The sequence below is a fragment of the Vigna angularis genome, chromosome 2 (genome assembly GCF_016808095.1).
Source record: "Vigna angularis cultivar LongXiaoDou No.4 chromosome 2, ASM1680809v1, whole genome shotgun sequence".
NCBI classification, from domain to species: domain Eukaryota; kingdom Viridiplantae; phylum Streptophyta; class Magnoliopsida; order Fabales; family Fabaceae; genus Vigna; species Vigna angularis.
In genome coordinates this window covers 31257696-31401874 of record NC_068971.1, presented here as the reverse complement: position 1 = coordinate 31401874, position 144179 = coordinate 31257696, and the positions used below count along the sequence as shown (strand labels likewise).

Sequence of the window (144179 nt, the reverse complement as noted above, 5' to 3'; positions counted from 1 at the left end):
TTTTTCTTTCATTATAAAAAGAATTGTCTGAACAAGTTGTTTAAACTCTTTATTTTTCTATATTTACTATATGTTGATTATATGAATTAAAACATGTGAGTCAACCCACATTTATTATAATGTGAGGTACTTAAAGTATTTTCTTTTTAACTCACACTTCCTTCTGTCGCTATAGTTTAAAGTTATACATGATGTTTCTTGTGAAATCTTTCTAAACTTCTCCTATGAAATCTAGCATCTAAACAATGTTTGTAACTTCTCATTCACATTTATTTGCGAAAAGAATTTCAAAACTCTATTCAAACTCATTTCTAGTGTTTTCCTATGACTTCATATTTGACGTATTTGAAGAATGGTTGAATTGTTAAGTGAGGAGTGACACAACTAGATATGCATTCATCAGATTATATCTTCATTGGACGAATGTATGGACCTATTTACTGGGAATGAGATATTTGTTTCTTTTAGGTAAAAGTTATAATGATAGGACAAAATAAATGAGGAATAGAGGAATGAGTTGAGTCAAGAGTGATGCCAAAAGTTAATATTATGGTTGAGTGTTAAGGATTAATATATTAGAATTTGTGTAAAGACATGTTGGCGTTTGCTTTGCGTGAGTGGAATGTTTGTGTAATTATGTGTAATTTGTGTGTTTATGTTGGCTTTGTGTGAGTGATGTGTTAAATAAAAACCTCTACTATTATTAACTTTTAGACAACTCATGAATATCTTAAATTATGTTAATTTTTGGAAAGTTTTAATCTTTCCCAAAATATCTCCATTAAATATATTTTTTATTATTATAAAAATTCTTATAATATTAGTGGTATTTTTTATTAGGATCGGTACAATTATTGTTCACTTTATTAAAAATTAATTTCTATTTAAAAGATTTGATTGATTACCTCTAATAAAATCTCTACCTTTTATTGCCAAATTTTGAACCCAAAATTTTACTAACAAAATCAAATTCAACTCAAAACCAGTGTATGGTCCTCCCATTTAGGCTACGTCGAGTGCAATAAATTTTAGTGCATTTCAAGAATTCATTCAATTAGTGAATGCTAACAACACATTATGGAGAAATTGACAAATTCCTTTTTTTTTTCTCGTTAAACCTGTTGGCATAATAACATGTACAAAGAGTTTTACAAATTACAGTAGCCACATTTTTTTGTATTCCTTTTTGTTTGGACAAGTTATATTAAATGCCAAACCTTAACGTGCAAGTTTTGAAGCCTATCAAGCATTTAATTTTTTAGTTATACAAGAATTTGTTCACAAGGATTGGTTAGTCCAATAATTGGTCAAAAGTTACTTTAATCATCAAATTTCAAAGGCGAAAACAGACGGATATGATGTATGACCTTTTCACTATTAATCAAGGAGAAGAAATGAGCTGATTGGAAAACCTCTTTATCCAAAAAAATAAATAAATGTGTTGAAATAATACGATTTTAATTTCTATAAGAGTTTTATCTTTCAAAAATATTTTGAAACATTAAAAAATTAAAATGGATTTAAATTATTAGTAATTTTAACTTTTAAATAATGAGACTATTAAATGTATTAGAATATAATAATTTCTAAGCTCTTTCAAAAGGTCATAAGATTCTTGAAGAAGAAAATAATCAATGTAGGAAAATGATAATTCAATGTGATTGAAAAATTAATCACACATATATGCTATGCTATATCATAGTGGTGGTGCTAACGTTGCTTATACATTTCCATTTCCTTTCCTTATACATCTCTTGCTATTATTCCATAAACTAGATGACCTAGCTTTGATTTACTTTTAAAATTCAATGATACAAATCTAGAGAAGTTTCTTTTTCCAGTACTTTTTCAGCGTGTTTCAAAAGATATAATGACACATACTCCTTTTTCTCTTTAAAATTTTACTAAACCTAAAACTTGGTTTAAAATTTAATAAATAGAAGTATTATATATGCTGTATTTAATAATCTTATATTGTTTTGGAATCGAAATCAAATATAAGTTAAATATATTTTTCTCTTTCCACTGTCTAATATATATTTTTTTTAAGAACAAAATGGTAAAACGTTCACATTTCAAAAACAGACAATACATTGTTTAACTCTAATAAAGTTATTTCAAAGTAAAAATTGGTACTTTATGTGATAACGAAAACGATATTCTAAAACCAAACATTTGTTTTCTAATACAATGTTAAAACGGTTCAAAATATGTACTTTGGTCAGCTTGGTCCTTATCGGAAAGAATGAAAAAGTAGTTTCTAAAAACAAATAAATTTATTTAGAAATAAGATAAAAAACAATTTAAATATATTTTTCTGTGTCAACTCTTTAAAAACATATTTTAAAAACAAAATTGTGATTAACATGTTTTGTAGACAAATTTGAGATTGGAACACAAGTCTTTTTTATTAAAAATTAATATAAAATATACATTAATGATAATAGAGGTCGCACTATTTGTTTTTGACTTCTTATCTAAATTCTTAGTGTCAATAGTATTCTTCCTGTTGAATCTTAAAATTTAGCAATGTGTAGTTTGTTGCAGATATAAATATATGATGAATTATACAGTGTTTTGTGTGATGATAATGGAGGTAGGTGTAGGTACATGTGTGATGGTGATTGCATTGCAGGTCCCATTTGTTTCCCACCCTGCAGACAAGGGAGGTCCCTCTTTCAAAGCTAGCTGTTGAAATTTCATGCAAAATATCAAACTGGTTTAAAGCTTGATTGGGAAAAGATCATCCATTTTCATATGGGTCATCTTTCTTTTGTTTTCTAATGAACATAGCTCACACATAATTTCAAAAGATAATAAAATAAGATTAATGTGTGTGTTCCCGAACCCTAATTTCTGTCAGGCAAGCATTTTTTAATATGAATCAATTTGGTGAGTAAATCTTATTTTCAGAACAGACTGAATCAAAGAGAGTCGTTAAAATTAACTATTATTTCTTTCTGTTTCTTTGATATCTCACTTTTTAATTTTTTATTTTAGTTTTATTAGAGGCTCACTTGCATATGGGATAACCTTGTACAAGTTTGTCTTAATCACTTCAGTCCTGTGATTGATGCTTATCATCTTTTAAGAACTACACTTGTTTTGGAATTATATATATGACAAACTAATTCATGAAGGTTGTGCAATTTTATTAAATTCATGACTTCAAGCATTGAAACAAAAAATCTTAATTTGTAATCATAAGGAAACCAAACTGGAAAAAGATGTGGAGTTCATATGTAGTCGTTGGAAAATTCAACAAGGGAAAAACAAGATAATTCTATAGTTTTTCTTTTGAAAGATTTATTCTTTTAGTGTTATCCTATTTTGTAAATTATTCTTAAACTAAAAATAATTATACTAGTAATATCCTTAGTATAAAAAAATCACAGTAAATAGTCTCTAAGAGCTAGTTATCATTTATGCACATTTTCTTTTGATTTTTTTTCTTTTATTATTTTTTTAAAACTGAATTTTCAAAATGTTCCACCCAAATCAGAAATTTACAGCTTTCAGGATATTATAATAAAATAAAATTTGAAACTGATATACTATAAAATTGAAATCCAACATATGAGTTTTAAAAGCTTAAATAATACAAAGAAAATTTTAACTCGATGAACCTGAAATTGATATTTTATTAAGTAAGTCAAAATGAAAACATAAAAATGATACTCAAAATGAAAATGGTATACATTACAAATTAAAATCTGTCATCGAGTTCATTTCAAGTTAATTCATAGCTCCAATGATTGACAAAATTTACACAATGTAAAAACTCATTTTGAATCGATTGAAAATAAAATTATTCGGTTAAAACTTGAAATTAATGACAATTTAATCAAATAACATGACCAGAAAACATGGTTATGATTTTCAAATTCAAAAGACTCAAATGCAGAAGAAATAACTGAATAAAAATGATCAAAAATTCAAAACAGAAGCAAGCACGGATACAAGTATAGATTCCTAAACAATGAACCCAAGAGGTTTATGGAGAACAATAATTTGAACCTCCATTTTTCTTTGAAACTAACACAACAGATTTAATCGAAAAACAATTTCAAGACAATTAAAAAGAGTGTAGAGACAATATGAAGAGTGAAGGAACAAAGAATTAGCTCATAATGATCGTGATTTGAGTTAGTTCTGAAATTATTTTATAACAACCTGCTCGCCATTATATAGCCCGAGTGAGGCAGATTTCTAAAAGGGTTAGACTTATTTTAGGGAAGAGGACTAGAGAAAGCTACCAAGAACCTCTAGCTAATGAACCTCAAAGAATGAAAAGTTATCGTTAAGCAATTCAGAGTGCTTTTTATATTTGTGGAGGTCTCTTATTTATAGGAAAGGAGATCTCCACTTCTCGCTCACTTAAATTTATCATATGTCCTATTATCATGTTGTTGGGTCTATCGAGGAGGAGGTTCCTTATAGGTTACACAAACACCAATAACATCTGAGCCAACTATATAAGGGATCGACACCACTCTTTACCCAAAACCTTAAAACAATGAGTTAATGGGTCTTTCATCTTTATATACTGCTCTACTTTCTCATTTCTATCCAATGCGGGACTTGGACTCACACTTGGATTCCCAACAAGCGTAACCTTCAATAAGGAGCTTGGTACCAACCTTCAGTATGGCAACTCGGCCATCAGGATGGAGCTTGGATGGAGGTAAAAGAGGTTGGTTGGAATTAGAGGAATCCGATAGGTCGGCCTAGGAGCCCAATTAGAAACAGGAGAACCCAACAGGTTGACCTAGGAGTTCGACTGAAAGCAGGAGAACTCAACATGTGGGCTTAGGAGCTTGGTTGGAAGCAAGAAAGCCCAACAAGTTGGCTTGTGAGCTCGACTGACAACAAGAAAGCCCAATTGGAAACAAGGGAACTCAACCAGAAACAGAAGAGCTTGGTTTGGACGTATATTTTACATAGTCAAGAGAAACCAAAACTATTGGACTTAATACAATCCATCAAATCTTAACATCTTCCTTGACCCATGTCATTAGTAGTTGTATCCGATTAAGCTCACTTATCTCAATTTCTTCCCAACTTTCTTGTATCTTCTTGGTCATGCTCCTAGTAATAGGTCCTCTAGTTGGACCTATGTCATTGTTTCAATTGTTAAATTTCTTAGTTATTTAAAGGCTTTAGTTTATTTAGAGACTTGTATAATGAATTGAGTTGTCTAATGTTTAAGGTTGTTTAGCATCTAAGGTGATCTAATAAATTAGGTCATCTAGTGACTTGAGTCGTATGATGCACTTACTTGTTGATCTCTTCTAGTTGTACTCGTCTAATATGCATTGAATCGTCTACTGCTTAGATGGGAAGACTTTGTCTATTGCATGTGATAGACTTCCAACTAATATAAACACTTATAAAACATAAATATTAAAGATTAAACATATAAAAACACTTTTTCATAATATATACTTTAAGAAAATAAATAAGTCAAGTTTTTAATAAAATAAAACTTCATTAATACATGCTAAAATTTTTTTAAAGGCTTTCATCAAATTTTTAAAATTAAAATTCATTTTAAATTTGTTTACCTATTTTGCCTCTTTATTTGTTTAGTTTTTCCCAGGTTTCCACTCTACTATGGATTCACCTTCTAAACGTCTACCTGATGGCTCCAAAAGATTTCGGATTCCACATTTACGTAGTAAGGAGGCAATGTTACTCGTTTTACCCTATCTCTTTTCTTGGCTTATGGGAAAAGTTAAAAGCTTATTACTAGGAATCTTGGCTTGTGTGGAAAAGTCAAAAGTGTATTATTAGGAATCTTGTGATCGATAATTTAAAAGGATCACATGTGTTCTCAAGTGAATTGGTGTTTGTTTCAATCCTCCTTATAAAAGAACTTTTTTTTTCAATATTTAGAACTAGCATAGTCTTCTTAACCCATGTCATATATATTTTTTGCATTTTTACTTGCAATAATGTTATTTTCAACTATTTTATTTTGTTGCAGTCCCATAAACTTGAGAAAAATGAAATAGGATGGAGAGAAAATATTGCCATGTGTTTCTAGATGATAATTGTATTCCTTAAACTCATTATCTAATGCATACATGTGCAATGTGTTCTTATGTAAATTTCATACGCATTATGCATCCTTTAGTTACTGAACAAATTATAACTTTTCATGTGAACCTCTAAAGTTGTCACCTTAAAACTGTTTGGTCAAAGAGATATATGTTTCATGTTTAACACATTGGTGTATGATGTTTGAAAGACTTTCTCACTCATTCGGTGTGGTGGGACAGTAACCTACAAATGTTAATATTTAGGGTTTTCAGTTTTTTTTTTTCATACAAGAATTATTTATATTTGAAAACGATTATATTTTATTTTCTATATAAAGTTTTGGTTCATTTTGATTACTTTATATTAATGGATGAAGTTTTTTCATCTTTTGTACTTTAATTTATATATATTTTCATTATTGGTTTTATTAAAATATAATAATATTTTTGATTGTTATCAATAAAAAACAGGAAATATATTCCCGTTGACTGTATGGACATGAATAAGCTATTTTAAATTTCAAGTTTTCTATGTATAGATAAATTGGCGAGTAACTTAAATACCTCTAAATTTTAAATTTGTAAATTGTTTTACTACGGCTTTCCAAATTTGTAGATAATTATTACATATGTTACTTACATATTTGCTTTTGTAGATAAGCATAAATAATTAAGTTTTATCCTCAAATATCCATATCTAATTTTATTTCAAGCAACACTCAAAAAGCGCAAAAAGGTTCCATTATAGTATATATTCCAACAAATACTGTTTTACTTTTAATTCTATTTATATAAATACACAATGCCATCCCAGCAAATCCTCTTTATTTGTTTTTCTTATATTAAAATATGTATTTTTTAATCACAAAGTTATTGATGATTTTTTTCAAGTAACTTCTAATAATTTACAAATAGGAGTTTAAAAAAGAATTTGTCAACTCAATAAGAAAACAAAAATCACTTCTTAAAAAACTTAGTTAGGAAGGATTATTACCAAAAAAGGTTCTCTCTTAAACTAGAAGATTTAGGTAGACCATATAGTATTCAATATTTTATCTCAAGATTTTATGCACATTCCTTTTTGCGTGTAAAGTCCATATTTTCTTATTGGATCAATAGTCTTTGCATTGCATGAGATGGAATGTGTCATTTTATAAATATGTAGTAAACTCTTTTACAAAGTTAGTTTTTGGACTTTTATGATATTTGTTGTTTAACATAAATTGTTATTATATCTCAAATAGGAATAACAATCGGTCAGATACTTTATTACTCTATTTGCAAAAGAAAATATATACCCACTATCTATTTATTATCCGCACAAATACCTATATAAAAATATTCACATGTATTTTAAAACCTTGTGGTACTCATTGTGAATATTTACAAAATAATATTTTATAAATTTTAAAAATAAAATTACAAAAAAAATAAAATATAATATAAATTTAATTTTAATTAAATTTAGCTTGAAAAATATAAATTAATTTTAATTAAATTTAACTTAATAAAATATAAATTAAATTTTTATTTTTTGTGGGTAGCAAATACTTACATATATAGATAATATAATATCTGTATCCGATCCGTTTATAAATGAATATTAAAATATTTGTTACTCTCGCGAATAATAAATATCTATAAATAACAATTATCCATCATGATTTTATTAGTGGATACTTGCGGAAAGGTATTATGTCCTTTCTAATCCCAAATTTTCAATTTAAGGATTAGATGGTGTACATAATCATCTTCAAGAAAACATGGAGGAGATTATTCAATCAAAAGCATATATAAAATATCACAAAATATATTAAAGATCTTACAAGTAGCTTATATTTATATTTTTAAGCAATTTTATTTAAATTTTTAAAAAATAAGATATTTGTAAACATCAAAGATAAAACATATGTGAGTACCTTTCTTATAAACATTCAGTATAAGAATTGAAACATATGTTTTAGATGAATAGATAACGAATAAGTTCCACCTAGTCCCAATTCATTATGATCCCTTTCTATACACTTGGATTGTCAAACATTTATAAATGTGTTTTATTTATTCATAGTAACCTAGTTTCAGTAACAGATACAGAGTGAATGATTGTATTACAATGTATGAGCCATTCTTGAAATATCTTTTACCTTGTTATATTTGAGATTTTAAATTGATAAATTTGAATTGCTAACTATAATTCTTCAAATTTAGTTATATTTATTAACATCGAAATATATTCATAAAAGTTTTGGTATTAAACTTAGATTTTGAGTATTGGATCAAACGAGTCTAACATCTATTTGATATCATTTTTATTCTTATAATTGAAACAAGCTTGAGTCTTCAAAATACCTTATTTCCTTGGCTACCTCATTCTAACATAGGATTGAATAATTTAAAAGATAACATTAACACCCTATTCTAACTTTATGGTTTATATTAACACAATATTCAAGCAATATTTTTGGTTATTTGGTTTGAAGGCTGAAACATTTGATACAGTTTTGCTCTTAAAAGAGATTTTAAAATATCAAAGAAGAAATGCATATTTAAGTTATCTTTAATCCCGACTTGTAAATCATGTGGGATTATTGGTGTAAGGAGAAGTGGATTTCCAATATGTTTCTTCTTGAAACTCAAAGCTTTTGTACTTGGAGATTCACTTCAAAATGACTCTGTCCAAATCTGATAAGGATATATAATTATGTATATATCCATAAGATTAGATAATAAATAATACTTATCAAACTCTATTATATTTTAAAGATATTATAGTATAATATCTTATGATATAATAATTTATTATCTAATATCTCCAAAGATATACTTAATTATCTTTAAGTAAAATAATCTTTTTAATACATTTGTTTACTAATGTCCTAGAAAGTCTATAAATGCAACATCACACCACATAAATTACAAAATCAACTATCATACTTAACTCTCTTACTCTATTATTTATACACATCCCTTAAATTGTTCAAATATGTGAGATAATATAAGATATTCATGTTAAATCAATTATTTCCACAAAAATAGTCCATTTTTTCAATAAAATTTTAGAATTTTTGCATATGAATTTTGATATCATAATCCCACCAAATTTGCAACAATTTATTATAGTAATTACTTTGTGAGGAGTAGAGCTCTATAAATTTCACAAGTGTTTTGTGTTTTCTATCATCAAAATACTTTATTCTACAATATGTTATATCATCAGAGTTTAGGAGACTGGGGTTTGAAACTGAAAAACACATTAAAGGATTTTCAAAACAATGACAATGACTAAAGGTTAGTCCTTATTTCCTTTTTTCTTTATATTTTATCTTGGTATCAAAGCTAGGTTAAATACCTTTGTCTTATTTTGAATCTATCACGAATATCATTTTTGGATTTTTGTTTGTGTGTTTTCTTTTGAGTTTGATGTCGAGCCTCACACTGTCAACATTGGGAGATGTTTCGTCATTGCTGAGGTGGCATTAACCCACTGTTGTATGTTGCTCGTATAGGTATAAAGGTCTCACAACATCGACACTACGACCCTTTGAGGCTTCGCCAAAATTGCTTTAAAGAGTCCGAGATATGTTTTGTGTACTTGTGTACTTCTGAACGTTGTCTTTTCTTATTGGCAATGAAATAATTTTTTAGATAATGGGTATGATGTTGTTTTAAGCTTGAAAATGAATCAAATTACACCTTTTATTTTTGTTAAAAATAATAAGAAATGTATAATTTTGTTTTATATTTGTGCAATATAAATATTTTAATGTGAAATATTTTTTGTTGTGGTGATAAGTAGTATAGTTGTTTGAAATACAATATGGGTTTAATAAGGATTGACATATGATGTTTCTATTTTGGATTTATTTCATAAAAGAACTCCTTCCAATATAATTGAAGAAAATATAACTATTTGATTTTGTACCAAACCAACAATTCAGTACAAAAGCATATGGTTGGACACATTTTTTTTGGTAAAAAAATTAAAGTTTTGAACTTGTTACTTGATTACATCACATTTTCTTACTATGCCTTATAAATATGCTCCTTTTAAAATTTCTTAGAGTACACATGAGGGTAAGTGGTCTATTAATGCATTGTTGACTATGTATGTTCAAGAAGAAGAAAGATTGATAACTGAGGAAGGTGAAATGGAGAACTTGACTACTTCTCTTAAGGATAATAAGAATTAGCTTAATCAAAAAGGAAAAATGTTTGCTAAGCTAGTTATAAGGAATGAGCCCAAGTGTTTCTTCTATAAGAGAAGGGACATGTGAAGAAGGATTGTCCAAAGTTTAAGAATTGACTAAAGAATAAAGGTAATTATTTTTTCCTTGTTTGTTATGAATCTAATATGACTAGTATTAATCATAACACATGGTGGATTGATTTTGAATATGCAATCCATGTTTATAATACCATACAAGGTGTGCAAAACCTAATGAGACCAATGGAAAGTGAACATTGCATCAACTCAAGAAGCAAAATAAGTTTACATGTGGAGGTTATTGGGACATGTAGTCTAGTTTTAAGTTGTGGTTTTATTTTTGTGTTTGGAAAAGGTCTTTTATGTTCTAGTTTTATTAAGAACTTAATTTCCATTTGGCAACTTGCACCTTTGGGTTTTTCCTTTAATTTTATGGATTATGGTTTTTTGGTGAATTTTATGATGGTCTTTACTCCAATAAATTACAAAATCACATTGCTTATAGTTCAATGCATGTTTCTACTGGGCTAAAACAATGTGTTGTGAATGAGAATTCCTCTACGTTATAACATTGAAGATTAAGACATATATCCATTAAGAAAATCAAGCAATTAATAAATGATGGAGTACTTAATACTTTAGATTTGCTAATTTTGAGACTTGTAAGGATTGCATTAAGCGTAAGAAAAGTAACAAGTTGAAAAAGAATGTTAAAAGAAGTTCAAAACTACTAGAAATAATTCATACAGATATTTGTGAATGTAAGTAATCTGAGATGCTTCATCACCTTTATAGATGATTACTCACAATATACGAATCATTACTTACTTTGTTCTAAGTATGAAGCTTCAAATGCCTTTAAAATTTTTTAAGGTTGAAGTAGAGTTATAGTGAGGAAAACAACTTAAGATTGTGAGACGAGATAGAGGTAGAGAGTATTATGGTAGATACACTATGAATGGACAAACACTTGGTACATTTACAAAATTTCTTGATGAACATGGGATTGTTACCCAATACACTATGCCTGGTTCTCTGGATCATAATTATGTGGTAGAAGAAATCAAACTTTAATGGATATAGTAAGAAGCATAAGGAATAATGCAAAGCTTCTTAAGTTCTTGCTAGAGAGTATTATGGTAGATACATTATGAGTGGACAAACACTTGGTCTGCTTACAAAATTTCTTCAAGAACGTGGGATACATTATGCCTAGTTTTCTAGATAATAATTGTATGACAAAAAAGAAGAAATCAGACTTTAATGAAAATGGTAAGAAGCATGGGGAGTAATGCAAAGCTTCCTAAATTCTTGTGAATTGAAGCACTTAACAAGATTTTGTATATAGTGAACCGAATTCCAACCAAGGTTGTTTTAAGAACACCTTTTGAGTTATTGAAAGGTTGGAAACCCAGTTTATGAAACATAACATTTGGGGATGCCCATTTAAAGTGACATTTTATAATAGATAAGAGAAGAAACTAGACCCTAAGACTATTAGTTTATATATCTTTGGATATGCTAAAAAAATACAAATGTTGTAATTTTTACTATCCATCTCATAACACTAGAATTGCAGAATCAAGGAGTGTAAAATTTCTTGTAAATGACTTGATTAGTGGGAGTTATTTAATTCAAAATAATCACAATGAAACAACATGAAAGATTCCTCTCTAATGATGGTGAACACTTATTTTTTAAGCTTAACAAATCCATCTATGGTTTGAAACAAACTTCACATAAATGATATTTAAAATTTCATGAAGTTATTTATTCATTTGATTTTGAATGAAACATGATGCATCAATGTATATATTAGAAGGCTAGTGAGAGTAAGATTTGTTTTCTTGTTTTATACGTGGATGACATTTTGCTTGAAACTAATAACAAAGGAATGTTATATGAGGTGAAATAGATTCTCTCAAAGAACTTTGATATGAAAGATATGGGTGAGACATCTTTACGTCGTAGACATTAAGATCCATAGAGAAAGATCTTGAAGTATTTTTGGTTTATCACCAGAGCCATATATCAACAAAGTTTTAGAGTGGTTTAATATGAAAAATTGTTCACCAAATGTAGCTCCTAGTATGAAGGATGATAAGCTTGAGTTGAATTAAAGTTTCAAAATGATATTGAATGGGAATAGATGTAGAGTGATTCATATACTTTAACTATTGGAAGTCTAGTGTATGCTTATGTTTGCACTAGACCTGACATTGCATTTATAGTTTGAGTTTTAGGAAGATATAAGAGTAATCCAAGTGTTGACCACTAGAAAGCTAATGAGATATCTTCAAGGAATAAATGATTTCATGCTCATATCCAAAAAAATTGATACTTTGAAAGTAATGGACTACTTCGATTCAAACTTTGTTGATTGCATTGATATTAAAAAATCAATATCTGGTTATATCTTAGTGGAACTATATTTGGAGAAGTAGACTTTGACCACTACTTCCACTATGGAGGTTGAGTTTGTCTCTTATTTTGATATTACCTTTCATGTTGTGGGTTAAAAGGTTTTATAATTAAATAATTAATTGTAACAATTACAGTCCTATAAATTATAAATGTATTTTATTTTTATATAATTAAATCTTTTTTCTTCTATTGTACACTATTATATTATAAAAGTGAGAGTTTAAAACTAAAAAACACTTTAAAAAATTTAAAAGAAAAAAATTAAAAAATATTAAAATATTTTTGTGACAGGACAATGACTAAAAGTTAATATATTTTCTTTTTATAATTTTTCAATTTCTTTATGTAAATCTTCTTGAAACTGAGAACTTTTTCATCAAAATCAATGACCTAACATTTTAGAGTCTCATAATTCACCTCAGAGATATCTAAATCAAATATGATAAAAACATTAACTCAACTTTGAGAATCTCATAGTTTACCTTGAAGACATATGGACCAAATCGGAGAAGAACAACTACAAATGAAGCTATATTAATCAAATAAAGTTTTTTCTTATCTCAAAGAAGTTCATGCAAGGTAACCCTGACCTCTTTATAGGATCAAACGAAACATGTTACTCTAAAAACTAAAACTGGCTGAGCCTCAAGGCCATGGCGACAAACACATAAATTAGACAGATCAATTATTTAACTATAAATGTACAAATCATGCACGACACGAACCTGTCACACGTACGTACGTACACCTTCCTTGTTAAGTTTCTCAAGTTTCATTTGTCATCATCATTATTAATCAATTATACTTATCACTACTATATAATAACACCTTATGATATGGGAATGAGGACCCGGATATCGTTTTCCACGCTCAATAAAAAAAACAGTACAACTTTTATGGAGGAGAAATTTGAGCTGTTCCTGTCACTATTTGAAGCTGTTGTTGCCATGCCCTCTCCACTCAAAATGGTGATGTAATTTCGTGAAACAACAGACAAATGTGCATCCCTCGTAGCTTCCTTGCATTACCTTCTCTATCAATCTATCACTTTATCCAACATATCCTATTTTATTTTTTTCTGTCATAGTTTCCCTCTTCTGTCCTGTTTCTTTTTCAAAAATGACACAACGTTCCAGAAGCATAACTTTTCCACTATGTGACTATATATCTATGTAGTTTATTCTTTTTTCTACGCATCATGGTGTTTTTTTTTTCTAATAGAAATCTTTGATGATGGTTTTGATCCTTGGTTAATGTTGATACAGTGTCAGAAACGTTTTTTGTAGAATTTGGGTAAGAACCCATTTATTTGTGCTTTACCAAAGGAATATTTTCATTTTATAAACTTGTTTAAAAGAATTTATAATGTAGAACTCTTTCGAGACTTGAATATATTTTCATTCTAACAAAATTTCCAAATTTTGTATTTGACTTTAATACATATTTTCTCACATTTAGTTTATCTATATTTTCTTTCTAATTTCGTATTGTATAGACATATGTCACTGTAAGATAAAAAAAACATATTGGTATTATGAAAGAAAATATTTAAATATAACAGAAATATTTTAGAGTTATTTGAAAAAATCAATAAAATAAAGGTATAATGATACAATTGGTCATTATTTTTTTCAACTTTTTTTTTCAGATAGATCATTCACCTTTCTTTTGTCTGAATTTTTATTTTTGAGAAATTGAAATAATTATATATATATATATATATATATATATATATATTGATTTTTTTCAAAAATTTTAAATATTTTTAATTATATTTTTTATTTTTTTTATTTTTTAAAAACATAAAAAAGGTGTTACGTGTCAAACTAATATTGTGCCACGTGACCATGACAATGACAATGTAATGTGACACTGACAGTGTCATATGTAATTGTCACACCATGTGTCATTGCATTAGTTTCAATTTGGTCTTTCTAATTTTATTTTGTCTCAATTTAGTTCTAATTTTTTTTAATTAAACAAATTTTTCTATCTTTATATTCAAATAAAATTTATTTTGTATATAAATGTTGTATAAATATTTTTATTAAAATTGATATTTTTATTAAATATTTTTAATAAGATTAAATTTAATTATATTTATATTTAGTTAATTATATAAATGTTGATTATGTTTGTTAAATATATTTATAAGAGTTAAAAAAATAAGTAAGATGTGAAGTTCCATTTTTTAAAATAAAAAATTGAAAATAAACTTCGTGAAAATTCTAACTAATGTGTAAGATCATGAAAAAACAAACTACCTGAAATTACGGTTTTTACAAATTTTCTTAAATTTTTTTGTTTAAAAATAGTGAAATTTCATGTCAATAACTTTTTACAAACTACGTAATTTGAAAAATCCACATTAATATGTCATATCACTGTTAAACTGTTATAAGTATTTTTAAAAAATATAATTAACATTTATATAATTAATTATTATCAATGAAAATATGGAATAACACTTAAATCAAGATACTTTTGGTTGGGACTGTTTGATATGTAGGTAATTTTATCACAGTTAACTATTTTACCACTGCAACCTTTTCTACTATTTTTTATTGCCTTAAACACTAGTAAACAGCTTATGCGATAAATCCCCCTTTAATATTAAAGGAGTTTGTTTATTTTCAGTGTAATTTCTTAAATTCAAGTTTTCCAAAAATGTCTAAAAGCCCTATGGGTCAACCTATAGGTTTTTTCTATAAACATGAAAAACAAAATATTATTTTTTAAAATATATTATTGATTTTTAGTTTAGGTTGATTTGTCTTAATTTTCGGTTTGAATAGACTTGTTCCAATCTTTAGTTAAATTGGTTGAGGTTGATCATCAACTTAAGATGACCACCTCAATCTCTAATCTAAGTCGAGACTAAGTCAGTGGAATTTGATCATATTTTGGTCGGTCTGACTTAGTTGAATTTGGTCAAATTTCAATCAAGGTTGACTTGATCAAATTTTAGTTGAGTCTACTCAACTAAATTTTGAAACATTTCAGTTGGGATCGACTTGCCAGAATTTCAGTTGTGGTCCTCAGTCAAATTCGATCGAATTTTGGTTAGGGTGACTCATCCAAATTCGACAAAATTTTGGTCGTGGCCGACTCGATCAAAATTCGCCAAATTTTGGTCAAGGCCAACTTGACCAAATTTCATTCGAGGTCAATTCAGCTAAATTTGACCAAATTTTTGTCGTGGCCGACTCAGTTAAATTTGGCCAAATTTCAGCCAGGGTTGACTTAGTAATATTCAATTGAATTTTGATTTTGGACAATTTGGACGAGTTTGGAAGAATTTTGGCTAGGGTAGCTTTGCAAAATTGTAGTCAAGGACGGTTGTGTCAAATTTGGATAAGGCTAACTTAGTTAGTATTCAGCCAAATTTTGGACAAAGTCGACTCGGTTGAATTCAAACAAATTTTTGTTGGGGTCGACTCAGTTGAATTCGACCAAATTTCAGTCGTGGCTTATTCGGTCAAATTCAGCCAAATTTCAACTGGGGTCGTCTCAATTGAATTCCAATTAGGGCCAACTTGATCAAATTCGAACAAATTTTAGATATTGCCTACTCGATCAAATTTGTCCAAATTTCGACTATGGCTGACTTGTCCAAATTTTGGACGGGTTGACTCGGCTAACGTTAGCCAAATCTCTCCCAAAACCGACTCAAATGAATTTGGGTTGGGGCCGACCTCGTGAAATTCGACCAAATTTTTGTTGTGGCTTAATTTCTCGAATTTGACCAAATTTCGGTCATGGTGTAATTTAGCAAAACTTTGACTATGGCGTGATCTGACTCATAACTAATAAGGATGAGACTTTTAATACTTTTTGCGAACCCTGTAAGAGGATAAAGACAGAAAAGAATTTAAAAATCATGTTTATCTGAAGTGATCATGGAGGAGAATTTGAAAATGAGCTTTTAAAAACTTTTGTGAAAACTCTTGCATTAAACACAATTTTTCAACTCTATGAACTCCACAACATAATGGAGTGGTTGAGAGGAAAAACATATCTTTACAAGAAATGGCAATAACTATGTTGAATGCTTTCAACTCTCCTAAACACTTTTGGGAAAAAGCAGTCAACATTGTCTGTTATGTTCAAAATAGAGTTTATATCAGATTAATCCTCAACAAAACACTTTATGAATTATGGAAGGACAAAAGGCTAAATGTTTCGTATTTTCATCCTTTTGGTTGTTAATGTTCTATTCTAAACACCAAGGATAACCCAAGAAAGTTTGATTTTAATAGTGATGAAGGGATCATGCTGGACTACTCAGAAACATCAAGGGCATTTAGAGTCTACAACTTTAGAACCTTGAGAGTTGAATAAGCCATTCATGTGAAATTTAACCATGACCCTAACCAAAATAGCTTAGAGCTAGACAACTCCTGAACTAAAATGAAGGTAAACGATAATTTGTCCAACGAGGCAAATGTATCAGAAAACCCCAACGAAGAAATCGAGAGTCAACATGAAGAGCCACTCAACGATACTAGTGAAGAAAGAAGAGAACCAAGCAGCCTACATCGTTTGATCACCAAGGACCATCCTTTAGAGAAAATCATTGGAAATCTGAATGACCATGTGAGAAGAAGATCGTATCACAAACCCCTTACCAATGCTCTCATCTTATAAATTGAGTCACTAAATGTCAATCAGACTCTTCAAGACAACTCTTGGGTTGAAGCTATGAAAAAAGAACTTGATCAATTCAAGAAAAATGAAGTATAGGAACTTGTTGAGTTACCCCATGAAAAGCATGTAGTCGGAGCTAAATGGGTTTGTCACAACAAGCTATTAGAAAGGAAATGTGATCAGAAACAAAGCAAGACTTGTTGTGAAGAGCTATTCTCAAGAAGAAGGAATCGACTACATAGAAACCTATGCTCCTGTAGCAAGGTTAGAAGCCATTCGCATTCTCCTATCATTTGTGTCATTCAAAAAAATCAAGTTATATCAAATGGACGTTAAGAGTGCATTCCTAAATGGCGACATTAAGGAAGAAGTATATTTGGAACAACTTCCAAGATTTGAATGCCAAACGAATCCCACATATATCTTCAGAATTAACAAAGCATTATATGGTTTAAAGCAAGCTTCTAGAGCTTGGTATGATTGGTTAAGTCTCTTCCTTATAAAGAATGATTTCACGAGAGGTCCAGTAGACATCACACTCTTCAAAAAAATGTCAATCAAAACTTTATCATCATTAAGATATATGTTGATGACATTATCTTTGGTGCTACTAATGGAAAATTATGTCAAGACTTCTCGATCATGAAACAAGAAGAATTCGATATAAGTAAGGGTTTACCCACTCGTACCCTTCCTTCTTAAGTAATTGGAACTCGACATACTCCTTAGTGGGTTCCTCCTTATTCTCTATAATTACATCCATCTCCACCCCCATGTAAAGGGATGTTGAAGCATCTGATGACATTCAAACTCGACTACCAACATTATTGTTGCTATCTGATCTCTCTCTAAAACTCATGTTTAGTTCAAGATATGACATAGCTTTGAACTTTGAAGTAATTGGCTTTTCAAGTAATTAGCTTTTGAAAGGATGATTTTTTCTAACAGGTGTCAGTAGTAGAGTGATCTCTCCAAAACTTTGGTGCTCAATATAGGTCAAAGAAATCCGCTGTTTATAAGAAATTTCTTAATGGTTTACCTCCCCACCTCTCCCCCTTAATTGTTGGATCCCTTCAAATCTAAGGGCTAAGGGTCGTGACTTTGTCCCTTCTAAGTAATGCATTATTTTGTGTGCAACATATCAATTATACCTCTGCACCTCCCTCACCACATCATATTTGGCATCTAATCATTACAACCTCTTTATCGCTACATTTCTCGAGGTTATGTGCCACCACACCTGTAAATTATGACTAAAGATACACATTTTCTTTGCAACACTCTGCATGACAACTACCGAGTATCGATATCATGGTTGACAAGTCAGAAGTTGAGGACCGAGTACCGACTACTCAAATTAACCTAAAATTTTACCTTGTAATAAAAAATAAATACGATAGCATAAAAAGGGGATTGAACTTTTGAACTCATTGGAAAATAAATTTGTAAATTCGAAAACGTTAATTACTAAAAGAGTAAATATTTTAACTAAATATTAAAATAAATCTATTTAAAGTAAATAGATAAAATAATAAAATCTTATACTAATTATATAAATTAGATATATAATAAAAAATAAAACACATTAATTCTTTCTAAAAAATTAAAATAAGTGTACTATTTAATTTTATACAATTTAAACGAAGAGAACTTACGTAAAATTACAGAAGACAACTCTAGTTTGTACAAAATATTTAATTCGTTTTACCTTTCTATGTCTTCTCCTGTTAATACATAAATAGATTATTACAAACGTAATATTGATCTTATACTTTCTAAAGTAAGTCCTTAATCAAAACCATATAATATTAATACCATTTTATATATATTGAAGAAATTATATATGAAATGGAATATTCACTATATGTGCGATCAAAGTAGCTATTAAAAATACTTCATACCAATCATATGCTTAAGAAATTAATTTGTGAAACCAAACCTGAGCAATCCATCTTTGTCCTTACTTGCTAGTAACGCAATCCTCTATTTCGTGAGTAATTATTGTGCTCTCCAAGAATTGCATATGACCAAAATATCCATTTTTAAAACTTCACTATGCATGGCCAGAAGGGTCATTCTTGATCAGTCTCACCATTTCCTCCAATCAATTAAAGCATTTTCCTTATCAATCTCGCAATTCCATTTAGCAATGCTTCAATCTAATCTCATTATTGTGATATGCTATGAAGAAGCAGAAAGTTTGACTTGTCCCATCCAACCTAATTCACTAGAAACATATGGATGATTTAAAACAAAACCATACCTTAATTCAATCTTGAAATGTACTTAGAAATCATATCGGATGTAATATCAAACTAGTCTTATAAGGATAGTATAATTAAACTCACAAAATCCACTCCATTTTGATTAGGTCTTATTTCTCTTATAATTCAATAGTACATTCAACTTACCTATCCGTTATTGGAATAAGCATTTTTTATCAAGATTCAATATATTATATCACCAATTTTAACAATTAATTATTATTTATTTTACTAAATTATTAATAACATTATATACTTGTATATATTTTTATGTATTTCTTGCTTGCACAGAAGTGATTTGAATTGAATTAAAATAGAGACTAGCATAATAAGAAATATTTAAAGTTAGGAGTGGATGAAAATGACTAGTCTAACTTTAAGGAGAAGTGAGAGCACCCTACCTCAAAAGAAAGGTTCTTATGAAAGAGTTTAAAGAAGAATACTCTCTTAAGATGAACATGAGAGTGTGAAAACATATAACATCAATCTCATATAGGATTTAAAAGTACAAAAATATGAACATTACATGATTATTTACATGAAGAGATTAACCTAATGAAGGTATCAAAATTCAAACTTGAAATTCAAATTCAAGAACCAATTCTTCTCTCGCATGTACTAAACGTGCATCAACTTCTCTAGCTAATGTTCTAGCTAATGTGCTATTGGATCTAGCATATTTAGCATTTGCAAAATGTGTTTTAAATGGCTAATTAGAGAGAAGCTTTTTCTATGTGTGCAACACATGGATAAAAGAGTATACTAATTAGGAATTTTAAGACACATTCAAGTTACATGTGGATTTAGGCTTAATTTACACACATTATCAAACACAAGTCCACCTATATTACTTAACTCAACTACAAGCACAACTTATTCCTATTATAAATAATGGAGTGACCTAATGTTTAATTTCACTAAGTGGTGACCTATCTTAAGCCTTTTATCTTTAGTATAGGCATAATTATCATGAATTATTCTAGTTATGGCTTAGTGATGGGTATGTGGTTCAGACTTCTTCATCCCTTCTCTTTTGAGAAAGATTTTCCCTCAAATTTTTAGGTTTTGCCTCATTGTCTCTTCTTTATGCAAAAGGTGTAATATCACAAACATCAAGCATATGTAATATATATGCATTATCATTATCAAGCTTGTGACAGTTAATTGTTGCAACTGCAACTATGGTCTCAATGGTGATGATTACTTCTTTTCCAATCACATTTGATGTCAAGTTTCATTCTTTATTTGCACATACTTGCAAAACTGCCTTATTAGTTCAGGCAGGTATTGGCTCATCCCATAAGAAAAAAATTGTGATTATTTTCAACGTTAGACAAAATATCGTGACCATGTGTTTGGAGTTCATCTAGATTTACCTAGTCCCCAAGGTCGATTCTTCTGGGTTCTTCTTCAGAGGTGCACACAATATGTCCAACAAACAACAAATATCGTTGAGATAGCTCTGATACCATGTTAAGAAGTGAACTTTAAGTTTAACTCAACCCCACAAAATTTGGCTTGTAAAGTAAGATTTGCACCCATTTATATACTCTAAATTGGCCTTATATCTAGTCAATGTGAAACTTCAAACAATAATAAAAAAAATATGAAAATTGAAGTCTTTCTTCAAGAAAAATAATCATAATAGACTTATACAAATATTTTGTTTCCAGAAAATAGATTTTGACACTGTGCACCATTTCACAATTCATCCTTTATTAAGAAAAGTAAATAGAAATGAAGGATATTTTGGTCATTATATTATTTAAAGTTAATCGTATAAACAATTATAAACTTGTTCTAATATGTAAGTATAGTTACTTTAATCTTCAAAAATTACAAAAAAGGTGAAAAAAATATTTATTTATAATAAAAAGGTTAAATCAGTCTTATTTAATATATTTGTTTTTTCTTCTTCTCACAAATATAGATATAATTTTACACATAAAAATTAATTTTATCTTTTTCCTAATAAATTTAAAAGCTCTTACTTTCTATTTTATTTTTTCCTTCCAAAATTAAAAAAAAAAAAACACACACACAAGAAAACACAAATTTTATGAAAGTAAGAAAACAAATGCGAATTTAAATTGAAGAGAGACTTATCAAGAGAGCCGAGCTCAACTGGTTGACCAAGGATTCCTAGGTTGTTTCGGACTCTTGCATTAAGATGAGAATTATAAAATTTTTCTAACATAAAACAGTTGAAAGTATGGACTAAATATGATATTTCAATATATTTATTTTTCGTTTGGGAGTCAGAACTCTTGGATTTGGCCACATAACCGTATTCTCAACTAAGTAATACACCTTTGGCCAAAAGTGCAAATTCCAGGTTACAAATACCACCTCACTTGCCTTCAAAACAGTAAAAACAGTGCCACAAAGCTATTGAACCTAAAAATATGCTGCTTTATTACTTCCAAACACACCATTAGACCTAGTCTACCTGGCGTACACCCATTCAGGAAAAGACCTACAGCTATAAAAGATATACTGCTTAAGAAATAAGGAATGATCACACCTTTATGGTTATATTTACCATAATTAACAAATTAATCTTTACATATTTATTATTAATTCACTGTATTTGAAAAATTGAGAAAAATTATTCATTTAAGTTTCAGAGTGTTTTTATATGAACCCATCCTATAACTCGTCTAAGGAAGAAGGAGTGGTATTTAAAGAAGGGAGGACCCACCGTTGGATCGGATCTATGTCACTGCACACAATAGAAGTTATGCCACTCTCACCTTTGTGTATATCTTTTCCTAACAACATCACATTCCTCTCTTTAATGAGTCCATTACTCACTGTTTCTCATGTGTTCTTCCTTCTTTTCCCTTTTCTTACATATCATACATTAAAATAATTTTTTAATTACAGACTTATTTAGTTAGATAAAGAATGTTTGAATTGAAGCTTTCAAATTGAATAAAAGTAAAACTAAAAAAATATAAATAAAAGACTTTTAATGTGTTTGATAAAAATGAGAAAATAAAAAATTAATTAATAAAAGACTTTCAACTACCAAATCTTATAATATTAATTTGAGAGTGGTATTATATTTTTATGTTTTGTTTATAATTAATTACTATTAAATATTGTTAGTATTTAATATTATTATATAGAAACATCATGTATCTTAATCCAATTTGGTTCTTACTTAATTACTAACTAATCTTTATTAATTTTTCTATGAAATTGTTACACAGTTTTTTAAATTATTCTAAAATGGAAAAATAAATAAAACTGTTTATATGAAAGAGTTATTACGAAAATAGTTTAAATAAGCTAAAATGAAGATATACTGTTTTTTTACTTGTTATCTATTCCCTTATCTCTCTCTATATAATAGAGCATGAGTCAACAATATACGTGTAAATATAAATTACTTTATTTAATTTAATTCTAATAACATAAATTTAGATAAAAGTAAATCTGTCTCTAAAGTAAAGCATGGCTATAAAAATAAGCAGAAATTAAATTTCATCATAAGTCTAAAACAAATAAGTTTATATGTTTTATGAAAAAAATTGTAATTATCTTAATATAAATAGTATTTAAGTAATTTTATGACATAATATATATATATATATCATTATTTTTAAATTAAAATCATAAAATAATGAATTTATGAATATTTTTATATAATACTTAACTTTTATATTCACATTTCACAGCAGATTTAAATTCTTATTTGATTATAACAATATATTAATTTTTTATAACTTAATTATATATAAATATATATATATATATATATATATATATTATCTAATAACTTTATAATATCAAATTATATATTAAAATTATAAAATAAATTTTGAAATTGAATGGAGTTTTATATCAATGAGTTATTCGAGAAGTTTATTGACACGTGTCAGAGTGCTTTTAAGTTCCGAATCCTACGAATTCTACTTTGATGTTTGACCCTTTTGGAAGGATCAACCAAACTCTCACCTAATTGAATAAATTTTAATTATTTATTAACTCGTCCTTGAATATTTCACAGAAATACTGGATGAGAGTGTCAGATAAGTATAAATTTAAGGACTCGTTAGGATGAAAGTATTGACACAACAGTGCACGAGAATGGATGTTACTATTTTTCATTAAATATTGAATACACTGAATGAACCAAAATTATACACCCATAATAGCATGAACAGAGTTCAGATTAGGAATTGAAAAAAGGAATTTTGAAATTAAGTATGTTTTTTTTTTATGGAAGCTGAATAGGTATGTAACAATGTTGCAATTATGGAATGCAGGAAAGATATAATATGAAGGGGATGAAAGGGAATGTAGGAAGGGTTTGTGTTTACAGAGAGAGATAGGGTTATAGTTATAGTCCCCAAGGTGGTGAAACTGGCAGTTAAAGTTGCTTTCAAAATTCATATCTGGCTGGTCAAAACCCACTTCTACTATACACCGAGAAAGAGGTGGGAAAGGACAAGAGAGGAAGGAGAGAGAGAGAGAACAAAACCAAACCATGGAGTGAAAAAAATTGACATGGGCACATAGGGATTATAATATTTTATGGTTTTGTCCCTCAATTCTTGCCAGAAACAGTGAAAACTCACGAAAGTTTAGGACTTTTCAGGCCACCTTCTTCAATCAAAGAGGACCCATCATTTCTTTTCCTTTATTATTATTATTATTATTTTTTTTATCCTTTCTCTTTTGTGTGCTGTTGATGGATCCCAAGAGCTCAAAGCAGCCACTGGCACAGGAGGTGGTACCAAACTTTCTTAGCCTTCCCCAACAACAATCGCCACCACCACAACAGCAACAACAACAAGGTAGTAATAGCAACATGGGAGAGAACAAGCCAGGGGAGATGAAGGATTTTCAGATAGTGGTCAGTGAGAAGGATGAGAGCAAGAAGCAGTTGGCTCCGAAGAGGAGTTCGAACAAGGACAGACACACGAAGGTTGAAGGAAGGGGACGGAGGATAAGGATGCCTGCTCTATGTGCAGCTAGAATCTTTCAGTTGACCAGAGAATTGGGTCACAAATCTGATGGGGAAACGATCCAGTGGCTTCTTCAGCAGGCTGAGCCATCGATAATAGCTGCTACTGGGACAGGTACAATCCCAGCATCTGCTTTGGCTGCTGCTGGGAACTCAGTTTCACCACAAGGGGCATCTCTTTCATCAGGGTTGCACCATAAGATTGATGAATTGGGAGGGTCCAATATGGGGTCAGGTAGCAGTAGGACCAGTTGGCAAATGGTTGGGGGGAATTTGGGGAGACCCCATGTGGCCACGGGACTATGGCCCCCCCATGTCAGTGGATTTGGATTTCAGACATCCTCTGGTCCATCTAATGCCGCCCTAGGCACTGAGAGTTCAAATTACCTGCAAAAGATTGCCTTCCCTGGCTTTGACTTGCCTGCTGCTGCCACCAACATGGGTCACATGAGTTTCACCTCAATATTGGGTGCTGCGGGTACCCCGCAGATGCCTGGTTTGGAGCTGGGCTTGTCCCAGGATGGCCATATTGGAGTCTTGAATCCACAGGCCTTGAGCCAGATTTATCAGCAGATGGGTCAGGCTAGAGTGCAGCAGCAGCAGCATCAACAACAACATCAGCAAACTCCTGCAAAGGATGATTCTCAAGGCTCAGGACAGTAGAGTTTTATGGATTTTGATGAAAGAAACAAAAAGAAAATAGCATCGTCCACAAGCTGGGGTTTCTACAATGGCTTTGTATTGTATAGTTGGGAGACTGTGAGGAAAAATTAGGTGTCTCAGAGAATTCAATAGAAACTGGATTTGGTTTACCCCCCTTATTGTTCCTTCTCCCCAGTACTCGAGTCTCCAGATACAGGTGCTTCGATAAGTAATTTTTTTACTGTTTTTGTTACTTTTGATATGCAGTTTCCTTTTCTTTTTCTTGGGTTATAGTTGTGTGTTGTTGATGGTGTTAACTTGCAGGTGGAATGGAATTGCATGACCAGATGGATTGGCTTCTTTGATCTGGTCTTAAACTATTGTTTAATTCAGAGGTGTGTTGATTATTTTGTTCTTCTCTATGTCAGGATGGAGTGCTGATCGGTTTGTTTGTGAATTTGATTATATAGTTTCATAATCATATTTGTCAAATTTTATATTGGATCTGGTATAAGTACTTTGTCATCTGGGAAATTTTAATCTTTGTGAGGAACAGCACTTGCAAATTACATCTGTGAATCCGTCAACTAGCAACGCCTTTTCTGTTTCTTAAGTTTGCTTTCATGTTACCATTCGAGTGATTTTCTTTCTCTTAGCGTGCAACTGTGTTGTCTTCCTTCAAAATTCACCACTTGTGAGGAGGATCTTTCCAATTAAAAAATATTCTTTTTCACCTCTGAAAATGGTACGCAATTGTAAAGAAAGCTAAATTTGTTCGTTTTAAGTATTAACATCTGCAGCTCTGCTTCATTCTGAAAAGCACTAAAATTTCCTTTATTTAGCTGTATTTAAACTTGGAGAACTCACTTAGCTGGAAAAAGTCGCATTAATTGTCTTTAATATAACCAAATTCAACTTTAAGCCTCCTTTCAGCATCAGCTAAATTCTTTTGCCATTATTTTCTTTCTGTGGAGGTTTAGAGTCTATAATTTTTTATCCACATATTAGGAGGTGAAGCAATTAGCATGATTAAATGTCTCAAATCAAATCAACATCAAACTTAAATCTAAAGACAGACGAATGCCAATTAAGCTATGAAGTTTGCGGTTAAGAGTCTAAGATAATTGATCATAGAATAGTATCTCTTCTCATTTCTCGCCTTGAAGCATGGAGAAAGAAAGACCCTTATACTATGTTTGCCAAACTCTGCACCTTTTGACTTCCATCAACTTTAGCGTCTCAGTCTATTCTCTTGTGTAAGTTTTGACCTCTCCACTAACTGATTGAAGCCCAAAAGAATGTAGTGTTCCCCAAGGTAAAACTGTAATAAGAAGGTATATTTTTCAACCATGTGTAACCCTGTTGAAGTTGAAACATTGTATCTTAGCAATTATGACTGTGTAGTTAATGATATGATATGATTGTTGATCTGATTCATACATAATGGATTAATTATCTTGGGGAAGGTGATAGCTTTGCTCCAAAAGCAATTTGGTTTTTAAGAATAGTGAAGCTCATGAAACTACTGGCAAAGTGCCAAAATCTGAATATAGCTTTTGTAACCATGTAGCCTGGTAGTTTCAGTGAGCTCATCTTTTTGGCATTGAATGCAAGTGGATGTTGAGTTCCCAATATAAAAATCACTAAAAGACACCAGAAGGTGCACAACTCATGCCAACTTGTGTTTGTGACCTCACTATATGTACACACGAGTATGAGCAGCTCTGAACTCACCCTGCTAAATGCAGTTGGATTTTTCTGCACCACTCTTCAAGCGGTGTTGCCATTATATGACATGACACCAGTGTGAGCTTGGTGCAAGCAGATAACAAGTGTCCATTTTGTTCAATAAGAAATCTCAGTTTTGGACATAACCACTTTCACATGCCATAAAAAGGTTTAGCTATGATAAACATTCCTTGTAATAGATAGTTTAGGTTCTTTTACATTTTTTATACCTCTGAAAAGTTAGTGTGGCCAAATTTTAAGGCCTCCCTGGAGGTTGACAAAATACGTGTGAATCTCTTGTGGTTTTTGTAGTGCAAGACAGTAAGCACTTTAGGGGGTGCAATCCATGAATTTTCTAATAGTTTTTTTCTCTGTGAAGTGGCTAAGTATATGATATTTATTCAACCAACCAGCACTTGAATGTTGATTTTGTCAACTTGAACATGGCCATTGGTCGTTGCCATGACTTTGCCATCTCACTCCAATCTTTGGTGCTTCTATTTTACATTTCATTTATCGCATCCACCGACTCATGCCATTATTTTTCCCTTGGACAGCCTGTTTTGTTGAATAATAACACATCATGGACATTTTTCTTTTTGAAAACAAGAAAAAGGTACCCATCAATCAATTCAGTTTAGGTCTCCCAAGATTTCTCAATTCAGTGCCTTTATGCTGGATTGACTCTGTTCAAAAGTGGCTAATTGACAAAATTAAAATGTAATGCAAGAGCCAGCTAGAAGCTACTGATTACTGTTTTAGAATTTCACTTAACACTGACTAATTTATCATTTTGTATCCTAAGATCACTCCTTCTACGCTACTCCATCCACTCTGGTGCTACCAACCAATGTCTCATAGATCACTAAGGCTACTCAATCTTAACCTCTTTTGGGATAATGCTTTTTTCAAGTTGCATTTTGTTAATCGTATAGATCTTATTTGTATCAATAAAACGAAGAAAGAAATTTCTTAAAACGTGCTTTTCATATAATGGGTGTGATTTGCTTATTCTAGAAGTGTGTTAAACAACTTTGTGGCATCTTTTGTAAGTAAAACCTATCGGTTTTCAACCATTTTATTTGTTTTAATCGAATTTGGACGGAGTGTTTTAATCCGAGATAGAGTATAAAGCTTTCAAAATCTGAGTTGTTGCCTTATTGACAAAAAAATTACATCTAAATTTAGTAAAATCATTTGGCTTTCGATAATATTACATAGTTTAAGAGTAGAATTAAAAGTAATTTAAAAACTTTTCTTTTGTCACCATCTGAAGCAAATTTTTTTAGAATAAAATTATAGTAAGAGTTTCAGGTTCTGAATAATATCTCAGATGCTTGACTTTAATAATATTATGATTAATTCATATTTTATTTATAAAGATTATCTATTTAATAGAATTTTAATATTTAATTAAAAAATGTATCCTATCAACATTTTTACCTTTAATTTTGGGGAAACACAAATCCGTTCTTCATTTGGAAGATTCAATCTAAGAAAAGCGGAAATTAGAAAAAAAAAAACATCATGAGACATGATCATTGCATGCCAGCACAGAAAGTGTTTGCGGAACTTGATGTTTAAGCTTTGACGGTGTTTCTTTACTTTGGGCGTGCCGTCATTTTAGATGTGTCGCCTTTGTTATTGTCTTTATACCCTTATAACCAGAAATTATTTAGGATAATCTCTTCACTTCTTCGTCTTAATCGTGTATTTCTTTCATCTTTGTCAACAACGATAATTTCATGCAGACAACTTTTACTCTCTTTTTTTTTTTTTTTTGCCAATTTGATTTTATTCTACAAATTTCCATATTGGACATTTGGGCTAAATCTCCCTCTATCTAATTTCATCTGTTGATACATGAAGTATGTGTATGACAATGACCAAGAATCTTACAAGATATTCAAAATCAAATTTGATCTCATTTTTATGGTCTTCCATCATTTCATATTGCAAGTGAAACAAAGTATTCCCTTGCGAAAATAAAATAAAATCTTGCAATATTCTCATATCCCATAAATTGGAGCATCCTATGCTCATAACTTTTAACTCTTCATAATCATGAACCTTTTTTTGCATGGGGTGGGTTGAATTGTATCTTGCCATAGTCATCTAACACAAACATATTAATATAATTCCTTAAACCCTTTAACATTTTGGGGTAAAAAAGCATGGAACAACTTTAAGAAAAGGAAAATCGAGCAACTAATTGGATATGAATGATCATTTGCAATATTTTATTTTTCGTAGTATACACAACTAGGCATAATTTAAAAAACCCAATTGTTTTATAAAGTGGTGGATATGATCAAAACTCAGTGGACTACATTCATATGTTTATGCTCTAATGATTAAAAATACTATGATGTCCAATAGTTCCATTAATATCTGTCATTTCTGAAAAATGATTGGTTTACCAAATAAGTGGGGGAATAAAAGAAAAGAACCACATGACAGAAGATCATAGTGAATTATTAAGTTTGAAAATCTATGGACAAAACAAAATCAAATGTTGTAACAAGATAACTTCTATCAGTCTCTTGACACATGTTTAAATTCAGTCGAGAACATAACTTAGCATTGAAGAAGCAGTGAAAATTGAAAAGCCTACAACATAGCTTGAGTGGAGTTGGACTCTGAAAGCATGTGAAACCCACTGATCCAAAAGGAAACTGATATAGCACTATTATTATAGTTGCCATGAAAATGAAGGAGTTGTTTCAACAGATGAAGATGATTTTTACACGCTGAAAAAGCAACAAGAAGTTACACATTGAGTGAAAAAGTTGCAGAGGTAGTGCTCCCTACTGTTTTTGCTGCTTACTTGAGTTAGAACACAAGCATGCTGCTTGGAATGAAACCTGTGTCCTTTTTTCTTTCTCTCTCATTTGTGTCTATATCATAAGCACTAACATACACAGGACCAGACACAGAAAAAAGAGGTGATTCCAATGAGATTATTGGTTTCAATTTTATTATTGATGTTGTTACATATGAGATTGATAAAACATATATTTCAATTTTCAATACTCCATTAAAAAAAATATGTGACTTATTTACAAATATTTATATACGGATTTGAATAAGTAGGTATTACATACAGATTTTACTTAGAATGTAAAATTGAGTTACATATAGATTTTTTTTGTAGATAACATAATAAATATTTTTTACTGATTTTTCATATGTAAATTTTGTATGTATATTTCGCGTGTTAGAACAAGAATATTTGTAAAGGATAATATCCGTAGGTAATGGTACAAGAACTATATGTAAGTAAAAAGGATTTACCTACTAATTTTACATATGAATTTAAAAATAATTAATTATTAAAAACAAAAACCAAGGTTTATTCTCATGCTCACTAACTCGAAATTTGTGTTGTTCACACTCTCTCACTCCAAAAGAAGAAATCCTCACAACTCACTCACACATGGAGAACAAACCTTTTATTCTTCATTCTTCACTCTTCTGATAGAGAAAAAACCCTCACACTCCTCAACGCTCATTCTTCATTCTCCTCGCATTTGTATCCTTCAACCACACAACGTCAAAATCGTGTATCATGTATCGCCTCCACCGCTCATGCCTCCTCTGCATTGATATGCCCCTTGTCGAGCTCGTTACAGATAGCTCAACTTCTAATGTTCGCACCCTTGTTGCACCATAGAGCTTTCGTCCCACAACCACCACCGCGTCTTCAAACCTCCAGCGAGGCTTACCAAGGTTATGTTAGCAATAGCTTGATGTAAAGCTTAAAGGACTTTGATGATGAAGTACTTAAATACTAGAAGCAACTAATACTCTTTAGATTTATGTAATACTCAATTTGTAATAGTTAAGTTATTAGAATAACTAGATACACATAAAGATCTAGAAATATATTATTTCAGAAAACTCATTGGAATAATTTATTTTCACTTAGAATAATCGATTATCCCAAGAAAAATTAGAAACATTTTGATTCACAAATAATCAATTATCTCTAGAAATAATCGATTATACTCGAAAAACATGATTTTCCAAGGTTCATAGATAATCGATTATTACTAGGGATAATCGATTATCTTAGGAAAAATACTTTTCAAAATGGTTCGCAAATAATCGATTATCACTTGGGATAATCAATTATCTGTGGTAGTTAGGAGAAGACCTTTGACCTTCTAACCTAAAACCTTGCCTATAAATACTTCGTTTCTAAGCTCTTCAAAGTTTCCTAATATAGTTTTGATAACAAAGAGCTTTGTTTGAAATCTTTGTATGTTTAAGTGAGCTTGTGAACTTGGTGCTTGATAATGCTAATTCTTACCATTATCTAAGCATCATTTTAGTAGCAAAATCAACTCCTTTCTAACTTGTAACTCGTTTAATCCTCTTCTTTTGTCTTGTTTTCTAAATAAATGTGTTTTAGGCTACATTGATGTATTATCATCACTAATCCCCTTATTTTGTAGCTAATATTATGCTTAGAAGAACCTTCACCAATGTATAGAGCTTAACCAGCCACAAAAGCAAGTAAAACAAAAAGAGGGAATTTTGGAATCCTGTGGCTGGGGTGCAGCTGGCGTGCAGCTGAGCGCCACCTGATCGCGACTTGCTGCCGCTGGGGTGCAGTTGGAGTGCAGCTGAGCGCCACCTGATCAAACTTTTTGTAGCTGAGCGGCACAGTTTTTGTGCAGTTGAGCGCCAGCTCTATGGAATGCTGCCGCTAGGGTGCAACTGAGCGGTGACGCTGCTGATGTGTCAAAATTGCCTATTTATTCAAATTGTCTCGAAGCATTTGGGGTCTTTGGTTCTTTGAAGGTGCATCTCACTTAGAGGAGAGCTTGGAGGGCTGCTAGGGCTCGTGGGAACACTCCCTTCTTCCTCTTGGGTTCTTCATCTTCTTCCATGGCCATTTTGTAAGCTTAAAGGCTCTCCATGGAAATGGAGAGCCAAACCCATCTTGTTGGGGTTAGTTGTAGCCTTTGAATCTTGTGTAATTGTTGAATAGAGTGTTTTAGTGGATTGACTTTAGTAAATTGATAGAGAGGAGATGAAATTGGTTATATACAAGAGTGCATTGGTGAAAACTAACCTTAACAATGTTAATTCATACAATTTCTAGTCTTTTCCATTTCCAAGTGCCTTCAATACCAAATTCCAACCTTGTAATTACTTGTGAATTTATCTTTTTGCATATATTCTTAAATGATGAGTTGTTCTTGAGTCTAGATGAGTTGTTAATCGCACAATTTTCTAGTATTACGAGTCTCTTGGGAAAACGATACATGGTCTTACCACGGTTTATTACTTGAACGATTCAGTACGCTTACCGAAATCGACTAACAAGTTTTTGGCGCCGCTGCCGGGGACTCGTGTCAATACTAGACTTTTGTGAGGTTTCTAACTTATGTAGACTTGATTTTGTATATAGAACTAACTCTTTTGTTGTAAATAGATTTTCACTTTTATTTGGACTAATTTGTTGCTTTAGCCTAGTTGTGTCTTAGTGTATGCAAGGGATGTTCATACAAGGAGGACTGCAGCCTCAAAAGCATCATGAAGACCCTGAGATTGAAGGAATTATAGGACACAAGGAGACAACTATGTTGAGCATCAAAAGCTGCCCCAAATTATTCCTCCCTTAAAGATGCTCCAAGTGCTAAGTGAAAGATGAAGAAGAAAGGGAGAAGGAAAAGAGAACGACTAGTCACCACCACCCTTTGATGAGAGACAACGAGCTCAAGCCTAGCAAGCCAAAGTTGATCAAGAGGATTGAGTATTTAAAGATGTCAAGGTAGTGGAAGGGCTAAGATGAAGAGAATTATGCTAAGAGAGTTGATTTGGTGGCTAGAAAGTGGTTCAAGAAGAGTTGGTGAAAGGAGCACACCAACAACAACATTTGCACTTCATTGAGTAATCCATCAAGCTAATGACGTTAAACAAGCGCTTTTGGGAGGCAACCCAGCTTTCTAACCTTTTCTTATGTGTGATTTTGTTGTTTGAGTGTGATGTGATTGCTTGAATTTGCTTTAGAGTGTTTTAGCTTTCTTTAGTTATTTTGGAGCATGTTAGTTTGCAATTTAACTTATGTGATGTTAATAGTTACATTGGTGTAATGTTGAGTGTTTTGGTGAGTTAATGTGGTTTAAGAGTGCTTCAATTTGTTTTCATTTGTTTTGGTGTGATTAAGTATGCTTTGTTATGTTATGATATGTTTAGGTGTGTTTCTGTGTAAAAATTTGGTTTTAAGGTGTAAGGTTTAGGTTATTGAATATGGCATTCATGTTTTAGATTCATGCATTTAATTTGTTTCACTGTGATTTCCATGTGTTTTAATGAAGTAGGAACATGAACATCTAGTTTTGAATGAGTGTGAATGCATGAAAAATGTCAAAAATTCAAGATTGAATGTCCAAACTACTAAAAAATTGCATATGCCAGACCACCGCTCAGCTGCACCTACGCAGCACCTACGTGCCACACCAGTAGAGAGATTTTTTCTACATTTTACTGATATGGCGCTCAGCTGCACAAAACTTGTGCCGCTCAGCTATGGCGCACCAAGACAACACTTATACTTTCTATGCAATTATGTTCTGTTATAAGTGGGGCTTGCTGCTAGCCTTTTGTTTTACATGTTTTATCAAGCTACATGATTCTATACCACTGGTTAAGTGCTAATTTTTGGTTCCAAACTTGTTTACAAACACTAACCATGATGTTTGCTTGATGAGTTTTTCACATGGCTTGGGGCCAGGCCCCTACTGATGGGGGGAGCTGGAGTAGTTACAGAGCATAAGCTATTGGGAGGAGGAAGATGTTTCACATGGAAGTAAAACTAGTGTTCAATAGTTGTGAAGCTGCAAAGACTCCACCTAAATCGGTTTTTCAGTTTTAATTTCAAGTGTTATTTGCTTTCAGTTTTTAAATTTGGATTTTTTTTTACTTGCCTAGTGGATAGTTCTTGCGTAATTGGTCTGGTGATTTGAGTGAATCATATGTTAAGCTTGAATTGAATGCAAATCTCTTGTGCTTGCTCTTTATCCATGAGAATTGTTTTGAAAATCTTATTGAGATTATGTGGTTGAGCTTGTTGAACAGAGATTGTGGTTGCTTGTATCTGTTTAGATAGATGCTTGGTTTTAATTGTGATCAATATTCTTGGCATGATGTTTATCAAATTTTGGAACCCTAAGTAAACCTGTGAGATGTTGTGCCTCAGAGTTTATTGTTGAATGCTATTACTTTGGAATCACAATTGATTTTGCCTAAGTTTCTCTATTTGAACTAGTTACTTGCATTTTACAAATGATCAAGGCCATCTTGTTCTTCCACCTCTTCTACATTTTGAACCTAAAAGCCAATGCTAAACCGTTGAACCTTAAAAAGAAAACTTTCTCATTCCCGAAACCTTAAGCCTATTGAAAAATCATTAACCTCATTACCTTGAGTTGAGATGAACATATATGTTAGCATGAGGAGAATGGTTTAAGTTTGGGGGAGTTCTTGTCATAAGGGAGCATTGAGAAAACAATAAGTTTAGTAAAAGGAAAGAAAAAGAAGAAAGAAGAAGAAAAACAAAAACATGAATTCAATGAAAAAGAGTTGGGAAATAGGTTGAGAAGTGGTTTATTCAATTTTGGAGCAAAAGAGAGACTAGGCTACATCATGAATTAAATTGTTTGGTCTCTTATCTCAAGGTGCTTTGTTGTCCAGAAAAACCAATTTTTCTTCTTAGCCCAACCACAATACAAGCTTCAAAAAGTCCTTGTGATGTAACTTGCTTGTTAATGTGTTTGATATTGTTGAAACGAAAGGCAAAGTTGATTTGTGCAACATTGTGATACTTGAGAGTTAAACACACATCCTTACACACCATTGTGCTTGAGTGAAACACTTTCTTTGGTGAGAATTGGTTCCATGCACTCAATGAAAACAACTTGCCATGTTTGTTGATCTATCATTCGCATCTATCTTGTGACTTTTAATTTGTGAGCACCATGGTTGAAGTTTAGCTTGCTAAGGTCATATTATCTCTTAAATGTAATTTCCAAGTTGAGCAAGCATGATTGATTTTGTTTATTTGATTTAAATTGATTCTTGGATTGCTAGACCATTGTGATTGAATTGTTTGCTAGGTGAAGTACTTTTGCTTGAGGACAAGCAAAGTTGTAAGTTTGGGGGAGTTTGATAATGCTAATTCTTACCATTATCTAAGCATCATTTTAGTAGCAAAATCAACTCCTTTCTAACTTGTAACTCGTTTAATCCTCTTCTTTTGTCTTGTTTTCTAAATAAATGTGTTTTAGGCTACATTGATGTATTATCATCACTAATCCCCTTATTTTGTAGCTAATATTATGCTTAGAAGAACCTCCACCAATGTATAGAGCTTAACCAGCCACAAAAGCAAGTAAAACAAAAAGAGAGAATTTTGGAATGTTGTGGCTGGGGTGCAACTAGCGTGCAGCTGAGCGCCACCTGATCAGACTTGTTGTAGCTGAGCGACACAGTTTTTGTGCAGTTGAGCGCCAGCTCTCTGGAATGCTGCCGTTGGGGTGCAGCTGAGCGGTGACGCTGCTGATGTGTCAAAATTGCCTATTTATTCAAGTTGTCTCGAAGCATTTGGGGTCTTTGGTTCTTTGAAGGTGCATCTCACTTAGAGGAGAGCTTGGAGGGCTGCTAGGGCTCGTGGGAACACTCCCTTCTTCCTCTTGGGTTCTTCATCTTCTTCCATGGCCATTTTGTAAGCTTAAAGGCTCTCCATGGAAATGGAGAGCCAAACCCATCTTGTTGGGGTTAGTTGTAGCCTTTGAATCTTGTGTAATTGTTGAATGATTTGAATATATATATGCCTTTTCTATCAATTGCTAGTATTCTTGTTTCCAATCTTAAAGCTTGCATGTAATGGGGACGTTCATGACTTGATTTTGGGATTTCATGGATTATGGGGACGTAAGATGAAACCTTGAACTGAAACAAGAGTCCTTGTGGTCATTGATTCTAGGGATGGAAGATGATTCACGTGTTGTCTTAAGATCCTAGCTCTTTAATGCGGGTTTGCTTGTTAGATTGTCCAAGGGATTAGAGTTTGATAAGGAAAACCTAGGCTCTTTGACCTAAGGGATTAGGGCTAGAGTGTTTTAGTGGATTGACTTTAGTAAATTGATAGAGAGGAGATGAAATTGGTTATACACAAGACTGCATTGGTGAAAACTAACCTTAACAATGTCAATTCATACAATTTCTAGTCTTTTCCATTTCCAAGTGCCTTCAATACCACCAACCTTGTAATTACTTGTGAATTTATCTTTTTGCACATATTCTTAAATGATGAGTTGCTCTTGAGTCTAGATGAGTTGTTAATCACACAATTTTCTAGTATTACGAGTCTCTTGGGAAAACGATACCTGGTCTTACCACGGTTTATTACTTGAACGATTCGGTACGCTTGCCGAAATCGACTAACAGTGCTTGTAGAAGGAAATATTTATGTTAGTGTGTCTAAGGGGTGAAACATATTTATTGAGCAAACTCAAGCTGGTTCATTCTTTTGTGAGTCGAAAGGAAGTGTTGTTCATCTCTTACCTCTCAAGAGAGGTGTATTCTAAACCTATACTCTATTTCATTATTCTAAGTTGTTGGTTTATTTTAGTTATTAGTTAATCCCTCTTTCAGATAGATGAACAACTAAACCTAGGATATATTGATTTGAACTAGTATAAAAATCACTTCTGCAAGCTTCTCTCCCTTATATTCTTTTAATTACTTGCTCTTATTTGAAGTGATTATTTTGTTCTGAGATTAACAACTAGATGTTGGATCCTTATGATAGTGGATAGTTAATTCTTGTAAAAAATGTGATGCCAATATCTCAAGCCAAGAAGGGAGTGAATTAGATTTTGCTTTAAGAAATTGTTCTTTCAAAAAGCTTTGCAAAATCTGTGAGTTTTCTTGAAATCAATATCACAAGTATATGAATCAACAATAAAAGAGAAGGAGAAAAGATCAACACAAAGATTTATACTGGTTCGGCCAAGCCTACATCAGTCTTCCTTCAACAACCTTAGTTAAAGTGAACCACTATAATGATAGATTATACAAGCAAGAATACAAAGATATCCCATCTCAATCCACTCTCCTTTTCCACTCAATATCATTTATAGTACAAGATGTGAACACCTCACAATCTCACAAACCCAGAAAATAATCCCAACTTTATGTACACCTTCAGAGTAATTCCAACCCTCAATGTAGAACACTACAGTTCTCCTCCTGGCCAACAACAACATGAACACAGTCCTCTTAATTGCAATGTAGACACTGATATTCAAAGAATACACCAAAAGTGTAGATATGATCAACAATGTTTCAGCACAACTTTCTTGCAAGAATCTTGATGATTTTCCCAAATGAATGATCTTGACTCTCCAAGAAGTTCTTACACACTCCTGCAATCAATACTCAACAAATAAGTTAGTTATGAAAGTGAATGTTCATGTAATTGTATTGAGACAGCGTGCAAGTCATCTATTTATAGGATTTTCAAATCCTAATGTCATTTAATCGATTATGCAATTAATGTAATCTGTTAAGTTTTTCCTTCTCCTTTAACAGTTTTACATTTGATTCAGATTTAACAAATTAAACAGTGCATGCAATCGATTAAATAAATCATACAAGCAAAAAAAAAACAAATATGACTGTTATAAGCAGTTATGGCTTTAAATGAAAATTATTTTCACAAGATAAACAATTTAACCGATTATGAAACTTATGTAATCAGTTAAGTTTCATACTTAAGCAAATTATCAAATCATTTTTCATTCCAAACATATCAATGCACTCAACAAACACATGTTGACATAACAACGTATTTTAATCGATTATACAACTAATGTAATCGATTATTACACAACTATTTTGCCCCTAAGCATGTACTGAAATCTGAATAAATATAAAAGATTATATACACAATTTAATCGATTATTTCTTCCAAATATACAATGTGCAATTTGTTTCAACTTATGATTCATTTACAATGCATTTCAAGCACAAACATAGTAATGATCAAGCAATTGTTATGTCATTTGTTGTGCAAGAAGCCATAAACATTTCTTTTGTTCATCATCAAAAACACATATGTGTGAGATGGTTTTGCTAGATATAGCTCCCCCTATCAACAACTCTCATTTGAGATTAACAATTGGATGTATGATCTTTGTGATCTGAACCAGTATAAAATCACCTGTGTAATTTTCTCTCTTGCTTACTTTCTTATTTGTTTTAATTTATCGTTAAAGAATTTGAATTAAAAGGGAAAATATGTAAAGGCATGATTTGCTATTAGAAACCAATTCACTCCCTCTTAGTTTATTGTTCACGCTAACCATTCCACTACATTGTTCTGACAATTAGTATCAGAGCTTGCTTTGATAGTAATTCAATGACGGGACAACATCAAACCTTTGTTGAGGGTGCCTCTATCAACAAACCTCCTTTATTTACTGGTGAAAATTATGCGTTCTAGAAAGTTAGAACGCAAATTTTTATGGAATATGTTGATAGTGTGATTTGGGAAATTGTCACAAATGGTCATTTTGTTCCTACTATGTTTATTAACAATTTGCATGAACTCAAACCACGTGATCAATGAAATGTCGGCTATAGGAGGAAAACTCAACAGAATGTAAGAGCCAGAAATATAATATCATCTGCATTAACTATTGATGAGTTTTATAAGGTAGACCTATAAGAATGCTCAAGAGATGTGGGAGATGCTAAGGGTCGCCCTTGAAGGAACAAATGATGTTATAAGGGCTAGAAAGAATACTCTAACCCAAGAGTATGAGATGTTCTGCATGAAGCAAGTAGAAACCGAGTTATGCATTTAAGAAACACAACATCAAATAAGTATGTTTTAATATTATCTTTTATTTAGTTGGTTTTATTATATGTTTTATGATATTGTTCATTTGTATCAGGATTGAGTCTACTCAATGAAGTGTGAAGAAAGTATTAGGGAGCAGTAAGAGAGACCTTTGTTCATTATTGGGATGCTATTTATAAAGTCATCATCATGTAACATAATCAAAAAATGATTTCCATTGAAAAAACTATTAATATTATGAGTGAAGCTTTTACAGGAAGCAGATCTAAAAGACTGGTTGGATATGTATCGAGATATGCTTTGGGATTCATTACTGAGGAGTTCAATCGAGTGAAGCATATAGAATTGGATAGTGAAAGTTATGGATGTGTTTTGAGATGAATGTATGGTCTACCCTATGCTTGGGAATTACTACGATATGACCCTGGGATAATTCCTCTAGTTGAAATTCATATCATGTGGACCAGATTAAGCTTTCCAAATATTGTATAAATAAATCATAGATAGAGTTGCATTCAATGTGAACTTGATATGGTGCAAAAATGTTTCAAAGAGGTTGACATTGGAGAAAAGTGAAAACATAAGTTACTCGAAATTGTTTGTCCTGTTATGATATTTATGTTCCCTCCATTGAAAACAAGTTAAAATGAAGGGTGCACAAAAGAGTAAAGTTCATCAAACTAAAAGGTCTATAAAGCGTGAATCCTCATATTTTGAGCACGTAGGCGTCTTGCATTCCATCAATGAAACTTCATCATGATAAAAACAAATGTAATATAATGCTAAATTTATGCAACGAATGAGAGTACCCATGTTAGATCAGTTTCATCCTATTTTTCACCCTAATATTCTTGATGTTTTTCATATCGTTGTTGATGGTCATTATGGTTATAGATGCATTATTGCTTCATTGAGGCTGGATGAAGAGTCATGGCCCCTTATCTGACTTGACCTATTTAAATAACTTAGTCAGTGGTGTGATGAATACGCGAGACTAGTGGGAAGTTATGAGCGACTAGAAGAACTAAAGAAGTTTTTGCTAGTCGAGTCACAATCAACGGTACATGTTGACACTTTACTTATTATGTCTTACCTTTTTCTTTCATGCAATTTTTCTCATTAGTTCCAGGATAATATAGACAAGTGGATGACCATATTAGACATTGGTTATCCTATTGCTAATCGATATAATGTCATCTTAGTTTGTGTGTCATATAGTCAAAAATATACGATCTTCCCACTATGTAATACACTTTCTTTTGATATAAAACAACATTGGTTAATATGTATCGGACACGTTCATGGATCTCATTTTTTGCAGATAAAGTTATTATTCGTTAGTTCCATTGTAAAATAAGTTCCATTTACTAATTTTAAATTTATAAATTCATCTACAAGAAGGTTGTCCTTTACCAATGGTAAATATCATATCGTCAACCTATTATTACCCCGAGGTACGACCATGATCATCTTTTTATGTAGACTTTCTTGAGCATTGATATTTGTGTAATGTGAAAAAATGTATAAATGAACATTTATGATTCTTATCAATTCATTGTAAAGCATTCCACTCTCATCCATATAAAAACTCACATCCTCTTCATTAATATAGTAATTATGTAAAACCGAACAAATATGTTTAATTATATAAAAAAAATTAAGACATTCCAAATATTTCATAAAAAGTCTAAAACAACTAAATACATAGTACAAGAGGTTGCTACGCAAATGATGATGAATGTTTGCCACGTACATGTCGACCTCCTCTACTACTGGATCAATGTTCTTCAACCACTGCACAAGCTATCTCTAAGGCCTCATTAGCATGATCTAAGGCTACAATGCCCTTACTATCATCATGACAAGCAATCATCTTCTATAAGATTTTCATGGCACGCATGATAGATCCTTGCATTCACGACGACAAAAGAAATTAATCAACATTTTTAGTTATCCTTTAACATATAAACAATATACAATTACATACCAACAAACCAAATTCTGACGACGATCTACGACAACTAGAATGTCATTTGGGAGATGTCGTCAAAGTTGAGGTGCAACACTAGGTCAATCGTCATCGGCAAAAAGAATTACATAAGGATGAGATACAATTGTAAACCATTACAAATATCCTTAAACACAGTAGATGGAGATAAGGTCAGTGTCAAATTCACCAACACGTGATCCATAAAGCACAACCAAGAATCATCAACACTAGTTATGTTGGCCTTTGGAACAACGTTATGCGACCACGGGATCGGCTATTCAAACCCAAATTTCTTTAACATGTGTGCAAGCAGGTGTTAGTGAACAATCTACCAACATTGATCCAAAAAACATGGTGATGGTCAGAAGTGGACAACTAGCCTGATGTGACTGATATGGCACTATATCACCCCTATCATACGTCATTCCATCCAAATATGCTCTGGCCTCTAGTAGGTTGGAAACCTACTTCCCTATCACCCAACGAGCGACACGAGGTCTATCTTCGTCATAAGTCAACAACACATGCCTCATTCCCATCCAAGGGAAGTGATCATAAATCCAAGTATACAAAAAAATTAATTAAAGGTTAGTCAATAATGAAAAAACTAAAGAAAATCAAAGTGCAAGATATGTGTGTACCTGTAAAAGAGTCAGATTTCCAACCATTTGTTTTGTCTCAGCAAAGCTTGCATCTCCAAGTTGCTCATACAAGTACGCCAGTGTAGCAACTCCCTAGGCATAGTCGTGACACATGTACAAGTCTCTGAAGAGCACCAAGTAGGATACATAGATCAAGGTGGTGTCCTTATTTGTGAAAATAATGCATTTAATTAGATGCAACAAGTATGCTCGTGCAACACATTCCCACTATTGATGCTCACAACATCCATAATTAACATTTCTTAACCTGTTGAGCCTAACTTGGGGCCACGTGCTTGTCTCATCTTATGATGTCCACGACCAAAAAGTAGATGATAGGAGACTAAGCTTCTTTAAAGTCCAACACTTCATTTGGACATAATTGTCCCACTATAGATTGATGTAATAGCGCGGACACATCATCTAATCTAATGGTCATCTCACCCACTGGGACATGCAAACTATTTGTCTCTCTATGCCTTCTCTCAACGAATGTCAATATCAAATCCTTATTAGTGTAATCATAGGAAATATCACATAGGGGCATCAAACCAGAATTCAACACAAAATGTTAAATTACCTCATCACATGTTCCAAATTTATTTAATTTTCTCTCATGAAAGACTAACTTGATCTCTCATCGATCTTATAGAAAATAATTACATATAAATTTCATTCAAACAACTTATTAGCCGTTAAAATTCAAGTATTGTACTAACCTGACCGTTCAACAACACATATGCAACATGATATGCATATGTGAGCCTTGGAAATTCACCTACTTCATCTTGTTCTTTAACATGTTTCTCAACAACATGACCTTGTTGTCCAATAATATATGTGTGCTCCTCATGAACATCAACATCATGTAGTGCCTCAGCTTCTTTGGGCAACTTCTTCTACAGTTGATGTCGTAGGTCTTCTTCTCTATTCAAATTGTAAAGAACTTTCAGTCCGATATGTTGATTCACCTCGTGTTCTTGTCATATCTTAACAAACAGATTCATCAAATATTAAAATCTCAAATTCATCAAATATTAAAACAAAGATACAAATATAAAAACACAAAAAATTCAAAAAAAAAAAAAATATATATATATATATATATATATAAACCAAATCTCAAAATTAGGTGAAGCTCCCAATCAAATTTTATCAACCCAATTTTAAAATCCGGTAAAAGTTTCAGCCTTTCAAAATTTTGGTAAAAATTTCAATTGAATTTCGAAATCTAATGAAACCTTAACTGTATTTTAAAATCCAATTAAGTCCAATTGAATTTCGAATGTGTTTTAACTTTAATAGATTTTTAATCAAGTTTTGAAATCCGATTAAGTCTTTTATCAGATTTCGACTAGCCGCACACATATATCTCTTTGTCCATATACACTATTTTAAATGAAAATATAAACCAAAATAAACGGAAAATGAACTTGTGGTATTGCGTGTGCAGGGATGTAGTGTGGCCTGTGCAGGGAGAAGGAAGTAGAGTTGTAGGTGCACTGGTGAATACAGCTTTGTAGAAACAGTGAAGAGGAAAGAACGAAGAAGTTTGACGCTTAGGGTTTTCAAAATTCTCAATGTGGTGGGTGAAGCGTTATGTAGGGTAATTATATAAGAAAGGGAAAAGTAAATAAAAAATTACCTTACGTCAGATAACTAATTTTCTCATTATTTAAAAATTTGGAGGTGTACAAAGAATATATTGGAAGGGTAAGAAGAAACACACTCTAAGTACACTTTCTCCTAATACCTCCATAAATTCCCTTGTTTCTTATTTAAAAATAATTTTTAAATTGTTTAATTTATAAATTATTTTTTAATTCTCGTTTAACTTGTAAAAGTTACTCTTTTTTTCAAATTATACAATCGAAAATTTTTCAGATTATATAATCCGAAAACTTTTTCTATTGTGTAATTCAATTTTTTGTTTATATGTAAGTGCAGAAAACTTATATAGGGATAACAGAAAAAGTAGAAAAAATAATAGCATCTACCATTAATTTATCCAAAAAAAACGTTCGCAGCTTTCCCAAATACATCATCATTATTTAGGCTTGTTCCAGCACAACTCAGGTTTTTCTTGTATTTCAGTGGAAGATTGTAACGCTAATTTTTCTCGTATTTGTTAATTATAAAAAAGAAAAAGGAAAAATTGGGTATTATAAGAAAAGTATAAAACGGATAAAATTTGGAATGTAGAAACAAAATCTATGGGTGGAGAAAGTAATTGCCAGAGCTGACTCCAATACATACTGAGGCAAAAGCGTCCTCCATCACAATGAAAAAAATATTAAGGGTATTTCATCCTATGCCTCCAACATAGCACCGTGATATGTTCACAACACAAATTTGACAATATTTTGATAACGACATGTGTCAGCGTTGTATTGAGTTATCTTGAATATTTTATTTTTTAAGAAATTTGATTTGAAAAAGGGATGAGGGTTTCAGATTTCATTATTCTGAAAGTATCCTTCTTCGTTCAACACTCTCTCTTCTCTCAATTTTAGGATTTTCAGTTTCATTTGAAATTCTCTCTCCATTTTGTGCATTTCTCTCTCAACGTTCAGCAATCTCTCTCGACGCTCAGCAATCTTCGTCGTCGTTGGCCCCGTTCGAAGTCTCTCTTTCTTCGTCTAGTTCGTGATTTCGACGATCGATCTTCGTAGTTGGTTTGTTCAAAGTGTCTCCTTCGGTGTCGATTGTGTTGAAGTTCTGAGCTTTTTTTTGTGCAATGGGTTCGTCCGCTGACATAGATTCTTCGAACAAGGTATGTACTTTTTTTTCCTTTTCCGTATTCGGGTTGGGCTTTTGCTTTTGGCTTTTGCTGATCATTTTGGTGCTTTTTGTTGGTTATTTGTAACCAAAAATATATTTTTTTTGCAGTTGTTTGTTCGTCATTCATTGAAAACCAAGTGCGTTGTTGCTTTGAATGAAATTTTGAGTGAGTTTGTAGAACTCCGTACAAAAGTATAACTCCATACACAGGATATAGTCCCAAACTTGACTGATTTATGTAATTTGTGATTAGTGCAGTATTGGTATATGTTAAAGTATGGATAGTTGTAAATGTATCAGAAGAATTTTATTGAATGTTAATAAAGACATTGGTTAATGCAATTGTGATTGTTATATTCATTTCAGTTGTCCTTTTATAGTATTATTTAAGATTCATCCTTTGTGATTGTTATAACACATGTCCAGTTCTGTCAACCCTATGTGAAGGGAAGACCCACTAAGGGTGTTTATAGGTTGACAAGTGAGGTCTTGCACCATTGACACAGGACAGATGCACTTGTAATAGATTACTGGGACCCTGTAATCGTTTACTAGGGAAAAAATCCTCTTGGTACTGAAAGTTGACAAGAACTACCCAAGCCCAGCTTAAGCACTCCCCAGGGTTATTTTGGAGTCCTTTTGACTGTGTTTTGAAGGTTTTCTGGATGGATCATTATTGGAATACTTCAAGTTGGAATACTTCAATATTAAACAAATAAAAAAGGAATAATGAAGGGTATTGAGTAACAACAGTTCATCAAACCACAAGTTTTGAAAGTAAAAAGTACATAATAGTATTAGAAAACGTACATAACAGTTCATCATACATTGGTGCACTAAACACCACTCATGACCGTTAAACTCACTCACCCATCTAAAATAACAAACATGAAACAATAACATGAAATGAAACTCATTTAGGAAGCTTAGAAAGACGTTGTTTTGGAAAATTAATTGCACCTAGTACAATTGTCCAAAAATTAGAAGTTAGCATTCATTCGAAAGCTCTTTGAGTCTAGATGCCAACAAAACAAGAACCAACTAGCTTGGAGTTCTGTGGAGAAAGTTAATAGCAAAACAAGAAGCAAAGGTCAGGAAAATAGAGTTGGGGAGTGTTGTTCATCCAGCTGGGGAGTATAGTTGAAGTTTTTGTACAAATGACCACTTTTCCTCTGGTAATCGATTACAAGACTCCTATAATCGATTACCAGGGCAGAAATTGGCTAGAAATGCTTATGGAGCTCATCTAACTTACATGAAAGCACCTAAATGACATTTTTTTCTCAATAATTCAATGACCTAACATGTTCATTGGTGCACTAAAGACCACTCATGACCATTAAACTCACTCACCCATCTAAAATAACAAACATGAAATAATAACTTGCAAAATAAACTCATTTAGAAAGCTTAAAAAACTATTTTTGTGAAGTTAACTGCACCTAGTAGAGTGGTCTAAAAATTATGAGTTAGTAGTCATTTGAAAGCTCTTTGAGTCTAGATTCTAACAAAACAAGAATCAAGTCATTTGGAGTTCGGTGGAGAAAATTAAGAACAAAACAAGTACCAAAGGTCAGAAAAACAGAGTTGGGGAGTGTTGTTCATCCAGCTAGGGAGTATAGTTGAAGTTTCTGTACAAATGACCATTTTTCCTCTGGTAATCAATTACAAGACTCCTGTAATCGATTACCAGGGAAGAAATTGGCCAGAAATGCTTGTGGAGCTCATCTAACTTACATGAAAGCACCTAAATAACATTTTTTTCTCAACAATTCAATGACTTAACATGTTCATTGGTACACTAAAGACCACTCATGACCATTAAACTCACTCACCCATCTAAAATAACAAACATGAAACAATAACTTGAAAGTAAACTCATTTAGAAAGCTTAGAAAAACTTTGTTTTTGTTAAATTAATTCCACCTAGTAGAGTGGTCTAAAAATTATGAGTTAGCAGTCATTTGAAAGCTCTTTGAGTCTAGATTCCAACAAAACAAGAATCAAGTCATTTGGAGTTCGGTGGAGAAAGTTAAGAACAAAACAAGTACCAAATGTCAGAAAAACAGAGTTAGGGAGTGTTGTTCATCCAGTTGGGGAGTATAGTTGAAGTTTTTGTACAAATGATCATTTTTTCTCTAGTAATCGATTACAAGACCCCTGTAATCTAACTTACATGAAAGCACCTAAATGACATTTTTTCTCAACAATTCAATGACCTAACATGTTCCTGCACCATACACACTGGACACATGCACTTATAATCGCTTACAGAGAGGCTATAATCAATTACCAGGTTAAAATTGCAGTTTTGTATTGAAAGTTGATCTGCGCTACCCAAATGTGGCAATTGCGCTCCCCATGATACTTTTTTGTTTGTTATGAGTGTATTTTTAAGATATTGTCAATGGAGGACCCTTGTTGGTCATGGTTGATGGTTTCCACAACTTGTAGTGTGAAGTTTGGTAAGTCTTCTATGTAGGGAAGACCTATCCTGGGTGGTCTTAGCAACGCAGGTCAGGTCCTACACCATACACACTGGAGACATGCACTTGTAATCACTTACAAAAAGGCTGTAATCGATTACCAGGTTAAATTTGCAGTTTTGTACTTAAAGTTTATTTGTGCTACCCAGGTGTGGCAACCACGCTCCCCATGATTGTTTTTTTGTTTGTTATGAGTGTGGTTTTAAGATTTTATGAATGAAGGACCCTTGTTGGTCATGGTTGATGGTTTCCACAACTTGTAATGTGAAGTTTGGTAATGAATCAATGGTATGTGCGAAAAAGCCCAAACCTTGGTGATACCAACCTCGACGGTGTGTGTGAAAAAGCCCAAACCTTGGGAGAAATACCACCAACCACAATGGGAGACAAAAGCCAAAGACTTACACAACCACGAAACTGCCGCCAACGACAATGCACGCCAAAATCAATAAAATTGCAGAACGGGGGATATATACCGCCAACGAGCCCACGGTCACACCATCAAAAAAAGGGAAATGGGTAAAGAGGGAGACGAAATCCTCGATAGTGACCAAATGACCCAAGAAACGAAGTAAGAAAAGTCGAACTCAAACTCAAAGGGAAAAGAGAAACAACATTTCAATGGTGGACAGAAAGTGAAGAAAAGCAAGTAACAAAGAAGACCGAAACGGTGAAGAGAGATAGATGCTTCAATGGTGGAGAGATATGGAAACTTCAACGGTGGAGAGAGAGTTGAGAAAACCAAGTTGTGAAAAAAAGTGAATCTGAAAAAAAAAAACTGTCAAAAGGAGTTTATATCCAAATTCTTTTCAAAATTGCCCTTTTAAACAAATTCTACCTTTTTAAAAAAATCTTTTAAAACTAACCAATGAAACAACGCCACGTGGCATTGTCAAATAGTTGGCAAAATATAGCTGTTAAAGAAACATTTTCCTCCAATATATTATGTACCTCCACAAATTACATTTTTAACCTTTTAACATTTAATCCTGTACTTTAAACTTTTTTTAAACTTTTTTTAAAATTTCATTTTTAACTTTAATAAATATCTTTCTACTTTTTTTCTTTTTCTTATTAAAAACCTTCTACACCACATTAATAATAATTTAATTTGATTTAAAATTTAAATATTATTTAATATAATTTTATATTTTAATAATTATTAAAATATGATTTATATTATAATAACAGTTATATTAAAAAAATAAAAATAAAATAATTTAAAAAAATAATATTAATAAAAAAATAATAATAATATAAAATTTGATTTAATATATTTAAAATATTAAAATAAATTACATAATTAAATAAAAACAATTCAATAATGAAAATTATAATATAATTGATTTATTATTCAAATTTAATAAATATTTAATTTAATAATGAAACTTATAATATTATCTATTATATTTTTATAATTTAATATAATTTATATTTTTATAATAGTTTTATTAAAAAATAAAAATAACAATATCTAAAATAAAAATAATAATGATAGAAATAAAAATAATATTTCAAATCACATTTAGCATATTTAAATATATTATACTATATTAAAATATTAAATTAAATTAAATAATTATCAAAACTTAATGAAAAACAAAATTTAGAAAAAATTTGTTAATCGAATATCGAAATGCGATCATTTATACGTTAAAGAATATTTGTAAAATTTGCTTTTTTTTAATAATTATTTAATTTAATTTAATATTTTAATACAATGTATTATATTTAAATATATTAAATGTTTTTAAATATTATTTTTATTTTCATTATTATTATTTTTATTTTTGTTATTATTATTTTTATTTTTTAATAAAACTATTATAAAAATACAAATCATATTTTAATAATAATTAAAATGTGAAAATATAATAAATAATATTGTAATTTTCAATTAAATTAAATATGTATTAAATTTTAAATAAAAAAAATTGTTTAGTATATTTTTATGGATTTTGATATCCTATTAACAAGCTTTTTAAAATTTTTGTTTTTATTTAAAATTTAATAATTGTTTAATTTATTTTAATATAATTTAATATTTTTGAATATATTAAATTAAATTTTATATTATTATTATTTTTTATTTTTTTAATATAACTATTATTATAATATAAATCATATTTTAATATTTATTAAAATATTGAATTATATTTAATAATATTTAAATTTAAATTAAATTAAATTATTATTAAAGTGTCTTTAATAAAAAAGAAAATAAAATAGAAAGATATTTTGTTAAAGTTAATAGTGAAATTTTTGAAAAAGTTGGAGGTACAAAATTAGATATTAAAAGTTAAAAATATAATTTTTAAGGGGTAGAATGAGATATTAGAGGTGTATTTCGAAACTTATAAATTGGGCTTGAATCCAGTACGACTAATGGCCCAACAAAGGGCCTAAGGACCTCTGTCTGGAGGGCCTTAAAAGAACCTGATAGAAAATTCAGTGTAATAATATTTTATTTTCCCATCAACAGAAAACTTCAAGGAAACTAAAGCATACATGATGTATTTGGAAAATATTGAAACACAATTTTGGTACAATATATTATTCCCAGTATCAACACCAAACGAAAGATTCTGCATCACATAGTGAATATTTACCACTAATACAGTGTGAAATGTAATTAATAAAAAAAAAAATCAGTGAAGTGAAGAGAGACCAAAATCTCTTAAATTGATCTCAGCATTTTGAGTATTTCTTTCACTCTCAATCCTCTAATTAAAAAATAAATAAACACACATCCATTAAAGTGTTTAATTTTTCAAAATTCTATTTTTTTTTTCTAAAAATAAAATATTTCTAATTTTTTAAAGCAAAATATTTTGTTTCCGGTAAGTCTTTAGATTGGATTTACTGAAAATATATAACACTAATAATACATAAGGTTAATCCACATAAAAAATCAATATCATCTTAAATTCAAAACCTAGATCTATAAGTCTTTTGTATCTCGATTTTTTCAATTTTATCCACTAATACTTAAATTTTCTACAGTTTTTTATTTATATATATTTTTGCTATATATTAATTTGACACTCTGGAATTTAGACATTCGTTATATTGTTAAAAAAAGAAAATAGGGTACAATCAAGAAGTTAAAGTTTTTGTTTTTTCAATAATGATGAATTGGTTTAGATTCATAGAAAATTGTGATCACAGGTTTATATAGCAAAAGTTGGATAGCACTAGCTAAGTCCATCTATAATTACAAATTGAGTAAGTTGGGGATATTGTAATTAAGTGAAAGACAATTAATATAATAATATAATAATAAAGCAATTTGATAGGTAGGTTTTATTTAAGTTTGTTGGGCATAGGCAAGTATAGATTGTGTAGGGTCTAAAAGTTTGATTAAAGAATAAATAAAATGTGGAAGTAGTGGAGTAGTTAGCTAGAAAGGCAAGTTGGTAGATATAAAAAAAATAAAAAAAATAAAAAGATGCATTTATTCTTTATTCTAATCTCCACATGTCAATTGCTATACAAAACTCATTATCCCAAACATTATTATTTGGCCAGTTTTAAGTCAGAATCACGAGACCTTTCAAGCCTCGACAGAATTTTCTTTTCTTTCTCTTCTCCACAAAATATTGATAAGGATCCACAAGAATAGTGCCATATAAGCTTCGCACTCAAACATGGCTTTTATATTATTACTACTGGTTTTTTCACCATCGTCAAATTAGACTAATGGATCAATTTTTAAAAATTATAAGGGTTAAATATATTTGTGTAACTTTTAGTAAAAATTAAAATTAGTTTCTTTTGTTAAATTTTAAACTAATTTAATCTCATATTTTTTTAACTGCATGAATTCAATTTTTTAACTAGACTTTATTAAGTTTATTTGAGATTTTAAATATGTTTTTCAACTAATATTAAAAAAATGTGTCAAATAATATAAATAATTAAAATGTTATAATAAAATAAGTTTGAAAAGTCAAATAAATTTAATAAAATTTGATTAAAATTATAAAATTTATACCATTCTAAAGTTGGGAAATTATATTAGATCAAAGTTTGAAAGAGAAACTAATTCTAATTTTTACGGAAACAAATAAAAAACATATTTAATTCAAATTATAATAATAAGTAAAGTTGTATTTAGAATACATTGTTTAAATCAAATAGAAGTAATATTGTTTGGGTTTTACGACAGTCATGCATGCTTGTAAAAAAAAAGTGTTGGATGGATTGAGTATTTAGCTTCCTAGGCATAACTCATAGGCTATGCATGTTAATGACAAGTTAGCTCATATTTGACTGCATGGTCGCATTAACTTAAATTTTCAAAATTCATCATCACTGACACAAATGTTGTGTGTGTTTCTTCTAAGCAATTTACTGATTCTACAGTCCATCCAAAAGTTCATTTATTTGCATCTAGTTTATCTAAAAGTAGTTTCCTCATTCCTATATTTAAATCAAGTTCAAAGTCATTTATATTTTTAATAGGCTTATACTTATTACTTATTTTAAGAAATGGACTTATAAAATTATAATTTTTACTAATTTAATTAAGTGAAAATAAAGTTATTAAAATTCTTATGCAGGTCATAGGCTAGTCTACAAACCCGTAGACCAAACGTTATGCGGGGTGGACTAGAGAAATTAGCGCGCATTTCTTATCTGAGCTTTTTGTGAGCCAAAACGGGACAAGCCAACCTACATTTCCATCTTTATTCATTTCGGGTCAATTTGAAGTTGTGTACAAAGATGATTTTTAATTTTATTTATTTATTTTAGAATTGATATTATGTATAGCAAGTACAAATTCAAATTATTTTATTTGAAATGAAGTCATATCTATTATGAAAAACTAGAGTTTAAATATAACCTAACTTTATAAAACTCGCTTATGAGGTGGAGTTTGTTTCCACTTATAGTACTGAAATAAGGTATTTCAAAAGGTACACACAATTTTCACATAGAGTTGTTGGAATAATGTAGGCATCAGTTTTTCAAAAAGGTACCCATCATTTACAAGCATTGAGCCCTCCATTTTGTTGTGATACATTGGAATTTCTTTTCCTCCAAAAGTTTCAACAAAGGAGGTTGGGGTTTTTGAACCTATATGCAACTATAAATAGATGCTTAAGTGCTTCTTTGAAACACAATTTTTTTCATCTTCTCTCATTTTGTCATCTTTTCTCTTTTCTCTTATATCCTAGACATTCTATTCTCTTAAAATTATTTCTTACTAATTCTGAGATCCTTGAAAAATTCAAGAAATTCTTATTATATTTTAGGAGACTTACACAACACATCACATATAAGTTCTTAAGAGCATTGATCATTCACGCCTCAGGAAACTTATCTAGTTTATATTTTCGTTAACAATTACAACAATCTTAATGGTTTATGGCTAACTATATGAACATCAACAATAGCTCTTCATCGGAAAGGGCAAAACAGAATTTTTGATACTCAACCTATTTTTGCAAAATTGAAGTCTTTATCGAAAAAAAACTTTCTACACTAGCAGAAATACATGTGTATTGTGTTAGACATGTATGCAAGACTTTTAACATACTTTTTTACACTGAGACATATATTTTAATTCAAAAAATGGTTCTAATATCATATTAATAAAAATAAATTTAAATTTAATTTAATTTGACAAAATTGATTTTACTGGTAAATATATTATATCTCTAATCGCTCTTAGATCTCCAACATTAGTTTTTTCAATCAAGAATGTCATTATAATTATATCTTTACCCGCCCACCATGTGTGTTTCCTTTAAATTCTTCTCATGTTAAAACTTTTTCTTTTTGTTTTTGAAAAAAGAATTGCTCTTTCTTGATTTTAACGAGATTAGCCTTTCAAGTTCACTTGTCTTAAGTTTCACTTTTTTTATCTCGATATATCCAGTTTCCTAATTTTTTATATTTACATTTGATGACTTGTTACGTGTTGATCACATTTCCCTCTAAGAATAGTAAAAGCGTGGATCTCAATTTCAATTTGAAACACCGTTTACGATAGGAAAAATCCTGTTTTGTGTATAAAATATTAGGAGATGGCAATTTGGCATTAAGCAAATCAATTCGAATTCCTTGAGCAGTAGAAACCTATGATACGTACAATGAATGCTCCAAAAAATGGCATATAAAAGATAGTGCTTTTCGTTTTCCTTTGAGTTTAATAGAATAAAGGAATTTAGGAGAAAAGTGAGATGTGAAGGGAATCCCTCAGAAGTTGCATACTTTTATCCTTCCACACCGCAACCACGCATGCTTCTCTCCTCGCCACTTTCTTTTCGAATATAAAATTCACATATTTTAACAACTTGCTATACTTGAATAAAACATATCTTCTCGCTTTTTACAACTTCTAAGTTAATTTTTGGAGGGTAGCAAGCAAATTTTCTAGTGCTAAGTGTAACATCCTATTCAAATTTTATACTTAAATATTTAATACAAAATAAATTTAATTTTTGAAAAATACTTAAATAAAAGTATACTTTTCTTTTAATTATTGAATATAAATAGCCGATTGTCATATAAGAAAAATAATTTATAATTATAACATTCAGATATTTACAATATAAATAATATATTATTTACAATTGTAACACAACCTTAACTATATTTACCTTTTTATTTAAATATATTTTTATAAGTAAATTAAAAAATTATGAAAAAAAAACTTTGTAAAAAATTAAAAGACGATTTTGAAGTGTAAATTAACTCTCATTCCTTATTTTGGTAAAATTGAAATCACAATCCGGTGGGATTTATTAAAATATAATTCCTCATTATGACCGGTGGGATGCTAACAGAAATAACTTTTTAATTTTAGAATAAAAGTTAGGTCTTCACATACAGTTTAGTTATGAGTTGTCTTCTTAAAAATTTTATTATTGATTCGTTAACCTTTAGATCGAAATGAAAATTTTATCCCAAGTTCATAAGACATAGTACTTCATTTTGGCCGTCGATATTTCCATTTATAGGTTTGTGATTAGAGAGAAAAAAATTCGTAGTTTGAACTAGTGTCACATATTTCATGTTTCGAATTACTTTAGTAACAATTCAATTCCAACTTTGTTAACCATTGGATTGAGCTCAAAATTTGACATGTTCTTAAGATAATACTCTTCACTCTGACCATTCAAATTTACATTTAAAGATTTGTAATAATAAATATAATCCGTAGGAATTTTGTAAAACTCTTTAATTGTTCGGTTGAGTTATAAGTTTTCTGTTTGCGAAAGTGCATTTTTTCTTATTAAGGTTCGTTTTTGAATCCTCGCTTGATCTAATATTACTTTCAATCTTGAAGCATTCTTCTTGGCATGCCCATAAAGTTGTATGATAATATTGTTTCCTCTAGGGTACTACTAGCATCTTCAATATAGAATTGATTAAGTTTCATATTTTTTATGTGAGGGTGAGTGCCAATAAAATTGTATAAGGAGCAAACAACTTCCTGAATGGTTGAAAGCCCTTGCTACCTTGCTTTCATATATCCTTCGATTACGCAAAGTAAAGATAAATATTTTCTGTAAATACCCATCTTAGGTTTAGTGTACAAACAATAAGTCTTTTTTTTTTTGTTTTTCAAAGGACCGGGGCATCATTTTTTAGAAATAATAATTGAGCGTGTTCAAAGTGTTCAATCTTGTTATTATTGTTGTTGCTTATTGTTAAGAGCTGACAACAACACATGTTGTTCCTGATTAAAAGGAAAACATTTTAGTGTTCTAAACTATTGAGGATGATCCTTAGGTAAGATTGAAAGTTGTTGTAGACCAAACTGAAGGGCTAGAAAGTCTTCAATTGTTGAGGTTGATGCTTTGCCTTTGTTTTTACTTACCACTACATAAGTTAAAAAATAGATTATTAGCTTTGTCTCTCAAATTGCCCGCCAAATAAAGAGGAAAAGGAATTAGGGTTCTACTGTCACTAACATCATCATCAATTTATTCAAAGGGTAATGAAGGTTGTGTAATGATCTGAAGTTTCTTTTTTTGTTTTTATCGTATTCTGTTATTTTGAAATCAATATAATACATTTCTTCCATGAACGAGACCACAAACATTGAGTTTAGAAGCAATCACCAATATTTGTCTGATAGTTAGAGTCCTCAGTTCTTGATTGCTAAGGTTTTGTGACAAAGATATTTGTTCTTTGGTAGGTTTCCACAACTTCTTTTATGTAGAAGGACCTTCCATTTTTATCAATTTTGGTTCCAAAAATGTTGTTAATGTATGTATAAGTCTAAATTTATAAAAAATAATCATGAACAACTGAGTTTTAGTGTCAAAATTTAAATCTTAGGTTCGAAAATAAGTTCTAAAAACAATTTCATTATCATTATTTGACCTTCAAATCTAGAGCGGAACAACTAGAATTTAAAATTATAATTCATAAATTCAGTCAGGTTAGAAAGTATGTAGATGTATTTGAGTATATTGCATTGTTCTTACCCGAATTTCTCTTAAACCTTCAAATAAAGGGAGGTAAACAACGAGTTTTCAGGTGATATAATCTATCATAACAACAATACTAGAATTAAAACACTTTAAATTAAAGCATAAAAAGGAGAAGTCAAATTTACACAACAATAGTCCGTACAAAACGAAGTAAAAAATCAACTTGACAGAAGGTAAACGTGGAATGAAAGAATGAAAAGGAAATTACCCATTTATCGATCTTGAAGCTCTCAGCACACAAAAACTCAGAAGCTCTTAAAAGGATTCACAATGCTCAAAGATCTCGAGGTTTTTGAAGAACAGAGAGTGTCACACAATGTGGTTGAGCACTCATTTTAAATGCAAAATTTTTATTGTCTCAACAACTCAGATCACTAATATCGGTTACTATCTAAATAGTACAGCTAGAATATATATATATATATATATATATATATATATATATATATATATATATATATTAATAATAAAAAATTTGAGATAAAATTTCTAAAAGGATGGAGGAATTGTAACATCCTTTATTTTCATATCAATTATTAATCATATTTAAATTTCATAACTAAATATTTAATATAAAATAAATTTTGTTTTTGAAGAATACTTGAATAAAATTATATTTTTCTTAATCTCATTCTTATTTATTTATCTTTATTATTAGAAATAATTTTATTTGTGAAGTGTTAATAATAACACTCTATCTCACTTTTACATGTGAAGTATTTGAACAAAATGAATATTGTTTATGCATAAAATAAATTATAAGAACTATAATATTAGCTCAAAAAGTGAGGAACATTCAAAATCGATGCAAGACTTTTAAGCATGTTTTCTTCAATCGCCCTTTATAGGAAGATGCAACGCGTACTAAGTTCATGATGATGATAATTTTAATTCAAAAAGAAAAATTTTAGTTTTAATTTTAAAAATCAGAAGAGCATAGTTTAGAAGTCCTAAATCTTTTAAATAAAAGGAATAACTACTTTGAAATTGAAGTGTGTTGTGTGACTGAGAAGTACTTGTAATTATTGAATTGATATATATTTGATGAATTGTATGAATATGGTTATTTTTACAAAGAAATAATTGTATTATAAAGTGTAGTGTATACATTGGTATAGGGTGTTTTGACGTAAAGTCATATTGACTCTACTAAATTCACATACTCACAAAATAATACTGTAAGTTAAAAGATGGAAGGGAACTAACCTTGTCATACACTAGTGCAAAAACAGCGTATAACGTCACGCATTCAATGTCGAATCACTCAATAGCCAACGTTAAAAATGACCGGTGGTATTTTTGTAAATAAATGCAATTATTAAACGTCGTTTAGAATTGTAATTCGACGTAAAAGGATATAGAACGCCGAATGCCCCAGCGTTAGATGTCAAAATTAGTGAATTTAATAAAAATTTGAGCGGGAGATTGAAAATTCATTCACTTTATCTTAGCGCGTGAGACCCTCTTCTCTGGTCAAACTTTTCTCGAACGAAGTTTGACGACCATCACATGTAAAATTTCTTTCATTTGATACAAATGCATGTTAATTTACTACTTTAGGTATGATTTTTGTTTGTTTTGACCGATTATTTTCGTGTTGTTGTCTTTCATAGGCGCATTCTTCTTTCTCTCTCACGTGTGACAACACTTTATTCCGATGAACCAAGGTTAGTTTTCGTTTTCGTTTTCGTTTTGAAGAACTTATTTGTTGAACTTATTTCTTGTTATTTTTTGTTGAACTTGTTGTTGTTATTGTTTGGGTGAACTTATTGTTTGATTGAACTTGTTTGTTGTTTGATTGGACTTGTTTGTTGTTTGTCATTGTTGTTTGTTGTTGATACTATATTACACGTTCATAGTTCATGCTTTACAAAATACCAAAAACTAAAATTTGTTGTTTTTTGTGCTTTTCAGATCTCGTATAGTTGTAAAAAAAATCACAATTAATTTAAAAAAATAAAAAATTTTATTAACGTCGTTTATTGATAAAATTCGACGTTAAATTTAATGTCGAATTTTTTAAATTCGACGTTAATTTAACGTCTCCTGATATGACGTCGTTTTCGAATTCGACGTGAAAGACCTAAAATATTCGACGTTGTATGCTGTTTTTGTACTAGTGATAGTGAATTTGTGATAAAAATGTTGGTTCTAGGATAACGAAAAATATTATTATATTAAAAAATTATAACTAGTGCAAGACTTTATATAATATATATTTTTTTTTTTGAAACCAAAGTCTTATATATTTATTTATGTATAATATTAAATAATGAGTAATATCTTATTATAACTTAATTGATAATTCATATGAATAATATAATGCATAATTTTGATCATTACACTAAGTTTGGTTAGCTTAAACGTGTAAACAAAATATTAGAATATCTAATAAGTGACTATTTTCACTTTTTTTTTAACCATTTTATGAGATTATAATACATTTAAATTTACATTTTCGGAAGAAATTGAAATTTATATTTATAAAGGTTGAGACGATTTTTAAAAGGTGTTAGGTGTTGTTATACTATTAAGATGGGTTCTTTTGATTAAAAAAGAACCAAAATAAGTCGTAGTTAAGTGGAGAAGAATCTTTATTTTATAAACTGAATATGTAGAATTAAAAGTTGAATGAAAATTTAGTAAGTGAGGTAAACTTAACATCTTATGGGTGAAAACTAGTAGGGTTTAGCATATCTTGATTAAAGTGTGATTCTCTCCAACCAAATTTTGTTGGAAAAATGAAAGAATATAAAACCAAGATTCAGTTATGGGTTAGGAGGATAAAGAATGAAATTCTAAATTATAAGATTCTAATTCTATTCGATCGTTTTACAGCTCACACATGCTTGATGCTTTTTCTCAAGGCAGATTGCCAACAAGCAAGCCACGTGTACGCCATTTGAGGAAGATAATAACTTCCCAAATTCTATCCTCACCATTAACAAAAACAAAATACATCAAACTATTATTAACAAAAACAAACGCTATTAAATTACTCATAAATATTAAGTTTAAAACTCAATATGTATATATCAATGTAAGAGAATTTATTAAGTTATATATAAAATTCACATTTTAGTAAATAATTTTTTATTTTAAAGGATACAACATATTTTAGCTGGTGTTAGTTCTTGTTTTCAAGATTTAAGAAATTAAATCACATGTAAAATTGTGCACCATGTGAAGTTTTTAGGTGTGAGATAGAGTTAGTTAAAGTTTAATTACCATTTAATATTTAGATATGGTTTGACTTCAATTTTATTTCCTAATTTGCAGCTTTTTTGTTAGTATAAACTATATTTTTAAGAATTAGAATTTACATGGCTAGAAAAGTTGGTAGTGGCGTGGTTGCATTATTATCCTATGATAAGAGGGAACTATCTATTATTCGTTGGGCAATTGGGCCCACACCACCATCCAGCGAATCCCTGCTAAATGGGCCATGGGCGGCTATTGGGTCAACCTCATTCTCCCTTCTCTTCTCTTCTTTTCATTTATTCTCCTCCACTCCAAAATTCACTCTCTCTCTCTCTCTCTCTCTCTCTCTCTCCCTTTTTTATTATTTTCATTTAATTCAACAATTTTGTCAAAAATATAATTTCTATTCATATAATTCAACTTATTATAATGAATAGATTTTTAAAAATAGTTAATTCAAACATTACTTGATAATCCATATTTAGTTTTGGTAACCCCACTTGAGGAATATCACATGTCATGCTTCCTAAGATATTTAGTTATAGATATTTTGTCACACACTTGAATAGTGTCACCACGACATTGCAATCAACCGACATAAGCTTTACATAAGATATATTCATTAGTCTACTTATATGAAAACTATTCATTGAGTGATGATTTTTTTTAAGTTTTGAAAGAATAAATTTATCTGATTTAATAGTGCAGGTAAATATTTGTGAGTGATAGAAGACTGGTAAGTTTTTGGTATCTTTATAACATTTATTTTTCTTATCGTTTCTACGTTAAATTTGATACTTTTTATGTTTATTTTAAAAAGTCAAAGATGAATAATTAGTCTCAATAAAGATGGTAAACCAAACTGATGTTGAATTTTAAATTCTAATTGTTTCGAATAAAATTTTCATTTGGTGGATCAAGTACGCATGGTTTAACTAAATAAATAAATAAACTCATTATTCCTTATATAAAAATAGCATGCAGGCTAAGCTTTTGGTGGAATACTTAATGAAAAAGTCTTCCAATAAATAATAGATGTGCCCAAAAATACATTTTTATTTATATAAATTCAAAATTTAAGTATAATTAGATACTAATCTTTAATGAATTTATATTCTAATTTATGATAAAATAGATTATGTTATTGAATTTGTCATTCAAAATTATGTGAATAATGATACTAGGAATGGGTGTGAGATGTTTTAAATATAGAAGATCTTATATTTTTTTTTATCTGGACGAGAAGAAGAGCTTACATTGAATAAAGGACATAATATTATTTCTCTACAAATAAAATCATAACTCACTTTTTAACTTTATAAGCTACATTTCACATTTTAATATTTAATTTTATTTTTATTTTTAGTTAGTTTGTTATTATTTTTTATTTCTATTTTAGACTTAACTCATGTTTCTTTTATTATAAATAGAGGACTTTATGTGTATATATAAGGGAGATTAATTTCATACATGGTATTTGGAGCCTAAGGTTTTTTTGAGGAAAAAAATTTATGTTGCCTCTGCCACTACACTCACGGTTGTCGATGGCATCATCGCCTACCGCTGTCACTACCGGAGTTCTAGTTTCGATCGACAATCACATGATTTTGATCGCCTCAGCCAGGCGACCACCATGTCATTAACGACGCCTTCATCGGAGCTCCTACATGCTCTCAACGCCTTTTGAAATTATGGATTTGCTCCATTTTTCGTCGTGCATATGGTGGCATGTCTGGTAGTAATTTAGAGCGTCGAAGTCGCTCGTTTTCCGCTTTCATGTTCACCGTGTGTTGTTGCACGTCCTATCTCCTCCCAGGCAGCTATTCAGAGTATCGAGATTGCTCTTTTTCCTTTTTCAGGTGCCTTGATTGGAGAATCTTGGATATTTATAGTTTCTCTCTCCTATTCATCCATAGCTTCTTCCACTGTCATCTCTTCTGACCTCCCTTTTTTCACCATTGTGTTTGACCCGTTCATATATGCGTTTTCTCCCATGAAAAAGATGGTTTTTGTTAGTTTATTTATAATCGTGTTAGCTCTCCAATAATGACCTCTTTATCCACTATTTTCAACAGTGCATTCCTCAACGGCGATTTGGAAGAAGAGATTTACATGGAGCAACCTTTCAGATTTGTTGCTTAGGGGGAATCTTTTGGGATGATATTTCGTCTTCAATGTCCTCTTGCAAATCATTAGAAATTTAGTGTCACTCGAGTGCAAAAACAAATGTTTTCACTAAGACTTGATGAATTATATTAGTAACAAACTTGGTACATATGTATATACTAGCTTAAGGGGGAGTGTTAGATATATTATCTCTATTTTATATTTATCTCTTATCTTTAGTTAGTTTGTTATTATTTCTTATTTGTATTTTGGATTTAGCCCATATTTCTTCTATTATAAATAGAGGAACCTATGTGTATATTCAACATAAGGGAGATTAATCCCATACATAATTTTCACTATATTTAACAATGCTCTTAGTCATAAACTAAGTCCTAATAGACCACTCTATAATTTTAACTACTCAAATAATGTCCCTAATACATTTAAATGATATATATGAGATCCAAAAATACTAACAAACTTTCATTGTTCAAATATGTATCCTTACAAATGTGTGAGACTTTATGAACCCAAAATTGACCATTATATACCTTAGGCATAACCAAATATATACGTCTATTATTTACAACACATAAAACCAAAGTAGTTTTCACTATATTAACTATAATCTCATTAACCATTACTAATATTAGCACAATCAAAAGACACATACTCATCATTAAATGTTAAATGTGTAGCATGAAAATTTCACATGAAGGTAGTATGTATATGTTTATTTTTAATTGGTCCTACTTTACCTTAGATCATTCGATGATAGTATTATAGAAAGGATAATGATTGAATGTCAAACTCTATATATGGTAATAAACGAAAGATCCAGATACAAAAGTATGTATATATAATACCAACTATATCTCACTAAACTAAACTCCTCAAACTGTTAAACATCGATCTGAATAGTGTGTTCATGAAAGACCTTGGTAGAAGACCCTTGTAAGAGGATCCACTATCATGGAGTGTGTCCCAAATGTGTTTAAACATGGTCAAACTCCTACTGTTGTTGATTTCTTGTCATAATATAACTTTAGTGGTCTTTCAATTTCTTCCACAATTTGTAGCCTAATAACAAAGTTCTTTATCCAAATCTCATTATTAGATGCCTCATGACATGTTATAAATCTTGTAGTCGTGGTAGATGAAGCAGTAAGAGTTTGCTCGGAACTGTGCCAAGAAACTACATCTTCAACCAACACAAGATATAGCCTAAAGGGGATCTCAAACTATCCTTGCATTCAACAAAATCAAAGTAAGAATATTCAATGTCTCCAATTGCTTTGACTTCATAAATATATGCCTAGCATCCCAACTATATATGTTATATCTAAACGTGTACACACTTAGGTATACATCAAACTTCGTACAATTATGCATAGGGATCTTCTGGATATCTTGAATTTCCAAGTTTCTTTTTGGACACTAATTGAGACTAAATTTGTCTCCCTTAGCAACTGGAGCATCCCTTAACTTAAATTCATACATGCCAAATCTTTTAAGTACTTTTTAGACATAACTCTTTTATGATAATCCTAGAGTACCCCAAGATTGATCTTGGTGTATTTAAATTCCTAATACAAAGAAGGTGTCACCAAAATCTTTCATTTTAAAATTTCATGACATAAATATCTTGGTTTTATGCAACATGCTTATATCATTGGTGGAAAGTATGATGTCATTAACATCTAACACATAAAAAGGTTCTTTCTCCCACAAAATTTATGATACATATAATTGTCAACATGATTCATATAGAAACCCAATGAGATAATTATTTGATGAAATTTGTAGTATCATTAACAAGACGCTTATTTTAGTTTCTAAATGGATTTTGTCATTTTACAAACCAAATTCTTTAGATCTCCTAACACAGTTTCCTGGTTGCATCATATGGATTGTTTCATCAATGTTGTCAATGAGAAATTTCATCTTGACATTCATTAGGTGGAGCTCCAAATCATAACGTACAACAAAAGTCATGATTATTCTAAAAGAGTTTTTTTGATGAAACCAGAGAGAATGTCTCTACAAAATTCATTCTGTTAGCCAACAAGACAAGCCTTATACCTTTTCACATTACTTTTGGAATCTCTCTTAGTCTCAAATATTCATTTGCAACCAATGAGTTTCGTGTCTTCTGGTAAAGGGACAAATTTCCAAACCTTATTATATTGCATGGACTTATACTCCTCATTCATTGCTTCAATCCACTTTTCTAAGTTGGAATCTTGCACAACTTGACGAAAGTTGATTGGGTAATCTTCCTTCATACCATTATTTTTCTCATGTTCTTGAAGAAATACCATGTAATCATTTAGAATTACGTTCTTTTCTCTCATGGATCTCTGCAAATGTACTAGCTCATGAAACATAGGTTCTTGAGGATCTTGAGTTTATTCTTCATGAACGACCAAATTATCTTGAGTTGGAATATCTTACGTTTAGGATTCCAAGCTTGCTTTATAAAGAAACAAATGTATGAATCAGTTCTGAAATTGTTATTGATTTTTCCTCCAAGACAAAGTCTCTAACCTTATTCCTCAAAATGACTAACTCTCAATAAACTAAAAACTCCTCAAATTGTTAAACATTTATCTGAATATTGTGTTCATGAAATACCTTGGTGAAAGACCCTTGCCGGAGGATCCATTATCATGGAATGTGTCCCTATGTGCTTTATGAAAATGTATCCATTTTGTACCTTTTCATTGACAACTAGGAACTTGATGTCAATGTGTTTTAACATGGTCAAACTCCTATTGTTGAAATATAAGATGATTAATTTGTTGTCATAATATAACTTTAGTGGTCTTTCAATGAGGATCTTGAGTTTATTCTTCATGAACAACCAAATTATCTTAAATGGAAATATTTAAACAATGGGCTCTTGAGAATAAAGTAAGTGAGTAAAAAAAATTAGAAATTCAAATTTTGATTTTTAAAGCATTGAATTGATTTATAGTAATTGTGCGTCCAAAATAAAAAATGTTGTTAATCATTATAGAGGTTGTAAAGTTTTGAAAATTCAAATTGAGTACTTGAACATTGGTTAGTCTCTCATGAAAAAAATATATTTGATAGATAAAACGATAGAAAACATGTTTATGTTATATTTGATTAATACATTTTGTAATAACTTTATGGTTATGATCAAAGAAGAAAACTTTTGCTAGGAAGATACTAAGACCGCATATATTAACATGAATCACATATATAAATTCGTCTCTAGTAATCAGTTGTTGGTATCAAAACTCAAATTTGAAAAGAATAAAAATTATCGTACTTGAAAAAGAAAAACAAACCAAAATTCTTTTAATATGAAAATTGTTGTTTCAATCACAAAGCCCTTTTTACACAAACTTATTTAGTCCTTGAGAGTATTGATGAAAAGTGTTATCCTTTCGTATTTTCAATATTCTAATGTTTTTTCCATTTTTATTTAAGATTCTTCTTTTTCTTTTTAATTCTCATTCATATGTTTCTTCATTTATACTTGCTTTTATCACGTAAAATATATTATTTATTTGTGTTAAAAAATAAAAATATTGAATTGATTTTTATTTATATATATTTACTAGAAGATAATGTTTTGTATATCAATGTTATAATTATAATTTGCATATATATATATATATATATATATATATATATTATATTATAAACTGCTATTCCATAAAATTATTGTAATTAATCATCCGTTAAAAATTAAATTATTATTACTCATTATTAAAAAAAAAAGTACATTTTTTACATCAAACAACAAGATTAACACTAAAATAGCCAAAGCAAGAAACAACAAATATGTTTGGAAAAGATAATAGCAAACTGAAGTATTTAGAAGTAGTTTCCTGAACTTATTCAAAAGGCCCTATACAATACAGACCTTTCAATAAATTTCCACAGTAAATAAAACTTTTAGAAGAACCAAACCATCTTAAAAGGTCAAACTCAATCCTTAACACTGTTTCACTTTGTCCCTTTTGATTGGTACAAAGCATTTTATCTTGAAATTCATTTACTAAAGTAAACAATAATAATGGTAGCGTCCAACGTAGACCCCTTGATATTTGACAAAATTCAGACGAAAAGATAAGTCGCCATTGAAAAACATAGTAAAAAGCATGTTTTTTCTTTTGGGGAAAGAAAAGATTTAGCCGTCACACCAGATCATTGATGCACATGTATGGAAATGACCATATACGAAGAGAAACGGATAATGTTTGAGAAAAAGAGGGAAAATGTGGAAAGATTGTTAGTTTCTGAACATCACTGTCATATTTAGATATCCTAAATTAGTTGTGTGGGAAACACCACGTTTAATGTTTTTCTATCACTCTTTATCCATCTCTTTGCTTCCTTATTGTAGATTTATGATAAGGAAAATAGATACACATAATGCAATACGTAGGATTAGTAAATGCCAATGTAGTGTTGCTGTTGCTAAATCTATTACTTCAACTCAACCTTTACTACCATGAAATCTTTCTGGGTCCCTCCATCTAGACCCACATGTGATTTCAAACTTCCTCAAGATCCATATCCTAGTATCTCATGATAATTAATTATTGTTGCTGTTTTTGTTTTTTGCAATATTAATCATTAATAAAATTAAGTGTTACTTTTCACTAATAATATGATTATTCAAAAATAATTCCTTCTCTTTTTGTGAAAAAAAAAAGTGAAGCAGAGAGATTTTTTAAATGAGAGATTTATCTATCTATGTCGTTTATTTATATGACGTTGTTATATTATAAGAATTTTTTAGTTATTTATAATTATTACCTCATTTTATTTTGAACCAAATACAAGAAAAGAAAATAATAGTTTTTCTTATTATAATCAAATAATGAAGTAGTTGTTTTTTAAATCTACATCCAAACAAAATTTGGGATCCATATGTTGGAATTTCTTTAAAAAGAAAGTGCGGTCTCAAAAGCAATTTAAAAAAATTTGAAATTTTCAAACAACTGAAAAAGGTAATATTTTTTTTTTCAAAACAAAAGCAGACATATCTCAAACCTCTATGGAAATGACAACTTACATGGTAGCAGAAAGTATTTTAGCAGGTTGTCATTCGTAAAGTCTTTTCATGCTTAAATTAGAAAAAAAAATTAAAATAAAGTATAAAATAAAACAATAAATTAAAATTCTACATAAATTAAAATTAATTTTTATATATTTGAATTTTGGCAGAAATTATATAAGAAAGCTTTTGTAAAAATTAAGTAAAAAGTCACATTAACTTAAAGAAAACTCATTTATTTTATCTTTTTAATTTTAAAAAGCAGATAAGAAAATGATGAATATAAATGCATCTTAATCAAAGGTTTAAACAGTGTATTTGGCTTACTTTAACAGTAATGCTGTTGAATATTAATTCATCTGTTTCTTAAATATTAAAAAATGTATAAGGTTAAAAATGTATTTAGCTGTTCCATATTTTATCTCTTTTACAAATAAATGAATTAAACTTTAATTTTACTCTTTTTGATATTACATGAATGTAATTATTTAATCATTTAATTTAATTACATACCATAAGAACCTAGAGGTAAAAAAGTTAAATGACAATCTATGAGAAGGAATAAATCATAAGAAGTTTTCCTATACCAATGGCATGAATACCAAAGTGTTTAACACCATAAGATTAAAACAATAAAATAAGGTGAGGAATGCACATAAATAACGAGAGGAAATTGTTCAAACTAAAATCATTTCTTTAATCAATATTTAATGTTGAATTATGTTTTAGTAGTAACATTGACATGGAGAGATTATCATATATCTATAAGTGAAATCGGAGGAAGATCCACGTGTAAAATATTATTTGATGTTCAAGTAAATAAAAATCTTATGTTATATTCATGAAGTGCAATGTTGATGAAGTTACACGGGTATTTCCAATGGAGACGAATTCAGTAACTTTTTTCGAAGAAAATCTGAATAACTTAAGTTAATTTTATATGAACGTTCAACTTTAATTAAAATATATATATATATATATATATATATATATATATATATATATATATATATATATAACTGATTAAAAATTGAACAAAATTAACTAAAGTTACGTTACTTTTTCTCAAAAAATAAGTTCATATTACTCTAGCCATAACTCATATTTTATCTCCAATGTTTAGCCTTTTTATCTTTCATTATTCTATCCATAGCTCATAAAAGTTAATTCACGAGTTCATTATTCTATCCATAGCTTATAAAAGTCAATTTATGAGTATCATTTTGTTCATTGAGCATGTCCTAGAAATTATGAGTTAGGACATGACTTTATGTTCATTGTTGTTTGTTTTAATGAGTCTTTGTTAGACCTATTTTTTTTATTAAGTTTATTTAATCGATATTCTATTTATTTGATATTAATGTATATTTAATAAACAAATTTTAACATTATCACCAAGACATTTAAGTTACTCTTAATAATATTAAAGGAATATCTCTTTAAGTATATCAAGCATAGTAGTTCTACTCGTTAGTAACTTACTAGTGGTCGATGATCAAGGAAGGTGTGACAAATTCATCACGAATCTTTCATTCATTTATTATCATGTATGTTTTTAATGCACCCAAGGTGTTTTATACCTAGAATTCTAAATTAGTGTACTTTTGTTGTCACTGATTAGAAGATGTTGATATGTGGCAGTGCTAGATGAAGCAATGCTTAAATTTGAAAGTTGAAATCTTGTATTTCTGAATAAGTTAGTAAGAGTTGTTCTCAAACCCATGTATTACACTCTTCTAGAATGCTTTGGGCCTGACACTCTACCAAAAACATCATTAGGGAAAACCTCTGATTCATCAGTAGTGCTTTAGGTCAAACCCACTTCAATTTGTTCCTATAAGCATATAAAAACTTGTAGTTAAAACTCTAAATATTGAAGCAAAATGTTTGAAAATATCATTTACAAATGATTCATCCTTTCTTTCATTAGTTTCAATATATAACTTTCCATGACTAGGCACTTGACCCATTTCCAAAAACTAAATAAAAAGATAAGTTAAAATAAATAGTAAACTTTAAAAAATAGTAAAAGTCGTCAGGTTTACTAATATCACTATTATCTCATGTCTTTTTCTTGCGATAGGTTTAGAACCACCAATATGAGGAATTACTTGTTTGTTGCGATTTTCTCTATTTTTTTTAACAAATCTCCTACGAAAAAAATATATTTAAGTTCATATAACAATAAAAAAAATTGATGTACACAAACAATTCATAGAATTTAAAATAATGAAACTTGTATCATTGTCTCTGGTTTTAAACGATAAGTGACAAAATTAGCCCATTGAATTCTTTCTATACCAATTGGCACATTACTTAAGATTTGATTTTTAGTTTTCGTTGGATCATAGAACTCATTCCATAAATTATGCCTATGTGCAACCCACTTCTTACCAAGAGTTAATTTGCAATATCGTTGTACAATAGCTTCAACGGTCCTAAAACAAAATCGAGACTTTTGAAAAAAAATAAAATATAATTAGTGTGTAAACATTTATAAATAAATGTAACTTTACAAAAGATCATAAGTCATACATACATAATGATATATATACCTATAAGATTTCCTTAAAGCATTAAAAAAAGTAAATGTTAGGCATGCTTGTTTTTCCAAACCACCTTTCAAAATTAATTGAAAATAAATTTCCACTAGTTTCTAATACTACAATATCTTGCAAGAACACCTTGTCCTTCACTAATAGTCAAGCCTACCTTATCAAACTCCAGCATAATGTGTTCCTCATAATGTAAGTTATTTACGTCTCTAACCTTCACCTTAATTTTCTTTATATCTCATTGTAAGTCTTTAACAATAAAATAAATTACTCAACCATAAATAAATTTAAAAAGTTATGCATACAGAAAAAATAAATGACATATACCTATTGCATGGACATTTCAATATGATGAAGATTCATGTCCAACATGTTATGTGGATGTTTTAGGTTATTTTGTGTTTTCAGTGGATAATGAAAAATCCATATGTTCAATGAATCGTTTGATGATGTCTCATTTCTTGGTGAAAGACTCGTTAAAACATGTGATTGGGCTTCAATCGATGAAAAAAACATTGTAGGATTTGTTGATTTGATTGGACTTTAATAGATGGAGAAGACATGATATGATTTGTTAATGGTAAAGGATTACCTAAAGCTTGAGGTTAAGGTGTTAATTTTTATAAATTTCAGAATTATTTCACTTTCGCATGACTACATATTTATGCGAAATAATTAAATAGTATATTCACCCAATAGATCAAATTACACAAATTATGATGTAATTTAAAAAATTATTTCAACTTTTATTAACTTTTAGTTTCGTTTTATTTAAAGAATTATTTATTTGTCATACAATTTTTTATTTTGCTTTTTTATTAGTTGATATCCATCAAATTTATTTAGATTCTTAAAGTATTTTCTCTCTTTATATTTTCAAAACTAAAAAACGTTATAATTACCGTAAAAATTTCAAGCATGCGTAATTCTATATTATTTTACATAATTACATGACATTTATGTAATTATTTTTTACTTTACTTCAAAATGTACCATTTTTTATTATTTGATATTAAATAAAAGAAAATGTATATTTTTGACTAGGTGACTTGGAATGAGCTCACATGAGAAAAATATTAAGTGGTCTTAGAGATTTTATAATTCTTGAAATATTATTTGAAAACACATATCACTATTTTACTTGAGAAAAAGAGTGAGCTACTTAGTGAAGAGGTTGATAATGTACCTTCACTCTCTTTTAGAAGTGGATTCAAACCACTAATTCTATTTTTTGAACAGATCTTGAAAATATAGTATTTTATTTGTTTATAATTGTTATTATTGTAAAAAAACTAATTCATTTTGAAATAGTGTAAGTAAAACTTACCTATAATTCTCAAAATATGAACATACTCGTTATATTATACATTTAAGTTACTTAAATCAACTTAAGAAAGTCTACTACTCCTGTTAACACAATAGATGAATTGAAGTTGGATCAAACCTATTTTCTTTACATGAATTATATTATTTTTAAAATATTTTTATTATTTAATTTCTTTTTAAAGTTGGAATTAGGGTTTAGGGTTTAGGGTTTAGGGTTTAGAAAGATGTAGATAGAACACGAGCTCATAGATAAGTTAACTGAACAAGATGATTCGTGTTAAGTTCATAAATTATAATATAATTATTATGATTATTATAATAATAATTATTATTATTATAATATCTTTTGAGTTTTAAACAACAACATAAATTTAACTATTTAGACTTTGTTTTTCTTTTAGATTTTTTATTGATGTAAAATCATTAATAATTATTTCGAAATTAAGATTTTCTTAAAGTACATCTAATAGAAATTAGAGAAAGATTATTAAATCTATTTTTTGACATAGTAGATCACAAATAATATTTCAACAATTTTGACTTTTTAAAAACTTATTTAAGCAGGCATAGTGGTAATAAGAATAGTTAATACCAGTTATTCGGGTATTTGCGTATACATTACTTGATTCGTGTTCTTTAAACCTGAGAGAAAGATTATTCCTAATTATTTCACGATATAATCAAACTATCTTAATTTGATTATATATGTGAATATTTACACTATCAAATATATATCATAATATCTTTCAACTGATATAAAATTGAATGAATATTATTAAACCGCGTTACTTATGGATGATCGAGTATGTAAAAACAACTTATAACTATTATGAATACTATTATACAAACATACATTTAAACTAATTTATTTTGAAGATGAAGAATAGAAAAAAAAATTATAATTAAAATATGGTAATAAAGTGAAAGATTTTAAAAAATATATTAATAACTTTTAACTATTAAGATATTATGAAATTTATAAATTTCATACATTTTTTATGTGAACTTATATACATTTTAAATATTTTTATTGTTTCTTTATATCTCTTTTTTTAATAAAAAAAATAGGTACAAAAGTTTTGACAAATAAAACATAATATATATATATATATATATATATATATATAAATTATTAAGATAAATAAAACATGTTTATAATATCTTATATTTAAGAAAGGGGCACAAGAAAGTTTATATAATCACATATTTGTTGAATTGAACATTTACGGTTGTAGAGTGCAAAATTTTTCAAGTAGAATCTGATCAGCTAAGTCATTATTGAAGTGTGACATTTAGTTATCCTATTAAGCAAAGAGAATTGTTCTCTAACTATTAGTTACAATTTTTTCTTTGTGGTAAATATATCATATAATTTATCCTTAATAATCTCTCGTTTTTATTGAGAAAAATAATGTCAATTTTGTGACATTGGCGTTTATACAGACAATTTCATTTATAAGACATTCTCGTTTTAATATTTTTGTTGGTAAAGTATTTAATTAGTACAAAATTAAAAAATAATTTAAAATAAAAAAATTCTTAAAAATTAAAACAAAAATATTAATAATAATTATCTTCGTGGTTGATTTTGATTGATGTTATTTTCTTTAAAGGTTTTTAAGAAATTTTTATTTTAAATTTGTAATTATTTTTTCAATTTATATTAAACGAGATTGTTTTCAAGTTATGTTAGATTGTAAAAATCCAAGTTAGATAACATTGAATCAAAGTCATCCAAGGTCGAGTTAAGTTTTTCTTGGTTAGAGTCAAGTAAAGTCAATCCGAGCATTAGTCGAGTTGAGTCAGTCTAAGTCCAACTTGAGCCAAGTAGGTCTAGGCCTCGATCTAGTCAAGTTGGTCATATCCAGGTCGAGCAGAGTTGGCTAAATCTAGATTAAGTAGAGTTGGTCCGACGCTAGGTCAAGCTTAGGTCGAGCTAAACCTGATTGGATTTTGATTGACTCTAGTCAGTTAGGCTCAAATTAAGCCAAGTTGATTTGGACCTAGGTTGAGCTAAGTCAAATTGGGCCCAAATTGATCAAAGTCATGCCAAGCCCACATTCAATCAAGGTGGGGCAGGTTAACATTTATTTGAGCTTGAATTTAGCCACATATAACCTAGTTGGGTGAAACCTAGGTTAATCCTAGTTCGATTAAGATCAGGTTTGGCCTAACATAATTAAGACCAAACCAATATGAGTCAAGTCGAGTCTGTCCAAGCCCATGTCAAGTTGAGTAAAGTTAGTTTTGGCTTAATTGAATTGAGTTGATGGAGTTAAGTCGAGTCAGCCTAGGCAAGCTGAATCTAGCCAAGTTAGCTTAGACTAAGGTCGAGATGAGTTGGTTAAGATCAAGATCGAGCCGAGTCTAGGCAAGCTGAATCTAGTCAAGTCGATTTGGGCAAAGGTTAGACTAAGTTGGCCAAGGTCTAGATCAAGTGGAGTTGAGACAAACCCATATTTAGTCAAGTCAGGATAAGTCCATATTCATCAAAGACTAGATCAATCCTACTTTTATCAATATTAGTCAAGCTAGCTCGAGTTGAGTAAGTTAGAGTAAGTTGTGTTGAGCCAAGTTAACTTGAACCTAAGTCAATAAACATTTATTTTTTAATTGTTTTATGCTAAAAATAAATACACATTTAAAAAAACAAAAAGATAAATGAGTGAAGTCAAAAACATATTTAAAAAAAACTAACGATAATCACAAAGAGAAATATTTAAACTAAATAGTTATAAAAAAGAAATAGCTAAGAAAAAAAAGGTGAAAATATTTGGAGAAGAAAATAAAACCTTAGAAGTAAGATTTTAAAGATACATTGAGAAAAATTAATTATATTGTTTCTTTTTTATTTTCAATAGTTTTTTTTACGTTGAATGAGATTTTAATTGGGTTACATAAAATGTAGTGGTAGACTCATTTTATTTATTTTAAATTTGTAATATTTAAGAAAATCTAAAAACTAAAAAAAAAATGTAAAATGTCAAAACATGGTTTGATTTTTGAAAATTCAAAACTTAAAAATCGAAAATCACTTCTGGCTAGACCAACCATCAGTTTACACTTTTTAATCTGAACCGAGTAACAATCTATGCCAATTCAAAATTGTAATTAGAATTAATTTAAATATGTCAAATTTTTAATTTATTCAATGAATTTATAATTGTGATATAGTTTTCATAGGTAGTATTATTATTACAATAGGTAAAATATAGACGCGGGATATTCACATTTTTGTAGTACACTACAATAATATTAAAAAATTTAAAAGGGAAATATTGTGAAAATAGTTTTGAAAAGATTGAATGGAGAAATAAAAATATTTGATTGTATATGATAAATATGTTTTCTTCTCAATTATTTAACGGCAATTACTTTTAGTAGAGAGATGGTGTGATTAGTAATTTGCATCTTCTAAGAAAATAAACTATATTTTTTAGATAAACAATAAAATAGTTTAATTAAAAAATAAAAATTTATAAAAATTATATTATATAAATATTTAATTGATGATAAAATAATCTAATTAAAATATTATCGAAATAAGTAATAAAAGAAGTATCTTTTATATAACGATGTAAATTATTATTTACTGGAAACAGTTACATATATACATTAATGTGTTTATTACACCCATATTTTTGTTGCTAATTAAAATAATAATAATTACCAAAAAAAATACCAAAACGACAAAAAGGGTATCATAAAAGAAAAATAATAATAATAAAATTATAATATATTTCGGTAAATAAAAAATAATTATAAAATGTGTATTACACACACACACACACACACATATATATATATATATATATATATATATATATATATATATATATATATTATTAGTGTAGGTAGTAAAATTATGAGAGCAAAATTATATTTACACAGCCGTTTAAGCGATAATACAGTCGCAGTCCTTCTAAGCTTTTACAAAACTGCCAAAAAATTTTAATATCATGATACTCAAGTTTTGATATGAGATTTTCTATGTTAACCCAAAGTCACACATATAGGTATATATGTTTAATGTCCTTTTGTTGCTGATCGTAACAAATTAAAAACTAGGAACATGTTTTCCCAGTTAAAGATGAATAAAACCTTCACAATGCATTAAACATGCAGCTTTTGTGTAAAAATATATTAAAAATGTATGTTTAATGTCCTTGTCTTGTTGATTGTACCAAATTATAAATTAAGAGCATTCTTTCCCAGTTAAAGATGAATAAAACCTGTCAGTGCATCAAGCATGCATTTAGGCATGAAAATGATTTGCATTAAACAAGGCTTTTTGGTATGGAAGTATGAAACATTTATTTGCTCCTTATGTGACAACTTTACGTGAACATAAACAAATCTCTTGCAAAAATACGTATATATGTCACAATATTATGAATAAACAAAATTTCTTAAATATATATATATATATATATATATATATATATTTATATATTTATATAGGTACACGTGTCACAATAATATAAATTTGAAAATGTTTGTTGAGAACATAAAAGATGAAAACGATACTAATCTAATATTGTTTAAATGATGAGACTAAATGTGTAATTAACATAAATTACAACACTTAACGGATAAAAGAAGGTAGAGTTGAAAAAGAAAAAAAAACATGACCAAGTAAAATATGTCTACCTGACTTAGTCCATATTTTACATTGACCAAATATTTTTATTCACTTTAAAAAAATTTAAAATTGTATTGACTTAAAAATATAAAATTAAGTACTTGTGTTCGAAAATCTAAGTTACAATATTTTTAAATACAACACAGATTTTTGGTATACATATGTTTATATATATATATATTTATTTTAGTATATTCAATAATTTTACTTAAGATAAAATTTTAGAAACGTTTTCTAAAAATAAAATTGTAACAGAAATTTCAAATTATAAACAGATGATATTTCAAGTAAAATAAATAATCCTAAGGATATTATGATGATGCTTGAAATCAAAAAATTAAACCGTGTTGAAGTTGGTGGGTGAGGTGGGGGAGTGACGTCATCGCGGAGGAATCCCCAGCCATGGGCGAGTACGGAGAACGGAGCCACGTAACCGACCCTTTCCTAATCCCGAACCGCCACGTCACAGGTTAGGACCAGTTTCTCTCGCGGCTTTCACACAGAGGGTTGTTTTTAAGAGTAAAAAACCCAAAAAGAAATGTGGATTCAAAGTGAAGTGCTCTCTCTCCTACTTCACTTTTCTCTCTCCTTGCTCCTTGGACTCACTTCCTCTTCTTCTACCACTGCCTCTCCCTAATTTCTTCTTCCTTCTCACACCCATTTATTATCACTAATCCTTTCTTCCTCCTCCTTCAGCCATAACCGCTTCTTTCTTTTTCTCTCTCTCTGCTTATTTTTTTCTGTTCACACCACATAGAAACATGGATGATGAATATGCTAAGCTTATAAGAAGGATGAACCCACCGAGGTAACTGATTCACTACTTTCAATCTTTCTTCTTCTTCTCCTCTTCTATTTGTCTTCTCTTTTTGGGGACTGCTTTTGATGTTTTGCTTCTCAGCACCGGAACTTTCCAAATTTTCATCACATGTTTTTCTCTTGTTTTATGGTTTATGGAAGTTTTAATCAACTGGGTTGTAAAATTTAACCTCTTTTTGCAGTTTGGTGTTTTCAGTTTCCCAGTACTGATACGGAAGTTCCTTGCTTGATTTTTCTTTTCTTTAGTAAGCCATGGAACGAATTAACATACTATGCTTCCAAAGCTTCGTTTTTTTTTTCTCTAAAAAAAACTGTATTTGGGCAACTTTTTTAACTGTGGAATTTTTACTCACTTATATTCATCTTGGCCGTTTTTGGTATGTTTTTTCTTGTGGTTTGATGTGATAATCGTTATCTTCGTGTTTGATTTCCTCTGTGTGTACTATGTCTATAGTGTTGGTGTTTTTTACCAGCTAGTTTTTTATATGCAGGGTTGTGATTGACAACAATGCCTGTGAAAACGCAACTGTTATTCAGGTAAAGCTGGTTGCTTCCCTTTGATCAGGCTTCACAAAATTGAGTTGACAATAAGGAAGATTCTTCTTCTTTTTTTTCCTTCTTTCAGGTTTCTAATGATTTGATCTTATAAAACTTGTGTTTTCCCTGTTTTGGTTTACAAAATTGAGTTGACAAAAGGAAAGATTCTTCCTTTTTATTTTTTTCAAATTTTCTAATGATTTGATGTTGTAGAATTTGGCTGGAATTATTTCTTTTTATTTTTTTAATATAAAACAAAATTGTTTCGGAGTTAATTTCACTTTTTGGGAAAAGAAATAGCTATGCACTTTTTTCTTATGTAAGTGTTTTTACAGGTTGACAGTGTGAACAAACATGGGATTCTCTTGGATGTTGTCCAAGTTATTTCAGATATGAACCTTGTAATAACAAAGGCCTACATCTCCTCTGATGGGGTGTGGTTCATGGATGGTAAGTTTCCCCTTCTTCATCAGCGGCAAGCTAAAGGGGAAAAAAGACTAAGAGTAGTGATTATAATTATTTTTGTCAACTTTGCTTCTGATCCTAGTATTAATTTTGATGCTTTTCAGTGTTTAATGTGATTGATCGTAATGGAAACAAGATCAGAGATAAGGAAGTCATTGATTATATTCAAAGGGTAGGGATTTATCTTCTTGAATTTCTTAAAAAGCTTTAATAAGGCTTATTTATGTTTTCATTCTCTGTAGTAGGGTCTCCCCCTTCTCTCTTATTCTTCTTTTGCTAGAAATCCTCAGGTTAAGTAAGCATGACACTTGTGTTGGTGCCGAGAATGTTAATTTGAATATGGTTCTTTTAAAATAGGAACTTCAGTATACTTTTGCCCTCATTTTCTGCTTGCCGATTGCTCTAGCTAGCTATGAACTGGCTTACCAAATTAGATGGAGGGAGAACAAGCTCAAATTCAAATGTTGTTCATTTTTTATTTCACTTATTATTTATTTTAGTCATCAAAACTCTGTTGGTTCCAGTAGTTCTCCAGCAAATGTTAAATGAACTGCTAGTTCCATCTGGTGGACATACTCTTAGAAGTGCTTCTGCTGAAAGATGACAAATAAACTTGGGTTATTACTGTCATACTGATTTAATTAATTATATAGTGAACATAGGATGATATAAAGCAAGATAAAATCCTTACAGAAATTTGAGGGTCTTGAAACTGTGTAGATTTGATCTTAATAAACAACAGTGCATGTGTCTTAAGTTATCCATATCCATTCTGGTGTTGTGAGGCTTTAGTTAGGTCCATTAAGATATGAGTGTCTTCTTTCTGCAAGTCATCTGTGATTCTCTTCATGGTAATAATATATAGTTCTGTGATGATAGATAATGGTCAACAAGTCTTGTGACTTTGTGGTTTCTCACTGATTTTTGTTCTTTTTTTAGAGAATTGAAAACAATCCGAGCTTTGCACCCTCACTGAGAGAGTCTGTTGGAGTTGTACCTACTGAAGAGCATACTGTAATTGAACTCACCGGCACAGACCGACCCGGGTTACTATCTGAAATCTGTGCAGTTCTCACGGACCTTCACTGTAATGTGGCGACTGCTGAGATATGGACACACAATACTAGAGCTGCAGCTGTAGTTCATGTGACAGATGATTCCAGCGGCTGCGCCATCAAGGATCCGTCTCGCCTCTCTACGATAAGGGATTTGCTTTCTAATGTTCTTAGGGGAAGCAATGATCCAAAGACAGCAAGGACAACACTTTCACCCCCTGGAGTTACAAACAGGGACAGAAGATTGCATCAGATTATGTTTGCTGATAGGGACTATGAGAGGATTGAAAGAGAAGGACGAGGGGGACTCAGAGATAGAGACAAACGCCCTCTCCCTCATGTAACCGTTGTAGATTGTGTTGAGAAGGATTACACTGTGGTTACCATGAGAGCTAAAGATCGACCAAAGTTGTTGTTTGATATTGTTTGCACTTTAACTGACATGCAGTATGTAGTTTTTCATGGTGTTGTCAAGACATTACGGACAGAATCTTTTCAGGTTAGCCAGCTTTTTTCTCTTTATGCTGTTTGCTATATGGTTCAACCTTTTTTGTTTTGTATGCTGTACTTGTAATTGTAGCTAAACTAAACTCAAATACTAAAAGTTTTGGCCAGTAAATTTCAGCTGCTATGACTTAAACAGAAGATGAAAACTTAACCTAAAATATTAGTTCATTATGTGAGAAAGTTCTATGGCTCAAATATCACATTAAATTAAGTTTCTTATTCTACTTAACGTTAGACTCATAACAGTGTTTTGATCAGATGAACTACATGCATTCTATAGTTGATTTTCATATGGTCAGCATGGAATGGTCTGAGCCCATTTTCTGCTTGAATTTTTCTGACTGAGCATTTTCTCCTTCATCTAGGAGTTTTATATTCGGCATGTGGATGGCTTTCCCATTAGTTTAGAGGCTGAACGTGAACGACTGGTGCAGTGTCTTGAAGCAGCAATTGAAAGGCGAGCATCTGAGGTGTGATAACAATCCATAGCTTGAAGCTGCACGTCTCACAACCTTTTGTGAATGGAATGATGATGCTAAGATATGTGTTTGTTTGCAGGGAATGGAGCTAGAGTTGTGCACAAAAGATCGTGTAGGACTTCTTTCAGATATCACAAGAATATTTCGAGAGAACAGTTTGTGTATCAAAAGAGCAGAAATATCAACAGAAGAAGGAATGGCAAGAGATACTTTTTACGTTACAGATGTTACTGGTAACCCAGTTGACCCCAAGATTATAGATTCAATTCGCAGACAGATTGGTGACAAAGTACTGAACGTAAAGCATAGTTCTAGTATTTCACCAAAGGCTCCTCAACCCACAACAATTGGATTTCTCTTAGGAAATTTTTTCAAAGCTCGATCTTTTCAGAATTTTAAGCTGATCAGATCTTATTCTTGAGTCCTCCTTTGTATATTCTCTGCATATATGTTTCTCCCCAGCGAAGGGGCTTGGAATTTACACTGTACAGTAGAAAGCTTAACACACATCTACATAGCTTAGTTGTGCTACCTAGGTTCAATATAAAGCAAGTAGTCCTTTTAGGATGCCAAATCCAAAAGAGTATATAGTGCTTTTAGGGGTGTGATTTTTAGTAGATGCAATTGGGTCTGTACATGGTTTAAAGAGTACATTTTGGTGGTGTAATTTGGAGTAGATGTAAACTTTGGTATGTACATAAAATTCAATGGAAAAATTGTAATTATGTGTATAATTGTATGTCTCCTCCTTTCCTTTTTCTCTCTGTTCAAATATCCTGTTCTGGACTAAGTACTGCTATGTGTATAGATGTTCATAAGAATGCTATTTGATTTATCTTAATCCTAGAAGGTTACTAAGGTAGATGTAAATTACAAACCAAGAAGGGATGTTAATTAAAAATCTCAAGATAATATGCTAATTAACGATCACTAGTGTTACCATTTACTTGCTTGTTTAAGAAAACGTTGATCATATTAGCTATTTATGAATTTGTGTGGTAGCATTACTCCACGTTATATATTAAAGGCTTGAATAAGTTTACTGTTTCTAAAAATATCACCAGTTTTTGCTTTGAATGTTTAATGATTGTTGTTTAATTGAGTATGTAATAAATTAATTTTTTTGTTAAGTTTATTTTATTATATATATCAATCCTATTTTCTATGAATTTATTAAATTGAAAAATATGTGTATGGAGTCATAAAAAGTAATGTGCTTTAAAATTATACATTTTCGTATCATGAATAATATATCATTATTAAAATAAAAGTAAGTTGAGAAACTAAAAAATATGTAAAGATGTTTTAGAAATCAATTAAAAGAGTAAACATAGCTGTAAGAAAATAATATAAATAAATATTATTTTCATAAACTTTATAATTTGTAATATGTTAATTTTCTTAAACAGTATTAACGACTTAAAACAAAAAGGAATGCGTACATTAAAATAGTAATACTTGTGACTTTGTGATTTCAAAATTTATACAATTGTCCAATGAAAGAAATAATGATTCAATGTGCATAGGTAGTTTGGATATAAAAGGTGTTTTGGACTATGTAAAGACTTAAATTGGTATTTAAATTGTATTATCGATAAGTCACTATCAATCAAAGCTAGAAATTTGCATGGAAATCAAAATGAAAATGTTTCTTTGAAAACAAAACTTTGCCCACTTTTTTACAACTACACGTAGCGCATTGTTATCGGTTGGTTTGTAAAAATTTTAAAAAATGTGGTTTTTGGCGTGGAAGGCGTTTTTGGAAAGAAATTTCAATTTTTCCTCTTGTAGCTTTCATTTCATATTTCCCTCTTCTTCCTTTTTGGCTTGACCCATTTGTCACTCTCTGTCCACCATTGCATTGAACGTCACTCTCTCTCCACCATTTGAGTTTGCTTTAACTCTCTTTGGTCCATTGCTTTCACTTTGTGCAGATTTCACTCCCTGCAGATTGTGTGTCCGTGTGGGTTTTCTTCTCTCTACACATTTCCCCCTTTTTGGCGGCATGTTCCCCGTTGTGGAAGTTTTGGGTTTTTCTATCGCATTATCGTTGGCGTTATTTCTCCCAAGGTTTCGGCTTTTCGCACACAACGATTGGTACCACGATGAATTCAATAGTTGATGCATTTTGTTGAAAATGCGTTTGGCGGAGTAAGACATTACGTTGTTTATACTTTGACCATGAAAGTTGTGTTTTTGTATCTTTGTTGAATGTTTATGATATGTATTCAAATGTTGAAGGCTGTAACAAGAGGATTGACTATTGTATTATGAATATTTTTTGTTTTTGGAAATTTGATTTTGGTTTTTTGGTTTTACCCTTGTCTTTGTGTTATTGTAGGTGAAATTTTGATTGAAGTGTTTACTTGAGTTGAAATACAAATGGAAGCCTATATTAGCAAGTAGAGTTTGATAATTTTTTTCTGTGTTGTTTTGGAACAATGATTGTCAGTTTGAAATTTGTATTTCAATTGGTATCAAAACTAACCTCGCGGGGTTAGTTCTTAGCAGTACTTGAGGAAAAGATCCTAAGGAATGAAAAATGAAGGATACGCCGTCAACCGTCCTCCCCTCTTCAAGGGCGAGAAGTTCGACTATTGGAAACAAAGAATGATTGCATTCTTTGAATCATGTCATATCAACATGTGGGACATGGTGGAGAACGACAACTATATTCCTTTGGATGAAAACGGAGAGCTATTCTCGAAAAGCAAATGGATAGACAAGCAGAAGTAGCGTTACTTGTTAAATTGTAAAGCTCGTAATTATCTGATGTGTGCTCTCTCAGAAGAAGAATACACGAAGGTTCACACTTACGAAGGAGCAAAAGACTCCATGGACGAGAATGACAAAAATGAGCTTTCATTCATCACGAGAAAACTCCAAACATTATGGAGGAAAAGAAAAGACACAATGTTCAAGACTAGACGTCTCAAATTTGATTCCAAGAATATTACAAGAGACAAACGACCAGAAGATAAAACTATCTCTTATGAGTGTAACAAACTTGGACATTGATCAATGTGAACTTTGATTCTTCAAGACTTGATTACATTTTAGTATCACTTGTGAAACATCGGTCTTATTATTCCTACTCTTGTTATTGGTATTTCAAGTGCTTCCAACTCCTTACTCTTAATCATGCTCCATCGTCTAGTCAACTAGTTAATAAAGTAAAACCAATATAAAATAAAGTGTTTTATTAAATTTTTTATTATATTTGTAAATTCTTTTACTATCCTTCTTAAGTTATTTGCAAATATCACATTAATTTCTTTTTTTCTATTATACATTCATCTCTAATGTATGTATAAAACATTTCCAAACTTTAACTCTCTTTATAAAACTAATATGATCTTTCCATTAATGCATATATGTCATACAAGCGCATATTTCCTAGTAATATATGTACAAATTTGTATTATGTAAAATGTGAAATAATTTATCATTATATTCTTAAATTAGAAAAATTAAGAGTTAAGAAAACAAAACAGTCTTAGAAACCGATTCAAATTATTGATAAATTTCAAAAGTTTTAATTTCTTTCATTCATATAGTTATAAAATATAATTTTAACCTAGGTTTCACACCAAATACTTTTATCAAAAATTGAAATGTATCTAGTCAATTAGTTAATTGGGTAAAACCTTTAAACATAAAAAGTTGAGATGTGAATTTTAGTAGTGAAAGAACTTTATAGCAATTAGATATGAATGAGATCGAAATAAAAATCTATATGTAAATGATACTTAATGTAATAAAAAATAATAAACATGATAATATAAAATATCAACGAAGTTTAGTTGAAGATCAAGTGTTACTAACAGAGATGTTGTATAATTTCATACGACCCTTACTTTTATAATAAAAAGTATTAATAATAATATAATACTGATGTTTTATGAAATTTGTTATTATTAATATTATATTATATTAAAGATAAAAAAATATCAAATCATCAGAATTTATCTTTTACATGATTACCAACTAATTTATCCATAATAATTTATTTGTTATCAAAATTATAAATAAATACATAAATAGTTATAGGAAAGAGGAATGAAATTTTGAAGTGAGGGTTATTAAAAGACTCATCTACTTCCGTAGAAGCATTTTATAGATATTTGATAATATTCAGATCTTTTTCTTGAATATTTGATAGGGAATTACTCATACACTAAACTCAATTCCATGACATCTCTTCTTAACCTCTACTACTGGTGTTGATTCCTCGTACTCAGGTTTTAAATAATCTAACTTCAACTTTCTGTCATTAAGGTTTCACAGATGTTGTAAATATTCATAAAATTAGTTTATTGGAGGGTTAAGAGTAGGGAATTGATCCATGTTAGAAAATTGATGATGAGAGGTGGAGCAGCAACATTTGATTTGGCAAAAGGGCTGAGCAAGGCGGTGATCTCAGCCTCAAAAAGGAAGGGAAGGCAATGTTTGTGGGGTTCTCAAGTGGAGGAGACACTCCACAGGTTGGGTTGGCGGCAATGCCTGACCCCATCATTGGTGGCCAATGTGATTGACCCTTTCCTCCTAAATCACCATTCTCTTGCTCTTGGCTTCTTCAATTGGGCCTCTCAGCAACCTTGCTTTGCCCACACTCCCTTTACCTACCACTCACTCCTCAAATCCCTTTCTCACACCAACCACTTCACTGCCATTCATTCACTCCTCAAACAAGCCAAAGCTCTCAACTTTTCCATCCATCCTTCTCTTTTCAGCTCCATCATAGCATCCCATGTTGCCCACAACCGTGCTCGCGATGCCTTTTTGCTCTTGGGTAATGTTGCTCCCCTTTGTGCCGAAATTGGAGGGCCCACTTATAACTCGCTCTTGGTTGCCCTGGCCTCTGATGGGTGCTTGGAAAGTGCGTACCAGCTGTTTGAGGAAATGACTCAGAGTGGTATTGGTTTCAGCACACTGGGATTTGGGGTTTTTATTTGGCGGGTTTGTGGAGAGGGTGATGTGGAGAGGGTGGTGAGGTTGTTGGATGAGGTTAAGGAATGTGGTTCTGGGATTAATGGTTCTGTTGTGGCGGTTTTGATTGTTCATGGGTTGTGTCGGGCTTCTAAGGTATCGGAGGCTTTGTGGATGTTGGGTGATCTAAGGAGTAGGGGTTGGAAACCCGATTTCATGGCTTACTGGGTTGTTGCTGCAGGGTTCCGGTCAATGGGGAATGTGGCTGATGAAGTGAAAGTTTTGAAGATGAAGAGGAAGTTAGGGGTGGCTCCTAGAAGCAGTGATTACAGGGACTTGATACTTGGCTTGGTTACGGAGAGACGGATGTGTGAAGCAAAAGAAGTAGGGGAGGTTATAGTTGGTGGTAATTTTCTTGTTGATGATGACGTTCTCAATGCATTGATAGGATCGGTATCAAGTGTAGATCCTAGTGCAGCTATAATGTTTTTCAATTTCATGGTTGATAAAGAGAGGTTCCCAACTATTTTTGCTGTCAGTGATTTGTGTAGGAATCTGTGTAGGCATGGCAAGGTTGATGAGTTATTGGAGGTGTTCCATGTTTTGAATTCTCAAAACTACTTCAAAGATGTGGAGGGTTTCAATGTAATGATTTCATTTTTGTGCAGGGCTGGGAAAGTGAGAGAAGGCTATACTGTTCTGCAGGAGATGAAGAAGAAAGGGTTCCAACCCAATGTCTCGTCTTATAATTACATAATGGAAGCGTGTTGTAAGGAGGATCTACTGCGTCCTGCGAGGAAGCTCTGGGATGAGATGTTCTCGAACGGCTGTTTGGGGAATTTGAAAACGTACAACCTTCTTATACAAAAATTTTGTGAAGTGGGACAAGCTGAAGAGGCTCAAATGCTCTTTTACCAGATGTTAGACAAGAGAGTGGAACCTGATGTTACAACTTACAATTATCTTCTAGAAGGACTCTGCCAAGAAGACAAACTAGAAGAAGCTTTTGAGCTCTATAACAAGTCTGTCAAACAGGACATAATCAATGCAAGAGGCACATTGAGCTCGTTTACATTATCACTATGCAGGAAAGGTATTATTCAGTCAATCAAATATTTGTAACATAATACACTACAAATGCGTGCTTGTCAGCTTGCTGCCTCATCACAATTTAACATATGTTGTATGTTTTTCAAGCAGGTCATCATATGGCTGCATCCAAATTACTTTGTAGTCTCGATCATGATATAGGATGTGCAGAATCCCATATAATTTTGTTGAAAAGTTTGTCAGATGCACAAGAGATTCCAATTGCCATTGAGCACTTTAAGTGGGTTCAGGAAAAATCACCTTTGATACTAAGAGATATATGTACTGCACTTTTGGATTCTCTTTCTTCTGCTACATGCCCAGAGCCCATGTTACAGTTCCTTCAAAGAATACAAAATGTTTTTGATTTCCCATACTTCGAGGGATATGTGTGACAGATGATTACGATTTGAGAAGATAGTGTTCTCAGTTTTGGGTGCCATTTGTTAAGTGTACATGCAACTTAGTAACAAAACCTTTACTGCATTGGTGTATTTGGATGAGAAATTTTTTGAGAGTAATTATATTGAGTATATTTGTTCTATATGGAGAATTGTGTTGTTTGAATTAGCAGTTTTGAGAAAAAAGGATTTTTTTTTAAATATTTTTATCATATATCTAATCAACCTAAACATTAGAATTTGAAATTCTTACTCCTTGTGGACGCTCCTCTCGCAACGCCATCTCTCTCTCTCTCTGGATACAGACCTCTCTCTTTCTCAACTGTTCATTCCTAGTTTGAGACTTTAATCTGCAATTCTCTTTTTCTTGATATCTATATGTTATTAAGAACCACCTCAGATGAAATAAGTCTATATGAGAAAGAGATGTTAATATCAGGGTTTATACTATGCACAGTGAAGTATAGTTATGATGTTTTATCAAAGCAAGAGTACATTAGGATTTGTTTCCTTATGAACTGTTTTATTGTGATGTTTAAGTTGTTCCCTAGTATTTTATATGGACCAAGAGCATATTTCTTTATTTGAGGTTACAAATTTGAAACCCCAAGTTCCTCAAATCATTAAAGATTTGGCTTGAGAGATAAATTGCATGCAATTTCTTTTCCGGCCTACAACAGTGGTATTTCTTTATATAGACATTAATTTAATATAAATTTTATAATAATATCACATTATATAAGTTGAAATTTATATAAATGAATAGGACAACTTAAAATAGTGAGCCATATTTTTATCTTTGTGCACGATGTGTAGAATATGAACAAGCTAAATAATAAGCACCACTAATTTACTATGCCTGTTTGAGACATAACGCAACTATTTTGGTTTAAGCATTTAAATAGCAACATTTTGAAATGCATTATTTCAGGTATCTTCTTTCTCCTTGTGATTGTCATTATTTTCAAGGTTGTTCATTAGTTAATAAGAAGCTATGTGTTTATATCTTCTAGATCAAAATTCAGAACTTAGGACTTGTGTTAGGAAATAAGGAGGAGAAATTAGTTCAAATAATTATAATATTAATGAGTTAGTCACTTGATATGCTAGTTAGATATAAATAGGGGTAGAACAATAATGGAAAAGATGATGTTACTTTGTTGGATTGAGCATTAGCTCTTTACGAAGAGAGTACTTTTAAATATTTTTTTTTCATTTTAAAAATATCTTTTTTGTTAAATATATCTTTTAGTTCTTAAACTGACGGAAAATTAGATTTTGTTTTTGTCACAAACTTTAATACAATTTGATTCCTAATTATAAAAATAAATAGATGTAGTTCTTATCATCAAACATTATTAAAGTTTTACTAACATGGAAAATGATATTCTCGTATGTCTATCAAGGTGTTGATGAAAATATTCAAAGTTTAGAATAATGGTGAAATCAAATTTTGTATGAAAGTTACACAAAAAGTATATTTAAAAGTTAAAAAATAAAAAGAAAAATACCGAGACCACACCAAACCCATATAAAATTACATTGTACAAATAGTTAAAAAAACTTATTATGAAAAAAGAATTAAGTAAAAACATGGATGGACAATGGTAAACTCATGATTCTTTCACAAAAGTTGTTGATAGGGGGAGCTATGTACAGCTAAACTCAAATCTCACATATGAGTTTTTGGTAATGACAAAAGAAATGTTTTATAGTTTCTTGCACCACAAAATAGTAAAACAAATGTTTGATTATATCTGTGTATGTGCTTGAATTGTTTGATATATATGTATTCATTATATTGAAATGAATCATTGATTGAAATATATTGCACTTTGCATATCTAATAGAAATAATCGATTGCATTGTTTTATAATCGGTTAAATTTCTTCAAATTTGTGTTTATGCTTATCAGGAGCAAAACAACTATGTTTTACCGATTACATTAAGTGTATAATCGATTAAAACATGTAGGCAATCTGTACAAAAATAGAGTAGATATGCATACAACATATATGTCTTTTCTCTTATCACTTTTGTTGTTTTTAAACGTTGAACATTTAATGGCATTTAATGCATGTTCAAAACAACAAAGTGCTTTTTACATTTTCTACCGTTCAGGTAGGATTTTATCATTTAAGTTTTTCATTAAGATACCAAGCATTGATTGAAGACTTGATCATTGGATGAAGTAGATCATTTAGCTCATGGTATCGTCTATTCTGTATAAACGCTTTTAGGTTTTGCTCTATTCAGTAAGTGCATTTAGCATGTTGCCTTTTATCACAAGTTTTTGAGACTTTCAAAGGCTTTCCAAAAGCATTGTCTATACACTTTTACCTTCTTAACTAAATTGAGAGTTTGACCGATTACCGTCTGGTACAATATATCTTTTGCGTGTAGTGAGACTCTCATTGATGCTTAAGTCTGGAAATCGTTTAGTGTTACGTCCAGTTTTATGCCTAGATGATTTTCTAAATCTTTCCTAAGTTACTTGGTTTTCAGAGTATTTTTATTTATCACTTATATTATAGCTATTCTAATATTCTAGTGATATCATTTCATATGCTCATTTCTTTTAATGTGGTTTTTTAAACTTCAAAACATATGAGAGTGTTTAAACATATCAGTCTTATAGACGATTTTTTCTTTACACGAGCAACATTTAGTAAATTTCTTGTACTAAATTTCTTAACACGGGCGAGGTTTGAATAGTGTTTCCAAAAGCTTTTCGCAAAGACAATGTTTAATAACAATTTCAAGGTTAGACGGTTTGCAATAGTTGTTAGACGTGTGTTCTTAATAAAGCGTATTTAAGAAAATGTTTCAAATAAGGAAAGCAATAACATAAGTATTTTTATATTGGTTCCCTCAATCTTGAGCTACGTCAAGTCTCCCTTAAGAACTCTTAAGGGGTTCCACTAATATTTTTCAAATATTACAAACGAGTAAAACCACTCTTAGAGTATTATCAATCACTCTTGGTTCCAAGTATTATAACCACTCTTGGTTCTCGAATATTATAAATCACTCCTGGTTCTCCTAGTCAATCCTCACTAATCCAAGTTTAACCACTCCTGTTATCCAAGTATGATAACCACTCCTGGTATAGACCGAGTATTTTCAACCACTCTTGGTTCCCCTAGTCAATCCTGACTGGTATGTTTAGCTCAATACAAGTGTTTACAAACACAATCAGTGTTTGATTACATATACAGATTTGAGTAACTCTCATTGAGGATCAATACAATATAAAAATATGTGAACTTGTGAAGTTCTTTTTCTTACGTTGAATAACTTTAGACAATATAAGCTTTGAGGTAGAGTAAAGCTAGTGTTGAATTACCTTTCTTATTTATGTTCTCTCTCTCCTCTTCTCTCTTCTACTTTCACCTTTTTTCAATTTTAACAACTTCTTCTCTTCTACGAATCTTCTTTATATAGCCTTCTTAAGAAATGACCGTTGGACACAACGTTGACTTCTAGATATACTTCATAAACTTTTTATGTAGTTGGTTAGACTTAGGTATACGTTGTAAAGTGATATGCTTTATCAGTGTTTTCTTTCATATGTAGCTTGTACAATCTTTTAGTGCTAAAGATTTGAGGAAACATTTCAAGAATGTCTTCTTATCTCTTAAGGTCTTTTTATCCTTTGTGTAGCGTTTCTGAATAAAGCTTAGTATTGACATTACCTGCACAAACACAAGAACAAAGCATGCAAGCAAAGCAGCACTTTTTCGTACAACAAACATTGATGATCATATCACATGTTAGCATGTTTTGATAAAAGCATTGTTTGAAGACAAAGTGTTTGGTATGTTACACTTAGATTATATGATCTTTTAAGCTTTTGTTCCATAAGGTCGTCTAAGCTCAAGTATATCATTTAGTAACGCTTAGCAAAGCTTGATGTTCAAACACTTTATCATTTTGATTAAGCGTTATAATGATTAGATACTCAATTATGAGTTCTATACCATTTGGCGCTTTTATGTTTTATATCTTGGACACGTTTGAGATATCAAATAATTATGTCTATCTTTTGATGGCGTTTAGCGCGTTATATTTAAAGATGGCAACAGGTCAGGTCGGACACGACTAGTGTCTACCCACAACCTGACCCAAAAAAAAATTTACTCGTTACGTGACCCGCTACCCGCATGGATACCTTCTCAAAAAATATTTGTGGGTCTTTTAAAACCCGCAGACACCCGTAGATACCCGCAAATATTTAAAAAAATATATTTTTATAAATTTTTAAAATAAAATACTAGTTACCCACAACCCGCGGGTAGTAAATATCCGCGAGTACAACTTATCCATCGCGAATTTTATTCGAGGATACCCGCGGACGCAAATTTTTTTGCCATCCCTAGTTATATTGATATCATAGATGATTCGTTCCATCAGACGTTTAGTGGCACAATGCATTTGGATATTAACTTTAAGGCTTTAACATTTAGCTTAGAATTCACATGTATTGTGTTTCCATCATATCAAACGTTATTTGCATTTAGAAAGATTTTACTTCAACCATTGTATTCTTTATAAATTTTTATCTTATTCAATACACTGGATATATTGTTATACATGTTTCATCCAGTACAATACTCTGGTATATGTCAACATTTAAACGTTATATCTTATGACCAATATTTTGTTTAGTGTTGTTTGTTAAATTTCAAAACATGAGTTATTGGACATTCTAGTCTCTCTAGATGATCTTGTCTTAATAGGGATCGCTATGATGAGAATATGAGGTAGTAAATGAGGAGTGTAAAGTTAATACTCAAGTAATTGCTCAAGACACGGCTAGAGACATGAGTTAAATAGAGACATTTTATGAACATTGAAAGAAAGGAGAATCTAGGGGATCGAAAAAAATGGGTATAAAGGAGAACTTTGAGGGAGAAGGAGGACAAGACACTTTGAGTGCTCTAGCTGATCGAACCTTGAACCTTTTGGCTAGAACAGAAATTCTCATAATAGTTAAATTTGAAGATCACATTTTGAATGTTTTTGGCTAATCAATCTTAGTACTTTTTGGCTATAACAACAACAAAATTGACAGCTTTTTGCAATTCATTTTTGGTCAGTTGTCTTTCTTTTCTTCAACTTGGAAGTTTTCTTCAAAACTAGAGTTGATAAAAGAACCATTGTAAATCCATTTTTGTTGATTTAAAGACTTCACTTCAAATTTCCATCTTCAAGGCTTTGTATGTTCACCAATGAACATAGAGGTGCATTTAATTCTCTTTGTGCTTTATTAAATGTTTATAAATTCTTTAAGCAAAATCTTAAGAGTGAAAAGACGAGACTGAATTAGAGAGCTTTTAACCTAACTATAGTAAGACATAACACCTTACAAGAGAGTTAGTATCTCCAAAGTTGACATCGATGCGTCAAAATATGATTAATGTGAAGCATTTTTAGCACATCCTTTAAGAAATTTTTTACATTGACTTGTGCTTTTTGAGATCATCTTGTCATATATGTAAGGTTTAATCATTCACTAAGTCCCTATTTTCGCATGGAATCTCAATTTCGTCCCTTTCTTTCTGAAAATATCAATTGGGTCCCAATTTTATGAAAATTGCAACAAATTGATCCTTTCCGTTAAATAGTGTCAAACGGCGTTACGGTGTGTTTGACGTGGCACGCTGTTGTGAACGTGTTATCTGACGTGGTTGATTCAAGCAGGAGCAGTGGGCACGTGGAATCTCAAAATGAAACGCGACTAGATCAAGAGCACAAGATTTCCCACACCAGAATTTTGACACTCAAAAAGTAAACTGGGAAACAAGAATGGAACTTCTCAAAATGCAGATTGAAAAACAAGAACAAAACACCTAAAAGAAAATTCTTGAACATGATCAGAAATCCCCAAAACGCAGTAGTCTCCTTCCTCGTGACTCAACCCAAAATCACAAAATTAGAAACCTCAAAATCCCCGAATCGAAACCCTAACGTGAACGCCATGCTCCACCACGAGAATGCCAACAAGCAGAGACCTTCGCCGCCATAGAGACGCCGGAGAGCGAACCCACACGTCGCGGAAACACCGCGCCTGAGCCACCAAACCTGATCTCCACTCCCAAAGAGAAATCGCTGGAATCAGAGAAGAAGAGAGGGAAGTTCCCTATTTTGATTCGAGCCTTGAACCCATAAGAGTAAGGGAAAGAACTTTCCCGTGCACGCCGCAACTCCCATTGCTTGAGTTCTTGGTTCAACGTGAGACAAAGAGAAAAGGGAATGAAGCTTCCCTGCTTTACGAGCTCGAACCATGGCGAAAGAGGAGAAGAAAAATTCTTTTCTTCTTACTTATAAAATATTCAATTTCCACGTGTCCCACTGCTCCTGCTTGAATCAACCACGTCAGATAACACGTCCACAACAGCGTGCCACGTCAAACACACCGTAACGTCGTTTGACACTATTTAACGGAAAGGATCCATTTGTTACAATTTTCATAAAATTAAGACCCAATTGATATTTTCAGAAAGAAAAGGACGAAATTGAGATTCCATGCGAAAATAGGGACTTAGTGAATGATTCAACCTATATGTAAAGATGAGAATATCCTCTACAACATAGAATAATCTCATAAATATTTTCATTAGGTAGAATGTTAACTTAAAATATTATGTTCATATGTATCATTTTATTATCATATAATGCAAAGAGATCATATGTGTTGGTGATGTTTGTTAGACGAAGCTCATCGCATGTCACATGATCTATCTTTAATAAAACTTATGTCTTATATTTATGCTTTATTCTTTATCAACACTTAATCAAAATTTCAGGGTGTATTAGATAATATTCTAACACAAGTTGTGTTAATTGCTTTTGTTGAGAAATTGCTTGGAGTAGACTTTGTGTTGACCATCATTGGAGCTTGTAAAGAATTATTTTTCTTCTCCATTACATCATTTTGTTTTCAATGTTGTTAAAGAATTTAAATAAAATCTTTGAACAGAAACTTAATTAATAATTTTTAAAAAGTTTTAAATTACTTACTCTTATACACAACTTACATAAAATATTGTTTTTAAATAACATAACACTAACCTCAAGCTAACATGATCACACTTTCTATGTTAAACTCAATTATCTCATTTTATTGTCAAGAGGTAAGAGACCTTTTAAGCTTACAACATGTTTAAATATAGATTTTATAAAAGTTGCATTGAGTATTTGTAACAAATAATTTGGTTTCGAATTACTCATTGATCTTTGTCAAAAACAACTTGAGACCATGATCATACAATTGATGTATGCTAAGTAAGTTGTAAGTTGTGTTTTATACCTTTACTACAATAACCTTTTTCAATAGAAAGTAAGTTATAAGTAATTGACTTCACTGTTTTTCCTTTGGAACAGGATCCACTTTATTCATATCAATGATCATTGAATCCCTTGGTTTTTTATTTTTGAGTAATATCCTTTTTCATTCATATGAATGATCACTCTTATTTTTATCCTTTTTTTTATCAAAATCCGCTTCATTCATATAAATGATTATCATATCATTGACTACTTTTAGTTTTGTTTTAAGATCATAGCCCACTTCATTTATAAGTAACATCCACAATTATACCTAGCTTCATTATGTCCTTCAAAATCAAAAACAGTTATTGTTTCTAATTTAACATATATTTAAATTACTAGTAATAATTATTAATATCAGAAAATAATTTAAATTAACATTATGAATTTATAATTCACTATATAATTATTTTCAGCATCTTAAACTTCATACTAAAAGCATTATTAATAAGTATGACTTAATTTAAAAATCGTTCTAAAGTATACGACTCCCTCTATCATCATTTAAATCAACATTCTAAGTTAATATTTTAAATATTTTATTATTTTAATTCTTAGCATAATGTTAAAATAATTATTAGTTATAATGATTACTCATAATCATATTTTATAACATTTTTAATGATACTTAAAAGTTTCAATTAGACATAAATAGTCATGAATTATAATTTTAAATATTTTATTAACTTAATTTTAAAATAAGTATTAATTATTGTTGTTGTTATTATTATTATTATTGATAATTATAACTTAGATCATGATACTCATAAATTCAAATTAAATATTAATAATCATTAATCATAATCACTTCATTCTTATTGAAAAGAATTACCAATATTTCTAAAATTTATGTTTTTAAAATTTTTAAAAATGTATTAAATATATTTGTTGAAAGCAACAAATCTTTCATAAATCAGACATATTTATTAGTTCTTATTAAGTATAAATTAAACAAACAACAATGATAAGAAAATAATAGTAAATTTTTGGAGTAATAATAGTGCAATAACAGTGGACGATCATCTACTACAAATGTACAATAATTTGGTTACATTGTTGATGATAAAGTTGAATGTTAGACTCTCCTGATTTGGTAACAAATGAGTTGTATAACGGTTTGGGTTAGAATATATAACGAGTGTTTGGTAGCAATCACCCTGAGTTATTAGATGATAACTTGGGTTGACCTTATCTCACAAAAGCTAAATAATTAAGTTTGAACTTCATTTTCAAGGTCCAATATGATTTCCAAACCCACATCGAGTTGGATAACTTTCTCTATCACCTTTAAAGAAGGACAGAAGAAAGTGTTAAAACATATAAAATTAACTATAAACCTAAAACTGTAAAATACTTTTTGTTTTCAAAAGTGAGTTAAGACTATGTTAAAATTAATTTAAAATCAATTAGAGTTCTGTTGTATTTTACGGATTACAGTGGCATTTTTAAAATTAAATATGGTAGAAATATTTTCGTGTCGACCAATAAGATATATTATTCTTATATTTAATGGCTGAACCTTAGCGCAACTATAAAAAATAATAGAACTTGGTCGTCTCATGAAGGTATTGGATAAGTCCAAAAAAAGTCAAATAATTATGGAGTGTGGGATGGGGGGGACTACTGTTATTTATGGTCATCACTCATAGGCTATGGGATGCACCAACTACACTTTGGAATTTTGCTATTTCTCATCATTTGGGAATGGGAACTGCCACATGCTAACAATGATCCAAAATTGCTTTCTTTCATTTAACAGGCTCTTATCTATTTCATTCCACCAAAAGATACAAGATGATCCTCAACATCATTCAAAAATACATTAATAATTTACATTAATTATTCTCAATTCTCATAAGCAAGCTTCAAAATAAAATTACTCTTTAAATATTCTCTAATTACTAACACGACTATTTCTTCAGAATAAGTTTAGCACATAGACAAATCCTTGTTATGCTAATATATATATATATATATATATATATAGACAAGTTCAATAATTTTAGATTAATTTAAATTTTAATCTTACGAATCCATACCACTGCAGTGCAATATTTAAATTTTATATTTTATATTAAAAAAGATAAGAATTGAAACAGGATAGGGAAATGAAGAGAATAAGAATTTAACCCTTTAACAAACGACGATGGATACAATTAATTCTCTTTGATTCTATTGTGTCTATCCCCCCCACCCACCAAAATCATCCACCATATAATAAGCATAGCTTCCTCGTTTATATACACTCATCAGTGACTGACTGACTGACTATGTACACACTCGTCGACGCTTTCAAAATGCAAATCTATTATACACCTATCGTAAAAAACAGATGTATTCAGATATTATAGCTATGCTCTAGCGGACTGTACACCATTTCATCCTTTATCCCCCCAAAAAACAAAAAATTCGCAAAATTTTACACCTAATCTACAAGCAATTAACTATCAGTCTTCAGGGCGTTGAATCTCACCCATCATGATCCGGTTACTGGAGACCTTGAAACCAAGAAGAGAAGGATCTATCTGTTTTCCTTTCTTCCCTTTCTTTTTCCCGCCTCTAGCTGCTTGTGCTGCATCAGATGATTCACTCCCAACTCCACTGGCTGCATGCGAATCCACCACTACCTCAGGAAGAACGGGCTTTTTCAGCATGTCTATAAATGATGTCTCTGACACAGCACCTTCGCTGAACGAAGAAGATCTAAACCGAACCTCCTTTCCAGCAGCCTGAGCATCTGTCATGCTACTCATTGACGAATTTGCAGACGGTTCTCGTCTCCCTGCCATACAATTAATCTTGTATTTCAGACTGCTGAAATGTTCTTAGGTAAAATGTTAAAATGGGTTGAGAAAATCACATACCTTCACTAGCTGTGAGATTTATTAAATTATTTTGATTGACACTGGGTGCGGATGGCTGGTCTGACTGGACATCAGGTGAAGATAAAACCCGAGATACATGGGGGCGCTTATGGAAAGTGTTATCAAAACCTTTGGTTGAAGGAGGTATCCTGCCAATAAAAGATAAGCAAACATCTTTAATAATTTTTTTTCCAACAATAATGATTCAATTATATCAATTTATCCATGTATGCATGCATATGAATTAAGACGAATGCATGAACCTAGATATACCCAAATTGCCATCCCTTTTGACAATAATAACTCAAAGACAGACAATAACTAGAACAAATTGTCATTCTTATGCTACTACTATCTAAAATGTAGCCCCAGCCCACGAAATCCTACCCAGTTGCATTCAAAAAGTGTATAAAATAAATAATTATCGGCAAACTACTTCAAGTGTGGGGAAAATTTCGCAGGTAGTGCAAAAGTTTCAGAGCAATAGTATCGGCAGACTATAACAACCTAAGGCAAGGCCTACTGCTAAATGATAAACAGGAATAGACAAAAACATGTAATGCAAACCGGTCAGCCAGAGAAATTTATGGAACCCAAAAAAAAAGAAAAGATGCTACCTGTCACCCGAAACCTCATCTCCTCGTGAATTATTCAAACCTATCTCTCGACCAAATGAGCCATCACCACCTGCAGAATCTTGTTTATTATTTTCAACCATCATACACAGAACTTCAACAAAAAACAACAGTTGTGTACTACATTACCTGCACTGCTCAGTGAGCTATGTCTACTATGGGCAATTGCAGGTAGTTCCATGGAATTCATGATGCTTTCCACTTGCTCTGACATATCCGACATCCCCGGAACTAAATTGTTCATTGTGCCCATATATTCATGTCTCTGACCCTTATTTGCCTCTAACTCAAGCAAGTCTTTTTCCATAGATGATTTACCAATCTGAAAAGGAATTCTGTAATTGGGATGTAGAGGGTCCATATTTGCAGATAACAGTGATTGTTCTTCAAGTAATGAACCAGATCTAGACCGAAGAGGCATTCTTTCAGTGTTCCCTAGACTGTTGTATTGGTCAGAGATATGCATGCTGGACAAATGATCATGGATTAAGGCATTGGAATTAGTACTCTGCGCCCTTTCTAAAAAAGGGTCATTCAGATGGACTTGCTGATGATCAGGCTGAAGCTCAAAAGGATGCATTATTGAACTAGCCTCGGGAACATGCCAAGATTTGTCACTTCTTGATGAAAGAGGATGCCATTTATCAACAGCTGATGGTTGTGCGGATTGCACACCCAGTTTTTTATGAAGTAGGTCCATAAAACCTCGTGCAGAACTGTCTTCATGAGAACCAACAGATCCAGACATGTTCAGATCTGCTGATGAAACAGCATCGCCTAACTCTCTTCTCTGCCTCACAGCTTCAAGATGCTGCTGTAATTGCACCCGGGGATCAATCCAACTATTTTCCACATGTCCATTGTTGACATGGAGTGAACTCTTGAAAGCATCAGGGTGGTGACCAAAAAGATCATCAGTTGGTTGTAGATGATGAGAGGATAAAGAATCCATTTGATCACCTCGATGTAAATAGCGACGACGGTCATGTAATTCCCTTCCTTGGGAAATAGGTGCAGACCTCTCAAACATCATAGGATTATCATAGAACCCTCTCTGGTTCTGCTCTGGAAGATTCCTCCCCAAGTAATTTAATTGCTCCTCTTGTGTCACAAGCCTCTGCTGCTGTTTGTGTATATCTGAAACATTAAATCCTGCTGAAAGACCTAGTTGATGGGTTCCAGGATTTCTAATCAACTGTCCGGTTTCATTAATTGGCCATGACCTACCAAAATGCCTTTCTCCATCTAAGCCTAACTGCTGTCTAAGAGCCAAAGATAGCTGCTGTGCTTGCAACTGATCTTGCTGAAAATGAAGCTGTTCAGAAGGTAATATATTACCATGCCTTGCTTGCAACAAGAGGTCTGACAAATCAGCTTGTCTTCCTTGGGCAGCATTGAGGCCCATATTTGCTTGGATAATATGTTCCATTGATGGATCAAGGTGCCTTAAAGAATGTGAATTCAGATGCAAGTCATTAATATATCTCCTCATTTGTACCTGATCTAACAGGTTATCCCTGGAAATATCATGTTTGGACTGCCCAAAATTGGGATCAGGGATTGGCTGCTGCATAAACTGTTCATGAAGCAATTGTTGGACTTGAGACTGTTGCTGGGGCTGAAGTTTCATTTGTTGGTGTAATAATTGTTGGTGATGCATATCTTGCTGTTGCTGTAACTCAAGCTGGTATTGTTGAATCTGATGTTCCAGAATACGTTCAAAATCTGACCCAGAATTCTGCATCATCTGCTGTAGGTTGGAGTTCATGTTCTGCGAAAGTGCATAACCTGGAAACCTATCTAACTCTGACCCATTAAGATGACCAGGGAAATGATTAGATATATTACTCTGCTGCTGAAGCCTTTCTTTCTGAATTTGTCCAATATGGGAAAGGAACTGGTCTTCCTGAAAATGTCTAATTGTACCATATTTATCACCCCATTTCTCCCTGAAAGAAGGTTGATTAACCATACCACTAATAGAGCTTTGTTGATCAGTAAAAGAAGCATCTCTATCCATTAATGGATCTAGAAAATGACCCTGATCACCCAATCTCAAGGAACTATTGGAAGATTGTGCACGCCTTAAATGAGAACCATCTCTGAGTTCAGACATCAACAACCCAAATGGGTGCAACTTATCAGCTTCATGGTGAGAATCACTCAATGCAACTTCATTGGCAAGAGATTTGCCGGTAGGATGAGAATGCAATGTAATGACATCCATGGGCCTCATCAAAGGTTTATCATTTATGCTTCCGGCCAATTTTGACAAAGAGATATCTACAAAAACAAATATATGAATAAGAAATAGATGCATATATCACAAATAAGGCCACATAATTTGATAAGAAAAATAATAGTAAATAGACATGACAGTAGCAGTATGTATGAGAAAGACAATAAATTACCCTCATCGTGTGCAGCAATATTACTGAAGCCCTGATCATCAGAGAACTTGACCTCAGAGTGATAACTATGATTGGGTATTTGAGCAGGAATACCAACACTTGAGCTAGTATCAGGTCGGGAAGAAGCCCAAGGTTGATCATCGCTAGCAGAAGACCCATCATAATCAAAATTATGCACATCTACTTTTAGGTTCCTTCCAATGGCATCAGAAGGTTCTGATTGAATAACCCTATTACTACCAGAGCCTAATCCTGACTTGACTTTCAAATGAGGCATAATGTCACCAAGTTCATGAAATGGTGATCCTTCAGGAGCATCTGACAAGCGAACAGGCAAGTCCATTCCGAAAAATCCTTGTTCGAACCACAAAATAATGTCAATCCCAAGAAAGGGTCCTTGAATTTCCCCTTGAGGATCCAGATAGCACAAACTCAACTCCTCAAGAGCAATAACACTTTCAGGCACATATGTCTTCTCGTTAATTTTGAAATCCTGTTGATTAACGTTTGGAGTTTGCTGCAGAGATGAAAAATCAAAGAGAGTGCGAGAATCATCAGGTAGACTGCTATTGATTTCAGAACCACCAATTGAGTCAACACCATTCCGATTAGCATGTTCCAGAAAAGCTAAAGATTGTCCCTGATGGAGATCAAAAGTTGCTGATTCCACAACTTTGTTTCCTGGAATGCTTCCATCTCCAATGATGCTGACAGAACTCTCATCTCTGCCATGAACACCAATAGCAGGCATATGTTTCTGCTTGCCTTCTTGAACAGTTGCAACTTCTAAAAATGATGATTATGTGTATTCAATCAATATGTGTAAAAAAACTGAAAAATCTTTACTTTCAACAGACTAGCACAGTAGAATATAAAAACATTGATTTCTCACCCCCAACAATGTTTCTCAATAAACCACCAGCAGTTGATGCTGAACTAATTAATATTTGATCAGAATCATCCGAGACATCACTTCCTGATATAACCTTTGCACTACTGCCAATGGAAGGTTGTTGTTTTCCTTCACTTACAAGAACAGGACCTGAAATAAGCCAAGGCAGGAGACGATAAGAAAGAGTAAGCTGTGAATTATTTTACAGTAATAAACAAATCCATGCATACGTTACCTGAAATATCATCATTTGACCCTCCATCCCTTCCTCTAAAGGAATAGCCCGCAACTTCACTGCTAGTAATTTTTCCTTTCCATATTTCTTTGAGGACAACCTAAAAAATGCAAAAAAATATAATAAATATCAATGCTGAAAAGAAAATTACCCTTCAAGCAAAAAATTGAAACACATTGGTAAGGCATGATGGAAGTCTGGCTTCATGTTTTGCATTTCACACACCTCTTCCTCAGCACCAGGAGCAACAAATGATAATGGTTCAACAGCACCAGGTTGAGTGAAGGGCGATATATGCTCCATCTCAGAAGGCAGGCTATCAAAATTTGGATCAACCTTTTGCTTGCGATATATGTCAAGGAGCTTACCCCTTGGGTAGTAATACGAATCAGCACCAAGGCTAGACTTCCCCAATATGGTTTTATTCCTATCCACAAGTGCAGATCCAAGACTCGAGCCTATAGGAGACCATACAATTTGTAAGTTTCCATTAATGTTAGCCCTTCCTCTTCCTGGTGAAAATCGCACATTGGAGCCTTCTGTACGTCCTTTCTCCAGCCCAAATCCAGGTGCAGCACGGTATGTAGCCACACCAGCAGCTTGAGCTTCCAATCGATGTCGTGGCCTCCATTTATCACGAGAATCAGTGTCACGGTCAGACCCAATGCGATTGCCACCAACAGAAGATTGTTTTTCAGTGTGACCATCTTCCTTCTCAACATCGTTTCTTTTTTCACTTCGAGAATCCTTCTCTTTATCTTCAGGACCCCATCTTGATGACCACTTATTCTCTCTTCTAGAGTCATGACCAGAACCACGGCTCTCATGCCAGCGATCAGAGGGCAAGGATCTATTCTCTGATGTTGAAGTATTCTCCAAACGACGATCTTCTTTTCTACGATCCCTTCTCCCAAGCAAGCTTGTTTCCCTCTCCTCTTCACGCCAGCGGCGACTGATGTCAACATCAGGAGTTGTCCTCCTCCAGTCTTTCTTGTCCTGGGACCCCTCCAAACGCCAACTATCCTTCAGTATGGGATCAGTTGAGTTCACCTGAGGCAAAAAGCCAAGTAGAGATGTCATCCTATCATTTATCCAAGGTTGTATCAAATTCTACAGTTTAAATAACCACTCAAATTTAACACTGAGAACAACACATAAGAATTCAGCTTTTCAAAGAAAACCTGATTAATCGACCAAATAGATATTTGTATTAGAAAAATGTCTAGAAAATCCTACCGTGCAAATTGGGAACCCAAATCAGCAATTATAGTTTAAACTAGAACCCCATGATTACATGAGACAGATGGGTCCAGAAAAACACTTTGTGATTAAGTTGGAAGAATATTCTAAATTAAAGAAAACAACTAAAACTCAGTACAAGAAGATGTATCCTCTCCACTTTATGTTTAATTACAACAGTACCAGGCAAATAGCAAACAAATATCACAAACTCTTAAAATTGCCAGAAAAAAAAGACTAAGAAATGAATCCATGATCAAAATCCTTTCGTCTCACTGATTCCAACAAGTTCAATGCTGGTACTGTAGAAAAAAAAATGCATAAACAATAGTGACATGTTAAACACACGTTTCTGAAATGACAAACTTTTAGTGGCCAAAATGATTTAGAATAACAATAGAGATACGGATAGATTTCATGAAAGGGGGAGGGTATCCAATAGCACAGGCAAAACCATAACATCAAATAATACGTACCCCCACCGGATTGGTAGGTGTCCTTGCATCAACAGGTTTGGAATACAGCCACTGTGGGGATAGGGGTATGCTGTTCTCAGATGACAATTGATCTGAAAGTAAAATGTTTCATCAATTAACCATAACAATTTACAGCAAGAAATAAACACGACTAGATTTTAGCTGAGACAAAGATAAACACGATACCTTTCGAATCATCAAGTAGCGCTGCAATCCCTTTCTCCCCACCATGTCCTCCGGATGCTTCATCTAACAGACCAAAATACAAATTAACAGACATGTCATTCCAATTTATTATCTTTTTAAAAAATGCCTAAAGTACAGTAACATAAATTGGATAAGAAGTATTTTAAGAAAAACAAAATGCAAAAACAAATCAAAACAAAAGGCAGTTATATTGATTCCTCGTAAGGTACAACGAGTAGCTTCTGAAAATATATCATAAAAGTGCTTAATGACGGGATCTGCAATATCCATCCAAACTTACAATTACATATCATTAAAACCTTTTACAAAAAGTCAACAGAAAAATCAAATCAACCAGCCGCACACGCCGAAGAAAACAACCCCACCAACAACACAATCAAATCAGGTTACTTATGCAATAAAAAGAATCACGACAATTCCAGATTCAGATTATCAAAAGCAGCAAAGTGAGCTACTCCTAATCCCTCCAAAAACGGCCTTAGAAAACCACACTTCTCAGCAAACAGCAGTACATACATCACAATATATACTCACTAAATCAAATGGACGCTAACATAGATCAATTCCCAAGGTAAAGTCAACTTAACCCATAATTAAAATAAAAACACTAACAAAATCACATAGGAAAAAAAACAAAAATAAAAAACAAACAAATTGCAGAGCCACAGAAGCATGAACAGGCCCGTCTGTCGGGCGCGCAATTGACACGCAGAACAAATCGCGGATTGAGATTCAACGGATCCAGACAAGGAGATCGAGCAATGATTGCGAGACAATGAAAACGTGTGTTTCAACAAACTCGAAAAAAAGCCCTAATCGAAAGTTAAAGAGAATTGAAATGAATCAAATCAAATCACCTCTGAGGGAATCAGAAGTCTTGGAGAGGAAGAGATCGTCAGGGAGATTGACCTTGCCGTCGCCCATCGCCGTCGAGTTCGGGATTGTCAGAATTCGGAAAACAGAGAGATCCGAAAACGGAACGGAAGAAGGAGAGGAAATGCTAATAGATGAAGGAATGCGAGAGAGAGATAGGGTTGAACGTTGAAGTGTGCGTCGAAGATTGAAAGGGTAGGGTTTGCGAATTGCAGGGTATAAGATAGATAGAGAGAAGGAGAGAGGTAGAAAGATAGAGCGAAGGAGAGAGAGAGCGAATGAATGCGGTAAGGGTTTGAGGGCTCAGGGTGTGTGGTGTGGTGTGGTAAACATCAGAAGCAACCACGAGACTGTCATATATTATTGCATTTTTTTCTGTTTTAGTTTTTTATGCAAACGTGATATAAATGATAAGAAAATTTTAATCTACCTATTTTAATTTCCAGATCGGATAAATTAGTGTTGGGTATGATATAGTATTTTCAATAAGTCTTTCTAAATATTCGGAGCTTGCGACTTTGTCTCTGGAAATTGGACTTAGTTTATAGGTCAAATTTTTTCCAAATTTAAATTATTTCATAATATTCACAATGCTTAAATTCTTTATATTAATTTTATGTCATAATATTATAACAATTTAAATACGTCACAAAAAAATTATTATAATTTCAAGATCATTAAAATTAGTGTTTAATTTAATTGTGTAAGTTTTAGTACTTAAAACATTCTCTCCATTAATGTCTCTAGCTCAAAACATAGCTTTCTTAAACTACATTAAATATACTAATGAAAACAAAGGAATCAACCGCTATTTGCATCGAATTTTTTATGATAATAAAAAATTAAAATACAATTAAAAAATTATATATTATGATAGTTATTAAGATTAAAAAAACATTATTAAAATTTATATTAAATTATAAAAAGTGAATACAGAAAAGAAACTATAAAAAAAATATTTTTATTAATTTTTATAATGTTATAATTACTTAATAAGAATAATGTTGTAAAGAATTGAAACTGTAGCATCCCATCTATAATATTCGAAAAAATAAGGATTTTAAAAATAAAGTATTTAAAAGAAAATAGGAGATATAATTTTAGTAGGTTTAGATATTAAAAAAAGATATTATTATTATTAGTTATTGTAGATATTTTAAATGATATATTGAGATATTATTACATATAATTAGATATTATGGCTAGATAATAATAATAATATATATTATTGATAAACTCATAATAAATTAGAATAAAATGTATTATTAAAAGTGATAAAATATTAGAGATAGAGTTGAGTGGATTCATAAATATTAAGATATAGAGAAAGGGGTGGTTTTGTGTTTAGAAACCCTAGAAACTCTAAATCAAAGAGAGAAAACAAAGGAAGAAAAGATATGGGTGTTTTGGGAGAAGAAGAGAGAGAGCGACAAGAAACTCTTAGTGTAAAGGAAGAATGGTGGTGTTTTAAGGTTGTAGATAAAACCTTATAATTGGTCAAGGTATGTGAAAGCTTACCTATGTTTGTTTATGGTTGTATATTATATGTTTTTTTGGTTATTTTGGATTGATAATCCTTGTTGATACATGTCTATATGATTATGATTATATGTTATTATTGTTGGACAAGGGTTTGTGTATGCATGGGCATAATGTTTTTGTAATATTTGTGTTGGGTTTTCCCTATGAATGTATGTATGGTTTGTTGGGTTATCCCAATAGAGGGTTTGATGCTAAGGGAGAACAAAGTTATGTTGTTTGGGGTTTCCATGCAAATATATGTTGTAAGTGTTGGGTTATCGGGATCCCTTCTTATGTGGAGAATAAGCCAAATAATGTGGACCATTATGTCTCACTTTGTTTTAGTGGAGATGAGTTAGATTAATAGGGCACACTAAAGTCATTTGAAGAGAGGAAAAAGCCAAGTGAGAGAGAAAGGAAGGTATAGTTTTCGCATAACATATAACTTCCATTGGTGTTTTCATTATTATGAAGTCGTTCATCGTTGGATCGGGCTGATTTTTGGACAATTGGTTCCATATATATGTTTCTTCGTTCTGATTGTTCAGATCGTCAATTGGAGGTCCAGTTTGAGAGAAAACAATCAGCAGCTCTATTTTGGAGAATTACATAAAATCTTCATTGGTGTTTTCGTTGTTGTGAAATCGTTCACTATTTATTCGAGCTGATGTTTGGACAATGGGTTCCAGACATATGGTTCTTCGTTCTGACCGCTCGGATTGTTAATCAGAGGTCTAGTTTGGGAGAAAACACTCTCGCATAAGCAACTCTATTTTGGAGAATTTTCATTTTCTTGGTTCTCATTTGTAAGCATTATGCTTAGTTAGTTTGGCTGATCGAAAACCCTATTTTCGTGTTTTTTATCGGAGACTCTTTTGCACCCTATTATTGGGGGTATAACATGTCAATGATTGAATCTGGATGATTCAAGTGATGTATTATGTGTGTTTTAGTATGTTTACATGGGTATATGATGCTTGAATGCATGTATGATATGTTAACTATGTTTCCACGTGATCTGGGATTGATGTATGTATTTTTGAATACTTGAATTGTGTCTATGATGCGTTTCGATTCAACAATAATTGATTATCATTAGTTATAATTGATTATCTACGCATTGGTTTTGAGTGTGGTTTCAGGAATAATCAATTATCTGGGATGATAATCATTATCCCTTACTATGTGATGTTGTTCAAGAGTAGGAAGTGATCCAGTGTGGTGGCGGTGATACCCTTAAAGTTAGGGTCTTTCTTTCACCTGTGTGAGGCAGGGGAAGAGGATGGGTTACGAGAATAGCGAAAATGGTTTTTCGTGATCATTAGTTAGCTTAGTGAGAGAGTCATGGTATTGAATAAACCATATGGTGTGATGGTGGGTATGTTTTAAGTAAGGTTTTCTCGCTATACTTAGTTAATCCAGGGATGTACCTTTCCTCTTTTGAGGGGGTAGAAAGGTAGTCACATTTCCTCTTGTGAGGGGGTAGAAAGGTAGTGACCTTTCCGCTTTCGAGGGGACAGAAAGGTGGATCTTTTTGTCTTTAAAAGGCAGTGGAAGAGATAGTTCTCTTCATTCATGATGGGCGGTGGAAGGGACTGGGATTCGGTTGTTGTGTTTCCTCTTTCGAGGGGGTAGAAAGGTAGTCACATTCCTCTTGCAGAAGGGTAGAAAGGTGGATCTCTTCGTCTTTAAGTGGCGGTGGAAGAGATGAGCTTGTTCGTCCTAGAGGAGCGGTGGAAGGGACTGGGATTCGAGTGCTACTCTTTCCTCTTTCGAGTGGGTAAAAAGGTAGTCACCTTTCCTCTTGAGGAAGGGTAGAAAAGTGGATCTCTTTGTCTTTAAGTGGCGGTAGAAGAGATCAGTCTCTTCGTCCTGGAAGGGCGGTGGAAGGGACTGAGATTAAAGTATTGCTCTTTCCTCTAGTGAGGGTGTAGAAAGGGGTGGAGGTCTCACCCGAAGGGTTCTGACTCGTGTTGAGTTTAGTGTTAGGGTAAACAGTTAGGAACAGAGGAGACAGGTCCAAAGTTGCGGTGGAGGACCACTAGAATCATCTTGTTTTGATAAACAGGAATGATACAGTGAAATATGAAAGTTTATATACATATAATGGTGGTTGGATAGGCCCGAGTTGCCTTAAATTAATAGATAATGTAGAGCTAATGGGTTGAACATGATTTTCGTTTGAGGGAATGTATGTGTGGTTATCACATTGGTTGTTATAGTCTTATTATGAATTCATTTTGTTTGGTGCGATGGAATTGTAATAAGGACTTAACTACTGTGATATAAATGTTATATTAGTGATTTGATGTTTATTTTGGTATTATTCTGAATACATTGATCAATTTATGATGATGTTGTAAGGAGAGTTAAATCGCTATGGTTGTGATTGTAGATGTTGTGTATTTTCTAGATCACGATATTTGGTTTAAACGATGGGTTTTTTAGTGGTGTAACTCATGCATGAGGAATAGAGTTCTCTACCAGTGTAGGTGTGATTCTTAGGGTATGGTTCTTTGATTTTACTCATGGGTGGTTTGGGTAGTAACGAATCAATTATCTTAAGTGATAATCGATTATCATAGTATATTTTGGTGAAAATGGCGAATTTGATGAAGAGTGGACATGAACCAAGCCTGAGGAGTTGTGGAACATGTTGATAATCAGATATTGAGGTTAGTGGTTATGTTTAGGGTCAGTTTGACTTGTGGTTGACAGTAGAGCATGAGTGAGTGTTAGGATGTACTTGAGTATGTGATTGATGAGCATGAGAGTGGAGGATAAGTCTATTTGTTCCTCATAAATCCTGGCTTTATCTGTAGATAAGTGCTTCCTTTTGCCATGTGTGCATTGGAAAGAAATGATTTGTAGGGAAGGCAACAGGTGCACTGTAGGAGAGGCTACAGTTGGTGAGGTAGGGTACAGGAGTGAGATGGACTCTTTGCACTAGTATTGTGGTATGATGATGATCATGGTGTTGTTCATGACTATGATAGTCATGATGGTGGTGTATCTATGATGATGATTATGATACTTGAGATGCTCTAGGTTATGTTATGTTGATAGTACTATAATGGTTATAGTAAGTAGTTAGCATGTGTGCTAATGAGTGGATATAGACCAAGAGTCTATGTGTGAGACGTTAGTGATGACATCAAGGGTTAGAGATCAAAGATCAATGACCGAAGTTCAAGGATCGGGGATCGATGATTGAGTTTTTCAGTATGATTGAATTGTTTATGTTAGATTATTAGTAATCCTATTGTTATTACTACTATGTGTGAGGTGTTTGATTATGGTTGATATAATCGAAAGGTATATATCTTGTTGCGTGTTTGATTATGGCTGGTATGATCAGAAGGTATGTATCTTGTTTTGTGTTTGATTATGGTTGATACAATCAGTATGTACGTTCCTTGTTGTTATGATTGTTTTCTCAGTAATGTACCTCATACATGTTTGTATTTGTGTGTTTGTGAATGAAATTATCAACAATGATCGTATAATGCGTTATAGTGAGCAAATAATGTTAGAAATATTCTAGAGGTGTGATTGACTCGAGAGAAGGTGAGGAATAACCTTGGGATTCATTCAAAGTTATTTTGTTTTACAAGTTAAGACAATATAATTGGAGTATTTCCTTCGTTATTTTATTACTCGAAATAATGAAATTGTATAAGGTTTTCTTTAAGTACGTTTTCGCACTATGATAAATTTGGAATTTTATCGATTTTTAATAACCTGTGACATCCCAGAAATCGGGGTGTTACATCATCTAATGGTATAAACTACTAAGCAAAACATCATATATTCGGATAATGCACAATAGATAGATAAGAAACATACAAAATATTGATACAGTTATCCAGAGTAATAACTATACCAACATAACATATGTATAAGGTTTCAAAAAATTAACAAGTCTCTCAAAAGAAATTTCATAAACAATTTAACATATCATATATCAGTTTAACATTTATAACATTCTATCAATCATATAAACATATAAACAGTTGACTCTATACTCAATTATCTAGATACATGCTTTGACATGTATTCAATATAAGTGTGTCCCCGTAGTAGTCTTTATACTCTACAGAGTCATAAACGCATCGATTATCACCCTACTACTCATAAGGTTAACCTTTCAGACTAGAGATCAAAAGTCTAGGGTAAAGACTTCGTGTAATTCTCCACCCCCTACTCATCTCCTTCATCTTTATATGAGTTGAATGGTTGGTAGTATATCAAGATACTTACTTTCAGAATCTCCACATGTCAAAGCACACACTAAAAACATCACCACCAATTCATCCTTGAATTGGTTCCAACCATTCACATATCATATTATAAACCAACCATTGTTTTCACATTCACATAATCACATACATTAAACATATTATAAGAGGTATATGAAAATTTAGTTAAAATTATGATATTTTTGCTCAACCACTAGATCTGCTCGCTCAACCACCAAATTTGCTCACTCAACTAATAATACTTGACACCACACTCGTCTAACGATCAAATCTACTTGCTCAATGACAAAACCAATGGAACTTACATATTTAAAATCTCCCAAATGTCGCTCAGTGGTTATATTCTCACCCAGCGGTCGTCAAGTCAATGAACCATTTGACTTTGGTTTTGTCTAGTGAGATTTTTGTCGCCCAACGATCACTAAGTCAATAGCTATCTCACTTTGAACTCGTTTAATGAGTATATGCTCGCCCAAGGAGTCTGCATAATTATGCAGAATAGAATTTTGTAGATTTATGTCATTCCAATCTTGCAAAACCATACTAACACCAATCACAAATGCTCAAACCAACCAGTTCTTAAATCATATGCATTTCAAGATCAGATATGGATCAATGACTTTAGAGACAAATTCCTCAAATGAATAGCCCTTCCCACACTAGTGGTTAGGGTTACTCTAAAAAAACAAGTTCTCCAAATGCAAACTTCAAAGGTTTCCTCCTCTAGTCAACTACGACTTTTGCTGACTCTACAATGCCTTCATTCTCTCTTGTATTTTTCTTACCTTCTCAGTGGTTTACTTCAACAACTTTAACCTTACCAGCACTACCTCACCATCCTGATACCAACATAAAGGAGTTATACACCTTTTTCCATACAAAGCTTTATACGGAGCCATCTCGATGCTAGCATGGTAACTGTTATTATATGTGCACTCTTCCAAGGGAAAAACTATAAATATCATGATGTGTTTGATTTTTGCTATGTGCATACTATTTATTTATTTCTTTTATTATTTATGTGCATTGGATGGTATTTATAATAATTATTGTGCATTGTCCGTTAAAGTATGAATATCTTATTGTGTTTGTTTAATTATAATTTTAAGTATTTTTCTTAAGTCTTATCATAGGAAAACATAAGAAGAATATACCTGTATTTTTGTAAGTATATTTTCAGGGATGATAATTGTTGTTGGGATGTGAGATTATAGGAATTTTAATAATTAGGAAAAATATACAAATGTGGTTAACTATTTTAATAGTTTGTTATTTATATTTAAAGGATAACTTATCTCTTTTAGTAATAGTTATATATATAATTGTATGATTAACATATTTAGGTCACACCTTTGTTTTGTGATTTCCTTATATATTAAAATAATTTTTTTATTTAAGAACATAAAATAATGGTTTTAATATGGTTGAGTTGATTATAGTAATATTATATATATAGTATATAATATAAATTCACACTTGTATGCAGTGATAATATATAAATAAATAATTGTATTCGGGGTTGTTGCAGTGTTTAAATATTATTGTTAAATGATAACAATAAAATATATATTTTTTAAATAAATATGTTAGTTCGGAGTTTCTTCTGTATATATGTAATTGTAGTTTTTTATTATTTTATTATATAATTATTATAATTGTTATAAAAGTTAGCATATATGGATGATACTTTAATTAGAAGATTTTGGATAATTTAATTAAAAAATGATATTATTATATATTGTTAGATATTCTTAGATATTGTTCTATAGTTAGAAATTAAAATATATATATTGAGATATTATTATATATTTTTGTTAGATAATAATAATAATAATAATAATAAAATGCATTATTTAGGGAATTATCATAATCAATTGAAATAAAAATATTAAGATATAATATATTATCTAGGGACTTATCAGGATTAATTAAGTTAAAGATAAATTTCTTTTATCATATCTTTATCTTTTATCTTGGTTGTTATTACTCTTTAAGGGTCTTTATTAGAAACATAACATCCTATGTGTATATTCAACATAAGAAAAATTAATCTCACACATAGTTGTAACTATAGTAGACATATTTTATTTATATAAAAACTTTGGTCATTAGGAAAATGAGACAAAAACTTTGAACTAATGAGAGAGAAATAGAGACTGAACATGAGAGACTAATGCTATTACAATTGAGGAGATCCTTGAGGATAGATAAATCCCTATAGTATTGGCCAAGGCATGGGGAAGCTTACCTTTGTTTTCTTGTTTTGTTGTATGTTGAATATGGTATGTTCTTGATTTTCTTGAATGATTAGGTTATGAATGAGAATGGGCTTCGAAAATTTGATATAATGAATATGGATGATGGTTGTTGGGTTTTCTTATGAAACTAGGTATGATTGTTGTTAGGATTTTCCATGATAGTATGTATGATTGTTAAAAGGGTTGAAGGTTTGCAAGAGTGAGTGTTAGCGTTGTATCTGAACATGTGATTGATCACCGAGCATGAGAATGAAGGATGAGTCTACTTGTTATACCTAGTAAATCTTGAGACTATTTGTTGTATGATACGGGATAACGACTCTCTTTGGCCTTATGCGCGAAAAGGAAGTGGTGTTCGAGTCTGAACCTTCTTTGTATGGGGGAATGATGTTTAGCCTAGACCCTGTGTGGCATGAAAATAGGTCCTTAGTCAAGAAGGCGGAACGACTCGAGTGGACCTGTAGGGGAGGCTACAAGGGTGAAGTAGAGTACACAAGTGTAACTGATTCTTTCGTGATGAAGTTCATGGATTGGTGGTACTCATGGTGGTGTTCTTGATGAGGATATTCATGATGGTGGTACTTATGATGGTGATGATGCTCCTGATGATATGTGATTGTAATGTTTACTTTAGGGGTGTAGTTAACATAGTGTAGATGAAAGGATAGATCGGTGGTCTAAACTTAGGATCGAGGGTCGAGGATTGAGGATCAAGTATTTGAAGATGATATTGTTGAACTGGTGGAGGCATACAAGTATTCTGAATGGTGGTTCTTGATATTGATGTTGTTGTTGTGGAGCATCATACCATCTTAGATTAGGGTCATTCGTCCAACCTGGATTTTTGTTGTAACTATATGAATCAAAATGATGTTAAGTAGGGAAGAATTCATCCAAAAACATATGCTTAAGATCTTCCCAACCAACTATGGACCTTGGAGGAAGAAAATACAGCCAGTCCCTTGCTACTCCCTCTAGTGAATGCGGAAATGTCCTTAAGAAAATGTGATCATCTTGGACATGTGGAAGTTTTATTGTAGAGCAAATGATAAGGAACTCCTCCAAATGTTTATGTGGGCATTCACCTGTAAAACCATGGAACTTAGGCAGCAAATGTATCGGTCTAGTGTTTAAAACACAATGAACATCATCCTCATTTGGTGGAACCGGCTCCCAAAGAGCACTATCAGAAGTTGAAGGATGAGTCATATTGTTCTCAACATAGAAATCAACATAATACAAATGAGAATCAAAAGTAGAATTTGATGCAGATGCAACATATGTAGCAGATGCAGCATATGTAGCAGATGCAGTATGCACACAATATGGAGCAGTAGAAACAGAAAGAGAATCATAATCAGAGGCACAGGCAGAGAAAACAGTATGCATATATCTGATATATGGAGCAGTAGACACAGGGAAGAAGAATGCTAAGAATTATGCAACTAATGAACTAATGCTATCTAAATGCATAAACTATCAAGTCCTAGAATGCCTAAATAATCTATGAAGAGCCCTATCAATTTTAGGATCAAAGGGTGGTAGTTGCCCATGATTGCCCCTAGTCATACATTGAGTCAACTCCTATTAGCAAAAGTCAACATAGTGGAACATAGGGGGGTAAACAACAAATATATACAAACCAAATCAGAATGGGCTGAAAGTTTGTGACAAACACAAAAAAATCATGAAAAGATAGCACAAAAAATTTCAAAGCAAAACTCAAAGTATGGCTATGTCAACCAACACAGGAAAGTGTGAAAAATAGTAAAATAAAACTTCAAAAATAAAAAAGAAATAGAAAATGGTCTCTTTTTGGAATTAGAGGCATGGTTCAATGGTGTAGCGGCGAGGGTTGCAATACTCGTGTTTTTATACCCAAAAAGCACATATGATACATCAAATTCTGACTCCGTGAGCAAAAGTTACATCCTCTTAAGTTTTGGTCGACCCATTTTTCCCAAAACTGAATCTGGACAACCAGTAGAGCTTATGGGATTTTTCTATGAAAATATGGAGTAAAAGAAGTGACCACACTAAATTTCAACAAAAAATAAGACCCCTAGCTATCAAAACGAAAAATATCAATAAATTAGGAAAAAGTGGGCACTATTCACGCACTATTCATTATGCGTACAACTCTTTCATTGCATTCTCGTGCCTCACAAGCCAAATAGCATCCATTTTCTCCTAATTGTGACTCAAACAAACAAAACACAACACAATTAAACATGCAACATGTACATACAGACCATTAAAGCACACACAAAACGCACACACAACACATACTAACACAACAAAAAATCTAAGATTGAACCGTTGGTCTCCGACAACGGCGCCAAATTTGATCGAGGACGTACCCGAATCAAAATTAATATGCAATTAAAGTGCAGTATAAACTAGGAAGTGACTCCTAGGTCGTCTCTCAAGGACCAAATGTGGTTCAGGAATTAGGTCAAACACGTGGTGGGGGTGGTCTTGTGGACAGTTTGTGAACTAAATTGAATTAAATTTAAACACAAATTCAACACATATTAACAACAGGTTGGCATCTAGAACAATTGCAATGCTTCCTATCCTTGATTAACAACATTTGAACACTACTTTCATCCCTAATTCAACACGAATTAACCAACTAAGCGAAGTTTAATTCGGTCTTCAAAAACGTGAATTAAGCAAACACATTGCAAGGGTCTAATCAATTATGCACTCATAGTCCAATTAACTAAGCGAAAATCAAACACTAATTAGGCAACTAAGCGTATACCTAATTGCAAACACAAAACCGAATTACCTTCATGCAAGGCAAAAACAACACCATCAAACGACCCAAAAATCGCAAGCAAACATCACAATCGTTCCAGTTGCCAACCCAACTCAGGTAAACTTCCATCAAGACGAAATTAAACATAGCAAAATGCAAAAAACAAAGGCAAAAAAAATTGCAAGGGGAAATGACAAAACTGCAATTAAATTGAATTAGAAAACATAAATGGGCAAAGTTGGAAACGTAATGGCAAAACTGAAAAACGTAAAATGGAAAGCTAAATTGAACGTCAGATGTTTCTTAAGTTGACGTTATGTGATTCTAAGGTCATTGGTTTACGTCGATCTAGGCCTTATATGACGTTAATACATTTTAGATTACGTCGATATGCTCCTTGTTTGACGTTAATACATTTTAGACGGCGAACTATTTTAGTAAATGACGTAGAGCGATTCAATTTATTTACGAAAATGACACCGGTCATTTATAACGTTGGATATTGACTTCTTTGATGTTGATCGCGTGACGTTATACGCTGTTTTTCCACTAGTGTGCGAAAATGGAAGCAAAAAACAAAACTGAATTGCGAAAATGGAAGCAAGAAACAAAAATGAAATTGAAATTAAAGACAAGATTCAATACATAAAAAGGGAAAGGAAAGAAAGAACCTAAAACCCCAAAGGGGAGGGGGTGGAAAACGTCCCAATGCTATAAAACCTACAAAGAAAACGAAAAAGTGAAGGAGAGCGGCGGCGTTTTGCCCCCTTTGGGTACTAAAAACCTAGTTCCAAAGTCAGCCCACAAATTGGGCTTTTACAATGTTGACCCAAAATGGCCCAGTGGTGCAAATATGTCCAAAAATACACTAAAAACGAATTTGCAATTGAATTAAATCTATAACGCCTATGTGGAGAGTGGTTATTGACGTTCTTGCCCTCTTGAAGTCCCGAAATAATATTCTAAATAATTCTCTACAATTAATAATATTTCCAAAATTTTTAATATACGGATCATATTGTACTCGTCTGAACCAGTCACCAAGATTAACCATCAGCTTTAATACCACTGTTGGGTTTTTATCGAGGAGAATGGGGACTTATGTAACACCCCAAATTACTGGTTATTAGAAAAACGGTAAAATTTTAAACTTTAACTTAACGCATAAACGTATTTTTAAAAACCTAAACATTTAAACATAGTAATTTATTCTAAAACATAATAGTTCCAAAACATTTGTCCAATAGAAATAACGAAGAAAATAAAACAACTTCAATGACATTGTCTAAAGATTCAAATGCAATAACTTTGAATAAAAAGCCCAAGTTTGTCCTCTGTTATCTCTCAATCTTTTATGCCTCAACACCATCTGCAACATCATCTGCTCACGTATAATGCATTATACAATCATTGCCGATAATTTCATTCACAAACATATATAGGTAAACTACCGATAAAACAATCATAATAACATGATATAAACATACTTGTTTAAATCAACAATAATCAAACACCCTATACATAATAGTAATAACAATAGGATTCTTAATCCTCTAACATAACAATTCAATCAAACGAATTACTCGATCCTCGATCTTTAACCCTTGATGTCATCGCTAACATCTCACATCTAGACCCTTGGTCTATCCATTCATTAGCACCTAGCTAACTACTTACTATCCTCTCATAGTAACATCGCTATCACATAGCATCAGCTGGAGCATCTCAACCACTATGATCATCATCATAAATACATCACCATAATGACTATCATAGTCATGAAAAACACCATGAGCATCACTGTACCATAAACACCACAGTGGAAAGAATCAGTCACACTCATGTACCCTACCTCACCAACTGTAGTCGCTCCAACAACCCCATCTGTAGATTCCCCACACAGATACATTCGAGTAGTCCCGCAATCTAGCTAAGGAACATGTAATCCTACCACACAAGGACAAGGAAGACACCTTCACCCCCACACAAGGAAGACTCAATACTCGGATAACCCTTCCAATGCATACAAGGCAAAAGGAAGCACATATCCACAAATAACACCAGGATTTATAAGGTACAACTAGTAGACTTATTCTCCACTCTCATGCTCATCAATCACATACCCAGGTACATCCCAATAATCACTCATGCTCGAATCCCAATCACAAGTCAAAAATGACCCTAAACATAACCATTACTCTCATTCCAGGGTTATCATCACATTCCACAACTTTTCAGGCTTGGTCTACGTCTGTTCTTCATCAAATTCGTCAATTTTCACAAAAATACATTGTGATAATCGATTATCACTTTTGATAATCAATTATCTCAGGCATTATTAACCAAAAACATCACGCAAAAAGGGATAATCGATTATCATCATAGATAATAGATTATTCCCGCAACGAAACTCAACATCGATGCGCAGATAATCGATTATCACTAATGATAATCGATTATTGCCAAAACGAAACACTTTGTGGACATGATTTAAGCATTCAAACATACATACCTCAATCCTAAATCACGTGAAAACATATTCAACATATCATATGTGCATTCAAGCATCACATACCCATGTATACATACTCAAATACATATAATACATTACCTGAATCATCCAAATCCAATCAATGACATGTTATACCCAATAAAACCCAATTATATTGCATATAATTATTACCACACCCTTACCCATATATTTGCATGGAAAACCCCCAAGTATCATAACCCAACAAACCATACATACATTCATAGGAAAAACCCAAGACAAATATTACATAAACCTTATGTCCATGCATACACAAACCATTGCCCAACAATGACAATAGATAATCATAATCATAATCATATGAACATGTATCAAACAAGGATTATTAATCAAAATAACCAATAACACATATAACATACAATAATAAACAAATAAAGGTAAGCTTCCTCATACCTTAGTCAATCCTAGGGCTTTGTTTATACTCTAAAACACCATCAATCTCTAAGGTTTCTGCAGTTCTTCCTCTTCTCTCCCCAAAACCTCCTCTTTACCTCTCTCCCTCCCTATCTCTCTCTTTTTCGTTTTAGATGTAGGTTAAAAAAATGTGCAACCCTAGTTTCCCTTTTTTTTATCTTCTCTTATTTTATCTTTATCTTTTTAATTAAAATAATATCAACAACCACTAAATTTTTTAATTTCAGATTTATTTTCCTTTACTTTCTACACCCCATAACTTAATTTATGTACTAATTAATGAGGGTAAAACTACCATTTCACCCTTGAACCCAAAATACAAATTAAAACCAAAAGTTTACTTTAACTCTCTTTCTTTATAGAATTTGGCCTACACATATTTAATCCTAAATCCCCCTTCCACCCTCAATCTAACATGTCATATTAGTAACAACACACCACACAAATCTTCCAAATAACAACATATCAATCATGCATTTCACTTAATCAATAATAACATTAAATAAGAAACATAATAATTATAATTCTAGAAAACATTTAATCATCAAACACCAATTACCAAACAATAATATCCAAGTCTCATAACCACATTATTCCCTAATTACCACATTTTCCTAGGGTCTTGCAACTTAAACTCACACTTGGATTTTCAACAAAAAAGGGTTAGAACTCAAGTTACACGACTCCAAATTGAAGAATTTGTCACAAAGATTAGTCCTACAACCTCGATTTTTCAATCAGAACAGTAGAAAGGAACAACACTTAGAAGGAAATGAGAGAACTCTAAACAGTGAATTATAGAGAGAAGTTGTATTTTAAAATAATAAAACTTGTTCATAACAAAACTACTTATATTAAAAAAATTAATATTAAAATAATTGAGTCAAACTATTTTTAAACCGTTATGACTTCTATAATATCAATTTATAAGTTTTTACATTTTTTGATTTAATTAAGTTTTGAATCCATAAGTTTATAAACTTTTAATTAAGTTTTTATGGTATATTAAATACTTAAAATAATATATTTTTTAATTAAGTTTATGTGTTAATATTTTTGTTAACTAAATGATACCATGTTATATGTTCTTCCGTCTATGTAACATGTTGTTTTATAATTTTATAATTTTTTTAATATTAAATTTTATAATTTTATGAAATCAACATGAGATTACATAATATTTTAATTCGGAAATGTAATATCATCTAGGCAAGTGTGCGAGTTCGAGACCGTAAAGTTTGAATTATACTTAATTATAAATTATATGATTAAAAGGAAAAATAAAAAATCATATGTAATAAAAAAATAACAAGATAATAATAACATTATTCTATTAAGAATCACATGATCTAATTAACTTAAAAAATTAAATAATTAAAAAACAATTAAAAATTATAATCTTTTTAAATCTTCAATAAAGGCTTAATACCAATTTTGATCCCAATTTTGGTCAACTTTATTCGAAATGACCATAATTTTTTTTGGTTCAATGTTATTCTAAAGAATGTAATTTATGTTCAATTTAGTCTTTTTTGCAGACAGCGCTTAAATCGTTAACGACGCACTGTCCAGTTGTGCAAAATCCAAATGAGATGGCATTTAACTACCCATGTGGATTCCCTTCAGGCACAGTGAGGTGAATTCTGAAAAAAAATGCCATTTATTTAATGAAAGTGTACGGGTCTTGTGTGACCATGTGCAAGGAGTTTATCATCTGAGTTGGGAGGTTCTTCCAAGGGCTTGGACGTGAACGCGCAGCCGCTGCAAGCGGAGGATGAAACATAGAAGGTGGCGACACTGTCATAATTAAATACTCAACTGAATGGTGGAAGGCAGGAAGAGGCCGAGCAGTGAGGGAGAAGAAGAAGGGAACCAAACGGCCAAAGGGGTGAGGCTACCGAATGATGGAAGCATGGGAGCCAATCGGTTCGCTAGAGGGATTTGCGATTTAAGCTCGTGGTCCTGCAAATTTTTGGTTCTTGTGGTTTGCAGGTTTAGGGTTGGCGAGGATGATGGAGGTGTGTGCCGCGACGGAGCATTGAAGAAGGGAGAGTGGTAGTAGTAGCGGCGACCATGGAGATTCCGCTGTTGGCTATGAATGTTGTACGAAATTGGCGATTTAGGTTGGTGCTAGAGGAGGAAGACTCGTGATTTGCTGCAGGTTTGATGGCGTCGCAGATGGAGATGTGGTGGTTGCAGGTTCTCGCGTTGAGTGGAGCGATTCTTACGGTGATGATGGCTTGAAATGGGCTTTGCTGCGCAATGGTGGTGCGGCGGCCTAAGGTTTTGGAAGCGCGAGGAAGATGGTGCGCGAAGATGGTGGTCTAGCGAGCTGAGACCCTAATCAGAAATACATTTTCAAAAAAATCAATAAATTTACCTCACTGTGTCTTAAGGTGTCCACGTGGGCAGTTAAATACCATCTCATTTGGGTTTTGCATAGGTGGACAACTGGTCGTTAACGATTTAAACGTCGTATGCAAAAAGGACTAAATTGAACATAAATTACATTCTTTAGGACAACATTGAACAGAAAAAAAAATTAGGACCATTTCGAATAAAGCTGACAAAAATTAGGACCAAAATTGGTATTAAGCCTTCAATAAATTATAAAAATTTAATTGAAAATTTTCCAAATTATCAAAAATTTGAATCTTAACTAAAATTTTGGTTTAATTGTTCGGGTATTCCTCAGTTTTATAATAGTGTGTCCACTTGGTTCCCGCTTTTAAAAAAGTATCACCTTTGTTCATATTTGGTTTAATGTGCATTAATCTAGTTCATTCTATTTAAGTAACTGTTAATTATCTGGTGATGTGACAAAACACATTTACAACGTGTAACCCGCTAGGGCTTTCTAATGTGAAAAGTTGGGACTATGGTTTACAAAAAAAAATATTGAGTTTGGAGGTAGTCAGGGGTCTACTCCACCACCACGTTGGCGACAAAGCGGAATGGGAGCTCCAGGACTAGAGTTATGGCGAGCGACTTGGACTCCATTCTCATATCCTCTTTCACTCTTTTCTATTCTAGGACCTAGATCGGGAATTTTAATAACTTTGTCGTCAACGCCGTCACACGACCGAGCACCCCCACAAAAACATCAACACAAACCCAAGATAATGTTTGCGTGTGCATTTTTCTTCCTTTATTGTACTCACCCGCAAAGCCCCTTTTGTAGCCACATCCACATAATCAAACCCAACCCTTTCTTTTTCTTTCCAAACCCAAGAAAACACAACTTTTCTCCACCTACAAGGAGAAAAAAAGGCAAACTTTTTCGCTCACAATTCGATTGAATTTTGGACCAAGATGGCACCCAGATAAGAACCATCAAGACTATCCTGTTACGAAAGAAGAAGCTAAGGCCAAGTTCAAGTAGGTTTCGGATTTCTGATGTTCTCAACGAACTTAAGAAGTGCCAAATTTGTGATTTTTATGGCCACTAGCCCTTTCTTAGATTTTACATTGGCATAATGAAGGAAGACTTTGATTTTCTTGAATGAAAAACAATTTTGAAAATTTTGAACTTAATGTTTATTCCTTTTTGTGGAGAAAATGTAGGAAAAATGAAATGCTGTCAAGAATTGATAAAATGTGAGCATAAGGGAAGAACATATGCAAAGTAAATGTGTGCAAAAATATAAAAAAAAGATAATTTGGATTTGATGTTACCCTGTTTTTCTTTTTTCTTCTTTTTATTTAGTATATTTTTACCCTGTTTTGTCACATCATCATAATATTTTGTCACATCATCATAATATTTTGTCACATCACCGTACAATTAACATTGTTACTAAAAAAATCACTTTTTTAAAGTGACGACCAAATAGATACACCTGAAAGTAGGACTGGTATACCTAACTAAATTATACTAAACTATAGTTAATTATAATCTAAGAAAACTAAACTACTAATATAATATATAAAATGTATTATTTAAGAGTTTAGTTTTAAAAAATCTGAACTTATATCAATGAATTTATATTAATTAACTAATAACTGAATTAATGCACTGTGTCACAAGATCAATTGGTAAAAAAAGTGTTTGTTTTTGTTAGAAATAATAATACTTTTTTTTGGAAGTGTTGAGTTGGTTGGGTTAGAAGAACTCATTACAATATTTCTTGTTTTTCTGTTCAAATTTTTCGTGTAATCTTTATTGCATATATTTTATTTAGGTAAATATTATTCTTTGTTTTTGTCTTTTAAGATAAATTATATATGGTCAGACTTTATATAGATTATATAAAATATTATTTCTATCAAATGTTGTGTGCATAATATAATTTTTACATGTTATCTTTTAAAAAATTCATATTTAACCGAAATTATTTATCAGAAGTTAATATAATTTCAAGAATAGATCTAATTATTGGAAGTTTGTTTTATTTAAAAGTTTACTCTTAAACCCCAGGAAATATTTTAGATTTATTTCAAACCTTATTAAATAAATTTATAATATTTTTTATAAAAAAATAATTAAAATTAACCTATAATTCTAATAAATTTTATTTATTTTTGTTTTTTCTCTATGTTTCTATTCTTTTTTCTATTTTTCTTTCTTCAAAACTTGAGTCTAACTCTTAGAAAAAACATGTTTAGTTTAATGATAAATTATTCTTACAAAATATAAAATATATTTAACTTTTTACCTTTAAAATATATTTGTCTCACAACCTTTCATTTTCTTTTATATCATAAATTATAAAGACAAATTAGATATATTATTTAGTTTATCCGTAAAACATAAATTTTTAAATAATTTGAAAGAAATATATATATATATATATATATATATATATATATATATATATATATATATATATATATATATATATATATATATATATATATATATATATATAACCCTTTTATTTTTAACTATAATACTATATAATACAATACATTCAAAATATTTAAAAATAATTTCATGTCAATTTTTATCTGTTAATAAAATAAAATTAAAAATTATAAGATTAAATAATAGATAATGATTAAATAATCGATATTGAACAATTTATATTGTCATATTAAAACTTAAATGATTTTGAACCAATAACTATTAAGAAAGTAAAACATGGAAAATCGAAGACTATTGATAAAAATTAGATAGTAAGGATAAGTAATAATTCAAAATTATAATTATAGAATTAAATAAAATATACAAATGTACAATAAAATGTTATATCTCTTTATATATTTGTATACATAATACAAATTTTAATTTATACATAATGTATAATAGATAATGGAAAAAATATTAAGTGTTAGTATTTTATAGTTACAAAAATTGAACTTTCTCTGGTTGGAATAATTGGAGATCAGGAGTAATGGAAAAACCATAATTGGAGACGAAAGAATAATGAAAAAACCATCAATACAGTTCTCAAATAATTAACTGAACTGAAAATCATTTAAGTTCAATTATTGAACTACAAAATAGTATATTTAGTTTTTAGTAAAGTTGAATTAGTTTTATAAGGACTATCTAACAATTAAACCTAATATTTTTTACTCGATACAAAAAGTTAAAACATTAGTATTATAAAGGACTATTTACCTGATTATTTTTTCCACTGCAGTCAGGCACGAACTAGTAAAACGACAAAGCAATGGGGTCGTTTCGCTTATCACCTTTTACTGGATCCACCAAGCCGTAGACCCCACTCACACTTGCCGCATTTTCACGGCAGAAGCCAAGGTCAGAAGCCAAAGTGTTAAAAAAAGAAGCGTTACAAAACGGGCAAAAGGCACTGGGAGCTCCACCAAGGCACCATGGACAGCCGAAACGTCGTTGTTTGCGACAACGGAACCGGGGTACTTCTCTTCTCTCTCGTACCTTTGCATTTGATTGGAACGGATCTTGCAAAATACGCTGAATTAGTGCAACATTTGCACTTCCACGATCTGAATGGTGTTATATTTCTGAAATCACTTTTGTTCTTAATATATGTGAATGCAGTATGTGAAGTGTGGATTTTCTGGGGAGAATTTCCCCACATCGGTCTTTCCTTGTGTAGTGGGAAGGCCGATGCTCCGTTACGAAGAATCACTTACCGAGCAAGAGGTTAAGGTAATCTAAACTCAATATCTCACTGTCAAACCTTATTATAAGAGGTTGTTGTTGTTGTTGTTGTTGCAAGATTTTATTATTATCATTATTATTATTTATAACGATGATGATTTGGATGATTGTGATGATCTTATGAAATTAGATTGGTTGTTTGTGTTGTGTTTAGGATATTGTTGTTGGCGAAAGCTGTGCAGACTTGCGGCATCAGCTTGATGTATCTTATCCTGTGAACAACGGCATAGTGCAAAATTGGGATGATATGTGTCATATATGGGATCATGCATTTTACAATGAATTGAAGGTGACTCTCGGGGCTTGTTTCTGAATTTTCTTTCAACTATTGTTGCTTTCTCTCGGTAATTCGTTTCATTTTGACAGATTAACCCTCCAGACTGTAAGATTCTACTCACGGATCCGCCTCTCAATCCTTCCAAGAATCGTGAAAAAATGGTTTGCTTACTGATTCCGTTGCTTTCCTTTGAAATAAATAAATAAATAAAATAATCTTATATATAATTATTGAATTCTATCAAGGTAAAAGTCTTTTTGTATCCTTATCCAATCATAAATTACTTTATGTAGTAAGAGTGTTGACTTTTATACAGTTACTTTAAAAATGGTATTCAATTTAATTTCTAATCAGTTGACAATGTAAAAATCTTTATATAGGCAGAGGATGAAAATTAAATTCTTAGTTATAATATTGTTGTTTTATGCTATTTGGCTTGGCAGGTCGAGATGATGTTTGAGAAGTATAATTTTGCTGGAGTGTTTATCCAAATCCAAGCTGTTCTAACATTATATGCTCAAGGTGCTTATAGAGATGAGTGAAGGTTGATGTTTTGTTTTTCTGTTATCTCAGTGTAATTGTAGTTTACTCCCATGAGTCTTATTGAACATTTTTGAAAATTACCGACTCTCTTTATAACATTTATTTATTTATAAACTTTAGTTGTTCATACTCTGTTATAATTACACACCATATTTAGTGAAATTACATATCATAACTTGTAAGAACTTCTTTGTGAAATGAGGAGTGTTTTTTTTTTCATCAACATGTGTTCTCTGGAAAACTCGCTCTTCCTTCTCCAACATGTGCTCACTTTGTGCCATCTTTCAGCTTGCACTTTAACATTTCTTTACTTGTCTCAGGTTTGTTGACTGGATTAGTTATTGACTCCGGTGATGGTGTCACTCATGTGGTAATTAATTAGCTTCTGTGCCTCTTAATTGTTATGGTGACCACTATAATGACACTAGGTTTTGTCTATTTGTTTCAGTCTCACTTTTTTCCTTCTTTGTACAGTGCTTTTTGCTACAGTCATTTTTTACATAATGTCAGTTGTATATAAATATTATGATGCCAAACCTTACAACCTTGTTCCCTTGTTGATTTTTATAACAAATCTTAATTTGAATTGGGCACAGTAACTAAATCAAAAGTCGTACCTCTCTCTAAAGAATGTTATATTTTGCAATGTTGGTGCTGATTAAGCTTATTCGATTCTAATTTTGAATGCATGTCATTGTTGCATTTATGTGAATATCATATTTGGCTTCTTTCAATTCAGTGCATGAATTTTATCATTAGTTTGTTTAGCATTGTTCATATTTTTGGATTGGATTGCTAATTTATTTGTTATATATATAATGTAATTTTATAAATATTACTTCTTGAATGAAAGCTTTAAATTCCATGGTGGATTTGAGCTTGTGCTCAAAATAATTTTTAAATAGTGTTAAAACAGAATGGTCATCTACACTAGCGTTGGTTGATTAGAATCCTAAATATATGTATATTGTTGTTATTACAATGAATTTGTTGAAAAAATCTAAATTAGAATCAGTATTATGCTAGTGAATGACTTTTTTTGTAACCTCATTTCTTGAAATCCGCCACTCATTGAAAGCTTGTACCATTTGTAACATTGCCATAACATTTTACATTAACTAGTACGCTTATGTACTCTGTCAACTTATATTGAATTATACTTTTCAGATAAAGAAACCAACTATTTTGTTGCATGCTTATAGCTTAATTATTCTAAAGTTTGCTGAGTGATTTTAATTCAACAGCTAGATTAATAGCCAATTTCTATTATATGATAATAAATGAAGAAACAGTAACTTCACTTATCAGACAATGGTTTCTAATCTTCCAAGAGGCACCAATTGTATTAAAATTTTAATAAAAAGTAAGTGCTAAGGGACCCCAAAGTAAGTATAATCATATACTGTTTGATCACAGTCTTAGAGCCTCAGACTACCAGAAATCTCTCCAAATTCTCTTTACCCCCTATCCCCTCATGCTCATTAGTGTAAGTTTTTTCCAATTTCCATCAATGACCCCATAATCATGCTGATAGAACTTGATCAGATTGCAAGGAAATGGAATTTTTTTTATTGGGATACAACTCCCCTGTCCAATGGACAACGGGAACAAGATGATCTTGATCTTCAGAGGAAAGAAAAGAACTACAATCTCTACAGGAGTATTCAGAACTCAAAAAGCCCTGCTCAATCTCCCCCACTCTGTTTCAAATCCCAACTAAATTGCTCTGTCACAAATTCCCTTCTTTTAATTCCTAATCTGTCTGTTTCTCTCTACTGTGACAGAGTAGTGCATTACAATTTTCACATTTGTGTGCTGACAGTTGTCATTATTACTGTTTTCACTGCTGTTTATCTTGTTTCACTTATACCCCTTTAATGGGAGGTCTAACACATCCCTCATTTATCATTTTGTCACATTGCCTTCTACTTTGGAACCCTGTTCTCTGCACTAAATGAATTCTCCACTATTTCATTAATTACAATTCCTCCACCATCCCTTATGCTTTCATTGTCGATATTAACCCAACTTCCTCCACTCTGGACCCATCATGTTTCCTTTTTCTTTCATATACATGGGTTAGCAGCTATTAGTACATGTATATCGAGCATATAAACAATACATTTGAAGGGATTCACCACCTTGTTGTGGCCGTTTAAATAAGGCTAAATAATTGGATTGTTATTTAAAGGTCCTACAATTGAGAAAGGAGAGCTCGAATCACAACTCACAAAGTGGCTGGCTTTGATCCTGTTGTATGTGTCTCAGCCAATGATTTATGCAAGTAACAATGTGTTACGTATCCGAGTGGGAGACGTAATTAAATACGATCACAGTAGGTAGAAAAGACAATGAACGAATGATAATGGACGAATGAATCTCTTTTATTGATAAAAATATCTGAATCAAAGAAAGCAAACAATAACTGGGAGCATAACCTCCTTCAGTCACTAGAGAGCATAACCTCCCTCACAGGAGCATAGCTGCCTGTCAACAAAACTCAATAATAAAAAACATGACCCTAACAATAGCCTCTAACCTTATTTATACTAGTTATTTCCTAAATAAAATATTTCCCTAGAATAAAATATTTCCCCAGAATAAAATATGAATATTGTTCTAAATAAAATATTTCCCTAGAATAAAATCTTTATTTACTCTAATTAACTTATACGGGATATTCTCCTCGAATGTGGCTCCCTTTTACTGTAATTAGTTCCCGCCCATCCTAACCGCTGCGACAATTAGGATGGTAATTCTTCAACCGTTCGGCTCAGGTCCTTCATTGCTTCCCACCGCTCGGTTCGAGCTCTCACCATCTTCCGCCGTTCGGCTCGACTCCCCACAGCCTACCACCTTTCAGCTTGACCTTTCTCTGCTTCCCCCTTTTTGGCCTGGTCGCTCCCCGTTGTTCACCGTTCGTTCCTCGTTGTCCCTCGTTCGGCCTGATCGCTTCGCCTTCCACTGTTTGGCCTGGTCGTTCCTTGTCTTCCACCGTTCGGTGCCCTTCTCCTTCTCTCTTATACCTTCTTCTCTCATATACCTTGTACCCTAACAATACACCCCGCTCCAAAACAACCTTGTCCTCAAGGTTGGAACAGTGAAACCTGATCTCCTGGCTCCTTTTCATCATCGTGTTATCATATGAAGGAAACCCACAGGCAACTGCCCTCCAATTCAGGTCTGGAGGTTTGGGTGGTGGCAATTCCTCCCCCAATGACTTCCATTCTTCCTGGGTTCTATTAGCTTCCAGCATTCTGGTCCCTCTTCAGGTGTATCAAGAACTGCAAGCCCCCTTTTCTGTTCGCTGGCCCACCTCTTCACATAATCCTTCTTTCTCTCCGGGGCATTGATTCTTCCATCTGCCCTTCCTTCCAAAGCCTTCTTTCTTCCTTCCTTCACGCTAAGGGTATCCGATAGTTCTCTCCCGTTCGGATCTGTCAATCCTCGACTGTTTGGTTCCGACTGACCTCTCCCGTTCGGATCTAGCAGTCCTTTATCGTTTGGTTCCGGTAATCCTCTCATGTTTGGATCCGGCAGTCCTCGCCCGTTCGGAGCTTGGACGTATTCTTTCGCTGTCCTCGACTACTTACTAGCCGCCAGTCTTTCGAAGACTGACCCTCTGCTTCTTTCTCCGAATCGGATCACCATCACTTCCTTTAAAGCAGCCCACGAACGGTTCCTGGTCTTCTCCCTCCAAAATCTGAACCAATATCTGGCACTTCTCTCCATACTGATGTAGGCTAGGCGCACCTTCTCTTCCTCTGACACTCCTTGTAATTCAAAGAACTTCTCAGCTCTATTGATCCAATTCAATGGATCAATCCCTTCAAAAATGGGTAACTCGACCCTTTGTCTCCAATTTAGTGGTTCCTCCTGACGTCCACCGTTCGGTCCACCATCTCTCTCGCCCTCCTCTTCATTCATTTTTCCGTCAACAGACCCCTGGCTTCCTTTTGAATTCCCATCTAGATGACGGGTTCTTCCTCCCATTATCCTCATAAGCTCTTGCAAATCTTTGCGGATTGCCGCCACCTCCGTCTCCAATCCTCCTATGGACAGTTGCATGCTCTCCTGTCTCAGCCCTACGTGCTCTTGTTTCACTTCGACTGTATTCAATCTTCCCTCCATGATGTCTTTCACTCCTCTCTTTCGAATCTGGTAGTTCCCTCTGTCACGCCCTTTTCTCCTCTTTATCGATCCGACAGTTCTCTCCGTCACACCCTTTTCTCCTCTCTATCGATCCGGCAGGTCCCTCCCTTGACGATCCGGCAACTCAGACAAATTGTTACGTATCCGAGTGGGAGACGTAATTAAATACGATCACAGTAGGTAGAAAAGACAATGAACGAATGATAATGGACAAATGAATCTCTTTTATTGATAGAAATATCTGAATCAAAGAAAGCAAACAATAACTGGGAGCATAACCTCCTTCAGTCACTAGAGAGCATAACTTCCTTCAGTCACTAGAGAGCATAACCTCCCTCACAAGAGCATAGCTGCGTGTCAACAAAACTCAATAATAAAAAACATGACCCTAACAACAACCTCTAGCCTTATTTATACTAATTATTTCCTAAATAAAATATTTTCGTAGAATAAAATATTTCCCTAGAATAAAATCTTTCCCTAGAATAAAATATGAATATTGTTCTAAATAAAATTTTCCCTAGAATAAAATCTTTATTTACTCTATTTAACTTATACGGGATATTCTCCTCGAATGTGGCTCCCTTTTACTGTAATTAGTTCCTGCCCATCCTAACCGCTGCGACAGTTAGGATGGTAATTCTTCAACCGTTCGGCTCAGGTCCTTCACTGCTTCCCACCGCTCGGCTCGAGCTCTCACCATCTTCCGCCGTTCGGCTCGACTCCCCCACAGTCTACCACCTTTCGGCTTGACCTTTCTCTGCTTCCCCCTTTTCGGCCTGATCACTCCTTGTTGTTCACCGTTCGGCCTACTCGCTCCCCGTTGTCCCCTGTTCGGCCTGATCGCTCCGCCTTCCACCGTTCGTCCTGGTCGTTCCCCGTCTTCAACCGTTCAGTGCCCTTCTCCTTCTCTCTTATACCTTCTTCTCTCATATACCTTGTACCCTAACACAATGTATCATGTCTCAAAAACATCCTTAATAGTTTTGCAGTTTGGAATTAATTTAAGATTGATGTAGAGAATTATATCAATTCTTTAATAAAAAACTATTACTCTGCCATTGGAATTTTCTTGAAGCAGTGAATAGGTAAAAAATATTGTGACTTGTGATTCATTGTTTATTTTTTTTATTGAGAATGGGGACTCCTCATGTCTATTTTCATTTTCTGAATGAAACACTGTATGATCACCAATCATGTACACAAGTGTTATGTTTGACAATCCATGGTTTAAGAGTGTGAAACATGTTCAGTATTTTGCCATTACCGTAATACTAAATTATTATTATTCTTTATATACATTTCAAAACCGTTAATCATGAAAGTTATTATCCAGGTTCCAGTTGTTGATGGCTATTCTTTCCCTCATCTAACTAAACGAATGAATGTTGCTGGTCGACATATAACCTCCTATCTTGTTGATTTGCTTTCAAGGAGGGGGTATGGACCAACTCCTTTCATTTAAATTGTAATATCTTATGTATACTTAAGTTCTTATCAGAACACAATTTTCTGTCCACAAGGTATGCATTAAATAGGACTGCTGATTTTGAGACTGTTAGGGAAATCAAAGAGAAGCTGTGCTATATAAGGTTAGCTACAAATCTGAAGCCACACTTTGATTTCCTGTGTCCTGTAATCTTTCCTTAGTAGGTCCATCTATTTTCCGTGCAGTTACGACTACAAGAGGGAATACCAGTTGGGGCTTGAGACCACCATCCTTGTTAAAAATTATACTGTAAGTTGAGATCCTACATTTTTTGAAATCTTTTTATGACTACTTCTGTGTGAATAATTCTAGATTCAGTTGGAAATTCTGGTTAAACTGGCTTTCCCAAGGATAGAGGGACAGGAGGATCATGTTCTGTTGATACTTGAATCTGTTCTTTAATGAATTTGAATACCTGTCCTTTTCAAGACTTTTGGTAATTAAATTCACGCCTTTTGTGCCTGAATGCATGCAAGTACTTTGTACTATTTATTATTATTATTGATGTCATTGCTATTGCCCACGTAGTGCATTTGGTCTAAAGGAGGGAAAGTGAGGGTTTCGTTGTTTGATTTGGTCCAAGAAAAGGGTAGGGGAGGGAAAATATGAGTATTGTATTGTTAATCCTATGAGCATCAGTGAAGGGGATGGAAGGTGAAATAAAATCCTAGAACAATTCATTCAGCATAGTAAAAAAAGTTGTGAACAACTTTCTCTCTCCTTCGGTTCCTCCTAATATTTGAGGTGAGAGATTTGGCCTCATTTTTCCTTGCCTTCTAAATTTCTGAGCTAAACTAGGAGAGATAAAAAACCGCCTCCTCTCTCTTCCAACTTTCATGTGTGCATAAGGTAATTGTCATTAATATTGTAAGAATGTACGAAAATATCTAATATTATTTTAATGTTATATCAGAATCTTAGATTATTTATAGGATTAGTTTTCCTATACCTCATTATCTCTTAGAATTGGTTATCATATTTCCTTATGTCATGATTATTTATCTAAAATTAGTATAATTAAGGTTTGATGCTCTAGGTTTTACGATCAAATCACACATTGTAGTACATCACACCATATCAAGTTAGTATCAATCTCATAACAGTTTCTCCATGTTAATTATCTTCCTTCAATCAGCTTCCGGATGGAAGGGTCATTAAAGTAGGCACTGAAAGGTTCCAGGCTCCTGAGGCTCTTTTCACTCCGGTAGGTGTTTGGTGCCCATTTGACTTATGTTTTCTACGGTTAAAGACGTAGATTTATTTTTTGTCTCTTTAAGTGACAATTTCAAAGTGAAAATCCCATCATAATCGTTATGACAATTCTTCTTTAAGAGGATAACAAAAGTATTTTCACTATTTTTGTAATTTTAGCTGAATTACTTAGCATTTAATTTGCTGGCTTATGATTGCTTGGCCTTTTCCTCATTGAACAGGAACTCATAGATGTAGAAGGTGATGGAATGGCTGACATGGTTTTTCGCTGCATTCAGGAAATGGATATTGACAATCGGATGATGGTACTATACTCTTTTTGAAATCCATTGCAGTAAATAGCGAATGATTAAAATAAAAATATCCTCAATATCTTCATATTGATTGGTAGAAAATATCTCAACAATCTTCATATTCATTTTAACATATTTTTTATTTTCTTATTTTAGAGAGATTGATTGCTACAAGTAGAGATGATGAGAATGTGATTGTTCTCAATAAAACATTTCTTTTATCCTTACATAGTTTAGGTTGGTATAAGTGCTCCCATTCTTAGGAACTGTACTTTGCCACATAAACAACTGCCACTGCCATTGTCCACCATTGCTCCTTTGAGGCTAGTGGTGGGTTAGAGAGGTTCACGCCATGCGGGCGATCATAACGTTGGTGGTTGAATCTCAAATGGAGTTGCCACGTGGCTCCACCATCGCCTTTGAGGTCAGTGGTAGGCCAGAAAGGTGCAACCCATGTGACTAGTTTTGTTGAATCCCACAAGTCGTCACAAGTATGGTTATCAGAACCTCTTAAGCCCATTCTAGGGGGATGTGATATCTCATTTGTTTAGATTTGAGTTTTTAAATTCTTTTGCCACATGTGTTCTCTTTGGTATTGTTGGAGATCCTACGTTGACTAGAGATAGAGATATAACCAAATTATAGTTTGAGTAAATTCAAACTTCACCTTACAAGCCTACATTGTGAGATCGAGTTATGCTAAAGTCTACTTTTTGAAATGGTATCTAAGTCTATTCTAGCAAAATTTGTTTGGCCTATTGTACCACCCAAATATATACTTTGATCATATCTTTAATCAATGTGAAAATTCAAACACAATCCCATACAACAAGACTTGAACATCTCAAAGATGGGAGTTATATAGTTTTGTGTGGTCTGTTAGCATCTCGATAGTAGTGGTACCATAGGCCAATAAACTTGATTAGGATAAACACTAATATCATGCTAAACTATTGGAAATAGAAACCTTGAGTTGATATCATGTGTTTCTGAGACAATGTAGATGCTTTATTTATCTTAAGAAAATGGAATCAATACAATAAATAGAGAAAATATGGTTCCCTCTAATAATAAAGATTTGGTATTCTTTTCGTATTGCTACTCCTTCTAGTTTTTGATATTTTGTTAACTTTATTGATGAATATTCTAATTGCAATTGAATTTGGTTGATGCAAAAATCGATCAAAATGTTTTCTATCTTTCACTCATTTTATTATAAAATCAAACCACTAGTTAGTATATCCATACATGATTTTTAGAGTGACAATGCCTGTGAATACCTGTCATACTAATTCTAACAATTTATGGCATCTAATGGTATTCTTTGGCAAACTTCGTGTTTCCATACTCCTGAACAAAATGGAGTAGCTAAATGAAAAAACTACTTGGACCCTTCTCTTTCCCATTCATGTTCCCCTTTATTTTGGGGAAAGTTCAATCTTAATCGCATGTTATCTCACTAATTAGATGCCATTATCTGTCCTTGATGATTAGGTCATCATTTTGTCAGTTTTCCTTATTCTCATCTTACATCCTTCCTCCATGTAGTTTTGGTTTCATTTGTTTTGTACATAACCTCACACCTGGTCAAAATAAACTCTCTCCTGGGTAGTTCAAATGTGTCTTTCTACGTTATTATCATTCTAAAAAGTGGTATTCGTATTTCTGTCCTAAATGTAGTCGATATTTTATTTCTGGTAATGTCTCTTTCTTTGAGTTGTTCCATATTATATACACTTGGTCCTTTCAATCAAGATATATGTAGTTAATTTCTCATCTTTGTCAATCATTCTTCATTTCCTGCTGTACTAGTTTCCAGAGCATTTCTTGTCTCTCATTTATTCTTTGGTTTTCAATACTAAGGAACTCTTTGGCTGGAATGAAAATCACTGTATCCTTGCATTGTATAAAAGTTGAGGTGGAAAGTATGACTCAATTCAAGTCTGGGCGATTATTTTTGTTGAAAAATCTTTTTTTTCTCTCTCTCTGTCTTCACCATTACACCTTTCTGCTTTCTCAACCGAGCCAGTCCTCAATCTTTGTACTAATATTTTTATTTGACGTCAGATCTCTATTACATGATCATATTTGTATTGAGTCATGGGTCATGATTAAATTGCGACCTGCCCAAATATCTATCATTAAAACATTCCTTTAAGTCAAGAATTTACGTTTGTGAATAAAACCACTGCAGTTCTAGCAGGTCTTGCTCACCTTCCATAATCTGTTCTCAGCACTCCTGTTCTTGATATTGCATTTTGAAAATGTCATGCAATTTATTTATGGGATAAAGTTTCATCTTCACCATTACACCTTGCCTTCACAACTGAGCAAGTCCTCAATCTTTGTACTAGTATTTTGATTTGACGTCAGATCCCTAACTACATGATCATATTTGTATTGAGTCATGGGTCATGATTAAATTGCATCGTTATATACCACCTGTCCAAATATCTATCATTAAAATATTCCGTTAAGTGAAAAAATTACGTTTATGAATAGAACCACTGCAGCTCTAGTGGGTCTTGCACACTTTCCATAATCTGTTCACTGCGCTCCTGTCTCTGATATGGCATTTTGAAACTGTCATGCAATTTATTTATGCTGTGATGTTTTGTCTTGCAGCTATATCAACACATAGTTTTAAGTGGAGGGAGCACTATGTATCCTGGATTACCAAGCCGGTAATTTGTCATTTCTTCTTTACCTTGGTTCTATCTGTCCTTAATCTTGTGTTGCTGATTTTTTTAGTTCATATTATTATTACTTCTAAATAAGTATTTTCATTTTATATTATTATGTGTCTTGTAATGGAACAGTCTCTCTTATCTTTTCCTGCTTTAGCTGTTTGGGCAGGTGCAACAGTCTGCACTCTTGCTGTAAACATTTCATTAAAAACTATTCTTTCTAAAGCTTCAAGAGTTTAAGTATTGATATACATTTCCATACATGTATTGCACGACACTAATCTCAACCCTTCAGTATGTTTTTCTGCTACATCCATGGTAGTGATAATTAGATGTAAGTGACAGGCAATGTGATAGGACCTTGAGAGTTTATGAGAGGAGGAAAGGAATAAAAAACAAGACGTAGACTTTAGGGGGTTAAGGGGGCAGTTAGGTGGTTGGTTGTTTTCTGTTTCTTGTAGGGGATAGCTTTATAAGGGAGGGTGAGTGTCTTGGGACAGACACGTTTTTGTTGTATCTTAGTTGATAGGAATATTACATCCTGTGTGAAGGGAGAAGTGCTCCGTTGGAGGCTTTCGAACATCATTCTTTGTCACAAGAATAATAATACAGATGTTTACAGTAAATTCTGTGTTTGTGTGTGTTCAGAGTGCCTTTCGGGGTGAGTTCTGGGTTTCTTGTTCCGAGAAACCTATCATAATGTCATATCTGTGTGGATACATATTTGTGAATGCCTTTTGTCCATTTTAAAAAATACTTAAAGTGCCTCCTAGCGCATATTTCTTTGGCTGAAAGTACCTTCTAGAATTCTATATTGTTCTTCTAAGAACTAATAACAGCAGAATCCTTATCTTGTTAGTGTGAAAAATTGTGTAGGCAGTAAGCAATGATTATGAGATTACTTTTCTTGATCTCAGAAAGAAACAATACATGGATGTTTAAAGGAAAAACAAAATCCTAATAAAAGGAAGTAAATCTCCTGTAATAAAGGAAATAGATGTCCAGAAAGAAAGACTCTAAATCAGGAGCAAATATACCAAATAAACTGGTAATCTCAATCCCTTAATTTTATGGGTTATACGAACAAATCTATATTTATTGTACAAGATGTGTAATATTTACATCCATATGTCAACACCACTTCTCAAGTTGAGGAATAAATATGCTCCATTCCCAACTTGGTTATGAGATTATTGAAGTTTGTGGTATTGAGTCCTTTTGTCAGTACATTATCCACCTAATGCTCAGACGGAATGTATGACTTGCATACTAAACCTCCCACTTTTTCCTTAAGGAAGTGTCTATCTATTTCAATATGTTTTGTGCTGTCATGCTGAATGGGATTATGTACAATGTCTATTGCTGACTTATAATCACAGTAGAGCTTTATAGGTCCCTTCGAATTAACCTTCAAGTCATCTACTATATTAGCCATAATAACTCATCTAATATAATTGTGATTCAGCCTATGGTCTTGCAGCCACATTCTGTTTTTTTGCTTCTCCATGTCACTAAGTTCCCACCTTGGAAAGTAAATATGTAGTTGTTTTCATCTTCTATCGACAAGAGAACCTGCATAATATGCATTAGTACAGGCTTCAAGAATTAGTCTTCCATTTCTTTTGAATAATATTCCCTTTCCAGGGCCACCCTTCAAGTAATGTAGAATTATATAAACAACATGAAGATGAGTTTCCTTTGGTTCATGCATAAATTGGCTGATGATACTCACTAAATGCGGCAATGTTTGGGTAGATATATTAATTTCTGACCAGTCGCTAATATATATTTTTGTCTACTGCTGTTCCTCTTCAGCCTTACATAACTTGTGATTAGGATCCATTGGGAGTTGGTACTGGTCTGCACCCAAATTTTCCAGCTTTTGCCAACAAATCAGTTTTATATTTTTGCGGATATATGAAAGTTCCCTGGTTAGAGTAAGGCTACTTCAATCTTCCTAGCTCTTTTAGTTCAAATTCTTGGTCTATTTGTTTCAATTCTTCCTTCTCTTTTTCATCATTTCCAGTTACCACAATATCATCAAGGTAAACTGGAAGGCCTGTTGTCCCCTCATTCCTTGAATGTTTAGTAAACAACGTATGATGTTCACGAATTTGTTTGTAGCTAAATCGCTTCATAGCTTTTGTGAATCTTTCAACCAAGCTCTATGGGATTGTCAGTCCATACCTTTTGCAGTGTGCATACCTTATATTTTTTCATCTTCAATCCCATGTTGAATAGTCGTGTAATTTCTTCTTCTTCTCCTAATTATGGAATGTAATTAAATCTTCTAATTATGTAATTAAAATTGTACAAGGAAATAATATTCTCTGCAACATAAATCAAGGAATTCTAGCACAAACTTTGGTACTCTCACTTAAAAGCATAAAAAAATTATTATAAAACCCAAAATTACATTAATCCTTCTAGATCATATTATTCCACCTTTGAAGACCTTCATCATGGAATGTCATGAGTACACTTCATCCAAGAGAAACATAACACCGGATCAAATATCATTCTTTTATTTGTTTTTCATTTCAAAACTAGAATCCCTACAAACACTATTGGTTTGATATTAAATTATATATTGTTGAGAAATCTTACGAAAATTTATTCCTCACATTGTTGAATGGACAAAACAACAATATTTTAACAATCATAAAAAATATCTTTTATTATTATCTTTTCCTTTCTTTTTTTTGGCCACTTCTTTTTTGTTTATTTCTCTTTTTCTATTTTCTTTATATTTTTTCTTGAATTTCCTTTTTCCTTTAACTTCTTTCTTTTATTTCTTTTTCTCTTAACTCCTTTTTACTGTCATCTTCTCTCAAATCCTGTTTTGTTTCTTTTTTTTCACTAATTTTCTTTTCTACTAGCTCTATGTTTATTTTTCTCTTTCTCTCTCTTAGCACAATTATATCATGGCTTTTCCCAATACTCATCAAACGTTCTCCTTTTATCTCTATATCTTATGCTCGTTCATTTCTTTCCTTCTTCTCTCCTTAAAATTCTCTTTCAAAGTCTTCTCCATTCGTGAAACAAAATCATGTATAAACAATTTGTGATATGCATTGAGTTGAGAAGCAAATTTAGCATTAGTACTTGCCATAAGTCCAAAATGAAATTGAAAGTAAAAAAAAAACACTCACTGAATGTCAAGAGCTGAAGCTCTGATACCAGCTAATAAGAACATATAAGGGAGACTGACCTGATATTTAACTTGGAGAAGGATATTGACATCATAAAAAAGATGAGAAGGTGAGTAATATGTCACGAGGTTGATCACTCCACAGGTTATTGGATAAATTCAAATTTGAGTTCTTATAATTTAGAACTCCACAAAGTTCTTAAAATTGATATATCTCTAACTTCTTATAAAATGTTCATATTTATAAGCTTTTAGGGCGACAAGCAGTAAATGCGCATTAAGACTCCAGTTAGAAATAAATTTCCACCAGCACTTATTTTGATTTTAATTGACTCCACACTACCGCAATACTTATCATTATGGTTTAGGAAGCTTAAGAACACTATCCTAGACCATCTTAAAAGACATTTGAAATATTTAAATAAAAAGAAATATGAAAATTACATTAATAATGAAGAAAATTGGCTTAAGAAATGATTTAGTTCAACTACTTAAACTTGAGCCCACCAATGCTTCTTCTAGATCATGTGAATTTGGACTTGTCATGTTATATTCAAATTTGGCTCAACTCTTCATCAACATGTAGAAAATAACATTAGATAATATATTTTCATGGACCTATCATGCAATTCAGTCCATTTTCTTTATTCCTCATATTCTTCCAAGTGCAGCCTTTGGTGCTCTTAATTAACAACATAATACAAAACCCAAAATTACAGTGACCTCTCTAGATCATATTCTGCACAACCTAACCGTGACCTGCTGCTTTGACTGAAGAAAGGGAGCTCTAAATTTTTCCAGAAGCTATCCTCAGTAGTAGACAACATGCTCATGGAGATGTAGAGGTCTTGCTCTAGTGGCAACAATTTCCAGCTTTGAGAATAGTTTGGAGTTAAGCATATGAAATTCAACAAGTGTTCCCTCAATTCCACTTTGAGGACAAGGTCTCACTTAAAAGGGGGTATAGTATTGATTAAGACAACCTTCTACGAAATACATGTATCAAAGAAAGAATAAGAAAATTATAATGTATAATATTTAATGGGGTTGGCTGTCAGTTAGTTGAGCAAAAGACAATAGGGAAAGCTTGTTAGTAGTTGGAGGTGGAAAATACAACTGCATAGTTTTGTGTGGGATATAACTGAAACTAATTCTTCTGAGAGTTGTTACTGTTTGAGGAGTTCTTTAAAACCAATAAAGGCATTCTTGTTTCTTTGGTTAGTGTTTCCAGATTCTAATCTGATCCCAGTTCTATCACCCCTTATTGTATTTCAAAGTTAAAGTTGGTGAATTCATATTCTTCCTCCATCCCATTTTTCAGATTGGAAAAAGAAATACTTGATCGTTATCTTGATGTTGTCCTGAAGGGTAACAAAGATGGATTGAAGGTAAGCTTAGGCTTCTTCTTTTCTTTTGTTTCTGCATGTGTATCCAATGTAGCATGTGTATTATTATTAAAGGCACATTTATTTTGTATTTTAACTTGCTTGTTGTTGCTAGTTAATTTATAAACAATCAATAATTCTTGTTAGCCAATGGAGTTACTTATCGGGATGAGCTATGTAGTATACTTGATAGGAACTTGGGGGTATTATGGGGTCCTCGAGTCCCACATTTATGGGTTGCTCGATGGAGTATTTAAATGTTTGGCTCCCCCTTAGCTTTTGAGGGTGGGTTACGGTACTTCTCAATTTGTATAGGAGGTTGTTGTCAATGTCTTGGAAATGGCTACCTGCGAGGTGTAGTATTTTAGTGTCTGGTTCTCTTAATTGCTGTAGCTTCTGAGGGTCAGTTCCCCAAGTGCTTGGGTACTTATCAATACGTCAAGAGAGAATTATTTTGTTGTTTGTTGAGTAAATTCTGATGATATCTATAGGGAAGGAAAAGGTCTGTTTCTCTTGAATTAAATATGGCCTTATGACCCCAATATTATATTCTAACCTTAAATTGACATTCCCAGCTCATGATTTTGAATCGTGATTGTATCAAGACGTCCTCCTCCCAACCCAATGTGATGTCACTAGAAAATTAAAAAAGAATTAAATCTGAAGCTTCCGTGCAGTCCCTCAATTTATGAATCTCTATCACTTTCCTTTTCGGTACCTCCAAAAAGGGAGTAGCATGCAACCATGTTAGTTAAGGAAATACAGGATGCTTTAAAAAAGAAAGAGAACAGTATGTGATAATGAAAGTTTATAATCACGATTTCGGCCGACTTATTTTTCCGTGTTGTCACCTTTTCTGTTCTGATGGTGATCAGAAATTACGACTAAGAATAGAGGATCCACCACGTAGGAAGCACATGGTGTACCTTGGAGGTGCTGTACTTGCAGGAATAATGAAGGTTTGAGTTAGCTATTAATGTTTTGGTTATTCTCTATGCATAGACTTATGTGTCAATGTAGATGTGATGGCTGTTGGCATATTTTAAACTCAGGATGCACCAGAGTTTTGGATTAACAGGGAAGATTATCTAGAAGAAGGAATTGCTTGCCTAAGCAAGTGTGGCCAGGCATGACTTTGAGCTCCGTGATCGCTCTGAAAACGGGAAATCATTTTGGGAAGCAAAAGCGCTCCAGAGGCTAAGTGATGAATATTCAAAGTTGTTAAAACTGCCTCCTAAAATAGCTTACATTAATTGCTGTTGGCATTGTATAGCTGTCCCTATGGCTACTAGAGGCTAGCTGTGATTGAGTATGCACTTACGTTTTCATGATAGATACGACAAGAGAATTCTTGTATCTTGTTTTTGTAACAAGAATTGTTGAAACTATGTGGCATAATGTTGAACAAAGAATATACATTGTAAATTTGGTAACTGTTCCTTGTTCGTTTTACTTTGTTGAGAAAGCTTGTCTACGGAAGACTTTACACATCTACCTCGGCAATAATAAACTAATGGATTGACATTATCTAGCTCTGGAAAATATTGGAGCTTTGCATGACAATAAGGAATACGTTTCATAAGTCGAGTTTTTTTTTTCCACCAACTTAGTCTACTTATGTTTCAAGAACACGGTTTCGCTTTTAACTTGTGTGTCTTTATTCAATTTATAATTGTCTCCTAAAGTATCAAGTGTAAATTTTGTTTTGAAGTCTTAGTATATTAATTTGTTTGGAATGACTTAGATTTAAATTTTAAAAAGTAAAACTAATTTTTAGTTTCGTGGTTTTTAGTTTTAAAATATTGTGGTTTTCAATTTTTAAATGTTAGTACTACATTTTAAATTAAAATTACATAACTTACATTTTATGAGTTTGTTTGGTGGCGTTTGTGGTTGTTTGATAATGAAGGGGCGAGAGTGACAAATGAGGAAATGGAACAGATGAAGATTGTGATAGTCAAAGTTAAGTATGATTGGAGTGATAATGTTGATAACAGTTATAATGAAAATTATTATGACGATAGAGTAAATGGACAATTAATATTTTAAATATGCAGGTATTATCAATTTAATTTTAGAAAAATGAAATTTTGGTTCACTCTGTGGATATGTAAAAAATAAGGCTTATTGCTTTTTAATATTATTGTCATAGTTTAATGAAAACATGCTTTTGATTTAGAAGTGGATTGGTTCTTAAAATTATAACTCGATCACTCTTGTAACAATAATAATCGGTTTTATAATTTGACTCAACTAATTAATAGGTTAACTGATTTAAATATGTTTTATTCCTAACAATCGGTTTTACCTTAGAATCAAAGTGGATTTACTTTATTCACTTATTTATAATAGTATAGTCAAACTATTAACCTATTTCACTGTACTTTAATCAAAATATCAATTAGTATAATTGAGCAAGCAAATAATTTAAGTATTCAACCTTATGTTACAAAATATATATATATATATATATATATATATATATATATATATATATATATATATATATATTTATTTGAATTTAACTTGATTAAATGAGTCAAGTTGACTGATAAGTTTGAACCAATTTTAAATAGGTTATTTTTAGGGGTTTTAACTGTGATTACATGCTTTGTCTTTTAAATACATTATGGATGGAAATAAAGTTGTTATTTGTTTGTTTAAGAAGTTTCTGAATAATAGTTCTTTTAATGTTAAAAGACAAAAGACATAACGTTTTAAGAGGCGTGTGTGACAAATTTATAGATAAAGGGGTAGAAGAATGTTAGAAGTTCACTCTTAAGCTTCTGACCTATTTTTAATCTGAGTCTAGAAATAGACCACCTTTAAGCTCTTGGTTACGAAATCTTAAAACATTCTTTAGAACTAAGTGTTTGTCTAAACTCTCTTGAGAAACTTAGAGTTAAGTAAGAATGAAGTGTTAGTCTTAGTGAGTCTGATAGCATAATCTGTTGAGCTAAGTTTTGAGCTTGCTCATCCTTGTGTTTGTCAAAAGAGGTGCTATGAATATCTTGTCTGTCAAGATTGGTGCATTGTTAAACCTCTATTCTGCTTCTATTTTTAATTTGTTGGTTTACTTTTAGTTATAAGATAATATCTCTTTTAAAGAGATTAATAATTAAACGTAAGATCTTTTTTATCTGAACTAGTATAAAAATTTATGTGCAAGCTTCTCTTCCTTACACTCTTTTACTTACTTGCTATTACTTGTCCTAATTGTGAAGTAATCTTTTTAAAAGGAAAGTTCATTTAAAAAGAAGCGATTTTTATTGAAAAACCAATTCACACTTCTCTTGGTTGTTCTCCTTTCTTTAAACTTTCTGGTGCGCGTTTTCAACACATTTGTATAGTCTTTTGGATGCTTTTAGAGTTGTCACTTGTGGTATCCCTTTCTTGCACAAATTGCACAATATTTGGTCAATATCATATAAATAATAGAGCTGTCAATTTGACCCATGACCCCGGGGCTAGCCCTAACCCACTCTTGAAAAAGCCTCCTCTTAAGAAGCCCCTCAAATGGGGGCAAAAAAAAAAAGCCCCAATCCCCAAAGCCCCCTCTCAAGGGGGTTAGGGTCAGGGTTAAGGTGGGTTTAACCCCATTAAATTTTTTTTGGAAACTAAACTTCAACATTCTCATAGTAACTATTAAAAATACTAAATTTTATATTCATGTAATTGACTTCTTATTTCAAATTATTAAATAAAACTAATTAGTTATAGTTTAATAGAATATTTAATATTCAAAATAACCACTTTTTTAAATAATTAAAAACAATTGCAAACCACACACTTAATTTTATACAACTAAATAGTATTACAAATTTATTTTACTAAAATATTATAAAAATGCTTTATTTTGTTGTCAATTTTAATACAATTATGTCTTATATTGCAGACACAAATTATTAAAAAATTATATATAATTAGTAATATCAAAATAACCCCAAAGAGAGATAATAACATATTAAATTGATTTAATATTTGTACTGCTTTTACGGTTCTTAAAAAGAATCACTCTTTTGTTTACTCGACTTCTAAAATATCACTCAATCTGTTTTTAACTATTTAAAATTAAAAATAATTCAAAAATTTATTATCTAAAATTTTTGGATCATAAATAGTATTAATATTTTATGTGTAAATTAAATTTATGTTTTATTTTGTTTTTTTCTCTGATAATCTTTTCTCAAAATCACCATAAAGTTAATTTCTTAAAAATTTATAAAAAAAATGAAAATTTTAAATAGACCTAAAAGTACTAAAGAATGACAAATGTTATAGTGTTTCAATTCTTTAACTAACACACTAAGTAATTTATTTTTAACTTTCAATTAGAACACATAACATAAATGTATGTTTATGTTTATGTTTATGACATTTAATATGTAAACATTTTGAGTGAGTAGTACGACGAGATTGAATCATATGGGCGAATACAACTGCAGCCTGCACAAGATTTATGAGTTTTCTCTTTTTACTTATTATTTATGTTATGAGCATGATTTGTTGAGTATAAAGTGAAAAAGAAAATCATTTATATTTAATTTCTTTTTCAATAACTTTCTAAAAAAATAAAGAAGCCTAATTTTTTTTTTAAATTAAGAGCTTCAATTAGAGAAAGTCTTCTCTTAAATTTCAATTAGGATAATTTTAGATAGAAAGTTAATTTCTGACTTATAACCTAAAAAAAGCGAAATTAAATATTTAAATTTCAAATTTATAAAATGATCCTTTAATTATATACTTAGAGAATCTAATTCAATAAATATTGTCATTTTGCTTTTGCTTCTTGATTCTAGAACTTTCCTCCTATAAAAATTTCAATTTATTTTCTACGGTAACTATTTTTGTAACAAATTAGGAGTTAATTATATTTTTTCTTGTATTCAAAATGAACATTTTTTCTAAAAAAAAGGTCCATGGGTTGGCCCTAGCTCACAGGGCTTTTGAAGATATTTTGACCCCGTGGGCTTTTTCTACGAGGGGCTTTTTGGCCCTGTGAATTTTTCTGACCCCAACCCACGTGGGTTAGGGCCAAACCATGTAACAAGACCAAATTGACGGGTCTAATAAATAAGAAGGCTTACATAAATAACATGGTTTATTTAATATGGTTTTAGACCTACTGAAACATACTTTGTATGCTCTTGTTCTCTTTCATGTTATAGAGCTTATATAGCTGAGTAAGCATACCAAGTGTGTTACGCTTTACCAATGTGAGACTAGAGTTATCAAAATGGGTTCAAACTTGTCAATTCGACTCACCACAAGTTTGAGATGAGTTGGTTGGAAATAATCTAGTTAAATGTGGGTCAAACTGAACCCACTAGTTAAATTAGTTTAAGCTGGGTTAGAGGTGGATTGACCAGTAACACACTAACAACAATCCTTTATTATTACCATTTCTTTCAAATTTTTTTTATTATAATTATTTGCTATTTCTAATTATGTAGGTTGAAAATTTGATCTTTTTAAAGACTAAAATATTCTTTAATAGTGTTTGAATATTTTGGATGCTTAATTTATTTCTTTTCCTAATTATATAGGTTATCACTTTAGTTTTTTCGACTACTATCTTTATAGTAATGTTTGGTGTAATACATAAACAAATGAGTTGAGTCATGTAATACATATATAAAATAAATAGGAAAAATAAAATATTCTTAAGTGAGTCAATTCATCTAAACCATCGACCCTTAACAACCCCAGTTACAAATTTTTTAACAACATCGAAATGTGAATTGGATTAAACTAATTCATTTTTAACACAACTCGTAGTGATGCAACCTTTGTGAACTTACTTTAACAATCCTATTTGGGACCCTTATATGTAATGATAAAATTATTCCACTTCTCTTTTTCTTATTTGAAGATTTGCATATTTTTAGTATTTTCATATAACTATGTAGACATAAGAGTATTATGAATCTTAAAATTTGACAAGTATCTTTGTTTTTGATAATTTGTTCATCTTTACCGTACTCTTTTACTTGCTCACTTCATCTTCACCATTTTTAATCATCCTCAATTTCTTTTCCTTATTCATTATCACCAAAGAGGGATGTTGACAATTTTTTTTGACAGTTGCTTAATTTGGGCTTTAGTATAACTTGTGGTTCATAAGTAAATATGATATATGTTCTTATTGGGATTCAAAGTGTGGACCTTCAAACAGATGGAAAAATCTTGACGGCTTTGGAGATCATTAATGAACATTCCTAGTGGTTGGAATACAGGAGAAGATCTACCCGCAAAAGACTCTCAGACGCTCAAGTTATAGTAAAAGAGTTTAAATATTTAGATTAAGAAAGTGAGTATGAGAGAGTGTGTATTTCTTGGTGAAATACCATGTGTATTTATAAGGTTTATGGGTCTTGTGAGTCATATGTTAAAAATAATAATGCTAATATGATATCAAATAGTCTCAATAAAATAACAAGTTACTGTATATATGATAATTAGTGGAATATTCACGATAATGTGTCAACTTACCTGATGTACCAAATATTTTATAAATATATGGTATTTAAGAAATATCATGATGTAACTACTAATATTTGATCACATACTGTTAATATATGAATATTTGCATCAACAAATATATCACAGTATTTCCTCAACCGTTTTAAATTAGTGAAGTTGAATATCACTTAACATATTTGTTGTGTTCGATGCATAGTTACAATATCTATTTCTCTTTATAACAAAAATTATTTTAAAACTACGGTCTTCTAATAGAAATTGTTGTAAGAAACTGAAATTTTAAAACCGCATCAATATCATTAAAGCATATCATATACGTGAACTGAGAGTAATATAATAGTTTTATATATAAATGAAGTAACTAAAAGATAACTCTTAGATTTGCAGACTTTTTTTAGTTAAAGGTTAAAAAATAATTTTTTTAAGTTTAAGGGTAAAATATTATTTTTAAATTTAAGGATTACAAAATATTTTACAACTTAGAATACTAAAACTCAATTCGATTCAAATTGGAGAAACTATAAACATATATAATAATATTTATATGTTATATAAAATGTCACATGAAAAGAGTGATATGGTATCTGGTAAGTGGTCGATAATTTTATTACTATCATTAATATATAGGGATTATGTTGTTTAAGAAAAAAAATGGAAGACAAATTTCTTGTAGGATATAAAAGAACAAAGTTGGATCTAAGGGTGACAAAATAAGTTGGTTTGGCTTATTTTGACTTAATCTGTCAATGGTTCATTAAAAGTAGAGTGAGTTGGGCTGATTCCCCATAACAAAACATATTGTAATTCGTGATTTGTTTTGTCAGAGGACATGTCGATGAGCCTGTGGATGATTATAAACATATTTCTCTAATTTGATAAATTAAAATAATTGTTATATTTATAGGTTAAAGTATTATAATTAATAATTAATACTTAATTTATAAATGTTAATGATTTAAATTATATTACTATTAAATATTAACACCCTTGAAAGAATATAATATAAAAAAGTTAATATTTTAAATTATATGTTTATTTTAATTTTTAATTTATAAAAATGGATATAAGCTCGTACTTTTGGTTCACAATTTGAAAGACTAAGTGGATTAGACTAAAATGGATTAATAAATTAAAAATTTCAACTTAATCCGTGAAATTTTGACAGGATGTCAATATTAACTCATG

General features: G+C 31.6%; 5 protein-coding genes and 1 long non-coding RNA gene across 8 annotated transcripts; 5 read left to right on the top strand and 1 right to left on the bottom strand.

Moving 5' to 3' along the window:
• Positions 1–23994: 23994 nt before the first annotated feature.
• LOC108329640 (transcription factor TCP20) lies at positions 23995–25773 on the top strand. Of its 2 annotated transcripts, none has more exons than XM_017563955.2 (2): positions 23995–25414; positions 25545–25773. In XM_017563955.2, the coding sequence occupies exon 1, from the start codon at positions 24280–24282 to the stop codon at positions 25216–25218; it is 939 nt and encodes a 312-aa protein (XP_017419444.1). In that variant the 5' UTR covers positions 23995–24279; the 3' UTR covers positions 25219–25414; positions 25545–25773. The 2 variants fall into 2 exon arrangements, with proteins under 2 accessions (XP_017419444.1, XP_017419443.1); XM_017563954.2 differs by having other exon boundaries at positions 25522–25773.
• A 48785-nt stretch (positions 25774–74558) lies between these two features.
• Positions 74559–78618, top strand: LOC108329741 (ACT domain-containing protein ACR6). Of its 2 annotated transcripts, XM_017564096.2 has the most exons (7): positions 74559–74830; positions 75333–75378; positions 75714–75828; positions 75948–76015; positions 76783–77397; positions 77771–77875; positions 77964–78618. In XM_017564096.2, the coding sequence occupies exons 1-7, from the start codon at positions 74784–74786 to the stop codon at positions 78303–78305; spliced, it is 1338 nt and encodes a 445-aa protein (XP_017419585.1). In that variant the 5' UTR covers positions 74559–74783; the 3' UTR covers positions 78306–78618. The 2 variants fall into 2 exon arrangements, with proteins under 2 accessions (XP_017419585.1, XP_017419588.1); XM_017564099.2 differs by lacking the exon at positions 75333–75378 and having other exon boundaries at positions 74577–74830.
• A 1060-nt stretch (positions 78619–79678) lies between these two features.
• On the top strand, positions 79679–80999 carry LOC128195552 (uncharacterized). The gene is made up of 2 exons (XR_008247198.1): positions 79679–80035; positions 80226–80999. It is a non-coding gene; the product is annotated as an uncharacterized LOC128195552 (long non-coding RNA).
• Positions 81000–81963: 964 nt separating this feature from the next.
• On the top strand, positions 81964–84446 carry LOC108329261 (pentatricopeptide repeat-containing protein At5g14080). Its single transcript, XM_017563397.2, has 2 exons — positions 81964–83906; positions 84014–84446. Exons 1-2 carry the CDS (start codon positions 82244–82246, stop codon positions 84295–84297), a joined length of 1947 nt encoding a protein of 648 aa, XP_017418886.1. The 5' UTR covers positions 81964–82243; the 3' UTR covers positions 84298–84446.
• A 9298-nt stretch (positions 84447–93744) lies between these two features.
• Positions 93745–101807, bottom strand: LOC108327492 (uncharacterized). Its single transcript, XM_052873140.1, has 11 exons — positions 101452–101807; positions 100574–100636; positions 100388–100479; positions 98898–99722; positions 98673–98772; positions 98438–98587; positions 97546–98331; positions 95264–97417; positions 95117–95186; positions 94500–94648; positions 93745–94417 (listed from the first exon to the last, which is right to left on the bottom strand). Exons 1-11 carry the CDS (start codon positions 101516–101518, stop codon positions 94083–94085), a joined length of 4791 nt encoding a protein of 1596 aa, XP_052729100.1. The 5' UTR covers positions 101519–101807; the 3' UTR covers positions 93745–94082.
• Positions 101808–120898: 19091 nt separating this feature from the next.
• On the top strand, positions 120899–137944 carry LOC108329310 (actin-related protein 2). Its single transcript, XM_017563469.2, has 15 exons — positions 120899–121054; positions 121200–121310; positions 121477–121611; positions 121689–121760; positions 122043–122121; positions 122463–122512; positions 127631–127734; positions 127818–127886; positions 127969–128032; positions 128919–128987; positions 129217–129300; positions 131914–131972; positions 136448–136514; positions 137387–137470; positions 137564–137944. Exons 1-15 carry the CDS (start codon positions 121013–121015, stop codon positions 137642–137644), a joined length of 1170 nt encoding a protein of 389 aa, XP_017418958.1. The 5' UTR covers positions 120899–121012; the 3' UTR covers positions 137645–137944.
• The last annotated feature ends 6235 nt before the right edge of the window (positions 137945–144179 follow it).

Bases quoted from the DNA above. Each gene is read 5' to 3' on its own strand.
- LOC108329640 (XM_017563955.2), top strand. From the start codon at position 24,280: ATGGATCCCAAGAGCTCAAAGCAGCCACTGGCACAGGAGGTGGTACCA.
- LOC108329741 (XM_017564096.2), top strand. From the start codon at position 74,784: ATGGATGATGAATATGCTAAGCTTATAAGAAGGATGAACCCACCGAG. The intron at 74,831-75,332 runs GTAACTGATTCA...TTTTATATGCAG, and splicing joins AGAAGGATGAACCCACCGAG to GGTTGTGATTGACAACAATG. The intron at 77,876-77,963 runs GTGTGATAACAA...GTTTGTTTGCAG, and splicing joins TTGAAAGGCGAGCATCTGAG to GGAATGGAGCTAGAGTTGTG.
- LOC108329261 (XM_017563397.2), top strand. From the start codon at position 82,244: ATGATGAGAGGTGGAGCAGCAACATTTGATTTGGCAAAAGGGCTGAGC. The intron at 83,907-84,013 runs GTATTATTCAGT...TTTTTCAAGCAG, and splicing joins ATTATCACTATGCAGGAAAG to GTCATCATATGGCTGCATCC.
- LOC108327492 (XM_052873140.1), bottom strand. From the start codon at position 101,518: ATGGGCGACGGCAAGGTCAATCTCCCTGACGATCTCTTCCTCTCCAAG. The intron at 100,637-101,451 runs GTGATTTGATTT...TTGGTCTGTTAG, and splicing joins GACTTCTGATTCCCTCAGAG to ATGAAGCATCCGGAGGACAT. The intron at 98,773-98,897 runs GTGTGTGAAATG...TGCATTTTTTAG, and splicing joins CTCCTGGTGCTGAGGAAGAG to GTTGTCCTCAAAGAAATATG.
- LOC108329310 (XM_017563469.2), top strand. From the start codon at position 121,013: ATGGACAGCCGAAACGTCGTTGTTTGCGACAACGGAACCGGG. The intron at 122,513-127,630 runs GTAATTAATTAG...GTTATTATCCAG, and splicing joins GTGATGGTGTCACTCATGTG to GTTCCAGTTGTTGATGGCTA. The intron at 127,735-127,817 runs GTATGGACCAAC...TCTGTCCACAAG, and splicing joins GATTTGCTTTCAAGGAGGGG to GTATGCATTAAATAGGACTG.